Below are 144,179 nucleotides of genomic sequence, written 5' to 3' on the forward strand. Positions count from 1 at the left end.
CCCACAGGGGGTCGTCCGATAGGAGTGAGACAGAGTGGTTAACTCTATGCCCGGCCGCCCTTGCCCCCAGGAATTAACTTGGTACTCATTTATGGTGCAAGCTAAGTGAACATCAGGGTCAAGTGCCGCCCCAGAAGTGGGAATATCCTTTTTTTTATTTTTCGACTTCCTGACGGGAAATCGAACCCACGTTCTGGTGAACGAAGCACGCCTTTACCCCCTCGACAAGGCAGCTCCTTGCTTCTTTGTGTGATCAACGAGAAAATATTTCTGCAACTCCTTCGCACGAAACCGTAGCAATTGAGGAAGGCCGCAGATAAGAGCTTTGCTTTGACTGTTGCCTTCAAATTTGGCACCTGAACATCTACTAATGATATCCCCCTGTGGGTGGAGGTGGTAGAATAACACCCATGGTATCCCCTGCCTGACGTAAGAGGCGACTAAACGGGGCCCCAGGGTCTCTCAACTTGGGAGCGTGGGTTGTCGACCACGGGACCCTCAGCTGAGTCCTGGCATTGCTTCCACTTTCTTGTGCCCGGCTCCCCACTTTCATATATCTTACCGACCTCCCTTGGTCAACTCTTGTTCTTTTCCGACCCCGACGGTATTAGAGCATTCGAGGCCTAGGGAGTCATTAATTTTCACGTCCTTCGTAGCCCTCGTCTTTCTTTGGCTGATACCTTCATTTTTCGAAGTTTTCCATTTTTCTCTCTGATTAGTGTTATACAGAGGATGGCTGCCTAGTTGTACTTCCCCTTAAAACAATAATCACCACTACCACCACCACCACTCTACTAACGACACAGTAGAAATGGCCATGGAATGCTCTTGCAAGCTTTGGGAAACGATTCCATAAAACGTTGACTATTCTTGGTTTACTGCTTGTAAAACGTGACATCACAACATTTCCAGTCGGGATAAATTCATGAAAGTTAGATCATCATACTTAATTTTACTGATGATAATGTCCAGATCGTACAACTAGATTCTTGTGGAAAATTGATTGCTATAGGAGTTGTGTTTCTTTGGCCTAATATTATTGTTTTTGCGTCCCACTAACTCTTTCTGGCGGTTTTCGGAGACGCCGAGGTGCCGGAAGTTTGTCCCGAAGTAGTTCTTTTACGTGCCAATAAATCTGCCGACACGAGGTTGACGTATTTGAGCACCTTCCAATACCACCGGACTGAGTCAGGATCGAACCTGCCGTGCTGGAGTCAGAAGGCCAGCGCCTCAACCTTCTGAGCCACTGGTTTTTTTTGTTTTTTTTTTGTTTTGTTTTTTTCCCACCTACCATTTCAAATGTGATGTGCCTGGTACGTCGTTCGCCTGGCGGCAGTTGGAGCCTCAAATAGCACCACCAGAGATTATGAGGTCAAAACTCGAGCCGTAAAATACAAGACGAGGAATGAGGTAATTAGTCTTTTCTTTCCTCACTTGGCCAGAAAGTGCTTTGATGCCAGGGTTGGGTAGTAACTGAGTAAAGTTGAATTAACTTTAACGATTACTAAGTAATTTTTACTCGCAATTGTTACTTTGTCAGCCGCTGTGGTGTAGTGGTTAGCGTGGCCACCCCCCGTAGGCCCGAGTTGGATTCCCGGCTCTGCCACTAAATTTGAAAAGTGTTACGAGGGCTGGAACGGAGTCCACTCAGCCTCCGGAGGTCAACTGAGTAGAGGGGGGTTCGATTCCCACCTCAGCCATCCTCGAAGTGGTTTTCCGTGGTTCCCAATTCTCCTCCAGGCAAATGCGGGGATGGTACCTAACTTAAGGCAACGGCCGCTTCCTTCCATCTTCCTTATTTATCCATTTCAATCTTCCCACCCCCTCACAAGACCCCTGTTCAGCATATCAGGTGAGGCCGCCTGGGCGAGGCACTAATGCTCCTCCCCAGTTGTACACACCTACCAAAAGTCTCACGCTTGAGGACACTGCCCTTAAGGCGGAAGAGGTGTGATCCCTCGCTGAATGCGAGGGAAAAACCAACCCTGGAGGGTAAATGGATTAAAAAAGGAAAAGTATTGTTACTTTTCACAACTTTTTACTCGTAATTTACTTCTTGAAATAAAACATCGCATCGAGAGTTTGACAACACTGGAGCTCCGGCACTCGCAAGGCGTCACACCACGGGTAAAAATGCCCGGGGCCAGGATACGACGCGCACTCGTTCATGTACTCGCAGCTTGTTGTGATTACTGGTTGAGATTTAGACAATCGTGTAATACTACATGGTCGAGAATAGAGAAGGAATAAATACCTGACGAGGAAGGGGTTAAGGAATGTCCATTCCCCTACATGAATACACGTTATGAATTAGTTAATAATGACAACACAAATGTGACGTTCAAACTTTACTTTAGTCTCACTTAGTCATGAGAGCCTATTGATGTCTGTGTGCTATAAAACACAAAATAGAGTAATGTCGTTTTCTTGCAGATTTTGGTATCATCCCATTCCCCTGTGAAAAAAAACAAGTCAGTGATTTACGAAGGACTCGAGTTCTGTGAAGTAATTGTAATTTCACAGATTGCCTGTTGAAAAAGTAATTAGTAATTGCATATATAATATAAATCCACAGCTTGTTTCCAGTCATTCGACCGGGTCAAGAATGGAATGAATGAAGCCTCCATTTAGCTGCCGAAGCCTCTCGCACTCCTCTGGTGCGATGATTCATGACTGACAGACGGAATGTAATGATATTGGAGAGTGTTGCTGGAATGAAAGATGACAGGGAAATCCGGAGTACCCGGAGAAAAAACTGGCCCACATCCGCTTTGTCCAGCACAAATCTCACATGGAGTGACCGGGATTTGAACCACGGAACCCAGTGGTGAGAGGCCGGCGCGCTGCCGCCTGAGCCACGAAGGCTCTTAATTAATAATTGTAACTGAATAAAAATTTTCTCAGGTAACTGTACTTTTCCCATAACTGTTTGCAGCACTCCCGACCCTATGACTAGCACCTTTCACACCACTTCCATATTGCCACAGCCATAAATAAGACCGAGACTTCAATGAAAGCTACATTTTGCTCTTGCCTGGCCCAAGAGACATATGGAAAGATATTGCATCCATAAATAAATAGCTACAGGTGAAAATATAATGTTAAAACTTCAGTTGATCAATTGCAAAAGATTGGTTAGAAGTCCAACATGGTTTGTATCGGACGACGTCACAAGTAATAAACAAAGGTTGGCAACGTCGACGAATTAGAGGCGGCACGGCAGAGCAGCACATCAGTGTTCGAGAACGTACAAGACTACAATTAATTTCTTTCCCTTTCTTAGATAAGAACATTGATCTGGTTTGGTTAGAATATTGGTCCCGACAAGACTATTGGTCTGTACTGGGTAGCCTATTGGTCTCAAGGCAAGCAAAAAGGGTGTGGAGGCGCAAGACTCAGGTTCTTCGAGTCCTGCTAAAAAGTAACACAAATTTCTGGTGATGGTATGCAAAAGATAGGTTAGAGGACGTCCAGCATGGCGCGGCACGCTCGCCTTGGCAGCCTTGTGGCTGCATATGATGCGAGCTCTATTGGAGACAATAGGAAATGTGTCTTCATGACAGTCGGCCAACAGTAACACAGAAAATGGTCGTATTCTCAGATTTACATGATCTCAGTTTTAATTCTTCTATACACATACAGGAGATAAGGGCGAATTAGTAGGTCCCCGGCAAGCATAAAGGAAGATTCTCCCCTCTGTGCTACTTTAGGTACCGTTTCACGTCATTTTAATATGGATATGTTTTTGGGCTGGAATTAGTGTCATCAATTTTCCGACAGCATTGTTAACATAGCAGCCACTGTTCGTCTATGTATTCTAGGTCAGTGGCGTCATCTTCTCACTGTGTGCTTTCTTCCTGTAATTAAGAGCTTGAGAAAAGCTCGTATCAAGTGAATCCCGTTCTACTCCTCAATCAGTCAATCGCTACTGATCTGTATTCAGGACAGTCTCCCACGTGGCAGATTCCCTATCTGTTGTTTTCCTAGCCCTTTTCTTGAATGATTTCAAAGAAATTGGAAATTTATTGAACATCTCCATTTCCTATAAACGAATATTTAACCCAATTTGCCCTACTGAATTCTAACTCTATCTTCATATTGCGAACTTTCCTACTTTTAAAGACACCACTCACACTTATTCGTCTACTAATGTCATTCCACGCCATTTCTCCTCTGACAGCTTGGAACATACCACCTAGTCGAGTAACTCGTCTTCTTTCTCCCATGTGTTCCCAGCCCAAACTTCGCAACATTTTTGTAACGCTACTCTTTAGTCGGAAATCACCCAGAACAAATCGAGTTGCTTTTCTTTGGATTTTTTCCAGTTCTTGAATCAAGTAATCCTGGTGAGGGTCCATACACTGGAACCATACTCTATTTGGGATCTCACCTGAGACTTGTATGCCCTCTCCTTTACATCCTTACTACAACCCCTAAACACCCTCATAACCATGTGCAGAGATCTGTACCCTTTATTTACAATACTGTATATATGATTACCCCAATGAAGATCTTTCCTTATATTAACACCTAGGTACCTATTTACAGTGATCCCCATAAGGAACTTTCACCCCATCAACGCAGTAATTAAAACTGAGAGGACTTTTACTATTTGTGAAACTCACAACCCGACTTTTAACCCCGTTTATCACCACACCATTGCCTGCTGTCCATCTCACAACATTATCGAGGTCATTTTGCAGTTGCTCACAATTTTGTAACTTATTTATTACTCTATATAGAATAACATCATCCGCAAAAAGCCTTATCTCTGATTCCACTTCTTTACTCATATATATATATAAGAAAACATAAAGGTCCAATAATACTGCCTTCGCAACATTTTTGTAACGCTACTCTTTTGTCGGAAGTCACCCAGAAAAAATCGAGCTGCTTTTCTTTGGATTTTTTCCAGTTCTTGAATCAAGTAATCCTGGTGAGGGTCCATGCACTGGAACCGTACTCTATTTGGGATCTCACCTGAGACTTGTTTGCCCTCTCCTTTACATCCTTACTACAACCCCTAAAGACCCTCATAACCTCTTAATTATTACAGGGTCAGATAAAGCTTCGCCTACTCTAATCTTCTTGAGATCTATTTTCTAGAAATATAGCCACCCATTAAGTCACTCTTTTGTCTAGTCCAATTACACTCATTTTCCCCACTAGTCTTCCATCAGCCACCCTATAAAATGCCTTAGACAGGCCAATCGCGATATAGTCCATTTGACCTTCTGAATCCAAGATATCTGCTATATCTTGCTGGAATCTTACAAGTTGAGCTTCAGTGGAATAACATTTCCTAAACATTCAGAATTAAAATTCTTGAACTGGCTATATAATGAACCCAAGCCCTTGGAATAAGAGGCAGGCACGCTTGCTCTACACCACAGGGCTGGCTAATAATAACAATTTATATACTAAATTAGTTCACTGAAAACAGCTTTGGCAAATCCGTCCGTCCTTTCTACTGGACCGATTTTCTTCATGTTTGTTTTATTCTCTCCGGAATTTCCTGCAGGTGAATCATGAGACATTGAGAGATTAAAGATCAGCCGATTTTGAGTATTCACAAAATAATTAAACGATCGCTCCAACAATTTCAAGCGAAGTCTTACCCTAACCCGCAACACATTATGTGCGACTATCACTTTCATTATATGTGATTTTCATTGTAGTAATGTCATTGCATGCAGCCGTGTTTGTTTACTACCTGTCAAACCAGAGAGCATACACTTCCTCTGATCATGGAAGAATATTATTCTGTGCTACATACTCGTTGATTATCTAACCTTCCCCAGCTTCTAAATATACTCAGTAGATGGCAGAAATTTCCTACTCGCGCCGCTGTGAGCTTGCATCCGGGAGATCGTGGGTTCGAGCCCCACTGTCGGCAGCCCTGAAGATGGTCTTCCGTGGTTTCCCATTTTCACACCAGGCAAATGCTGGGGCTGTACCTTAATTAAGGCCACGGCCGTTTCCTTCCAACTCGTAGGCCTTTCCCATCCCATCGTCGCCATAAGACCTATCTGTGTCGGTGCGACGTAAAGCAACTAGCACAAAAAAAAAAAATCCTACTAACTTACATGCTAATAGAAACATGACGTACACACGGACGAGAAGGTATCAAGTCGACTAGCCTTCTGTTTGATCATTAATAAAGCGTAGGGACAACCTCTTGAAAAAGTGGGCGTCTACTTACACCAACCAGTATTCAGTCACGGTCAATTGTGTTTTGCACTTTCTCGGGCAAGATCGTTTGAAAATGTTAATATCCAGATATGCCCGAATGGTCGAAGTACAGTGAATCCTGTATGGAAAGAAGTGCTGTAAACTAAATTACGAATGAATCAGTTATTATGTACCGATGTAAAATGTTCATAAAACTATTGAAAAGGGCAGGTAAAACAATATGACTGCGACAGGCATATCACGACGAGTTAGCTGACCTATTTATAACGTATGCTGTTATTATTATTATTATTATTATTATTATTATTATTATTATTATTATTATTATTATTATTATTATTATTATTATTATTATTATTATTATTACGTGCCAGCCCCGTGATAGTCCCTTTCGCTACTTCCAGGAAGGGGCTGGTGACTCAGACGACCTGGGATCTACCAGCCGGCTTGTGGATTGGGACCAGCCTTTCCGTGTATTATTCTCATCGGCCAGCTTACCTGTGAGTTTCTTGGAGATTCAACGGGAATGTTCTGCCTCTAGTGGCATCGCGAAATTTCTGGCTCAAATCGCACGAGCTATAAAAAGGGAGGCTAGCCGCGGAGAGGGAGTTGGGCTCTGATGTGGAGTCGGTGTGAGACTCGGTGTGTTGGGGTTCGGTGGCTGTGCTGAGGGCGGCAGAGGTGTTGATTGTCGCTAGAATCCTACCGGGGTCTGAACCAGGAGCTGTTGTTGTGCTGTCGGAGAGACCAGTAAGTAGGTGGAGACGAAAGAACGGAGGACTGTACTGTGTGTTCATGTATTTCTGTGAACTGAAGCTCACCGAGGGAAGCCTCTACCGTGATTGTGAGGGTAAATGGACCTGTGTTAATGTTCGCTGTTGTGAGTATCGTCCTGTTGTTGAATACTGCTGAGCTGTTTGGTTGTTCACTGCATGTGATTGGGTGAATTACTGGACTATCATTGGAGTCGAACCAACGAACACTCATCGTGTGTTGTGTAGTTAGTGGTCCTGTATTCAGATCCAGCTGTCTACACACAACTGCTATATGAGGTGGCTGTACTTCCACGCGCCATCAAATCTCAAAATATGCATGCATTCGTGCACTATCATATAGCAAAACATGCACAGTAAACTGGAAAAATTTCAAAATTCAGTTCCTTTTGAAACATTGTACAAGAACTTTCTACAAATTGTTTTCATTTAAGCTCATCCGTTTACCTGTCAGCACATTCTTAAGCACAGAAAATTACCTTTCTAAGCCACAAGGTGTGACGGGTGTACACTTAATTGAATACATTTGGGACAAAGTGCGGTCAAATTGTACGTCTTTGAATTTTCACCGCAAATCAAATCAAAATCACTTTATTTGCAAATGAGGTATCTACCTCGGTGGCAAATGGTACACAAAAACATTATTACAAAGCAATAAATTTTAAATTAACATGAGAAGAAGACATTTTCCTAAAATACAGTATTATACATTTTACACTAACAATTTTTCTATTAAACACACAGCTCATCCTTCATAAATTTACATTTTGTACAAAATTCTACTCATAATATCTTCTGCACTTACAAACATAATCAACTCATATTCAGTATGTGGAATTACTTCAAATAATGCTATACAACTGCTATAAGATTAAAATTTACATTTCATTTTTTAACACATTTTGGTACCTAACAATCGTAAAGACCTGCTGCGTCCTAACCACAGCCCCTTTTACCACCGCTTTTCAGAGTTTCTGAAGAGTCTCTCAGCTACCGTAGCAGTCCCAGAGCCCGCAGAGTCCCCACTGTACTTCACCCCTTTTATTAGCTTGACGAATTCAAAATCAGGATTTGAATAGATCACTTTGTTCAGCTTACCTCTGGCTGCCGCAGCTAGGTACTTCTCCGTACGATGATTGCAGATGAAGTCTTCAAGGTTTAGTGCCATTTCGTCCAGGTGCCGTCTAGCAACAAATTTCCTTGAAAAACGTGCCACTTCGTCCAGCTCGGCTTTACAAATTATTACAGAGGTTAATGAGGGCCATCTCGTCCAGACGAAACGTTGAAAAGGGTTGAGGCAGTGCAGGTCACGCTTACGTGCACAACCAAAGGTTGTGGGATATCCACAACTGGCTGTTTATGAACAGAGACTTCATTTGTTCGAATGATCTCTGTGAATTAACATCTTTGTTAATTATGGAGTTTTCAACCATCACAAGGGACCAACCTAGTTTGTTACTTAACGGGTATCGGTATACGGTTAAGAATGAGAAGTGCGGTGAAGTTGTGTGGCGTTGTGTTAACCGTTCTTATAGTGGAACAGTGTTTACTATAAACCGTGAAATTATTAAAGAAGAGATCCATAGTAAGTGTGTTCCTGATGTGGCTGCACAAGAAGTCCATAAGGCTATGGTGCAGGGAAAGAAGAGAGCCCGCGAAGAAACTGATAAATCCATTTCACAAGTAGGTTTATATTTTTATTAGTGTCAATATTTACGCCCCAGACTCTAGTACTCCACCCCATTGGCTTTTAAATGGGCATGTATTAATTTAAACTGAGTTTGAACTCCTTGCAAATCCTGAAGCTGAAGGCCGAAGGAGGTAAACTAGTAAAGCGAGTTTACATTCTGCGAGTGACTCTTGCTCGATTGACAGACAGATAGACAGACAGACAGACAGACAGACAGACAGACAGACAGACAGACAGACAGACAGACAGACAGACATTAAAATAAAGTTTGATTCGGCTTCTACGATGTATAATAAATGAAATTATGCCAAAATTTCACTATTCCAAGTAATGTACAGACAGAAATTTTATTTTATTTATATAGATATTATAGTTAGTTCCTTTTAGTTTCAGATTTTTGACGACGAATTCAAACCTCTTCTACAATCCGGATTTGAAATAGTTACCAGAATTCCTCAATTATATATCTGCAAGTCTACTCTGCATAGACAGCGAAGGCATGCTCGGGGAATCCAGGCTGAACCATCGAGATGAACTTGAGTTGGATTCAGAAAGTTTGAAGACGGCAGATGGAAATAATTTCTTACTAGCTGACGACTGTGATGGTGAGCGGATACTTATATTTGCCAGTTCCACAAGAAAAACTGCATTAAAAGAAAATAAGAATTTTTTCATGGATGGCACCTTTAAGAGTGTTAGCAAACAATTTTCTCAGTTGTACACCATCCACGTAGATTTAGGAAGCACTGTGGAAGAAACAAACGTAACCCCCGTAGTTTTCGCATTACTTCCTGACAAGATAAAGTCAACTTACATTCGCCTGTTTAACGCCATTCTTCGGGTGATTCCAGACTGGTTCCCTGGGACAATACACGCAGATTTCGAAGCTGGAGTGATCGAGGCAATCAACACTGTATTTTCTGCTGTAGAATTTCATGGATGCTTTTTTCATTTTTCACAAAATGTATGGAGGAATGTACAAAACCTTGGGCTTGCCAAGGATTACAACACACGCCAGCAAATACGAGACTCCGTAAGAATGTGCGCTGCTCTGGCCTTTTTAAAGACGACAGATGTGGAGGAAGGCTGGCTACACATCCACAGTGTTGCTGTAGCATATGAGAAACTCAATGAGTTTTTTTACTATTCCATTGACCAGTTGTTAGAAAACCCTCATTTCCCAATTGATGCATGGAATTGTACCGGCAGGCGACATCGTACCAACAACGCTGTGGAAGGATGGAACCATCGCTTTAATGCCATCGTAGGCAAACAACGCCCTCGAATAAAACACCTAATTATGACACTAAAGAAAAAAGCAGAATATTCTGACACGAAAATAATCAGGTTTAACCTAAATTTAGAAGGTCTAAAGATGAGAAACAAGTACATTGTAATGGACAATAAAATAGAAAAAGCCATTGAAAAATTGGAGAAGTCACGCGACACTGAAAAGTTTTTATGGAACGTCTCCTACATAATTAAAATGGATTAAGAGGAACAAATAATTTACTGATTTGCATCATCGGACAACGCATTAGCTGGTGCATACATTGTACACACTGTATATATTTGTAAATAGACAAAAAATTGACAAGGCTGAAAGGCCGCTTTTTGCATTGCCAGATTTGGTTTGTGTTTTTAATCAAACCTTTGTAGTAATGTGAAAATTGGCTGAACGTAACTTCATAGCAGTCTCGAGGAACGCAGTTAATAGTGAGTATATCTATATATTAATTTTTTTATGAAAACTAAAGTCAGCCACTCCGGTCATTCTATCCCGTCGATTTCCTTCATGTTTTAACTGAAGGGTATTCATGCACAGATTTGTCTTCAGGTACTATAAATCACTTAACTTCCGCCTTCCTCAAATTACTTGATTTTTTCAATTTATTGCCTCATTTAATCAATCATATCTTTCGTTCTAATTAAGGTACGGAGTTCGTTTTATCCCAGAAACTCTCAGTGGATCAAGCTCTTTCATTTCAGCTCTTAACTATTCAAATTGGTTTATTCTAAGGAAAGTTATGAGTGCACATTCGATTTGACGTCTCATTTCTTCAATATTTTTTCTCATTGAAGCAATCATATCTTTCGTTCTAATTGAGGTACGCAGTTCGTTTTGGTCTAAAGACACTCGGTGGATCAAGCGCTTTCTTTTGAGGTAATAACTATTTAAATTGGTAGATTGTGAGAAAAGTTATGAGTACATTTGTCTCCATGACGAAAATATTTGAAGGACTTTTAACAGTTCGGCGCGTAGTGTTTTTCCAACGAACGTTTAATTCAAATTCTTTGTGTGATGTATTTTCAAGTGTTTTGTTGACATAATATTACATTCTATTACCACAGCAGATCATGTGCTGTATTTCATTAACTCGAAACTTTGCAAATACATCCGTGAGGCTAGTAACGAACAACACCACACTTTGTACATTCCGGGCGGAGCCAGCGGGAAACTGCTAATTATCTTATATTTAATTCCGTTAGGAATGTTTTGTCCAGTGAACTACTTTTTTATTATAAGTCCGATTTTGATGATTGAGGTGTCAAATTAAAGAGAACTTTCCCTATATGTTTCGAAAGGACATGATTTCCCTAAATTCCCTTATGGCTCCCTCCTCAAAGCCCTTCAAAGTCCCCATGTAATTTTAATGAATAAACAAATATTCCTGCTTGATATATGATAAGGTATTTATTTAAACAGAGTTTTTATTAATGCAATTTCGGATATATTTTAATCATCACCTGATTTGTGAAAATATTTGTTTTTATTCTCACTATGTTGTTTACATGATAAGCATTTCATTGTAAACTATAGTTGACTGGTGGCAAACGAGCGGAGCGAGTAACGTCCATTATTACAAACATCAAAAAATTACCTAACAAGGAATGCAATGAAATGAAACAGTTATTGTAGACCTGTTAAATGTCAATTATAGGTGTTCGGACGAAATAGCACTAGTGGGCCGGTAGAGAGTTAACCACCTGCCTCTGTTCGTGGAATTTGGACGAAATGGCACCTGGACAAAATGGCACGACACGGGCTTCAATGCCTGCTAACGATTGCCCGCTGCGATAACAAAGACGTGTGACGAGTGAGAGTTCCGGGTAGGAAATTCCAGGATAACAACGGCGAGGGGTCAGTGCAAAACCAAGGTTTGTATGGTGCTATCACAGGAACGCGGCGTCACTGAAGTGTGATACAAGTTTTGTTTTGTTCGTCTAACAGAGACGCAAAAATGAGCCATAATTTAGTAATGCATAATTTACGGTTCAATTTATAGCAATTTATAACTGGGACATCTTACTTCTAAGAATTACAGAGATCGACGTGGAACCTTCTGGCTTACGTCAATGTTCACTCAAGCAGCATATAAGAAAGGGCTTGGTTAATTGGTTTATAGGACCTCTAATGAATGTACTAACTTTGGTTGTCAGATAGGATGTCAGGAATACATTCTCAACGTCTCTCAATAATAGACACACCGAGCTCGATAGCTGCAGTCGCTTAAGTGTGGCCAGTATCCAGTATTCGGGAGATAGTGGGTTCGAACCCCTCTGTCGGCAGCCCTGAAGATGGTTTTCCGTGGTTTTCCATTTTCATACCAAGCAAATGCTGGGGCTGTACCTTAATTAAGGCCACGGACGCTTCCTTCCCACTCCTAGCCCTTTCCTGTCCCATCGTCGCCATAAGACCTATCTGTGTCGGTGCGACGTAAAGCAACTTGCAAAAAAAAAAAATAATAATAATAGACATACTGTATAACGTTGAAAACCGGCCCCAAATTCTGCAAACCAACATTCTTAAAAGGCACAATCATGCAAGTCATTATATATGCGCCAAAGTCAGAAGAAAATTCATATTATGCAATATAATTATCCAAATATTCGCTGTTTAAATCCAAAAACTTCAAAATATACATTATGCATGAACTTTCTCCTAAAAGGTCAAAACATGCAAACATGCAGCGGAAAAGAACGGTTATTTGGATTCGTTAAGGCATTAAACGAATATTTGCAGAGTTTGTGAAGTGTGACCTGCTTATTTAAAAATATGTATTTGCATGGAAATCCGGGTTCTATTGATGACTGATGTACCGGTAGGAGAGCGTGACGATAATAAGCTGAGTTTCGTAAAAACATGAGTAAGTTATTACAATTATCAGATCGGGACGTTATATGACAGACAGATAGATGGAGTAACAGATAGAAAGCCGACAGTGTACTTCCAATAGCTGAGTCATAACAGCCACCGCCAAGCGACCAAACTTGGAACTATAATGAGACGTCAATACGGACATCTACGTTTGCCAAATAGAACTTCATTAAAAATGTATAGGCCTATCTGACGTTCTTTGAAGTACTGTCATCTCTCTTAACTACCCACTTCCGTAGTGTAACGGTTATTATTAGTTGCATTCCTCGGGGGTCCGGCTCCTCTTTTGGGTGGGGGCGGTAGAATAAGACCTACCGTATCCCCTGCCTGTCGAAAGAGGCGGCTAAAAGGGGTCTCCGGGGCTCTTATCTTCTGAGTGTGGTTTGACCACGCCGGGGCCCTTAGCCGAGTCCTGGCATTCCTTCAACTTACTTGTGCCAGGCTCCTTTAATTTATCCTATGCGACCTCCCTTGGCCAACTCTTGTTCTTTTCCGACCCCGACGGTATTAGTTTACGAGACCTAGGGAGTTTTTCATATTCCCGCCCTTCGTGGCCCTTGCCTTTCTTTGGCCGATAATATCATTTTTCGAAGTGTCGGACCCCTTCAATTTTTCCCTTTTGATTAAAGTTAATAAAGTTAACGAAATAATAATGCAGAATACAGGTTAAGACCAAACAGAGAGCTATATTTGAAAATTGAAAACTGACGTAATGAGGAAAAGAAGACCACAATTTTTAGGACACGTTTACAGAATGGATGACAATCGACTAACCAAGCGCATCTTCAACCTTCTGAATAGTTACAAATCTATACTTACATAGTTCACTGAAATTGAGAAAGACATGAAATAGTCTGGAAATGAAACAGATACAATCGAAAACAGAACCCTTTTTAGAGAAGCAGTTCAAAAGACAGCGTTTCAGGCCGGGAGAAACAAGTAGAAGAAAGTGCACTCATGAAGAGAAGGAACGACACTCTTGAAGGATGAAGGAAATCTGGAAGCAAAGTAAATCGAACACGACCGGGCGAGTTGGCCGTACGCGTAGAGGCGCGCGGTTGTGAGCTTGCATCCGGGAGATAGTAGGTTCGAATCTCACTATCGGCAGCCCTGAAGATGGTTTTCCGTGGTTTCCCATTTTCACACCAGGCAAATGCTGGGGCTGTACCTTAAGGCCACGGCCGCTTCCTTCCAACTCCTAACCCTTTCCTATCCCATCGTCGCCATAAGACCTATCTGTGTCGGGGCGACGTAAAGCCCCTAGCAAAAAAATAATCGAACACGATGAAAAGTAATAATAATAATTTCGTGTGGCTATTTCTAGCCGAGTGCAGCCATTGTAAGGCAGACCCTCCGATGAGGGTGGGCACGATGAAAAGTAACCAATGTTGATTCATCGTACCCTCCAAATGGGTTATTCCAAAGAAGAATAAGAATAAGAAGAATGAGGAGAAGAAGAAGAAGAAGAGAGAAAAAGAAGAAGAAGACTTTCTCTTAAAACAACAATCACCACCTCGGAGGGACAGGTTCAATTCCCGGCACTGCCAAAAATTTAAGATTGGTAGGAGAGCTGGTAGTGCCGGCCTCGTGGTGTAGGGGTAGCGTGCCTACCCGGAGGCCCCGGGTTCGATTCCCGGCCAGGTCAGGGATTTTTACCTGGACCTGAGGGCTGGTTCGAGGTCCACTCAACCTACGTGATTAGAACTGAGGAGCTATCTGACGGTAACATAGCGGCCCCGGTCTAGAAAGCCAAGAATAACGGCCGAGAGGATTCGTCGTGCTGACCACACGACATTTCGTAATCTGCAGGCCTTCGGTCTGAGCAGCGGTCGCTTGGTAGGCCAAGGCCCTTCAAGGGCTGTAGTTCCATGGGGTTTGGATTTTAGGAGAGCTGGTATGTGGTTAGAATTGATAGGTGGATTTTCATGAAACTTTGTATTTAGCCCTAGAACAACACTCTGTCACTTTCATGACACAAACCACCCTCTGAGGGCATCGATGACCGATTTAAAAATACAGTAATAGATTTGTCATCTGTTTAAACATTAATGTCAAAATTTTGTGTTCTCTTTTCATTGATGTAGAATATAGAATTACAGTATTTTCCTTGCTAAATGTGACTCTTTCGCCTCTCTGCTGTAGTAATTAGTGTGATTAGCTGCCACCCCCGGAGGCCAAAGTTCGATTCCCGGATCTGCCACGAAATTATGAAAAGTGGAACGAGGACTGGAATGGGATTCACTCAGCCTCGGGGAGGTCAACTGAGTAGAGAGGGTTCGGTTCCCTCCTCAGCCATCCTCAAAGTGGTTTCCGTGGTTTTCCACAATTCCAGGCAATTGCCGGGTTCGTATTTAACTTAAGGCCACGACCGCTTCCTTCCCTCTTCCTTGTCCATCCTATCCAATCATCCAATTCCCCCCCCCCACCCACCCACCCACCCACAATGGCGCTGTTTAGCACAGCAGGTGAGGTCGCTGGCAGAGGTACTGGTCTTCGATCTCAGTTGTATCCCCGATCCATAGTCTCACGCTCCAGGCCACTGCCCTTGAGGCGGTAGAGGTAGGATCCCTCGCTGAACCCGAGGGAAAAAAGTAACTCTGGACGGTAAACGGATTAAGAAGGGAAGATTGATGACTTGCGACCATCCATAAATTATTTTCAAATGGACAGGTTTTTCAACATCTGTTGACACTACTTCAAACTCGTCTTCAACTGTTACATCTTCACTGTCACTATCAGCTCCTCGATCACTGTATTCATCAACATCGCTCAACTCAGTCATTGTACACTTTGATTTCATGTTCTATTCCAAGGCCCCCTCGTGTGTGCTTCTACAATTGTAGGGGGCTAACCTTGGTTACCCTCTTCAATTGAAGATCCTCTTCGCGGTGAGGGGGACTAGTAGCTCCTTTCTTGCGATGCCGAATGGAGCCCTATTGGGTAACCGTTCGGCATACAAGGAGGAGGAAGCTAAAGCACCGCCCAACCCTAAGGTGTAACGCGACCCGTGCCGATGGGGTGCATGGCACATGGGAGATGTGTCTTGAACGGAGCCTTCGAGATACTTGGCGCCCTCTCGAAGTAAGTAGCCTTACCCAGGTATGCGGGGCTCTGCCTGGGCGGACATATATTTCCCTAGCTACTCGTGGGACCTACATGAGTTCCCTAGCCACCCATAAACCGGAGAGCTCTTCTGGGGCCTCCGAGAGAAATACCAGCACAACAACAACCGAAGGGGACTCTTCGGAGATACCCTCGGACAGTTCGACTTCAACAGTTAGAGGGCTCACTCAAGAGGTGGGCAATCTGCAGGTGAAGAAGAACAAGAAACAGCGCTCTGGCGCTGAAAAGAGGAGATACAAGAAGGCCTTAAAGGCCCTGGAGCAGGCCAAAGAAGGCCTAACTCCTGGGGCTGAGGGGACTTCTACTACCACAACAGCGACAACAGTGGAGGGATCCAATGGGCACAAGAGGCGGGACCCTGAAAAGGGCTCTGCTTCTAGGGCACAGAGGACCCCACCCACTAAGATGCCAGCGGGGAAACGACTTCTGTCGGGGGCAACCCCAGAAGAAGATCGGCAGACCCGCAAGAGACCCAAAGTGGAGTACGCCAGGATAGCTAAAGCTGGGATCAGGATGGCCATAGTACCTGTGGGATATCCTGACCAGCAGCTATCCGAGAAACAGGTGGAAGCTGTGGAAGAGGCTATCACCAATCTGATAGACGAGCTTCCGGAGCAGGGGCCCATTAAGCCTCAGTTCCTGGACTGCTATCTGTCAAGGGGTGCGGCCGTCATCATAGCGGAGAACAATGAAACTGTAGCATGGCTTTCTAGCCTTGTTACAGGTATACAGCCGTGGGAAGGAGCCAGGCTCACAATTGTGGGCATGGACAAACTCCTTTCCTATAAGAGAGTCATGGTCTGGATACCAGGACAACCAAAGGACAATAACGTCCTTTTGGGAAGAATGGCACGCCAGAACCATGGCTTAAATCCCGCCAGCTGGAGGGTCTACGACCGCAAGGAGGAGAAGAGAGCGTCCGCCTTGTGGTCAGCATGGACTCCAGGGATGTGGAGAAAGTGGTGGGGAAGAAGATCTTCTGCGGGGTGCATGTGGCTACCTTCACATTAGTGGAGGGCAAGCGTGACAAGCAGAGGACCAACCCCACCACAGATAAAACCGAGACCAGCAGGGGCGAAGAGCTGGAGCCCGGACAGCAACCGGGGCCAGCCAAGCCCCAGGATCCATCGCGGGAGACGGAGCTGCAAGTTCCGGAGACCGCATAAGGTAAAGTATTCTATGAAAGTAAAGAATGATTACTTTCATACAAGCAAATATACAACATTGTATAGCGGCCTCTAGGGTACTTAATAGAAGTATCCAGAAAGGCGGGTTTTCGGTAGCCCTGATACAAGAACCCTGGCTTAGACAGGGACATATCATGGGACTAAATTGTGCAGGTTTCACTCTATTCAGTGGAATAGCAGAGGAGAAGCCTAGAGCATGTATACTAGTTAAGGATCATAACGCTTGGGCTATACCGGGTTTCATTACTAGAGACCTAGTAGCAGTCCTAATGAGATATGAAGAGGGCGGACAGCCAAGAGACTTGGTTGTCTGTTCTGCATATTTCCCAGGAGACTCTGAATCTCCACCCCCGCCGGAGGAGTTCAAGAGACTGGTGATATACTGTAGGAAACAAGGATTAAACCTCGTAGTAGGATGTGATGCCAATGCTCATCATAGCATTTGGGGAAGTAAAAATACAAACCGAAGGGGAGAGCACCACATAGAATTTCTATGTACAACTGATCTTGAGATCATGAATATTGGTGATACCCCTACCTTCATTAATAATAGGAGCGAAGGGATCATAGATCTTACCCTGGGTTCCATGGGAATCATGCAGGAATTTAAAGACTGGAAGGTCTCTTTGGAGCCTTCCTTGTCTGATCATAGACACATTGTGTTTTATATAGAGGGCTCCATCGAGATCCCGTCTTACAGAAACCCTAGACGAACCGATTGGATATCTTTTAGGGAGGACGTGAGGAGGGGACTGGAGGGAGGACCCTCAAATATAATTGAAAACAAAGAGGAGCTGGAGCTCAGTGTGAGTTTTCTCACACGGACACCACTGGTTACCTCTTATGAATTAAATTGCCCTATTGTTAAGGCAAAAAGAGTAACAGGAGGCTTCAAGTGGAATAGTTATCTTGAACACCTGAGGAGAAATACACGAAGGCTCTGGAATAAATACAGGAAACTTCAGGATCAAGAAAGCCTAGATTCTTACAAAGAATCACAAAGAAGGTACAAGTCAGAAGTCAAGAAGGCTTCTAGGAAATCTTGGAGACAATTTTGTGACTCCATTGAAAGTCAACATGAAGCGGCAAGGCTTCATAAAATTTTAACCTTGGATAGAAGGGCAAGGCTGGGCTCACTGGAGACTCCTTCTGGTGGATACACATCCACAGAGGGGGAGACCCTGAGCTTACTGCTTGATGCCCACTTTCCAGGTTCGGTAATCACGAATAGTGAGGTAGAATCGAGCGGATCCTTCAGACCCGATAAAAGTGGCTGGAGGGAAGCCGCAGAGATTGTTACCCCAAGAAGGGTTAAGTGGGCATTAGAATCCTTTGCCCCTTACAAAAGTCCAGGTGTGGATGGGATCTTCCCGGCGCTTCTTCAGGAGGCGGGGGGGGGGTCCTTATACCATACCTGGTCAGAATCTTTAGAGCCTGTCTCACTATGGGGTACGTGTACTCCTTGTGGCGTCAGGCGAAGGTGGTATTTATACCTAAACCCGGAAGGTCTTCATATACTAGACCTAAGGATTATAGACCCATTAGTCTAACGTATTTTCTACTTAAGACCTTGGAAAGACTGGTGGATAGACATATCAGGGAGAAAGTATTAAGAGACTTTCCCCTGCACTCTCATCAACATGCATATCAACCAGGGAAGTCTGTTGAGACGGCACTACACCAGCTGGTTTCTAGGCTGGAGAGTGCCTTGGATCAGCAACAACTTGCTATGGTTGTATTCCTAGATATAGAAGGGGCCTTTAACTATACATCTTTGGGCTCCATAGAACGTAGTCTAGAGAGAAGAGGAGTGAGCAGTATGCTCATAAAATGGATTATGGCCTCACTGCAGGGCCGTCAAGTTCTGTTTACTCTCAACGCTGTAATGTTGAGAGCTAATATAGACAGGGGGTGTCCACAGGGAGGAGTATTATCACCAACATTATGGTGTCTGATAGTGGACGAACTACTTACCAGGTTAAATGTTGGAGGAATATACGCCCAAGGCTATGCAGACGACATAAGCCTGATGGCGGTAGGAAATTTCCCCAGTACGGTTTCCGAACTCGTACAGAGCTCTCTACGTAGGGTGGAAAGATGGTGTCACGAGACAGACTTGTCGGTTAATCCCGATAAGACGGAGCTCGTGGTATTTACCAGGAGGAGGAGGCTAGACGGACTGTCAGAGCCTTTCCTATTCGGAAAAAAATAGTTAAGACAACCTCGGTTAAGTACCTAGGGGTAATCCTTGAGGCAAGACTGAGTTGGAAGAAACATATAGATCATAAGGTGGATAAGGCTCGCAAGATTATGTGGGCCTGTCGCAGGGCCGTCGGGAAGACTTGGGGCCTAAGACCTAGGGTGGTCCAGTGGCTCTATATCTCCATTGTACGGCCCACGATCACCTATGCATCTATAGTCTGGTGGCCAGGCTCAGAGAGTAAAACTGTGAGCACCAAGTTAAACAGTGTCCAAAGACTTGCGTGTCTAGGAATAACAGGGGCACTGGATACTACACCATTATGTGCAATGGAGGCCATCCTAGGTTTTCCCCCCTTACATTTATACGTTAAGGTAATAGCGGGAATGAGTGCCTATCGCCTTTGGTCACTCGGAGGATGGTCCTTCAAAAACCCGAATAGAGGCCATGCCTCTGTTCTTACAAGGCTTCACCAGACTTGCCCTATGACAATGATGATCGGGGATCTGATGAAGCCTAGCTTTAATTTGAATTATAAATTCACAGTGGTGATACCCACAAGGGAGGAGTGGGCCGCGGACGCTGGGGCCCGTCTTAAGTCTGGGGGCTGTACATGGTACACAGATGGCTCGCGGACGGAGGCGGGCACAGGCGCCGGGGTCTGGGGGCCTAAGACAAGGCTCTCCCTTCCTATGGGTAAATATGCTACTGTTTTCCAGGCTGAAGTATACGCAATACTAGCCTGTGCTTTAAATATATGGAAAATGCCTGGACACAGAAGACACATCACTATATGTAGTGATAGCCAGGCAGCGTTAAAAGCACTATGTGCAGTTAAAACAACATCAAAACTGGTATGGGAATGCCAAAGGATGTTAGATCAGCTGTGTGAGCTTAGCTCAGTTACCTTATTATGGGTTCCTGGGCACACAGGAATCAGTGGAAATGAAGAAGCTGACAAACTAGCGAAACAGGGCTCAATGGGTTCCTTTTCAGGACCAGAGCCCTTCCTGGGAGTGTCACTCCGAAGTGTGAGACTGGCAATATCCCAATGGATAAATCAGTCTCACCTAGATATTTGGAAGAGGTTAACCATAGCAAAACAGGCACGTGAACTTATCAAAGGGCCTAGTCAAAGCTATAAAAAGGTCCTAACGAATTTGAATAGGACCAGAATGAGAATGGTAGTTGGACTGTTAACAGGCCACAATACCTTACAGAGACACCTACACATCATGAAAATCACCCAGGATCCGATGTGTAGAAGATGCGGTAAGGAGGAGGAGACCTCCGCGCATGTGTTATGTCAGTGCGAGGCTTTTGCAAGCACTAGACATCGATACCTGGGCTCACACTTCGTGAGCCTGGAGGACATCAGGAACGCCAAAATCCGGACACTGGTATCCTTTATAGGAGCACTAGGGCTGGACTAGGCAAACCCGTCCAAGGGGCACAAAGGGTCTTCATAGACCTACGTGTGGAGCTCTGCGAAAACAGGGCTCACCCATTTCTTATCTATCTCTATTCCAAGATTCATTATTTTTGAAATTTCGTCACCATTACTTCAGCTCAGTGCCTCAAGTTAAGTTGGCCATTATCAGTAAGGCGTGAAGTCTACAGGGTCTCTCATATAAACCCAGACCGCACGCACGGTTTTTGTAATCTGTGCTACGTATGCTGCAGTATGGGAGACGCGCGCGTAGTTCTTGACCTTGCAAGCAGCTTGCACGAGTTCGACCTGGCAAGCATCAGTCGCCACACTGAATCTCAGCTGTTAACACAGTTACCATTGCAACACCGTAGTTTCGTATGTAAGAGTTCTGGTTTCATCTGAATGGTCGTGTGAACAAATCATATACTAATCTACCGGTAGTTCTTTCATTAACAAATATTATTAGCTAAAATCACTAAATACATGTATTTTCACTAAATAACTTTTCATCTAAATTCAGTTTTATATAAATAGACTGAGTGAGGAGCATTCAATTGCACTGGTACCAGTAATCAATTCAACCCCCCCCCCCAGTTATAACACTCGCGATTGATGTGCAGAAAATCCTAATGGTGTGAATGAAGTCCCTCATTATGATAGAAAGATTGGTGTTTAGTGTGCTGTTAGTGCAAGACGAATAATTGGACTTATTTGTTTCGAGGCGACAATAAATGCAGAGACGTACCAAGATGACATTTTGAAACCGTTCTTCCATCAGTTAACGGAAGAAGAAAAATCATGTGGGTGGTTTCAACAAGATTCAGCCCGTGCTCATACAGCAGAAGATTCTCTTCTTGCAATCTCGGAAGTGTTTGCAAACACAGTGATCAGTACAGGTCTATTTCCCCCCTCGTTATCCAGGTCTAACAGTGTGTGATTTTTACTTGCGGGGTAAACTGAAAGAAAAAGTGTATCGAAAAAATTAATCCTCACATTGCAGGAGCTGAAGGAAAACATTACGAATGAAATCAGAAACATTACAGTGGCAGAACTCACTCGAGTCAGCCGAAATGTGGTTTCCAGATACAATGCCTGTACAACTCAGGAAGGACGACACTTCCAGCATCTTTTATTATGTAAGATTTCATATAAGATTGTATACCTCTTAAAGCAGGGCGGCCGCACATGACGTATGTTCGGCTGAGTCAGCTGCCATAGCGCAGAGTACAAACACCGTGCGTTCGGTCTGAGTTTATATGAGAGACCCTGCGTGTGGTCTGACACCGTTGTTTGCCGGTTCGAGTCCCGTTATTTGACCGCCAGGGTAGGAGGGTTGGTGGTATACTAGACTGTGTGTCAAAAACCTGGATTGGGCTCGATTTCTAACAACAATAGAAAACACTGAAGCTGAAAAATGACATTTAATTTTAACATACCTGCCTATAAAAAGACAATTATATTACTCCACTATGACAGCAGCCGTGCAGTGTCTTCCTGCACGGATGTAGAAATACGCGAGAATGAAATCTCAGCACTATGTTATCTGTAAACAATTAAAAAGTCAGAAATACGATGTGAGGAAGTATATACAATAAGTAACGCATGCGTTATTTATAGACCTTATAATGCTGAATGGAGAAACATTCCACAAGGCTCTAAATGGGATCTTATCTTCACGGCCAGTTATCCTTTGATTTAATATGCTGTAACTCGAAAACTACGGGGATTTCTCCAGTCAGTTGCAGGAACTGTTCTCCATATCGACAACTCACTATCCCTCTTGTGTTATAATTGATCTGTTTGAGCGGCGATTAAAGTCCAAATTATGCTTCGCTCTTCGCTGCTATCGCGAGGGGTCTTTCAAGCTGGGCAACACTGGCAAATGCCCGATAGGTCAACGCGAGGAACAGTGTCAAGAACTACAGTATACAGAGAGAAATGTTGACTTTATTTATATGTGAGGCTAATCTCGGGAACAACTCTATCGATTTTAGCATTTCTTCCACCATTATAAAAATTATTTATCCCATATCATTACATGTTATATACCTATAATTATGCTAAATTATCTGCAAAGTAGTAAGTTTCCAAAGATATGGGACAAGTGGACAAATTGTGCTTTATAGAACCCTTAAAAGAATACCTGCCTGACCTGCTCGTCTTATTAAAAAGGGAGGTCACGAAGTGGACTGAAATATAAATTTTCTGCAAAATAAGGTTCATATGTATTTTCGTTCTAAAAATGTTCCAGAAAAAATTCTTCCTTATTGACACGTGTTTTATCCCATAAAAACCAAAATAAAGTATGTTAGTCTTACGAAGTAATAAAAATAATTATTATAAGCATACATACATCTTCATTATAGACTGTTATGCCTTTCAGCGTCCAGTCTGCAAGCCTTTGTCAATGAACTAAATGCGTCCACAATTCTTTATACTGTATGTAACCAACACTGGCTACCTCTTGTATTTAAATCGTCAGAAACTGAGTATGTCCATCGTGTCTCCCTCTACTTTTCTAACCCTCTATGACCGAGTACATTACTCACCTAGGTAACCTATCCTCCACCATTCGCCTCACATGATTCCAACACCGAAGCCGGTTTATGCGTACCGCTTCATCCATCGAGTTCATTCTTAACTTAGCCGTTATCCCGAATCCTTCCTCCCATTGTTCACACCTGTTTGTACCAGTAATCATTCTCTCTACCTCTAAGTCTGTGTCTTCCAACTTCTAAAAATGATATCCTAATTCCACCGAATTTTAACTCTCGTACAGCAAAGCTGGTCTGAAAACAGGCCGGCATAGACATAATTTCGTCCCGGAGCAGACGTTTTTCTTACAGAATACTGTCAATCGCTCACAGTATCAAGTATTCGGGAGATAGTGGGTTCGAACCCCACTATCGGCAACCCTGAAGATGGTTTTTCGTGGTTTCCCATTTTCACACCAGACAAATGCTGGGGTTATGCCTTACTTAAGGCCACGGCAACTACCTTCCCACTCCTAGCCCCTTTTCTGTGCTTTACTGCACTTTGATTCAATTTCACTTACTATACTACCATCCTGGGAGAATACATACCCTAACTACATTAAATTATCTACCTATTCCAGTTTTCAATTCGAAAACCATTCAATTTTCTTGGTTTTCTTCTCTTCTGATATTACAATCTTGCAAAGTCTAGGCCTAATGTTCACATCCTAATCACTCCATCTTCAGAATCCAAGATATTGGGCTGCAGGTTTTCAGCACAGTCTGCCATTAGGACCAAGTAGATCGGCATAGGCCTAACAACTTATTACATTTTTTCCTAACTGAATCCCTTCCTGCCAATAATAATAATAAATAATGATACGTGATATAGAATTAAATTTCCTGTTCACTGGTTTACGTTTTCTCCGTAATTCCAAGAGTTTTGCGAGAAAATTGCACTTTTATAGGAGCATTTCCAGAATGCAGACCAGTGCTCTCGCATAATACATTATACTTAGGAATCGCACGAGCACGTGAACACCCTGCTGATCCACAAACAACTGCAATTTACACGATAGTGTATGATGAGAACAAGATTTTTGTACGTTGAGAACGTATTTACGAAGTTGTAAGTGCTGATTCACTCCCGTTTCCAGTTGAAGCACGCGTCACGCCAGCTGAGCGCAACCCCGTTGAGAACTACAAAGTTGGGTATATTGCATAGCTAGGGCCTGAAGGGGCAATGCTGTGGGTATGGTGAATATGAGCACAATTCCTGTGTGATCACGGTCCGCTGGCCCGCTTTCAATGCCTTCCCCTAAATTTATTCTCAAATCCCAAAGATAGCAGCATGCATCGCCGTAGTCCGTGACAGTGGGTAAGGCGGTGTATTAAAGTATTTGATAAGGCACAGGGCTGCTGGCACGGAGTGGTTAATTGCCCAACCACATGGCTCTGTTCTTGTCAGTCGCAGGTGTAACATAATAATTGCTTAATTAACCAAAGAGGCCTTTAACTAACTGCTTGCTTACAAAATTAGATTTGTACTTTCAGCTTGTGTAGTTGGAAATATTAATTACAATTCCTACAACTAAGCTGGCAGTCCTTCTATAGGATGGGAATATATATTCCTTGAAGTAGAGGGGAAGGTTTGTGTTTGTTTTACAGTAATATTACCGATGTTAACTTCATATTATGCCTTTGCTGGTGTAACCTAGCGTTTACAGTGCACTATGTCTTCTGGAATGGGCTAAAGCAATTTTGTTATTTTCAGTGATCTCTCACAGTCTTATCCTTGGCTTTGACCATATTAAAGTGACTCAGGTATGAGCGATGGTAGTAATGTCATTCCTTATGCAGCCAGTCCCTGCTATGAATGGTATGAAAATGTTGTTCATAGGGTCTGTTGGTGCATGCATTTCAGTGGGCTTGGCAGAATATGTACGAGGGCTATTCTTTATCAACCTCCGATCGATCGCGAAATTAAAACCACACTAAGAATCCTATCAAGCGTTGTGCAGATGTGTTGCGCAGTATGTCTGTCGACCATGTCACGTCGCACTTGTCAGTTCTGAGCACGCAGTAAGCACGTAAACATGCCTAGGACAATAGAGTCTCCCGCCAAATATGAGGTGCGCGCTGTCATTCGATTTCTTCATGCTGAAGGGTGCAATGCAATTTTCTCGAATTGTCTGATCCACTCGCTGAACAAGATCATCGGTTGACACGCGCTTTCTTTTCTGACCGCCTGCACCATCAACTTCTATACGTCCTGCTTCAAACTGCCTGCACCATTGCCACACTTTGCTGTCACTCATGAAAGTTTCACTGTACACATTACTCATTCGTCGACGAATTTCGGCTGCAATGACCCCTCAACATGAAGAAATCGAATGACAGCACGCACTTCACATTTGGCGGGAGACTCTGTTGTTCTGGACATGTTGACATGCTCACTGCGCGTTCAGAACTGACAAGTGTGTCGTGATGCGGTCGACAGGCATAAGAGAGATACTGCCCAACTCATCTCCACAACGCTTCATTGGATTTTCATTATGGTTTTAATTTCGCGACCTATCGCACCTTGAAAAAATAGCCATCGTAATAGAAACGTCTGGCTGATTGAAGAAAGCAACGGGAAACCACCACAGGATATGGTGGTTGTAGTTTTTGTTTTAAGAGGAAGTAAAACTAGGCAACCATCCTCCATATGGCACTAATCAGAGGGAAAAATGGAAGTGAGCCGACACTTCGAAAGACGAAAATATCAGCCAAAGAAAGACAATGGCCACGAAGGGCGTGAAAATGAAGGACTCTTTACCCTCGAATGTTCTAATAGCGTTGGGATCGAAAAAGAACCAGAGTTGATCAAAGGAGGTCGGTTAGGAAAGATGAAAGTGAGAATCCTGGCACAAGTAAGTGGAAGTAATGCCAGGACTCAGCTAAGGGCCCCGTGGTCGCCAATCCACGCTCTGATGTTTAGAGGCTTTGGACCTTTTTAATCACCTCTTACGATAGGCAGGGGATACCGTGAGTGTTATTCTACCACCCTCACTTACAGAGGGTGAAACTGTCTCACCCCTCATTCCCTAGTACGCCTCTTCAGTGATGCCTAGGCCATCAATGATACCTGATGGGGGGGGGGGCTGTTCAAGATCCAATGAGCCTTCGGGCTGGGGACTGAACATACATGCATACACAAATTCATATTTGTTTTAATGTTGTAGCGTGCCGGGTCTCCTTAATTTTAATATAAATGAATACTCGCTCATTTGCCTCTCCATAAACAATATCTCTTGGGTGCCAGTCTTCAAACTTACGGCTTGAAGACAATAGTTGATAATGAATAGTAATATGTACTGAGACTCTAGATACTCCCAGTGGTGGGGTGACAGAACACTAACCATGAAGTACACTCAAACTAGGAAATAAAGGATCATTAATAAGAATTTTTGAAAGTACCAATTAATATAAAGATTTATTAGGATGATAAACGTGACGGCGTATTTACGAAAACTGAACTTAATGGAAACAAAAGAAAACTGAATTAAATAAAATTTAATAAAATGATCTGTTACGCGGAGACTTGCAATAATTTATGGCATAAGCTCACCATTTGCAGATTCTGGTATCTGGACACGTTCGATGTAGGAGCTGTTGTTTGATGGTCCTCTCGTACTGCCGTTGTAATCTCTCGTAGTACAGTACCAGTCCTATTTCCGATTCGTGCATTGCCCACTAATTGGACAACGACTTTCCTAACCTTAACAGATCCTATAATACTCATTACACAATATGGTAAGGAGCCCTAATTTCAATATCAAAACCACCTAGGGTTACGTTCATTGAGATAATACGCTTGTATTTTTCCGTATTACAGAAATGTAGCGTAAATAAGGACATAACAAAATTATCTCCTGTTCCAGACAAGTCAAAACCGGTCTCTCGCGAACTTTATCTATCGTCATTGAGATAGCCACTTCTCACTGAGAGAAACTTTGAGTAGTGCTCTACTCAGACGTGAAGTGAACTTTTAAACTAAACGGAGAACCTCGTCTTGTCATCTGTCCTGTCTTCTCTCGTATAATACGAACGATGAGAAATACCTTCCTCTATCATTATGATCATCAGACGTGGATAATATACTATAAATCTAAGATACACACACGTATTTACACATGCACGTTTAAACAACAGACAATATGTCAAAACTCACTTAAGTTTACCTTATCATGAATTCCTATCTCCGATCCACCATTCTTTCTTTAGCTCTAGATCATAGCCTGTGCATTTTCACCTCTCAGTTGTCATTGTACTTTTCAGGAATATCTTTATTCTATATAATGTCACTGGTATGGTTGTAGTATTACTTTCAACAATTGCACATTCGGAAATATAAGGCAAGGAACAGTGTAGCTCTTTTTTTTTTTTTTTTTTTCAGAGACCTCCTACCCTTCTCGGTCAGTGTTTGCTTGTGACCGGAACTCACTCATTACAGCAGATCTCTTCCCCAAGAAACATATCCAGCGGCAATGTTTGGAGACCATGTACTTCAAACGTCTGCTCTACAGTCACATGGAGCTTGTGACCGAGAGCTGATATATACGATTATATGCTCTGTCCTGAAGCCAGATTTCGCAGTTTAGAAGTAATAGTTACCTTGTGATGGATGTTATTTCAGTCGATTCTTGCACAAAACAATCACCTACAAATGAAGTTCAGCCACATATTCTACAGGATGGACGACTGCAGAGTTTAACTCAGTGACCAGAGCACTCAAACAGCACGACGCTGTGCAAAATGTAGCACGAAGAACAAGCAAATGTGGATGTGCTAAAATGTAATATTCCGTTGTAAAACTTGAGTAAAAACGAAACGTGTCCACGTTTTTTCGCAAATGATAATATAGTGTTGCTCGTAATTAGAGACGCATTGCGATATTTTTATGTAAAATTTATTTTTGTGTTCGATTTATTTGTGTATTTTGTTTTTGTTATATTTTTGCCATAAATAAATATAATCCAATTAAGTTCATTACAGCATTAATGTTCAGTAAGGTTTAGAATAGGGGAAATTATAGGAAAACGCGAAACATTTCTAATCTTTAGCGTGTACTGATTTAAAATGACACAGACCAACTGGCATGGCGGTATGGTATATACACCACCTTACAGCTCACACAGCAAAACACTAAAACAATCAAAATTATTATGGTATTCTGCTAAATGCATATAGAAGAAATAAACATGCCCTGGACATTTTCACAACAAATACGCATATTGTGCTTCAAAGAGTTAAAACCTCTGTGCTCCTGTACATGATGTACTGAGTCGTAAAAATTAAAAGATGAATGTTTATTGGGAGGACATGTGAACTGTTACCACTGCAATATCGCGAGGTCAGAAAGGAACAATTGACCACGGGAGGTCGGATAGGAAATGTGAAAAGGAGGAGTCTGATACAAGAACTGGAAACAACGTCAGAGTCAGACAGGGGACCCAGAGTCGACAACCTACGCTCCATTTCAGTCACCTCTTACGAGGCAGGGGATGCCATGGGTGTATTCTACTGCCCACTCCTACAGGGGAAATATTGGATGTTCAAGATCAAAGAACGTTGAAACGTTTATCAAAATAGTTATTTCGAATTCAGTTGTTAAATACGGGAAGTGTTTCTGAGAAATCGGAATACTTCACAGCAGATACCGTGAAAAGGTAATAAACTAATCATGGAGTGCCTGCAAGTCATTTCCTTATGTATTATCTTTAATGAACTGTCCTCTCACCAACCTACTTCGGAGACTGCTTTATGTACGATTAATTTTTGAATCATTAGAATGCATTATCTGTTAAGGAGGTGTTATCTCGAGCCTCTGGCCATTCATCTATACAGGGAATGATAACATTTTATTGAGAAATTCTCTATCAGCTGCATCAGTTCCCTTGTTGGCGGTCAACAACTTTCATGAGCGAGAGATAACGATAAAATTAGCTCTGCAATGATTTTTGTTTGCAAGCCACAACCGCTGAGCTAGCTCAGTTGGTCGTTAGTCCAGAGCGAGAGATCCGAGGTTGAAATTCTAGCCTCGGCAACCAGAGTCCAGTGGCCCGCAAACTCTTTACGTCGCACACACCCTTCTGGACTGTAACATTTCTTTTGCCCCCCTTTTTCTACCTTCCATTCTACCTACCTTCCTTCCTTCACACCACTCATTCTTTGCAGAAAAACCCAGCTCGGCTTTCTACGGGCTGTTCTACCCTCATATCCTCTTTCGCGTAGCACATTTCGGATGGTTTCAGATTACGCTTGTACTTTTACATCTTGTTGTAACGCAGATGCTATCTTCGGCGCACTTAACTGAGGATTTTGGGCCACTTTACGCACAATTTTCCGTTTGTCTTGTCTTCATGTAATTATATATACTGTAGCTCAAAAACGTATTGGACTGTCGAAATATGCCACATGTGAGGACGAGGAATCGAAGGGATTGAACGTTCCCTGTGTGGTAGTCGCAGATGATGCTTTCCCTCTACAAGAAAACATCATGAAGCCTTACAAAGGGACATTCACCAGCAGAAAATATTTAATTATCGCTTGAGCAGGGATAGGCGCATAATGTGCAACAGATTTATAACTGTACTGAAAATTCCTTTCAATATGCATCAGAGCTATTCTCAAATCAACCGTCTACGATGTTTTTTCCTCATACATTGTCATTAAAACAAAATCCCATTTTAATAACACCACAATAATACTTTGGTTCGCATTTTATGATTCATACTAAAATTACTATGCCGTAATCTCCCTTACATCCTCCCTTACTATAAGCTCTCTACAGATAGAATAAAGGAAGACAATGCTTGGGTACTTATCATCCGGCGACTCTGTTGTTCATCGCATCTTTTAGGTTGTGGTAGCTATGGCATTTCTTTTGGCATTTGGCATTTGAGGAACATTTTGCCTAACACAGTCACGCTCTTCATTCACGGAAATGCACAAAGGAACACATACTTCCATTCATTTATCTTCTCAATGCATACAATCCGTCACTCCACATACGTCTTCTTGATGATTAAACTTGCACTACTCCAGACTGTTCCATGGCCTCCGCCGCGTGACATTTCTGGACCTGAATGTTACATATGAGATTTCTCCTTCACAGCTGTTGATGCGATCTTTTATCTGCTGGTCTCTATTTGTATCCCAACTCATGTTCTTAATTCAATCATCCGAATACCACGAGGTTCTGAGCTTGTGAATTTCCTGATTTCACTTCATTAAATTTCCTTTTAATGAGCGAGTTATCTCGGTTTACGTGCGTAGTTGGACGTATAGACTATTCCGGCTGGATGTGTACTTATGCACCGCTTCTGTTGATCTATTTTCTTTATAACTTTCAACGGGTCCTTTGTGCTTGACCTCGAGCCCATTGAAAGGTTATATTATGTAGGACTACTGGAAGGGAGGGAAGACACATCACAGTGTGTAATTGTTCCTGGTGGATGGAGGAATGAGAATCTTGTAGGATTACAGAGGGTAGGGAGGCAAAGGTCTTCAGAGGATGCTAGAAAAGTAAGATACCAGGAATATTTTAATACTACTGGTTTTGTGCCATGGCAGTGAGAAGCGGTAAAGAATTGTGATTATTAATATAATTCAGAAGTATATTTTGGAATATAACTTACGACAAGCATGAATAAAATAAAATTTAAACTATGTGCAATGTGGTGTTCCTAGAAATTTGACTAAATTTTCATAATGTTTAATTTCTTGCATTAACTAGGCTGGAAATGTACACTGACTGACAGAGCAAATGCAACACCAAGAAGGAGTGGTCAGAACTTTATGCCAATTGCAGGGTAGACTGACGTCACTGAGGTATGCTCATGACGTGAAATGCGCCGCTGTGCTGCGCACGTAGCGAACGATAAATGGGACACGGCGTTGGCGAATGGCCCACTTCGTACCGTGATTTCTCAGCCGACAGTCATTGTAGAACGTGTTGTCGTGTGCCACAGGACACGTGTATAGCTAAGAATGCCAGGCCGCCGTCAACGGAGGCATTTCCAGCAGACAGACGACTTTACGAGGGGTATGGTGATCGGGCTGAGAAGGGCAGGTTGGTCGCTTCGTCAAATCGCAGCCGATACCCATAGGGATGTGTCCACGGTGCAGCGCCTGTGGCGAAGATGGTTGGCGCAGGGACATGTGGCACGTGCGAGGGGTCCAGGCGCAGCCCGAGTGACGTCAGCACGCGAGGATCGGCGCATCCGCCGCCAAGCGGTGGCAGCCCCGCACGCCACGTCAACCGCCATTCTTCAGCATGTGCAAGACACCCTGGCTGTTCCAATATCGACCAGAACAATTTCCCGTCGATTGGTTGAAGGAGGCCTGCACTCCCGGCGTCCGCTCAGAAGACTACCATTGACTCCACAGCATAGACGTGCACGCCTGGCATGGTGCCGGGCTAGAGCGACTTGGATGAGGGAATGGCGGAACGTCGTGTTCTCCGATGAGTCACGCTTCTGTTCTGTCAGTGATAGTCACCGCAGTCGCAGACGAGTGTGGCGTCGGCGTGGAGAAAGGTCAAATCCGGCAGTAACTGTGGAGCGCCCTACCGCTAGACAACGCGGCATCATGGTTTGGGGCGCTATTGCGTATGATTCCACGTCACCTCTAGTGCGTATTCAAGGCACGTTAAATGCCCACCGCTACGTGCAGCATGTGCTGCGGCCGGTGGCACTCCCATACCTTCAGGGGTTGCCCAATGCTCTGTTTCAGCAGGATAATGCCCGCCCACACACTGCTCGCATCTCCCAACAGGCTCTACGAGGTGTACAGATGCTTCCGTGGCCAGCGTACTCTCCGGATCTCTCACCAATCGAACACGCGTGGGATCCCATTGGACGCCGTTTGCAAACTCTGCCCCAGCCTCGTACGGACGACCAACTGTGGCAAATGGTTGACAGAGAATGGAGAACCATCCCTCAGGACACCATCCGCACTCTTATTGACTCTGTACCTCGACGTGTTTCTGCGTGCATCGCCGCTCGCGGTGGTCCTACATCTTACTGAGTCGATGCCGTGCGCATTGTGTAACCTGCATATCGGTTTCAAATAAACACCAATTATTCGTCCGTGCCGTCTCTGTTTTTTCCCCAACTTTCATCCCTTTCGAACCACTGCTTCTTGGTGTTGCATTTGCTCTGTCAGTCAGTGTAAAATGTTCCATAATTCATATGTTAATCTAAGTTATACTTCTGTCACTCCATATGTAAGTGCTAGTACTTCATTTTTTAAATTAGCTTTAATTGTGTTATACTCTATCTGAAGAATAGTACTGTCTGAATTACAATAAATTAACATAATAAATCGAAAAGTAAACAAGACCGAAAATATACTATAATTCAATCTATGTTTCTGTCACTCCAGAGGATGGTTGCCCAGTTGCACTTCCCCTTCAACAAACACCACAACCACCACACCTAAGACGAGCTTCCTCCCGTAGGCGGGGGTGGACGAATGACATCCACGGTATCCCTTGCCTGTCCTAAGAGTCGACTAAAGGGAGCCCCATGGACTCTTAACTTGAGAGAATAGGTTGGTGACTACGGGGACATTGGCTGACTTTTGGCATTGCCTCCATTCACTTTCATCTATTCTTTCCGACTTTCCTTGGCCAACCCTTGTTCTTTACCGACCCCGGCAATATTAGGTTTCCGAGGCCTAGGGTGTTTTCCATTTTCACGTCTTTTGTGACACTTATCTTTCTTTTGCCGATACCTCCAATTTTCGAAGTGCCGGGCCTCTTCCATTTTCCTTTTGAACAGTGTTAAGAGAGCATGGTTGCCCAGGTCTACTTCTTCTTAAGAAAATAATCACCAACACCACCACCTAAGAGAAGCTGGTAACTCTGTTGTTTAGTACCTTTAAAGAAATCTCCACCAGGACGCAGCTGACTTGCGTGAATTCCCAAGGGAAATAGTTTCTAATCTATTTGTGATTCTTGACCTGTGCACTCGGGCATTGTTGTGATGGAATGGTCTTGGTTATACATACTTTGTAGACTGTGACATGTAACCTTGACTGCGTGACGCAACTCCGATGTCTGATAAGAAGAGCGTAAAGTGTCTAAGCTTGAGAACAGAGTTTGGGCCAATTTCAGAAACGATGACTAGTAGTTTTAAGCCTCAGACAACGTCTATCTAAATAATGTCAAAGTTAAGCACGATATTTCATCGCTTAAACAATGTTCAGTCGGTGTTTAGCTAGACGTCGTTTAATGTTTCAATATTGGTTTGAAAATGGAAATAGAATTATCTTCCTTGCACCTCTTTGTTTGTCGCAACCAATCAAATTCGTCGGTGTTCGCGCCAAACGTTGGTCAGCTGTCGTCTTCCTGCACATTACACAAATATCTGCCCGACTTCTGTTTCTTTACGTCCCGGGATCAAGAGACAGGCCACTGACAGTTCAGTAGTAGTAACGCCTGCATATCTTCCGTCAGGGAGGGAACATTCTCCTCCTCTTCACGTGTTGACAAACAAAGAACTAGGCTCGATACAAAGCTCTCAAAATGTTATTTTGGATAAGATAAATGCTGTTTTGCGTTTACAGTCTCAATTTCGACCCCCCCCTCCTCCACCAGCCAGGCTTTCATGGGAGGGTGTGGCTGTTTCCGATTTTTCTGGTGATCGTGGGAGAATCAGGTTTTCTGTTAGCAAGCTTAAAAGTTTCCAAGGTGCCTGGTAGTTTCTCATTATTTCATGTCTATTTGCATTTGTATACCTTCATAAATCGCTGTGCTTCGATTTCCATTTGTTAGATCTATTTAATTAATTATTTATTTCTCTCACCGCTGAGTTCAGAGGTTCAAATCCCGGTCACTCCATGTGATATTTGTGCTGGATAAAGTGGAAGCGGCACTCTTTCATCATTCAAACCAGCAACACTCACCAATATAATTTCATCAGTCGGTCATTAAGCAAAGCCCCAGAGGTGCAACCGCCACAATACCTATCCTCGCCGCTAACTGGAGGCTTCATTCATTCCATTGCTGACCCGGTCGAATGACTGGAAATAGGCTGTGGATTTTCAGTTTTCATTTACTTATATCATTAGGTCATCAACTCAATTGTTCGGCTTTATGGGCTCAATGATACGAGTAGATTTTAACTTATTCAGATCCGGAGGCCATCGTGTTAATTATGTTGAATTTTACAAAAATACTGCATATCTAGATGATATGCAACAATCCCATTACGATCTGGATACCATCTTATACTCGGGGAGCATCGAACAGCCTTCACAGCTTTTAACGTAATGAAATCAACATTTCAAACTAATTTAGTCTTTTCAGCTACCTATAAATCATCAATCAGTCACCACTGATCTGCATTAGTGCAGACGCCCAGGTGGCGGATTCCCTATCTGTTTTTCTACCTAGTCTTTTCCTAATTAATTACAAAGAATTTGGAAATTTATTGAACATCTCCCTTGGTAAATTATTCCAATTCTTAACTCCTCTTCCTATTAACGAATGTTTGCCCGAAAAAGCAGTTAATTGAAATTCATGTTGTTCTAAGTGTACTTCAAACTTTACACATGAAGAGAGGATTGAACTTTGTAAGTTGTATTGAGGGGTGTCATAAAAAAGACAAAAAGATTTCATAGTGAAGAATGTAAAAACCAGTCGGCCTCATAGAAGGCGGGCTAGTTGTAATGATGGGAAGAATATACAGTGTTCTAGGAGCTATTTCTTAACCATGATAATAAAGATGCGCTACGCGTGTCAACCCCTTTTCATAAAAATCCTCTGTATTATTGATGGTCCTGTCATGAAAGTTTTTTCTGATGTGAATGAGTTTGGGTCACACTCTGGTAGTGATAGAAGGGGAAAATGCCCTTCGAAGAACAAAACTACTGATAATGGCATTTCAAAGGTGAGAAACCACATCGAGTCATTCCTGGTAATGTAATCGCATTACTACCGTCAGTCTACGAAAAGGCTTTATCTCAATTCTAAACATTCATCTGTAAGATGCATGATCTTTATGTCCAACAATGCAAAAACTCGGGGAGTACACCCGTTTCTAGCATCACGTATTGAAGTTTTGTTTGTACGGAGTACAACTAGGCCTCCCCTTTCTTTCGACCCAAGAAAGATCAGTGTATAACATGCGCTAGATTTGAAATGGCGGTAGGAATCAACAACGAACCCTTAAAAGAGGTGTACGACAATCACATCCACAGAAAAATTGACGCAGCTTGTTCAAAAGAAAAGGGCAAAGAAAGATTAGAACATGATCCATACTTTGTACTGGGCACCTTTGATCTCAAAGTGTTCTTGAAAGCCCTAACGATGAGATATCTCAAATGTACTACTCTAAACTTGCGTCTAAAATTTTACTCTCTAAGAGCCATGTGCTCTTTAAAATGCGTATTGCTTTGTGTGGACAGAATTGAATGGGAAGCGCGGAAACTCTGGAATTAGTAGCGTTCTGCTTCAGTGGTTTAATCAACTTCCAGAATCGCTTACGGGTATATAACTATATTCTGACACTCGTTCTAGCCAGAACTGAAACAAAAGTATTGCTGCTTTGTTCACATTCATGTTGTAGAACACAATATTTTAGAATTCGGACATTCGTACATGGTAGTTGATTCTATCCATCGTGCTATAGAACATCAGAAGAAAAACGTCCCAGTATCTTCCAAGATGGATTGGCTAACGATATTCCGAATGGCAGAGTCTCAAAGAAATAGAAAGAACGCAAGGCCTTACATTGTGAAAGAACTCACGTATAAGGACATGGTAGATTTGACAGAATTATCAGCAGCACTAACAAGGAATCCCAATGTAAATGAACATGGAAATACATTCAACTGCCTGAAAATAAAGTGTCTGAAGTTTGGAAAGGATGAGCCTAAATCACCCAGTATCGCCATCACTGTAATGGTCCCAACTTTAAAATGAACACCCACATTCAATCAAAAGGTCATCCAGAGAGAATTCCTAATGAGCTTCCTGAGCTCTACCATGTATAGCTACGAATTTAAAATGAAAAGAAACAGTATTTATAAAAACTGTGCAGGACCGGTATAATCCCAGTACAAGAGCTTACCAACCTCAGTTAATGTGCGTACTGGTGCTCCCGAGCAAAGGCTTTTCAGAAAGTGAGATTGAATTTAGTGAATAGTTTATTTGGACTAGCAGACCCAGGGAGTTTTATGTGAACAATAATACGGTAGATCCCTTTGTTAACATAGTTTGATGAATTATTAAATTGTAAGAATGCTGTAACTTACCAATATTGTCAGGAAAAAGTCAGTACTCGTCACTGTTTCTTTATTTTTATTATTATAATAAATTAAACACATTGTTAGACAAACAATTTCTCTATTTCACTTCTCTATCTATCCCTGCTCATAATGGAAACCAAGTTGTATAATTAATATTATTTATTTTTAAATTATGGTCAAACACCGAAATCGTCATTATCTCAAAATTTTAAACTTGTGACTTACTAACATTTCTCAGTAAGCCGACGATATGTAAGTAGTACTAATGTTTTAAATTTACAAAAATGTTAGTATATTCCTTTTAATATGACGTATGGTTATGACATGATACACTAAAAAAAATTTAAATGCCCCTATACTTTATGACAAAGTCATCGTTGTTGCTTTAGATAATGTATGTACTGTAGTCTACTGCTTTCTAATTTTGACAGTATTAAATAATCAAACAAAAATGTTAAAAATGAAATGGCGTGTGGGTTTTAGTGCCGGAAGTGTCCAAGGACAAGTTCGGCTTGCCAGGTGCAGGTCTTTTAATTTGACTCCCGCAGGCGACCTGCGCGTCATGATGAGGATGAAATTATGATGAAGACGACACATACTCCGAGGTTCCGTGCCTGCGGAATTAACCAATTATGGTTAAAATTCCCGACCCTGCTGGGAATCGAACCTGAGACCCCTGTGACCAAAGGCCAGCACGCTAACCATGTAGCAATGGAACCGGACATAATCAAATTAAATCCATAATCAAAATACTTCAAATATTTAAAAATAATGTTACGCGCTGTAAATCGCGGAGTATATTACACAATGCATTGTGGCTAATTCCTTGTTGTCTTCATGCCCTGAAAATGAAACAAATAATTGTTATTAAATAAAGTGAATATAACTTGGAATCTGTCTTTACTCCCCTATTAAGTAACACAAATATACAGTACGTAACTTTTTTTTTATCGTGATGCGCAGAGTCATTTCTTCATGTTTTCCATTGTGATGTTTTAGCGCTGATTGAATAAAATTCTTTTGTAGACCGAGAAGAACCTTACAACATCGCAGAAAATCACCGGTGCATATTTTAAAAGATAAAACTAGTTGGGTGAAATATCTTCCGAGGGCTCTTCTTGTTCGCCACTAATGATCTTGCAAACAGATAGAGCTTGAATAACCTGGATTTCGTTTCAAGACTGCTTGGAGTTTCTTAGAAACCCTTAACCAATGAAAAGCACCTAGCCATTCCAGATTCTAAGAAAGAAGTAGTGCTGTTGTATGCAGTTGACGCACTCGGACCGCCTGCATTTCAGAGACAAAGGGTTAGAAACCGCAGTTTTAAAGTAATTTTAAACCCAACTTTAAGAATTGAAATATATTCTACTAGGGTACCCATGCTAGAAATATCGCATGTCCATAAAGTATGTGGTGGAGTAGCCGCCTGGTGAACTACTGGTGAACCAAGGAATACACAAATCAGTACAATATTAGGCACTTAATGTAATCTTTCATTTTTTTACATTTATGGTATCCACTTGAACGGAAGAAAATGCAAGTGCATCATTATACTGACGAATGTTCCGGTAGTGATTTTTCGTTTTACTATCATTCTTTTCTTAACTGATAATTACAGCATATTATACGACATAAAACAGGCGTCCCAGCGGCCAAAATCTGAATGGGACAGCAATGATGGCGCGTATTTTCCTACAGCAACAATATTTGCAAATCGCACACTTCGTACGACTTTTTAAACTCATTTTTTAAAGAAATTATCTATATTTATAAAATTAGAGTGAAATTCGTCACTGCTAATGTCTATTCTCTTTCTTTTGAATGCCCATATGTCACGATCGGTTACTTGTGAGCGCCGGAAAAGGGATCTATACCACTGAAATAAAATATATGACATGAGATTAAATCCGCGAGTTATTTTACTGTAGTCTGTAAATTAAACGAGCTGACATAATTTTAATGTTTTTTAATAATTATACAGATTCCGGTATGCACAAAAATATTACATTCTTCATATAATATGTAAAAATATGCCATATTATTAAGAATATTTAAAAATATATAAAATAAAACAGCATAACCATATCAGGGCCACAATTCGCCGACATTTTCAGTTGTCTGCAAGTAAAGGAATGGAATATGTAATTGGATAAGAATCCGGGTCATACTGATAAGAAATTCAAGAAATCTCACTCTCTCGTAAATTTCCTTTATTATGTAATAATACTATCAGATCATTATATTCAGAGTAACGCCAAACAACAATCTTGCAATCTTCGATTTTTCCTTCTAAGAGGAACACCCTGGATGTACGCTTTCTATTTACGATTGAACCTTCCAGTACCTACTCATACCAAGCTCTATAATCACTGTTAGAATACTGGCACTGAGACCAACAGATAAGTTCAAAAATGGTGAGTAGAGGTATTCCATATTCAGGGGCTCTGAAGAACTCTCGTGAGCTTCAGAAGCTAACAAGGAGATATTCCCGGCATATGTTTCGTTGCGGAGAAATTCCTGCCGCCAGTATTCATACAATCCCGCTTCTGAAATTCTCTGGATCATAGAATTTAAGATAGGAACCAAAGGAGATCTAGGAGGTACGGCGTAGTAACAGTAAATTGGAAACAACGGATCGGGAATTATATGAAGCTGGCGTTTTCCATTCCTCACGTAATTACGATGTAATGTATAATATCGTCCCCTGAACTCTGGTATCACCATGGACGTTTTCGAATAGGACATGACAGAACTGAGTTGAGCCAAAATATCAGGTACAACCTTTGATCTTTGATGCAATCTTGCTCTAACACCCTCCATATTTTCGAACAAAGTAACTAATGCTGGATGGATAAGTAATATGTAGCCAGCTTCATCAAGTTCATCCAAAGTCTTAAAATCAGGATATAGTACACTTCGTCCAAGATAACTTGTAAGTGATCCCTGAAAATGAGTGGTAAAAATCAAACTAAACATAATCCAAAACATGAAACATACACGCTCATAAGACCGCTGTGGGTTGTAAGGTGTCGCTATTAACAAGAATGACGATAGCATATCCAGTACAACCCTGCTAAAATTAATATGATGTGTCTCTTTCTCTGAGATATTTGAATTACGAATGATGTGTAAAGTTAGAGTCGCTGCAGGGAAGGTACCACACAAAGCCAGCCACGTATACTGACTAAGGGATTGCAACTGGAGCCTGTAACGTGGAATTTCTCTTGCTTTATGCACCAGAACGTTAATGTAATCCTTCGCATGCGGATAAAGATAGCTTACAACCGTGTGTACTTTACCACGGGAGTTCAAGTGAATATCCGCTGAACCGTTAACTAAATGTAATAAAGGACCAGTGACTTTTCCATCACTGAGTATCTGACCGAACATCTCGTCTGCTTCCATCACCACGACGGAAGCACTGAGAGCAGCCACGAGAGTGTATAACATCTTGCCGTCAGAACCTCCATAACCTATAAATTTTCTATTACCATCGAAGAGCGCCGGGGCAGATAATTCTTCCGGAGATATCACCACCTTGAATGTATATCCCACTAAATTTCTGTGTTTTAAAAATATATCACTATCCGTCACTGAACTTCTATCTATCACTGTAGAAGTAAATGGATTAAATACAAGAATGTTTAAATTTCTTTGGACAGAAACTGAATCGACCCGTTGACTATTCACTGAAACAAAGATGAGCGCTACGTTCAATAATTTCTCCGACCACAAGTGTTTAAACATTTCATGCACTTGGGGAATATTATTATGCAACGTAAGATGTTCTGTAGCAACTGCAAGGAACTTCCCCGTTGGATGCCATTCTTTTACTTGAGCCTTTTCCCAAGAGAAGTCCGTAATATTTTTCAAGAAGAACACGCCACATTTGGTTAAGTTTGTCGTAACGTGCGGACGATCGTAGGAAGCCAACATCACTGCACCAAGATGATTGCGATGAATACTTGAGAGTATATCCTTGAGATGATCCTCGGCTAATTTTGTCTCCGGACTCAGCATTAGGACGGTGTTGTAGTTCTGTTGCACGCAGTTGGCAAGAATGTGAGTAATGCCATCGACCAAGACACGAGGTTTTTGAAAGTGGCATGGTAAAATGATTGCGTTATTCCTACACACCGTTATTAGAAGCAAAGTGTATGCCAATAATGCCTTGGTATTTCTTCTGAAGATAGTGTCTGACATTCTTGCTTTTCTCTAACAGTAAATATTGTTCAATGATTTGTCAAAATATGCAATCGATAACAAGTCGTTTGCTTTTGCGGTTATAAGATTCAATGAATTTTGTTTACACTGACAACATGTTAACATGATTTTACATTTCTTCTTTTCCTCCTTCTTCTAATCCTATTCCATTCTAATGTGCCTCAAACCAGGTGGCCAAACAGCTGAAATAACACTTTTTGCTCGCTTGATGTCATGAAGGTAATTCAATCTAGGGATGACAGGATAGACTTTTAAGGTCCTGACAGCAGTATAATGAACGTGTAAATGTACTTTCTACTAAAGCCTCTTCGTGACAAATTCCAACGGAGAGAGAATCGATGTCCATTATAACGAAATTCACGCGTACCCTTGATATGGACAAAAGCTATTAGTCATCCCTCCAGAGATCAACGAGATAAGATATCAATATACTCATATTGTATAGGATGTTTGATAATTCCTACATATGGTATTTATTATTCTAGTGCCTATTTCACAAGGCTTGAGCTACTTCTGTGAAAACATTCCCTACCTTAGCCTGCACTGCGCTACATAACATTAAACTACACTTCACAAAATTATCACACATGCATACATACATACATACATACATACATACATACATACATACATACATACATACATACATACTGCACCGAACACATAAGAAAACTCCAGCCAGCTCTTATGTCAGGGTAATTATCGTAGTTATATTTTTACGTGAATTCAAGAAGACGCCGATACATAATCAAATATCTCGTCGATTTATCATAACTATTGATTGACGTCTCCACCTAACGTATCGCTTCAAAATCGGAAATAGCAGATTAAGCTATATCTTAGTTCTAAGTTGTATATTATTCGAGCAAGCTATGAATAGCACCTCAATATATCTTAATTACTATGATTCATTGACAAAATGTGATGGATAATAGAAGAATGTGAAATAAATGGATTGAAGATCCAAAATTAATTAATTTTATTTTAAGAGGTCAATCGTTGGCATATCACTGTTATATTCGTTGCTAATTACATCAATTTCTTATTGAAATGAACTAATGTTCCTTTCTCGCATTACATTTCATAAATAAAAGAAAACAATGGAATAATTGCAAATTATCGTGGTTAAAAATTTTGTTAGGTTAAGCAATTAATCATATCACTATAATATTCTTGATCAATCTAATTGTTTCTCTTAGGTCACTTACTTTCCTTCATTTATATACCTACGACGTTTCATAAAAATTAGCTCAAGGAAAAAACTGGTTTCATATCTGCGTAGCAAACGCAGGCTAATATTCATTTAAAATAATAATATTAATTGTCATTGCATCATCTTTCAATTCAGTCTCCAACTTAAATAAAACATACGTCATAAATAACCAAATAAATTCTAGACTACAGTACATTGATTTTTTTTTACAAGTTGCTTTACGTCGCCCCGACACAGATAGGTCTTATAGCGACGATAGGACAGGGATGGGCTAGGAGTGGGAAGGAATCGGCCGTGGCCTTAATTAAGGTACAGCCCCAGCATTTGCCTGGTGTGAAAATGGGAAACCACGGAAAACCATCTTCAGGGCTGCCGACAGTAGGATTCGAACCCACTATCTCCCGAATACTGGATACTGGCTGCACTTAAGCGACTGCAGCTATCGAGCTCGGCCATTGAAAATTCAACATATGACCTTATGCGACTCAACTAAATATTAGGGAATACCACGGTTAACGATATCAAGTGACTTTCATTCAATTGAAATTACTGATAAGAAGTAGCATTATCTACTCATAACTATCAAAACCTGCCATAATTAATATTTAAGAATATGTGACTTTATTGTAGGAATACTATGTTGAAATAATCATTTAAATGAATAATTCTCATCAGGACTCATTTCAGTGATCTATTCCTGCCACACTATTACATAAGTATCACGCCACGTTGTCACTATTGTATGATATGGATTCTCAATCAAAGAAACATTGTTACTGCTTTATAAATACAATTGATCCGAGCTCGCGTTAATATTATCTACTTTCTCTTCAAATATTTCATGTACATTCATTATATCATCGTAGCAACATATTCTTTCAATTCCTTCATTATCATTCTCATATAACATCGTTTCATATCTCTATAACTTATATCAAGCGTAAATAACTTCATTCTTAATTAAATATTCATCGGGTCACAAACTGAATATACAACATCCACATGTCTTCCATTTGTCTTCATATCCATATCTAATCTCATTTCAATTATTCATAACAACATATAACCTGCACACATTAAAGTAATCTCCTATCTTTCATTTAAATCTTGCAGTATTCTCTTCCTAAACACTTCATATACATCATAGCATATTCCGATATGGTTGTTTGATATCACTGAAATAACACTGTCACATATTTAAGTCACTTTCCCTATCCAAAGATGGTCTAATTTCTTATGAAGAATACCTATTTCCATCATATTATCGACAAATTATTAGGTCACTCGCGAGAAACTAAGGTAAGTTGATTCATTCCGAAGAAACAATCGCCCTATCGTTCATTCATCAAATGCAAGCAATCTACAATACATATTATCTAGCAATGTTATTGAATTCTCTACGAAACTTATCTTTTTCCTTTATTCATCGGGATTATGTTGTTTCTGATTCGCCATCATCAGCTGTGGTTAGTCTCCATGGTTCACCGATAGCCATCGAGACGTTGCCGGGAATGTCGCTCTCTGCTGCCGTCATCTTAGCTGGATTAATCAAGACCGACTCCAATCCTCAGACCTTAATGCTACTCTGGAATGTTCAAAGATGGCGAATCGAGTGGCCGGAATTGTTGGAAATGTGGGTTTGTTTTGGTCGGTGGTTTTGGTTTGTTGTTATCGTATGTAGTCTGTGTAATTTTATGAAAGTTGACGATAAATGTTCGTTTCTTTGTAGAATATAAGTGTGCGAGTGTATTTATACGAGTCAGTGGACACATACGATCTGTAATTATACGCAGTAATGTGAGAATATGCTTGTTTTGGTCGTGTTTTTACCCTCTAAAGAACATGAGAGAACTAGGTGGGCCAGGTTTTAGTCTAACTATAGTAATGCCTCTCATACAACTATACAACGGAATAGAACGTTAAGAGAGAAATGGATTAGGAATATACATCGTAATTATTTTGAAGTCCACGACAAAACTGTAGCGTGCATACATCATTTTGGGAATAAGTCTGAGGTTAGTGAAGCCATTTCTCTACTTCCAAACTATTCGTGTTCCTAGAAAAAGATTAATTTAGATAGAATATAATTGATATTGTGTTATTCCGTCAGTGTCTATGTGCTTCAAAGTGTCAAGTGATTTAGATGCAAGTTTATATTACAATAATCTGTGCTTTGCCTGCGGAAATGTTTGGCTGGATTTTGGAGTATAACAAAACTTATAAGTGACAGTTGGAGCAATCTGTATACTGTTACACAGAAGAAATAGTGACTTAGAGGGATTAGCTGGGTTTGTAACGTAGGGTTTTACACTACCAACACCTTCCGATTCGTGCTGTGTCTATCTATTATCAAGCAGACTGCGCCGAATGGTCACGATCATGATGGCAGTGTATATGACAAAATAGATCGAAAATGTTTCATCCTTATTTATTTATTTGATATTGAGGCTAAAATCTAGCGTTTCTTGGAACTTTGATACAAAGAGAGTACCCTCTGTTACTTTATTATCATTGTATTATACTTGATACAGACACAAATTCTTAAATATATTGTGGTTTATTATTAAAATGCATTCAATTCCACAATATCGTCTTATTTACGATGTAATGTATATTTAAAGGAATAGTTTATAATCGATTAAAAAAGCAGTCTGCCCTATGCTGACGACTTGGTCTTAATGGCAGATTATACCGACAGCCTGCAGTCTAATATCTTGGAACTTGAAAATAGGTACAATAAGTATGGTATGCAAATTAGCCTTTCGAAGACTAAATTGATTTCAGTAGGTAAGAAATTCAACAGAATTGAATGTCAAATTGGTGATACAAAGTTAGAACAGGTCGATAATTTCAAGTACTTAGGATGTGTGTTCTCCGAGGATGGTAATATAGTATGTGAGATTGAATCAAAGTGCAGTAAAGCAAATGCAGTGAGCTCGCAGTTGCGATCAACAGTATTCTGTAAGAAGGAGGTCAGCTCCCGGACGAAACTTTTACATCGGTTGTTTTCAGGCCAACTTTGCTTTACGGGAGGGTGGACTCAGGATATCTTATTCATAATTTAGAAGTAACAGACATGAAAGTAGCAAGAATGACTGCTGGTACAAACAGGTGGGAACAATGGCGGGAGGGTACTCGGAATGAGGAGATAAAGGCTAATATAGGAATGAACTCGATGGATGAAGCTGCACGTACAAACCGGCTTCGGTGATGGGGTCATTTCAGACGAATGGAGGAGGATAGGTTACCTAGGAGAATAATGGACTCTTGTGGGGGGTAAGAGAAGTAGAGGGGGACCAAGACGACGACAGTAAGACTCAGTTTCTAACGATTTAAAGATAAGAGGCATAGAACTAAATGAGGTCACAGCACTAGCTGCAAATAGAGGATTGTGGCGACATTTAGTAAATTCACGGAAGCTTGCAGACTGAACGCTGAAAGGTATAACGGTCTATAATGATGATGTATGTATGTATGTATGTATGTATGTATGATGTATGTAAAAATGTCTCAATAAGTAGCCATGTACCCATATTTTTTTTCGTTGGGGGATGTTGATCTTTTAGCCATGAGTGAGCAGTACTATCTCATAATAGTTTGAGAACCTTTCGTCTACAGAGTCGGGTTTGAAGTGAGATGATTCTTCGTATCGAGCTTTTATGACCGGATGCCCTTCCTAACGTCAACCTTAACAGAGCAATTAATAAGATGAAATGAATGGCGTGATATATGATAGTAGAAAAGGAGCGGGTGAAACCAGGTGCCGGCAGATATCCTTCTCCTGTCGTATAGCAACAGGGGGTCTGCTCAAGGCTTAACGTCACCATCCGACGGACGAATCACCATCAACAGCGTCATATGCCCTCACTCCATATGAGCACTAAGGAGACTATGGAATTTAATCCAAGCTTTTGGCACGAAATTGTGTATCACCATCTCCCCTAACACGTTGGCCAACATTCAGGTGGTGAAAATTTATTCCACCAATGGGACTCGACATACATCTCCATTATAGACTGTTAAGCCTTTCAGCGTTCAGTCTGGAAACGTCTGTGAATTTACTAAACGCTTCTACAATTCCACTAGCTCTGTGGCCTCGTTTAGTTCCTCTTATCTTTAAAAAATTAGAAACTGAGTCTAACCATCGTCGTCTTCGTCTCCCTTTGCTTCTCTTACCCTTTATGATTGAATCAATTTTTCTCCTAGGTAAAGTATCCTCCTCCTTCATCTCGCATGACACCGCAACCTAAGCCGGTTTTTACGTACCGTTTCATCCATCGAGTTAATTCCTAACTTGGCCTTTATCTCCTCATTCCGAGTACCCTCCTGCCATTGTTCCCCTGTTCGTACCTGTGATCGTTCCCGCTACTCTGATGCCTGTTACTTCTAACTAATTCCCCTGTGAATGAGGGCGGTAGAATAACATCGGCGGTATCCCATGCTTGTCGTAAGAGACAATTTAAAGGAGTCCCGCGGACTCTCAACTTGGGAGCGTGGATTGGTGACCACGGGGCCTTTATCTCATTCCTGGCATTCTTCCACTTGTGTCAGGTTTCTCACTTTCATCTATCTTATCGGACCTCTCTTGGCCAAGTCTTGTTCTTATCCGACCTTGAACGTATTAGGTTTGCGAATCTTAGGGAGTCTTTCATTTTCACTTTCATCATCTCCCTTGTCTTTCTTTGGACGATATCTTCATTTTTCTAGGTATCCCGCCCTTTCCATTTCATTTCCTCTGATTAGTGTTGTAACGGTTCACATCCCGTTACAAGGTGATATCTGTATTTTTATTATTATTATTTCATCTGTGATATTATTATTATTATTATTATTATTATTATTATTATTATTATTATTATGTCAATATTATTCAATTCAATTCTGCATTGCTTGTCGCTTGCATGATTATAGTTAAATGTATGCATATATACGTGTGTGTAGATTAACACTAGAAACATGTACAGTGAGATTTGCTAGATATCAGATGTGGATATGGCATTGCTACATTGTGCAATACTGCTGGAGTAAATGCAGAGTCATCGCTACGTCATGGCTACGTCATCGTGCTTATTTAGCGATACGCTTACGGTCTTGGAGATACCTACTGGGAGCCACGGGGGATTTCGCCATAGTGTGTAATATTTGTCGCGAGGTGGGAGTAGATCATAGTTATTTCTGGAGGTTACGTAGGTGCGTCAACCAACGTCTATAAAAGTTGGCTGCATATTGTAGCGTCAGTCATTATTCAATTGGAAGCAGAGGCCACAGTTGGTCGGAGTGTGAACGAGCTGGAGAAGACTCAGTGAGCCATTAGTCATTGGTCATTGAGAGAGAGAGGCTACAGTTGGTCTGTCACTTAGTTGAAGATACGGACGTGAAGGCTTACCACGAAGTCATAGAAGGATAGACTTGCAATGAAGTCATACAGTGCAGACTTACCAATAAGTCATATAATATGGAGAAGAAGCAGTCAGAAGGATGCATCACCAAGTTAGGCGTGACACATCTACAGTAAACACCAGATCAAAAGGAATACGTCGTAATTACACTCAAAGTGTTGAAGGCACAGTCAAGTGAACCAGTGAGGGATATATTTCGTATAAAATTGTTAAATGTCCGGTCAAGAAGAATTCAAATTCATGCCTAGTTTCTTTCAGTTGCAATATCATAACTTCATATGCACATCTGATTTTTCGCAACAAGACTTACTATTTTTATATACAATTTCAAGAATATATTTTGTTCTATCAAATTAATCTTTCGTTTCATTTAAACAGTAAAATTTCTTAACCTCTAATTAAATGGGGAAACCGAACGCCAATCTCCTTTTCCCAGAAATTATATGGCATGTTGCCAAAGTAAGCTTATTACCCCACACCCTAGAGATAGTCAAGATTCTCATTCTATTATTGCTGCACTGAGTTGTAGCTGGCGCCGATCAAATAACGTATGTGTAAGTAAGCAGGTAAGAAGGAAGTGTGAGTACAAGGTTCGACGATTGTGTATTTTATTTAATACATATTAATTTTCATATTTTTCATTTTAAATGCAGTTTTATATGTTTCAAAATATAGTCAGGGAGTTAGGAACGTCTCAGTGTTAATAGATGATGGTTGCCCGGTTGTACTTCCTCTTAAAACAATCACCACCATTACCAACACCACCTTCTCACTTTCATCGATCCTATCCAGTCTCCTATGGCATTGTTCATTTCCGCCCCCCGACGGTATTACAGTACGTTTCAGAGGCCTAGGGAGTATTTCATTTTCACGCCCATCGTGGCCCTTGTCCTTCTTCGGCCGATAATTTCATTTTTTGAAGTGTAGGCCCCTTTCCTTTTCTCCCTCTGATTAATAATGATAGGGGATGGTTGCCTAGTACTTCTTCCTCTTACAACAATAATCACCACTATCACCACTTACTTCTAACTTACGAGCAAGATATCCTGATTCCATCCATCTTTCACTCTCGAACAGCAAATTTGGTCTGAAAAGAGACTGGTGGAAGATTACCTTGTAAACATAAAACGTACTGTACCAATTACCTCTAGGTCTTTTAAACTTTCATGCAGGTTCACACAAACAGATCGGTCATGAATGAAACATTTACGTGAAAAATAATTGCGTATTATTATTATTATTATTATTATTATTATTATTATTATTATTATTATTATTATTATTATTATTATTATTATTATTATTATTATTATTATTTCCACCCTTGAGAGTGGGGAACGCAGATGAAGAATACACCCACGGTATCCTCTGCCTGTTGTAAGAGACGAGTAAAAGGGGCGACCAAGGAATGATACTTTTGGAACCATGAGACAATCTGTGATTAGTACCATTACGCGATGAACACCATGGGTCGTCTTTACTTGCGATTAGTACTACATATGCCTGGTTTGTGCTCCCTCTTAGAGCAGTAATCACTACTACCTGAGGAACTCGTACTGCTACTGCCTCCAGCTGAGTCTGTGATTAGTATCGTCGGGGGTGGATTACCATAGGAGTAGTACCATTATATGAAGAACACTACAAGTATGTGTTGCCTGTGGGTGGTGTCATAATGTGTGTTACACCGTGGGTCTGCATTGCCTATGATTAGTACCACTATGCAAGCAACACCTTGAGTATACGTGGCCTGTGATTAATACCACTATATTAGGAACACCACGGATCTAGCTGGCACGCGTGATTAGTACCTCTCTGTTTGGAACTCCATGGGTCTACGTTGCCTTTGAGTAGTGCCGTTATGTGCCATATACCTTAGGTCTACATTACCTGTGATTAGTACCACCTTGAGAGCCTCCGTGGCTCAGACGGCCTCTCACCGCTGGATACCGTGGTTCAAATCCCGGTGACACCATGTGAGATTTGTGCTGACCCGGTCAATGACTGGAAAACAGGTTGTAGGTTTTCATTTTTTCAGTACCACCATGCGAAGAATACAATTTCTTCGTTACCTGTGATTAGTACTACTATACGAACATCATGGTTCTGTTTTCAGTAATTAGTACTAGTATGATTGGCCGGTGACCTGGATTTTGGACCCCTTTGGACAAGCATCATCCCAGAAAATAAGGCATTGTGAATTGGATCCACTGATTGTTTTGGATTCATGGTAATTTTTTCATCATCATTCGTTCTAGATTCTAGTCAGTGGATACATTTCGAAGTTTTAAATATCGTTTCATTTCGTTGCACATAGTATCATTAGGGACCAATGACCTAGCTGTTACGGCCCTTTAAACAACAAACATCATCATTATCATCATCATCATCATCATCATCCTTTATTTCCATGGAGTAACTCAGGCTATGAAGCGTGCTATTCTGCCGAACCATGTCTCATAATGTACATACAGTTTAATAATTGCACACACACACACACACACACACACACTATAACACTAAACTGTGTGTTGTGTTGTGTTGTGTTGTGTTGTGTTGTGTTGTGTTGTGTTGTGTTGTGTTGTGTTGTGTTGTGTTGTGTTGTGTTGTGTTGTGTTGTGTTGTGTTGTGTTGTGTTGTGTTGGGTGTTCAGCCCGAAGGCTGGTTTCATCCTCCACATCTATGCCAACAGCTGTCATAGATGGCCTAGGCATCACTGAAGAGACGTACTAGGAAAATGAAGAGTGAGGTAGTTTCCCGTTGCTTTCCCCACCAAGCCAGAAGTTGCTGTTACACATCATGCCAAGCCCACTGAAATGCACGCAACAACCGACCCTATGAGCGATAATTTCATACCATTCATAACAGGGACTGGCTTCATCAATAAAGTGTATAGTTATAAAAGTGCATTAAAGGAAAGAAAAAAGTAGTTGCTTTACGTCACACCAACACAAATAGATGGGACAGGGAAGGGCTAGGAGTGGCAAGGAAGCGGCCGTGGCCTTAATTAAGGTACAGCCCCAGCATTTCCCTGGTGTGAAAATGGGAAACCACGGAAAACCATCTTCAGGGCTGCCGACAGTGGGGTTCGAACCTACTGTCTCCCGAATACTGGATACTGGCCGCACTTAAGCGACTGCAGCTATCGAGCTCGATGAAAGAAAAACGAAGCGTATATAAAATAACCCAGAATAAATAATGTTGACCTAATGTGTCAAAAAAACAAATTTAGCATGAACTTTTTAATATAAAAATGCTATTTGTTCGGGCCGTCGACCTAGAAAGATCTTTTGCCCGTATTTGCACCATATGTGATGAACCTGGGTGTATTTTGTAAATGGCGGAAGTATAAAGTGTTGAATGTGAGGAAAAGAACATTAAGGACGACACAAACACCCAGGCCAGGGATATTAATCATTTACAATTGAAATGAAATGGCGTATGGCTTTTAGTGTGCCGGGAGTGTCCGAGGACATGTTCGGCTTGCCAGGTGCAGGTCTTTTGATTTGACACCCGTAGGTGACCTGCGCGTCATGATGAGGATGAAATGATGATGAAGACGACACATACACCCAGCCCCCGTGCCAGCGAAATTAACCAATCATGGTTAAAATTCCTGACCCTGCCGGGAATCGAACCCGGGACACCTGTGGCCAAAGGCCAGCACGTTAACCATTTAGCCATGGAGCCGGACCATTTACAATTAAAAACCCCTGACCCGGCGGGGAATCGAACCCGGGGCCGCTGGGTGACACCGCGGGGCCGGACTAGCATGAACTTAAGGACACGCGGAACGAAATAGGAAAACCGTAAAACAGATTCATGTATTTACACACAACTTGATCCACTGCCCAACATTTCGAGTAAGACTTTTTAATATCTACTAGGATCGTATTCCATTACCTCGAAAAAGTGACCAGGAATGAATGGCTGTAGGTACCTTGTTCGATGCTGTGCTATTTCAAGCAGTGATCCGGAACGAGTATTAATTTTATGGAATGAAGAAAGAAGTCTAAAATTGGACGATAGGTAGGTGGGGCTGTTTGTAGAAAGCAACTGATAGACGAGGGTCATTTGGTGGGTGTTTTCTACGGTCGTTTAAACGTATACATCACAACTTTTTGTAGTATGGTGTTATATGAGCATCATGTCGGAGTTGGAAGGCATATCGAAAGCAAGAGCTCAGCACACGTTGTAATTTTTCTGCTTGTTCACAAGTCAATCAGTATACTGTCACAGTAGTCAAATACCCCAGTATTCAAATTGTTAGCTGACAGTTATCCATAACACATTCAGTATCATTAATTACAGCAAAACAAGCAAAATTTGTACACGAATTATAACTTGATAAACAAGCGAAGTTTTGCACTGCGAGTAGTACTGGCCGACGGTAGCGTATACTGACCCGTCTACTGGGCTCAACGTAACCACAAGTGAGTCAATCGTTACTCTCATGCAGTGGGATTGTGGGTAATCTTCTCCCAAGGTCGAGTTCAGTTATGTGTCCATGCCTCGCTCTTTTAGGTAACATCCATACGAACAGTACACTATAGCACTGCAGGGTCGTATATTGAGGGCTACCAAGGCTATCGGTGAAGCCCAAACCTCAAATGAGAAGGAAAATCTAGAACACATTACAATGTAAGCATCTGACACATTGTTCCATACAAAACTTGAAAACGTATTTCTGAGAGCAAGGCATCGGAGACTGATCTTGTAGCCCAGGCGCTGCGTCCCTCTCCCCTCGGCTCGCCTCGCATGGCTTGCTGCTGCTGCTGCTGCTGTTGCTGGCAGGTGCGCGGCTTCGCTCCGTCATTTCTCCACTGCCATGCGTTCCTCATCGTATATACTTCCTCACCTCGTACTTCTGACTTAACCCTTGTACCACAACGTTCATTTCTTAGAACTAGAATCACAACGTGGGGTCACCCACGACCCTATATTTCAACAGATTATTTAGCCATTGAATAACATTTATTCTACTTGAAATAAGGAAATTACTTACATTTGAGTATATTAAGTTCAAAAAAGAAATTTACCAAAATGTCAAGTAATATTGTTTACAGAACAATTTGATTAAAAGTGCGTTTTTTGTTGGTTTGAATATTAAGCACTTGTCTACGTGAATATTTAGTGTCTTATTGTTTATATCTTCGCAATGTTTATCTTAAAATAAACAAATCACTTATATTTCTGCAAGTTAAGGTCAGATAAGAAAGTAATTAACTTTATTACGACACAATATGACGTACGTATCTTTGTTATCAAAAGTGTGTTCCTTTTCTTGGTTTTGATGTTCGACATTTTCCACGGTGAGTAATCACTATCTTACGGCTTGCATTATTCACAGACATTATTCCTATGTTCTGCACATAGGCTTTTAGAGCAGGAACAGCAAGTTGCTATACCTTTTCGGTCCCTGGTTCCAGGACAGAAAGCACATCGTCCAGGTCGTCACCCAATTGGCGCACTAACGTCACTACGCTCCTCCTTATAACCAAGTACTTTGTGAATGTCATTTCTGAGTTGCCTTGGAAGCCTCTTGTTTACCATTCTAGTCTTCATATGCTCTTCACATAGTCCTAGGGCAAGATTTTTCAGGAAATCTGAGCGTTTGATCATTTTCCGTCTTTTACCAGTCTTCATACCACCGGGCGAGTTGGCCGTGCTGTTAGGAGCGCGTAGCTGTGAGCTTTTTCCGGGAGATAGTGAGTTCGAACCCCACTGTCGGCAGCTCTGCAGATGGTTTTCCGTCATTTCCCATTTTCACACCAGGCAAATGCTGGAGCTGAACCTTATTAAGGCCACGGCAGCTTCCTTCCCATTCCTAGGCCTTTCCTGTCCCATCGTCGTCATAAGACCTATATGTGTCAGTGCGACGTAAAACAAATAGCAAAAAAAACAGTCTTTGTACAGTGCCATTGTTTGATAACTTTACCAATAAAACACTCCACTACAAACAGTTCACCACAGACGAATACTTTACACAACTCACAACGTGGGGTCATATGCGACCCAAGAGCCTATAACTTTGAATATAAATAGCGGGAGAAAATAATACAACCGCTCCTTTCAAGAACGTGTCAAGCACTGAAGGTACTGGAAGCATCAGCTTCCTTGATCATAGAGGCGCATGAGCAGAATATGTTTAGTTGTCAGGCGGGTCGCCCACGACCCCACGTTGTGGTTCTAGGGTTAATTATGTAGATAACAGAGTGCTGGTATTTCACTCCCGTTTGTTTCTACAGCCTTGTAGGAAGACACTCCAGGGCTGCTGTTGTAGGAGTAATATAGTTTTCTTTGTATAGGTAATTCTGCTAAAATGAAATGCTTTTTGCTTAAATGAAGTATTTTCTATTTGTGTCTAAAAGTAGGCCTAGTGACCGTTATTTTGTAACTTTACTACAGCAATGGGCCCCATGAAGAAAGAACCTGAAGAAGAAGGCAGTGGGAAGAAGGAGATGTTTACGATGAAAATTTAGAAGGAAATCATTTAGAAACACGAGTAAGGTGTGCATATGACCGGAATCGCGAGATTTTACATCAAGTCTACATCAACTATGTACACAATGTTAAACAAGAAGGAAGAACTGAAGAGTCTGGATGTAGGAAAAGGAATCGTGAGATTATCAAAGCAAAGGCCACGTGTTCTGGAAGATGTAGGAAAGTTGCATTTCGTACGGATCATTTCATATCAATAGGGCCTACATATTTTTGGTGGTTGTAAACGAATCATCTGCATTTCAATCATTTATGGCAAAATTCCCTTTGATATACGAGTTGTAGTACTGTGGTTAGGTCGAAATCCTGACTAATATTTCTTGAGTAAATTGTCCTCATCTACGTAGGCCTACGTCATAATTTGCTTATGAAAATTTTCAAGGCTGTTTGACAGAAAAGGCAATATGCTTACAGGTTGTATATCTTCAGGTAAAGTAAGGTTATTGTTTTCTGGGATCGGACAAATAATAGCTTGTTCCCACTGCAAGAGAGAAACGCAAGTTCAAGGAATGTATTTATTATGTGAGTTACAGTAGGAAAGATAATATCTAGTATATTGTTCAACATTTAACACTGCATAAGTCGCGTGTTATCTGGGAGAGACCTGGTGGTGTTTATTTGTTGTAACTTGAGCTTGTTTGTGGCTAGAAGCCCATCTCTCCTTCTAGCTTCCTGTCTCGGAATTGGTGACATCTATTAGTGTTGTGACCTTCATGCAATACAAAAGTCACGAGCTGCTGTCAGCTTTATCACACAGATACGACGCGAGTAAATTTGTAAGTATTCTCGTTTAATGCGTTTGATTTGCTGTGAATTAGCTCATTATTTTTTGTGCTAATGCTTACAGCTCAAAGCCTTTTGAAATTGAAATGAAGAAGAAAATGGTTGTAAAACTCTATTGCGTTCAGTGAGTTGTTTCACTAATCAGTAACATTAGGATCGCAAAGACTGTGAAAAGAACAATCAGATAATTAGTTTAATTGTTTCAAATATGTCAGTGTACTTTCTCAATATTTCAATGAATATGTTGTAAATAAAGCTAAAAGTGCATTTTATGTTGGTTTCTATCTTTCACAAATTATATAGGGGTTGTGTAAATGGACTGAGTTTATGTATCTCTCAGATACGACGCGAGCACTGATGCTACATTTAGGACGCGCCTAAAGCCTATGTCACACTATGCTATTTTACTAGTAGCTAACGAAGTAGCGGCTAGTAAGTAGCCTAGTGTGACATATTCTTTAGGCAGTGTTAAAACTAATACCATCAGCCAGTAGCACACGAACTGATAGACAGGAAGGCTTGCGCTCATTTGTAGCAGTGGTACTCCGAGCCACTTGGTAACTAGAAGGATGAATATCCTTGATCCTCAGTTTTGAAATGTTAAAGGAGAGCAATGCAGGTGGGGAGGAGGGGAAAATTTTGGACCTTTGTATACCAGCACTGAGGATGAGACCGGTCGTCACATACTATCTGTACTAGTTTGTAAGGAAAATTCTTTTATTTCGGGAGGGTTAATGAAGTAAAAAAAAAATGGCTTGTAATGCAAGGACATCAAAATGTGGTGAAAATACGGTGAATAAAGCTTGTGACTACAGTCAGCCTACATATCTAAGAAGCCAGTGATACATTATTATATCCTAATAACCAGGCGTTTGTGTCCTAATGTGTTTCTGTAACGCTATTACCACGTTCAGCTTATCATACAGTAAATCATCATTAGCTTCCATCTCTAACTAGACCTAGTAATGGCATTTAATTGCGTAATATATTCACGGAAGCTGAAAAAAAGATCAAACTTTAGTAATAAATATAGTGTGTAAGATAATCCAAACACAGGAGTTTCTAAGGCTCACGTTTGCCAAATGTTAACACAGAAAAGTGGAAAGACAAGCTGAAGCTCAGTTGGGAGAAGATTCGGTTTGGCTTCAGAAGAAATGTGGGAACACGTGAACAAAACCTGGCTTTACATCTTAGGGGGATCGGAGAAGGACAAGCCCACGTACATAGCATTCGTACTTCTAGAAAAGGCATTCGATAATGTTTATTTGAACCAAGATATTTGAGATCCTGGAGCGGATCGGGATCAGAAATATCTACAAGCTGTACAAAAATTAGTTCACAGTGATATGAATCGAGCGATACGAAAAAGAAGCAACAATCCAGAAAGGAGTGAGACAGGGCTACAGTTTGTCCCCTCCTTTTTCAATGTTTGAATAAAACAGGCGGTAAAGGAAATTAAAGGGAAATTTGGAAAGTGAATCACAATCCAAGAAGTGAAAATCAAAACTCTGAGATTTGCTGATGATATTGTTATTTAAGTGCCTGCTGTCATTTCTTGATGGATGCAGTACTTTTTCATCCATCTCTTGGCACAGGCCAGAGTAAAGTGTAGCTTCCACCAAAGTCCCAGTCTCATCCATGGCTGTGACAGTATGGAAGATGCTGGGGTAAGGGTGGCGCTGAGTAATGACATTCGAAACACGGCCAGTGCGTATGAGTGTTATGAAAGGTGTTGCTCATAGGGTCAGTCGTACTGCAGTACGGTATCACTTTCTGGCTCAGTGGGGAAAGCAATGGCAAACTACCTCACTCCTCGTCTTGCCTAGTACGCCTCATTTTGGTGTTACCATTGGTTTTTTGCAGTTTCCTTATAACCGCATAACCTTTGGTGGTGCTATTTGAGGATCCAACCAGACAGGCAGACATTGTTATTTATTCCGAATCTGAAGACGATCTCGAGAAATTCGTGAATTGCTTGAACACAGTCTTAGAGAAGGAGTACAAGATGAAAATAAAGAAATCTAAACCAAAGTAATGGAGTGCATTGGATTGAAGTTGGGTGATGGAGGGAATATTAGATACAGTAAATAATGTCTTAACGGAAGCAAATGAATATTGTTACTTGGATAGTAGAATAAACTAACGATGAAAGATGTATGGAGGAATAAAATGCAGACTAGCACAAGCTCAAGCAAGAAAGGCCTTTCTTTCTTTCTTTCTTTCTTTCTTTCTTTCTTTCTTTCTTTCTTTCTTTTATTCTGAATCCATTTACCCTACCAGGGTTGGGTTTTTTCTCGTACTCAGCGAGGGATCCCACCTCTACCGCCTCAAGGGCAGTATCCTGGAACGTGAGACTTCGGGTCGAGGGATACAACTGAGGAGGTTGACCAGTACCTCGCCCAGGTGGCCTCGCCTGCTACGCTGAACAGAGGCCTTGTGTGGGGGCTGCGAAGATTGGAAGATATAGACAAGAAAGAGGGAAGGAAGCGGCTGTGGCCTTAAGTTAGGTACCATCCCAACATTTGCCTGGATGAGAAGTGGGAAACCACGGAAAGCCACTTCGAGGATGGGTGAGATGGGAATCGAACCCCCTCTACTCAGTTGACGGGCTGCCTGACCGAGGCTGTAAATGTGTGCTCGGTTCGCCCGGAAGGACGTGGGTTCGAATCCACGTCAGGAAGTCATAAAATTTAAGAAACGAGATTTTCACTTCCGGAGGTGTATATGGCCCTGAGGTTCACTCAGCCTACCAAAACTGAGTACCAAGTTAATTCCTGGGGGCAATGGCGGCCGGGCGTAGAGCTAACCACTCTAACTCATCACGTGTCGAGGTTACGAATGTTTGAAACTTTTACCTTCCACCCTTCCAAGGGCCTTCATTGCCTGTACGGAGATAACTTTTAACTCTACTCAGTTGACCTCCAGAGGCTGAGTGGACCCGGTTCCAGCCCTCGTACCACTTTTCAAATTCCGTGGCAGAGTCGGGAATCGAACCTGGACCTCCGGGATTAGCAGCTAATCACACTAACCACTACGCCACAGAGATGGACAAGACCATTCTTAAGAAATGTGCTCACTTCGAACATTGATGTAGGAATTAGAAAGTTGTTTTTGAATGAACAATAATAAGCTGAGAATAAAAGAGAATAGAAGCTTTTGAAATGTGGCGTTACAGAACAGTGGTGAAGGTAAAGTAAACTCGTGCCCTCATCCCGAGAGGATGATTTTTTTTTCTTTTTTTTTTTTTTGCAATGGAGGTGCGCTGCATGTACCATTTCAAACACATACCAGCCCTCCTCCCATTATTAAATTTCTGGCAGTACCAGGAATCGAACCCGGGCTCCGAGGGCGGTAGTCTAATCGTGCTAACCGTTTCGCTACGGAGGTAGACAATACTGAAGTTGAGATGGATAGATCGAATCACGAATTAAAATCATGAATCGAATTGTTGAGAGGAGAATGATTTGGCGAAATTTGACCAGAAAAATAGATAGGATACGCCTTAAAGCACCCAGGACTTGTTCAGTTAGTTTCTTGTGAGGAAGTGTAGGCAATAAGAATGGCAGGGGTAGACCAACGCATGGGTATGACAAATAGATTAGAATAGATGTAGGATCTAATAGTTTCCTAGACATTAAGTTTAGCGCATGATAAGGTGGTATGGAAAGCTGCATCAAACCAGTCTATGGACTGATGACGCAGACAAAAACATGAATTGATTTGCTGAGCTGAGTAATCGAACAAGCGAAGGTGGGCTAGTGATAGGAGAATTCGAGACTAAAATGTCGAAGAACTCGGTTCTTACAAGTCCTCGAGATAACTCGAATCCTGATAAAAGTATTCGAATACTTCCACTGGAGGTATTCGCTAATGATAGTCCCAAAACAATAGCCGATAAACAATGTGGTCTCTCTTTATGTAATATACGAGAACAACGCCATCTTTGGTCGTAAATCAGAACTACCTCTGTATTCATGATGATTGTTCGGGGTTAAAGAGAGTAAGTAACGCGCGTCATACGAGTATTTACTGAAGATGTATTCGAATGCTTCTCTCGGACGGAAAAAAAGGAAGTTCTCGAATAGAATGTGTGTGTTCATTTTTTAATTTTTTTGTACAACTTGCTTTACTGCACGGCCGCCTCCTTGCCCGGTAGGCCCTGCGTGGATATACAAAATAATATCCACATCACCTCCGCATCCGCACTCCTTTCATCCGCATCCGCGAATGGCGGATATTGTAAATATTTAACTACAGTAGCCTATATTACAAATGAGATTTCCACATCCGGAGGTGCATATGGCCCTGAGGTTCACTCAGCCTACACCAAAACTGAATACCAGGTTAATTCCTGGGGGCAAGGGCGGCCGGGCGTAGAGCTAACCACTCTACCCCATCAAGTGCCAAGGTTACGGATGGTGGAAGCCTTTACCTTCCATCCCTCCAAGGGCCTTCATGGCCTGTGCGGAGAAGACTTTGCTTTGCTTTGCTAGCCTATCTTACACCCAAGGTATTGAAACGGATAGATCTGTTAACATAATGCAATAGGTCTGACACCTGGCACCAGAACCCCTACAGTCACAGGTTTATGAGGGATTTTCTCTTGCGACAACTACCGACGTATTGACCTTTGTTCCTTCCCTCCATTAATTGAGGGCAGGAGCCAGTTAGGTTACGGTCAGGTGGTCTCAATACTCTTTATATTTCACCATTCTCCCAAACCACTGTCGAGGGTCGCCCAACCACAAGCAAAAAAGCGTATAACTTAGCCTACATGAGTGAAAATTAATAAATTTCATTATTTAGAAATGATCAGCAAAATTATACGCACTGTCACACAGTTTGCATCCGCCAAGACACAAACTTGGGAGATACGCGCGGATAAATCTGCGGGTATCCGCATACGCGCAGGGCTCTAATTAAAGGTGGCTATCTGAACGCAAATTCCTCACAATCAATTGTTTACTTCCTTTTCTTCTATAATTTACTGTACGTCGCACCGACACAGATATATATCATCGTGACGATGGGATAGGAAAGGGCCAGGAGTGGGAACGAAGCGGCCGTGACCTTAATTAGGGTACAGATCCATTATTTGCCTGGTGTGAAAATGGGGAAACCACCGAGCTCGATAGCTGCAGTCGCTTAAGTGCGGCCAGTATCCAGTAATCGGGAAATAGTGGGTTCGAGCCCCACTGTTGCCAGCCCTGAAGATGGTTTTCCGTGGTTTCCAATTTTCACACCAGGCAAATGCCGGGGCTGTACCTTAATTAAGGCCACGGCCGCTTCCTTCCACTTCCTAGACCTTTCCTATCCCATCGTCGCCATAAGACATATCTGTGTCGGTGCGACGTAAAGCAAATAGCCAAATGAATTGCTGCCTATGGTTGGGTTCGAACACGCTATCTCCCGAATGCAAGCTGGCAGCTGTGTGCCTCAAACCACGCTGCTGGTGAAAAATAATAACATGTTAATCCACTTGATATATATAATACATATATGAATGAAAATACACAGAGTCGGACATTTTGACTGCAACCAATGGCGTGGTATGAAATTTATATAAAATAGCCACAATGCAATATTCCTTATATGTTCGTAAAATAATAATACGCTGTACAAGACTAGTGTAGATTAACAACAATTAGCCTTGTATTAAAACGCTTCCTGGGACACTGAATTGCTCCCGATGTCCAGTTACTCGAGTTATGTAGGATTCGAGAACTTGGTTTCGAACAAGTTTCGATTCTTAAATGTTGTCGGATGCATAGTAATTGATTCTGCCCATCACTAAATATTTATATGTTGTTCGGTGAACCGAACAATTCCTCTTTGAAAGGAATTGCAAACAATTTTCTAAACCCTGCACTCAGTTGGTTCTATGAACTCAATAATTTCCGCTGACCCTAATTGAAAAGATTTTAAACCCGCACTTAACCTGATAAGGGAGCCCTTTGCAGTTCTCGGTCCCGCAATAAAATAATTATGTACACTTAGCAAAGTTCTGGTAGTGGACTAGGGTGCACAGGTACAGGAAGTAAGTTCGCACACCGCCCAAATCTTTGTTCCTTACGTGCTGGGATCAAAAGACAGGCCACCGACATCTTAGAAGTGGCAGAGACGCCAGCAAGGGAGGTCTTCCATTTACGTGGGAACATTCCACTGCTCAATGGGCGGGCTCTTCACGTGTTGACAAACAGAAAGAACTCGCAAAATGTTATTTCGGGGAAGATAAACAGAAATATCAACCTCGCCAAGCCTGCCTAATTTTCAGCTCTCGAGTAAAGTTTACCTTTGATTGATTGATTGATTGATTGATTGATTGATTGATTGATTGATTGATTGATTGATTGATTGATTGATTGATTGATTGATTGATTGATTGATTGATTGATTGATTGATTGATTGATTGATTGATTGATTGATTGATTGATTGTTTTAGGGACTGCCTAAACTACAGTTGCTATACAGAGCCTCAATGCCATATGGAAGGATGAAAGGATACCTGAAAATTGGCAACAAGAAAGCATTGTACCACTGTTCAAAAAAGGAAATAGGAAGAAATGTGAAAATTATAGAGGTATAACCCTATTATCGCATGGGCTAAAAATAATGGAGAAAATCATAGAAAAATGACTGAGGGATATAATAGAAACACACTTAGAGGCTTTAGACCAAATAGATCAACAATAGATTTGATATTTACAGTACGAACGATAATGGAAAAACATCTGGAAAGGAAAAAAAGAACTCATATTCGTATTTTTGGATTTGGAAAAAGCTTATGATACAGTTAAGAGAAAACATGTATGGGGATGCCTACTGAAAAGGAATGCAATAAAATCATTAATTAACAAGATAAAAATGTTGTATCATGAGAGTAAAAGCAGAATACATGTGGGGAGTGGTAACTCTGAAACATTTTATACAAAACAAGGTCTCGAGCAAGGAAGTGCACTGTCGCCGTTATTGGATGAAATCATAAAACGTGTAAAACAGAGTATCAGTAGTGATGAAGTGAATGCTTTGGTATTTGCAGATGATGCGGTGATTTGGGGAAAGGGAGAAAAGGAAGTACAAAGGAGACTTGATATTTGGAATGAAAATCTGAAGGAGTTTGGAATAGTAATTAGTAAAAATAAAACTGTAGCCATGCACTGTGGAAAAGAGAAAAAGAGAAGCCAAGTGAACATAGACGGAGAACGGTTAGAGTGTAGAACAGTTTACATTATTTTTTTTTTTTTTTTGCTAGGGGCTTTACGTCGCACCGACACAGATAGGTCTTATGGCGACGATGGGATAGGAAATGCCTAGGAGTTGGAAGGAAGCGGCCGTGGCCTTAATTAAGGTACAGCCCCAGCATTTGCCTGGTGTGAAAATGGGAAACCACGGAAAACCAGTTTACATATTTGGGTAGCATCATTAATGGAAGTAACGAAATCAACCCTGAAATTAATAACAGACTAAGTAAAGGTACAACATTTTTTCATCAAGTCAGAGAGCTTTTATGGGAGGACAAAGTACCCAAGAGAACGAAGTTAACATTATATAAACAGTATTTCATAACAATTGTAACATACGGACTAGAAACGCTGGTAACTAATAAGAGACAAGATAGTAAGATCCAAGCAGTAAAAATGAAATTTTTAAGAACGTCGGTTAAAAAGACAAGAAGAGATCGAATTCAAAATATTAAAATCAGAGAAGAGCTAAATATAGAACCATTAGTACAGAACATGCCGGCCCCGTGGTGTAGGGGTAGTGTACCTGCCTCTTACCCGGAGGCCCCGGGTTCGATTCCCGGCCAGGTCAGGGATTTTTACCTAGACCTGAGGGCTGGTTCGAGGTACACTCAGCCTACGTGATTAAAATTGAGGAGCTATCTGACGGTGAGATGGCGGCCCCGGTCTAGAAAGCCAAGAATAACGGCCGAGAGGATTCGTCATGCTGACCACACGGCACCTCGCAAATCTGCAGGCCTTCGGGCTGAGCAGCGGTCGCTTGGTAGGCCAAGGCTCTTCAAGGGCTGTAGTGCCATGGGGGGGAGGGAGTACAGAACATACAGAAAGCAAGACTGAGATGGTTCGGACATGTAAAAAGAACGGGAAAGGAACGGGTAGCAAGAAGGGAATTGGAAAGAGAAGGGAATAAGACCAGTTGGAAGACCGAGAAGAAGGTGGATGGATCAGATTTGGAAGGACATTAGAGAAGCTGGATTGTATGGCGGAAGTAATGGAGCAGGAGAAGTGGAAGGACAGAAAGGAGTGAAGGAGGCTTGTTAACCACACTCGGGCGACTGGAGTGGGACATTAGTGATGATGATGATGATGATGATGATGATGATGATGATGATGATGATGATGATGATGAGTGACTGCCTAACCCGGACGGTAAAGGCGCATTTGGTGTACTAGGAAGGATGTGGGTTCGATTCCCCGTCAGGGAGTTGATAAGTTTAGAAACAAGAGAGGTTCATGGCCATGAATTTCATTCGGCTCACACAAAAAAAAAAAAATTAGATTAATTCCTGGGGGTGGCCGAGCATGGAGCTAATCATACTATCCCATCTTCTTTATTTCTTTCTTTTTTTATTCGTATCAGAAAATACATAAATTAAGATGTAGTAAAATACTGATAAGACCACCTCTGTGGTGTAGTGGACCGACTGACAAGAAATTTTGGTCCTAATTTGAAACTTTGTCAACTAAATGTAGAAGGCATGAGTAGATCAAATTACAAATATCTTTCCAAGCTGTTTTTCTGCGACAAGATTTATATGATTCCTCTTCTTCTTAAGACGCCGTCTCAATACAGAAGTTGGCGAACCACGTAGCCAGCTCTGATCTTGACAATGCAACATAAAATGTTTATTCTGATGTACATCTGTGCCACCTTCGAATGGCCTTTGGCCATGAATTTCTCCGTATACCAAAGAACCGTTTCCTTGTATCTTTCCTTCAAGAATTAGCTGTAATAATTGATTGTGAGCAACTGCAAAATGACTTCGATAATGTTGTGAGGTGGACAGTAGGCAATGGTATGATGATAAACGGGGATAAAAGTCAGGTTGTGAGTTTCACAAATAGGAAAAGTACTCTCAGTTTTAATTACTGCATTGATAGGGTGAAAGTTCCCTTTGGGGATCATTGTAAATACCTAGGTATTAATATAAGGAAAGATCTTCATTGGGGTAATCACATAAATATGATTGTAAATAAAGGGTACAGATCTCTGCACATGGTTATGAGGGTATTTAGGGGTTGTAGTAAGGATGTAAAGGAAGTATATTTTTCTCTGGTGAGACCCCAGCTAGAGTATGGTTCCAGTGTATGGGACCCTCACCGGGATTACTTGATTCAGGAACTGGAAAAAATCCAAAGAAAAGCAGCTCGATTTGTTCTGGGTGATTTCCGACAAAAGAGTAGCGTTACAAAAATGTAGCAAAGTTTGGGCTGGGATGACTTGGGAGAAAGGAGACGAGCTGCTCGACTGAGTGGTATGTCCCGAGCTGTCACTGGAGAGATGGTATGGGATGACATCAGTAGACGAATAAGTTTGAGTGGTCTCTTTAAAAGTAGGAAAGAGACACTATGAAGATAAAGTTAGAATTCAAGAGGACAAATTGGGGCAAATATTCGTTTATAGGAAGGGGAGTTAGAGATTGGGATAACTTACCAAGGGAGATGTTCAATCAATTTCCAATTTCTTTGCGATCATTTAAGAAAAGGCTAGGAAAACAACAGATAGGGAATCTGCCACCTGGGCGACTGCCCTAAATGCAGATCAGTAGTGATTGAAACTTATACCACTCGCCCCTCGCAACATGCCTTAAGTATTGTGTTTTCCTTTGTTTTATAATAGGTAACAGTTCTTTTTTTTTTTTAATCCGATGTAGGAACTCGACATTTGATTTTTTTCAGTATCCAAGGTATGAGCAAGAGACGGCGATACAGATAATTTCAAAGGCATCTAATACGTTTTCCAGTGCTTGGTTCCAGGCTGCAGCTTTCATATCCTTATAGGAGAAAAGACAATACGTAGCAGCGGATCATGTGGAATCGTAGTTGCTGATTGAGATCTGACCTTACAAAGAATTTCTTCATCGTAATGAATTGTTTCCTGGCCTGCTCAGTTTTAATTCTCGTTTGGAATCACGTTGGTCGTTCAGCATGTTGTCCAAGTATTTGAAAGAGTACACTTACTCTATTATATGACCTTTCATTGTGAGATTTTCCCGTATTGACTGTTTAGAAAACACCATCAGTTTTATTTTGGAAGAGTTAACATATAAGACAAGTTATTCACTGTGCTGATCTAAGCGATTTATCATGCACTGGAGGATGGGTAAATCATCTGCTATGACAACAGTGTCATCCGCATACCTGATTTTGTTAATAAGTTCCCCACTTTTCTTGATCCCCCCATGTTCTGTGAGTGTTTTCCTAAAAATCACGTTAGAATAAATGTTAAACAAAAGAGATGACAACATACAACCTTGACGGACACCTTTTCTGATATAAGCTGTTTCTGAAGTTCCTTGGTCGGTTTTGACATCTGCAGTTTGCTTACAGCACAGCTTACTGATTATGTGTAGATCATTACAATCATTACCAATTGATCTCAGAATCTTCATCAGCTTTTCATTCCTGACACAATCTAATGCTTTTTTGTAATCTGTGAAACAATCATAGACATCAACATTCATATCCCGGTATCTCTGCACCAGTACATTTAAGGAGAAGTGTGCCTCACGTGTACCAACACCATTTCGGAAACCAAACGGATTATGTTCCATGTGACATTCACATTTCTTATGTAAATGATTCGCAAGAATACTTGCTCTGCAAGAAACCCACGCTGCCGATGAAGATCAACTCCAATCAATAGGCGGATTAACACGGGTGATATTGTAGGTGCAACTTTTCATCCTGCATTTGGGATAGCTACTTATGTTCATAATAACAATAACACTGAGAAGGTCCCAGTCCTCTCATTAAGTGCCATTGATAACATTCATCTAGTGACGGTTAAAACCACCAATGGAATGACCAACTCATGTCTTATTACGGTATCCTCATCCTGTAATTTATCTGGGTGATTTCAACAGCCGCTATGTAGATTGGAAGTATGAGGTAAACGATGTGAACGGAGAATTCCTCTCACACTAGGCTGGGGAACCTGATCTTTATATTATTCTTGATGCGAAGGATAGAACCACCTTCAGATCTGCTGCATGAAGACGTGAATTTAACTCGGACTTGTCCTCCGTGTCCATAGACACTCATCCTATTTGTGTCGGTGTGACGTAAAGTGAATTGTTTTTTGTACGTTACATTGAATACCTGAAGATGTTACAGGTGAAAAATCACAAAAATTATATATACAGGGCGGTCGGAAACAACGTGAACCGGGTATATGAGTCTTAGAGTGTTGGTCATACTGATGAGTAATTTTTAAAAAATGCATCGTTATCTCGCGCCGTTTTCATTTTATCAGCTGCTGAAGTTAGCCAATCAGATCGCTTCGAGGGCGATTTCAGATAGGCTTTGCGAGGCGGTGTTGCTAAATCCGCACGTGGCTTTTGACCTTGAGAGCGCCACTAGAGAAATAAACTCCATAGGAGGGACTTCTAGAAGGAAGCAAGTACGCTACGGTGACATTGGCTGAAACCCGCAGTGTGTTTAGTGTTTGATACTCATTTCTCGTCATGGCTCTCAAACCCGACCAAGCCAGGTGCAGGTTTAGCAACACCGCCTCATATTTGAATTCGCCCGAAAACCGATCTGATTGGCAAACTTCAGCAGCTGATGAAATGACAACGGCGCGAGATATCGAGGTAATTTTTTTTATATTAGTATGTTACCTATCAGTATGACCAATGTTCTAACGCTCATATACTCGGTTCACGTTGTATCCGACCACCCTGTATATATATTAATTTCAATGATTTTTTCATAAATCTGTATAATGTGCCTGTTAATATTGTTCCGAGGTATCTGTGGAACAGCAGAGGTGAAAGAAGGTGCGGGCTGGAATAGGTCTCAACTACCAAATTAAAGTTAATTTAAAACTTTAACAAAGGTTATATTTTCTTTTCAAAATCAACAAATAACAAAGTATAACAGGTACCAAGTACCAGATCAACAAATTAAGAAATTACAGTTCGTTACAAGTTTTGGGCTTCGAGCCCCACAATTACAATACTTGAGCTATGAGCCCAACTTTACCAATGTACCCAGTTCACACAAAGGGGCAGAAAACCCCAATCATGACAAGGAGCACTTGCTCCCAATTACCATGTTAAGCCTCCTAGAGGCACGTTTCACACACAAGAAAGAGCAGATGCGCTCTCAAAGTCTTCAAGACTATTTAAGAGGCCATAAACTGGCTTTACACTAACTGCCCTCAAGGCACACATACAGAGAAACAGAGGTATCTAATACCCAATCTACGGGGCCTTCGCAGGAAGGAAAACAAAACGGGTTAAGTAAATGGCCAAAATACAACATTGAATGGAGGCGATAACTTGCACTCCTACACAAAGCTTTTGTGTGAAACCTATGTGGCGCTAGGCCGATCATACAGGGGCTAATCCCAAGCTAGGGAGGTGACACGTATGAAAAATCTTACTACATTAAAGAAGAGAAGAACGGTTATGAAAACATAGTCACCTCCTTTTCAAAATGAAGGGGAGTTCGAGAGGGTGAAGCGCTCTCTATCCCCGCTTTACAGTTCAAGAAAATAGTAGTTTTTACATAGATAGAAAAAGGGAATTACATTTTAAGGAATATGGATTACATTTCAAAGGTTTCGAACCTTCTCCGAGAGTTAAACTGCTGAGCTAGCAAGAAATAAGGATGTTAACAGGCCATTACCTTGTTGAAGAACTTCTGCTTGAAGAAAGAGGCGCTTCCCGCCCCCTGCTACATACATATTCACACACTAAGAGAGATGTTACTGAAGTGGCCCTGAGACCAGAAAATCAGCAGTTTTTATACCCTCGTGGAAAGTTCGAGACCTTTCATGAATGATAACAACCCGCCCATAAACTTTTATTGGATAACAGCAAAAACTAATACACAAGACGAGGAAGAAACACCTTATTGGTGGAAAATTAATTACAGAAATTCTTGATTGGCTACCTTCAAAACAGGTGGAAAGAAAGGATTTATATTGCCAACCCACAAACCACAGAACAAAATTTAGTAAAACCAAAACTTAGGAATACAAAATTTCTTCAGGAGAGTACATTCCTTTACACCAGAGTGCGTTATCATAGTTTTGGTAGAGACATCTGTTAGAGAATGTCCAAACTTCTTGATACGGAGCAAACAAACACAAATCGAAATAGACACAGTTCAGAACACTTCAAAATTACCAAATTTACAGTAGTGAACATCTTCCGAGAAACCGTTGAGTTAATACAGTTTGTTAAAGTTCAGGCTTTCTCCTGTAGAGGAGTTTCAACTGGCGCAATATTTGAACTATCGGCGTGGAGGTGTACCGCCCGGTACAAATATCATAGTAGTTTACCGTCTAGAACAGGGCTTTCCAAACTACGGCCCAGCGCCATATCCGCCCCCCCCCCCCCCCCTGTGGATGGGGGTGGTAGAATGCATTCACAGTATCCCCTGCCCGTCGTAAGAGGCGACTAAAATAGGGAACAGAGACTCCCAATTTGAAAGCGTATGCCGGCGACCACTTTCCCCTAGTTGAGTCTGACATTGCTTCCAGTTTTCAGGCTCCTCACTTTCATGTTTCCTACCCGAACTTCCTCGACAACTTTCGTTCTCTTCTGGCACCGACGATATTACGTTTGGGAGGCCTAAGAAGTCTTTCATTTTCACGCCCTTCACGGTCCTTCTCCTTCTTTTTTCCGATATCTTCAATTTTCGAAGTGTCGGATGTTCTCCATTTTCGTTCTGATTAGTGTTAATAGAGGATGGTTGCCCTGTTTAACTTCCTCTTAAGACAATAATCACCACCATCACCGCCCATATCTGACCCGTCGAGGTTTTCTCCAGTGGCATGTACTAAACCCCGTCTACCGCAGCGCTGCTGGGGAAAATAATTTACATTTTATTCTTCTTGAGAAAGTTTCTTTATCAAGTTAAAAAAGCCGCGAGGCAAGTACAACTGTGTTGATAACCCGTTTGCTCTAACGCAGTCCAGATCTCTCCAGCGAGCTGGATTTCTTTGCCTGCGCGAAAGAGAGTTATCCTAGCGAAATAAAAGTTTGGCCATTCACAGCGTCTTACGCCGGCGGAGCAGCTATCTCGGGTACACGTTCTAGTTGTAAAAGCACTCGAAGTGTTCAGCACCATACACCAGAAGCTACAAGAAAAAACAGTATAACCACTTCCACATAGTCTTTCTTTTCTTAATCTGCTTACCCTCCAGGATTAGTTTTTCCCACGGACTCAGCGAGGAACCCCACCTCTATCACCTCAAGGACAGTGTCCTGGAGCGTGAGACATTGCGTAGGGGGATAGAACTGAGGAGAATGACCAGTACCTCGCCCAGGCGGCCTCACCTGCTATGTTAAACAGGGGCCTTGGTGGCGGTTGAGAAGATTGGAAGGGATAGACAAGGAAGAGGGAAGAAAGCGTCCCTGGCCTTAAGTTAGGTACCATCCCGGCATTTGCCTGGAGGAGAAGTGGGAAAACACGAAAAACCACTTCCAGGATGGCTGAGGTGGGAATCGAACCCACCTCTACTCAGTTGACCTCCCGAGGCTGAGTGGACCCCGTTCCAGCCCTCGTACCACTTTTCAAATTTCGTGGCAGAGCCGGGAATCGAACCCGGGCCTCCGGGAGTGGCAGCTAATCACACTAACCACTACACCACACAGGTGGACTCCACATAGTCTTGCTGATAAAAATATCCATTTTATGAAATCAATTGTAATAAAAGTAATTATTTTATTTTTTATTTTTGGCATGTATGAAGTTTTTGGGAGCGGTTGATTGATGGCAAGTGTAGAGTTCTCGATGCACGCGGAAACATATTTAGGCTGCCAGCATGAACAGAGTCAAGCACGAAGTAAATTAATTTTGTATTTGGTTGCGATGTAGAAGTGGGTTTGCCTGTTATGGCGGTATGTTGTGAAATTTTGTGGCGTTCCTCTTCGATTATAGGTGATGTTTTCGCGAGTTCTGTGGTATTCTCGTCATGGATAAAAATGTGGTACATACAGTGAGGAATATTTTCCCTCGTTTGTCGTTGCTTTACCTACGCTCAGAAAACGAGCGAAACTGTAAAACTTCGGCGACGGTAAAATATCTACTAGTTTAAGTTAGGCTTTTGAGTTAAAAAACAAAAAGTTAGTCCCAGTATATTTCTGTGAAAACTATGACTATACTATTACGAGTAAAACTGCTGTAGCTTAGATTATAATGGTGCAGCCACTGCCGTGAATACCAATTTGGAAATATCGTATAAGCGAGTATGTTGTAAAAATATTCATATTTAAGTGAGTTATAATCTCATAAGTTCTTTAATACCTAATTTGTCTTATTTATTCATCATCATCATCATCTGTTTACCCTCCAGGTTCGGTTTTTCCCTCGGACTTAGCGAGGGATCCCACCTCTACCGCCTCAAGGGCAGTGTCCTGGAGCTTCAGACTCTTGGTCGGGGGATACAACTGGGGAGTATGACCAGTACCTCGCCCAGGCGGCCTCACCTGCTATGCTGAACAGGGGCCTTGTGGAGGGATGGGAAGATTGGAAGGGATAGGCAAGGAAGAGGGAAGGAAGCGGCCGTGGCCTTAAGTTAGGTACCATCCCGGCATTCGCCTGGAGGAGAAGTGGGAAACCACGGAAAACCACTTCCAGGATGGCTGAGGTGGGAATCGAACCCACCTCTACTCAGTTGACCTTCCGAGGCTGAGTGGACCCCGTTCCAGCCCTCGTACCACTTTTCAAATTTCGTGGCAGAGCCGGGAATCGAACCCGGACCTGCGGGGGTGGCAGCTAATCTCGCTAACCACTACACCACAGAGGCGGCCCCTTATTTATTTATTTATTTATGTATTTATTGATTGTCTGATCTGTTGGCTTGTTATATTTCCACTTAGTTATCGAGTGTATTTATAAAATAGTATTGTTGGCTTTAGAGAGAGTGGTGATTGTTGTTTTTTAATTTACAGCTGGGGTAACGAATGTGTTCACCACACACCACTATTTTTTTTTCCTGTGTCCCACCTGAACTGAAGTTATTGTACTACCATGCATTTTTGAGTTAATACTGTAGTGGTTGTAATAATTTCAGACCAGGCGAGTTGGCCGTGCGCGTAGAGGCGCGCGGCTGTGAGCTCGCATACGGGAGATAGTAGGTTCGAATCTCACTATCGGCAGCCCTGAAGATGGTTTTCCGTGGTTTTCCATTTTCACACCAGGAAAATGCTGGGGCTGTACCTTAATTAAGGCCACGGCCGCTTCCTTCCAACTCCTAGGCCTTTCCTATCCCATCGTCGCCATAAGACCTATCTGTGTCGGTGCGACGTAAAGCCCATAGAAAAATAATAATAATAATAATAATAATTTCAGTTGCAACTAAATTCCTCGTCTCGGGGTATTGCAGCTCTATTCAGGAACAGCCCCAATGAAAATAAGCTGCATGTACCATGTTAACTATATACCAACCATCCGCCATTCTTAAATCACTATCAGTACCGGAAATCGAACCCGGGCCTCTGAATACGGTAATTAATAGTGCTAAATATTACGCTATGGTGGCAGATACACTTTCAAAATAAATTATTTAACTTCTCATTGCGCGTCATTAAAATGTTTATCATCGCCTCGTAATACCAGTGCCCTATTTCATAAAACTTGACAGATGCGACAACTTTGACAATTCTGTCAAATCTGAGAAATTTGCCAATATGTCATGACATTTGTCTGTTTGATAAATGCTGCAAGTTTCCCTTACGTGACAGGGAAAGTATTATAAAGTGTAGAACGTGTTTTATGCATACATTACATACATTATCATTATAGACTGTTATGCCTTTCAGCGTTCAGTCTGCAAGCCTCTGTGAATTTACTAAACGTCGCCACAATCCTCGATTTGCAACTAGTGGTGTGGCCTCATTTAGTGCTATAGCTGCCTCTGTGGATCAGCGGTAGAGTGTCGGCCTCCGGATCCCAAGATAGCGGGTTCAAACCCGGCAGAGGTAGTCGGATTTTTGAAGGGCGGAAAAAAGTCCATTCGACACTCCATGTCGTACGATGTCGGCATGTAAAAGATCTCTGGTGACACATTTGGTGTTTACCCGACAAAATTCATTAAATCTCAGCCATAGACGCCCAAGAGAGTTTCGGTTTACTCGGTCTGCCATCTAGTGGGGACCTAGAGTAAAACGGAACGTCGAAATTGACAAGCTGACTGCCAGATGGCGTCAAATTGAAATGTCTACACGGTAGCTGAGGCCATACGATTATTATTATTATTATTATTATTATTATTTAGTGCTATACCTCTTATCTTTAAATCGTTATAAACTGAGTCTAACCATCGTCGTCTGGGTCTCCATCTACTTCTCTTACCCTTCATAACAGAGTCCATTATTCTCCTAGGCAACCTATCCTCCTCCATTCGCCTCACATGACCCCACAACCGAAGCCGGTTTACGCGTACAGCTACATCCATCGAGTTCATTCCTAAATTAGCATTTATCTCCTCATTCCCAGTACCCTCTTGACATTGTTCCCACCTGTTTGTACCAGCAATCATTCTCGCTACTTTCATGTCTGTTACTTCTAACTAATGAATAAGATCCTGAGTCCACCCAGCTTTCGCTCCCGTAAAGCAAAGTTGGTCTGAAAAAAGACCGATGTAAAGATAGTTTCGTCTGGGAGCTGACTTCCTTCTTACAGAATACTGTTGATCGCAACTACGAGCTTACTGCATTAGCTTTACTGCACCTTGATTCGATAGCTGCAGTCGCTTAAGTGCGGCCAGTATCCAGTATTCTGGAGATAGTAGGTTCGAACCCCACTGTCGGCAGCGCTGAAAATGGTTTTCCGTAGTTTCCCATTTTCACACCAGGCAAATGCTGGGGCTGTACCTTAATTAAGGCCACGGCCGCTTCCTTACCACTCCTAGCCCTTTCCTGTCCCATCGTCGCCGTAAGACCTATCTCTGTCGGTGCGACGTAAAACAACTAGGAAAAAAAAACATCCTGGGAGAACACACAACCTAAATACTTGAAATTATCGACCTATTCTAACTTTGTGTCACCAATCTGACATTCAATTCTGTTGAATTTCTTACCTACTGACATCAATTTAGTCTTCGAAAGGCTAATTTTCATACCATATTCATTGCACTTATCTTCAATTTCCAAGATTTTAGACTGCAGGCTTTCGGCACAATCTTCCATCAAGACCAGCATAAGCTAGACTGTTTACTACATTTTCACCTAACTGAATCCCTCCCTGCCATTTTATACCTTGCAGCAGATGATCCATGTAAACTACAAACAGAAAAGATGAAAGATTACAGCCTTGTCTAACCCCTGTAAGTACCCTGAACCAAGAACTCATTCTACCATCAATTCTCACTGAAGCCCAATTGTCAACATAAATGCCTTTGAATGATTTTAATAATCTACCCTTAATCCCATAGTCCCCCAGTATGGCGAACATATTTTCCCTCGGTACCCTGTCATATGCTTTCTCTAGATCTACGAAACATAAATACAACTGCCTATTCCTCTCGTAGCATTTCTCAGTTACCTGGCGCATACTGAAAATCTGATCCTGACAGTCCCTCTGTGGTCTGAAACCACACTGGTTTTCATCCAACTTCCTCTCAACTACTGATCGCACCCTCCCTTCCAAGATGCCAGTGAATACTTTGCCTGGTATACTAATCAATGACATACCTTGATAGTTGCAATCCTTCATGTTCCCATGCTTATAGATAGGAGCAATTACTGCTTTTGTCCAATCTGAAGGTACCTTACCAACACTCCATGCTAATCTTACTACTCTATGAAGCCATTTCATCCCTGCCTTCCCACTATACTTCACCATTTCAGGTCTAATCTCATCTATTCCTGCTGCTTTATGACAATGGAGTTTACTTACCATCCTTTCCTCTTCCTCAAGCGTAATTTCACCAACATCATGTTCCTCCTCCCCATGAGCTTGGCTGTTCGCAACACCACTAAGAAGATTTCCTTCTACGTTGAGAAGATGTTCAAAATATTCCTTCCACCTCTCCATTGATTCCCTGGGATCTATTATGAGTTCACCTGAATTACTCAAGACACTGTTCATTTCCTTTTTCACTCATTTCCTAAGATTATTTATTACTGTCCAGAAAGGTTTTCCCACTGCTTGACCTAGCCTTTCCAGGTTATTACCAAAATCTTCCCAAGACTTCTTTTTGGATTCAACAACAATTTGTTTCGCTCTGTTTCTTTCATCTACATGCAAATCCCTGTTTGCCTCGGCCCTTGTTTGGAGCCATTTCTGATAAGCCTTCTTTTTAAGTTTACAAGCTGCTCTCACTTCATCATTCCACCAAGATGTTCGCCTTTTCCCATCTTTACACACAGTTGTTCCTAGGCATTCCCTTGCTGTTTCTACTACAGCATCCCTGTATGCCACCCATTCACTTTCTATATCCTGAACGTGCTTACTGTCTACTGTTCGAAACTTCTCACTAATCATGTCCATGTACTTCTGTCTAATTTCATCGTCCTGGAGATTTTCTACCCTTATTCGTTTGCAGACAGATTTCACATTCTCTACCCTAGGCCTAGGGATACTTAGTTCACTACAGATCAGATAGTGGTCTGTATAATCGAAAAATCCCCGGAAAACTCGTACATTCCTAACAAATTTTCTGAATTCGAAGTCTGTTAAGATATAGTCTATTATGGATCTGGTACCCCTAGCCTCCCATGTGTAACGATGAACAGCCTTATGCTTCAAGAATATATTCGTAACTGCTAAATCCATACTAGCACAGAAGTCCAGCAAACGCTTCCCATTTCCATTAGCTTCCATATCTTCCCCACATTTACCAATCACCCTTTCGTGTCCTTCATTTCTATTTCCAACCTTCGCATTGAAATCGTCCATTAGCACTATTCTATCCTTGCTGTTGACCCTGACCACGATGTCACTCAATGCTTCACAAAACTTGTCAACTGCATCTTCATCTGCATCTTCATCTGCATCCTCACATGGTGAATACACTGAGATAATTCTCGTCCTAATTCCTCCAACTGCCAAATCTACCCACATCATTCTCTCATTTACGTGCCTAACAGAAACTATGTTGCGTGCAATGGTATTCGTGATAATCAGCTCTACCCCATACTCTGCTTTTCCCTTTCCAACACCCGTCAAGTACACTTTATAATCTCCTATCTCTTCCTCGTTATCTCCCCTTACCTGAATATCACTTACTCCTAGCACTTGTTTTATAAATCATAAAATTTTATGTCACATCTGAAGTTAACTGTATTTCACTGTAGAAGGCCCTGAAGAGCGATATCGTTCAATAAATACGATGCACAAACGATCGACTGTTATTACGAACGGTAAAATCCAAGAAGAATGCTAAAAGTCAGTTGGACTGAAAAAAGAACCAACGAAATTAACCTGCGAGAAACACAGGAAAGAAACAGCCGATGATAACAATACATAGAAAAACAGCTAAATTAATTGGGCACACAGTGCGTCATAATAACTTTCTAACCAATCTACTAGAAAGAAAGATCTTAGGAAAGAAAGGAAGAGGTCGACCTACGAAGCAATTACTCAAGTACTGATGCAAAACGTTAGATGTAGTTCCTACTGTGAGATCAAACGACAAGCTGAAGACAGAAGACAATGGTTGAATCGACAAGGCATTAGACATTGATTGTTTGAAAATCTAAGACTGAAATTTAACCTACATTTTGTTCCTACTCACTCTGAATGGCAAGTAATTTTGATAAGATTTCGATATTAAACAGCCAATGCACAGGAAACAAAATTTGCTCTCAAGGTGTGAATGAATAATTTTTGTGTCTGTGACTGCAATTTCTGTCCTACAGGATTAACTGTATAATGTATTCAACTGATGTCTTGCTGATACGAAATGTACTGCATCTCTGACTACAAAGTCACTGAAATCGAAGGTTAAGTTAGTCTGTTGCCTAAAAACCCGGCCTGATCTCATTTGAATTTCTTCATTACTGCTACTACCGCTGTTACCAGAGTTCAATATCCACAAGAGATTTTAAATTACAAAACATTCGTGAAAATAAACTTCCTAGTTATATACACATTACATATGAAGGATTACTTGTAACCTCCACAATGACACCTCTACAAATTTATAAATATGTCAAAAACTAATGACTTACAATACATCTGTTTTATAACGCTATATGTAGCCTACAGTTTGATAAATTTGTCAGTATTTTTCCTGTCAGTTCAAAAGATTTTTAGCACACACATTTGTAAAATTGTCGTAAAAATCGAAAACTTGTAAGTTTTTATGAAACACAAAATTGTCAAAATGTAAACCAGTCTGACAATTTCCTGTCACCTGTAAAATTGTAACTTTCATGAAATAGGACCCAGGTTCTATTCAGTCAACTGTTTGATAGAAATTCTACGCAGAACAACCAGTCGAGGTCCCCTAAAAATTCATTTGCGGATTTTCTATCACAGAGCAAACATGTAGGTGACGTTTGACCACGATTTAGCCGCCTTACTTCTGCACGGTAAATTACATCACCAGACATTTATGTATTTAGCTTTCTCAAAAGTAAGCAGATGAACAGAATCTCTGTATGAACAATACTTTTGTCAAGCTTCAGCACAGCCAATCTCGCTGCACACCCAGCTTTGGTATTTAAAGCGAATAAGAATTACGACACATTTCTTGTGATGTGGGATGTCTGAAGAATGATGAGAGTTAAAGACATTCAACAGGATAGTGTAGTCTTCTACTTCATTAACATCATCGCATTCTGTGGAATCAGTACTAATATATTGTGACTTTTCACCTACTTCTCAATTCATGGTTCTTAATGTTGGGTTACGCCTCGGCTGGTGTCACGCGGTGATACATGAGTCTCCACTCAAGGGTACGTGTAAGTTCGACGAGTTGGGTCACAGATTTTACAGTTGGGTGTCAGAATATTTTTTTAAAAACTTTGTATCTTACGGTGGATTAATATTGGTACGGGTGATGCGAAGAAATGATTATTACTAATTATCCTAAATTAGGTTATTATCCTAACAATCCTTATACTACGATAAATGAGAACATTGATACCATTTCTTTTATGGAAGGATTTTCCGTTTAATGACTAAGAAAATAAGCTTTAAATAACAACTACATAGTAGTTAAATTGACAAGCAACATAAATGGACATGGGAAAGACTGAATGTTACGTTAATTAGGAAAATGAGATGCCTAACTTTCCACTCTTTTTAATATAATTTCGTACATTGGTAATATCATCAATTAAAAATCGAAAATAAAAGAAACAAATGTCTCAGTGCTGAAGGCTTAAGGTGAATAAAGTTTATCGTCCATCACATATTCTTAAACAGGTAACTGGGAATTGCTAAATCATTCGCATCGCAGAACTATCCCTACTCAAATATGTCTCAACATTCCGTTATTTCTTATTCAAATCATTGCACTGACTGTTGAGAAAAGTCTACTTGACAACTTGAACACACCGGTAAGTTAGGTTCATAATCATCGCACAGGCAAGAAAAATGTTCAAATGACATAAGATTACACCATAATGCAACCTTCAACAACATTGTACAGGTGAAGAATAAGCTCGATCCCTCTTGGACCTTCACCAACATCTGCACCTAGATAATGGACATCAAAGAAATATTGCAACATCTACAATGATTTTCTAACTACGTTGATTCTGCATCTCTGGAGTCCTCTGTGAAGTTCAACCTGGAAAACTACGCCAGCTCTAGGCACCAATTCAAATAATCTACAGAAATGTTCGACTAGCAGAGAAAATTGACTTACCCATCATCGAAGATCATCTCCTTTATAACGTGATCCGATATCGTACAATATTATTTACCTCGTGAAGATCCAAATATTTCCATTAATACTGTGCGCACATGTCTACATTGTATTTAATTGGAGTAATTTGACGTTCATACTATCAATGTTCTCGAAACGAATCCTAAGAATACCATTCCAAACACGGCCTCATGCCCAAATAATTATCATTCATTATAACAATATCAAAATTCACACGCATGGCTGTTTCAATTCCTATCATAACAACTCATCAGGACCTTCATATCGCATCATCCTAAGAATACGTAATCCCAATGACACATCTATAACAACTCACATTACGTTAACCATTTGCATACTTCAACGACCCTATTATATTAAACACTTCATCACAACATTCATATGCCATGCACAGCGAATCCACATTATTTTAAGAAAATCTATTTAGGCATTTCACGTTGAAGACTACCAATCTTATCGCCGTATTAGCACGATATTACCGCGACAACATCGCGATTGCATTCCCGAACACTGTATCCTGTACAAGAACATGATCTCTGATGACTTAAAATTGCGCACATCACGATTATTAGATTCCTCCGAAGTATTTCGAACCACAAATTAAATTAACAATCTTCACAATGACACTATTTCGACACAAACACCATCGATGCCTAAATCATCCTGTGTAACCTTGCTAAAGATCGTTAAGACTTCACACGACCTATCGTACATTATATCACGACACAGACTGAATTACCATACCACGCAACGATCTTGTTCAACGCAAAGCAAAGATTAATAAATGAAACGGTCGCCTTCAAGTTGTATGATTACATGACATAAATTCGACATAAAAGAAACATGTTACTCTACATAGCGGAATAGTGAGACATTATTTAAGTACTCATCCTTGGTCGAATCCCATGACGATGACACCTCTCGTCTTCCAGTTCATAACTTTAGCCATCGGAATCCATCATATTTCTCATCAGATCCTTTGAGGTCCTTCCATTGCTTAACTGCTCATGTTGGAATTTGCAATCATTTCATAATCACATCCAATGAATATTGGTCCCATGAAACCTGAAACTTAAAATACCTATTAGAACAGGGTTACATGCATCAGAATAGTTACAAAGTTCGAGCACCACACTTGCCTTAATGTTCTGACAGAACAAAATATATATATATATTTTGTTTTACAATAAGTTATTTCACAATGATATGCCAATATCGCGTTATTTTTAGCTTTTATGCAATCTCTCTCTACGTATTTAACAGTTCTAATCCTTCCAAGACTTAACGAGATTGAGATCCATCCTCATCAGGAAACAAATTCCACATTACAATCTAATAATGACAGACGGTTTGCATTTTATGATCTCTCCATACTTCCAGCTCCCATATGTTTTTGACAATGAAAACACATGACACATAATACGTAGTGATCCCGTACGAATCATTTATGTCGGCAAAGGAACTCGTTTAACAATTTACTGCGTCGTATTTTAGGTTATTAATCGACAATTTCGTCATCAATCTCGATCATCGAATCGTACCAGACTAGATGAACAAGGTATGGCCATCACATATAAACTCAGCTTATTCCGATTAATTCAACTCATTCCATGGCCTCCGATACCGTTTTCCCATTGATATTTTCGCCATTTATACGCATTTTAAGCAGACTCTACTTGAGGAAAATGTAACATTCATTTAATTCTGCATTACGTACCACGACGTCTTATTATTTACCGAAATTTTACGAGGCACCGCGGAGTTGAGAGCTTATCATCATTCCGTCGGCTCCTTCAATCCGCCGCCTATCGTTCAGATAATTAGACGAGTCACTTGAGTTCAGACACTCCTGGATGTATGATGATCAGACATATGATTTCATTGATGTTAATTTCATCATAAACTTCCAATGTATTTACCAACTTCATCCTGACATACATTGGAAGGTTATAATATTATTTCTTTGGAAATGATGTGATCAAGAGGATATTGATTGTGTTCCGTAGTTTTCGTGTATTTTTTTTATTATTACCAAATACAGTATAGACAATATTGGATACTTCCATATTCTCCTGTGGCGCCCTGGCGGGCCGACCTTGTAAACCAGGTGGCAAATTTGAAACTACAAAGGTTGCTTGTTACAAAATTAATAATGAAAGTATATAATGATTTTTGCTTTGCTTCACTACGAAAGTTGATTGAATTAATGAAACTCAATAATCATTTTTGTTTTGTACGAATCCTTGGCTGAATGGTTAGCTTTGAGGACATCGGTTCAGAGGGTCTCGGATACAATTCCCGGCCGACTCGGGGATTTTAATCACCTCTAATTAATTTTTCTGGCTCGCGGCCTGGGTGTTTGTGTCTGTTCCAACACTTTTCTCTTCATATTCATACAGCACACTACACTACCAATCATCACAGAAACATGCAATAGTGATTACTAGACGTTGGATTTTTAGGTGCTAATCTTTAGGCAGGTCCTTCTTTCTTGTAAAGATCATCTAAATCACCTTTCCTACATTTCGTAACCCATTGATCACACCAACAACGAAAGAAAACAATAAATTAAAATCTAACCTATGAGTGCAACTTGTGGACCATTGCTTACTTTCGATTTTTACTCGTACAGTGTGTTCTCTCATCGGTTGGCCGGCAGGCACGCCCAGCTTATCTGCCTCCCGTTGACCCATCACTTCCCGTTACAGAGCGCAGCGACAGCACGGGAATGCCCGCACTTCGCAGTGTATTAAGTGTTGATCTGTCGCTCCAACTGTTTTCGAGTTACGAAGTGTTACTTCGGGGTACAACTCTCATAATGCTTTCACATGTGTACACGGTAGAGGAAAGTGTATTTATGTAGGATAATTATGTGAAAACAGCGTCATGTAGGGAAGTCGTTAGGAAAAAGGAGTCAGATAATTATCTATACACTTTAAGAACACTTAGACGAATAGCACCAGGATAGTCTACCCGCCGAGAGGCGTATTTCTTTTCAGCCTTAACTTTTCTTCCACGAGCAAATATTATTTTCCTACTTCTGGAGATACTTTGTTTGATATATATTGCCTATAAGTACTGAAACCGGAAGAGCGGGAAGAAGAAGAAAAAAAGTTATATGCCTAGTCTGGAACTCATTCCGTTGCAGTGGCATGGCCATATGCATAACCAGAAATTGAAGTCTCGGTTCTAATTTTTTCCATTTCTGAACGGGGAACTGAACCCGTGTGTTTTTATATGAACCGAACACGCCCATGCCCCTCGGCTAGTTAATCCTCTACCGGGCGAGTTCGCCGTGCGTGTTGAGGCGCGCGGCCGTGAGCTTGCATCTGGGAGATAGTAGGTTCGAATCCCACTATCGGCAGCACTGAAGATGGTTTTCCGTGGTTTCCCATTTTCACACCAGGCAAATGCTGGGGCTGTACCTTAATTAAGGCCACGGCCGCTTCCTTCCAACTCCTAGGCCTTTCCTATCCCATCGTCACCACAAGACCTATCTGTGTCGGTGCGACGTAAAGCCCCTAGCAAAAAAAAAAAAAAAAAAGTTAATCATCTACTGTAGAATAACTATGTGTAGTAATTCTTGAACACTCTGTACAGTAGGTTTTGAATACGTCGATATCTTGCCTCATAGATCTTCTGAGGGATGATTAGTAACTTTTGTTCACAAGCTTTATGGTCACAGCAAAATTTCCCTCTAATGGACATTGATTCTGTCTCTGCTAGAAATAATCACTAAGAGGTTTTAGTAGGAAGCACAGTTGCACGCTCGTTAAACCAACTACTGTACTACAAAACATCTCTCGTGGCTGTTATCAGAACTTTAACAACCACTTGTGTCATTAGTAAATTAAATTACCTGTAATTCGAATAAGTTAGAATTGCTTCAATTGACTAGTCTCCAGGATTGGTGTACAGAAAAACAGATAAAGGAGAAGAATTATCAAGTTAACACGTTGTAGGTGTATACAACATTTGTTGAAATTTAAATCGTAAGACAAAACGATCTGATATCGACAACATATTTTGGCAAACCAGCCGAACATTTATTGTGCGAGATAGCAGTAATGCCAGGCACTGTCTTCAGAATAAATGCCAAGACAATAATGGCATATACTTTGGTTCTAATAGCGGTGAGTAGGATTAATGCAATCATTCTACCCAACTTTTTCCAAAACCCTCGATTCATTCTCGAAGACATCACTCGCATACTTTCTGGCTGCATGGAACAGAACTACAACACAGTCCTAATGTTGAATTTGGAGATACATTCATCTGAAAATCATCTCACGGATATGCTTTCAAGTATTCATCAAGTTCGCCTTGGTGCTGTAATGGTGGCTTCTTACGATGTACCTCACATTACGACAAACCTAACCAAATGTGGCATGTTCTTCATGCAAGGAATGACGGATGTTTCTTGGAAAAAGACTCAAATAAAGGAGTGGGACCCAACAGGAAAGTACCTGGCAGTCGTTACTGAACGTAGTACGTTACCGAATATTTCCCTGGCACAAGAATTGTTCGAACAGCTGTGGGTGGAGAAATTATTGAACGTAGTTCTCATCTTTGTTTCAGTGAATAGTCAACGTGAAAATTTACCGTTCAATTCAGTTTCTTCCCAAAGTAGTGAAATATATTCAAAAATTCTTGTGTATAATCCATTTACTTCCACGGTGGTAGACAGAAGTGCTGTGACGAATAGTGATATATTTTTAAAACACAGAAGTCTAGAAGGATATAAATTCAATGTAGTGATATCTCCGAATGAATTTACTCTCCCGCCGCACTTCGATGGTAATAGAAAATTTGTAGGCTATGGAGGAGCTGACGGGAAGATGTTATACACCCTCGTGGCTGCTCTAAGCGCCTCCGTCGTGGTGACGGAAGCAGATGAGGTGTTTGGTGAGGTGCTGAGTGACGGACAAGTCACTGGTATTTTATTATGTTTAGCCAACGGTTCAGCGGATATTCACTTGAACTCTCGTGGTAAAGTACATGCTGTCGTAAGGTACCTCTATCCGCATGCGAAGGATTACATTACCGTTCTGGTGCATAAAGCAAGTGAAATTCCACGGTACAGACTCGTATTGTTGTCCCTTGATAAATATACGTGGTTGGCTTTGTGTGGTACCCTCCCTGCAGCAACTCTAACGTTACACATCATTCGTAATATCTCAAACAAAGGGACAATGCATGTTAATATTAGCAGGACAACATTGGATATATTATCATCATTCTTGCTACTATCGACACCTTACAACCCACAGCGGTCTTATGAGCGTGTATGTTTCCTGTTTTGGATTATGTTTAGTTTAATTTTCACCACCTGTTTACAGGGATCAGTCACAAGTTATCTTGGACGAAGTGTACTATATCCTGATTTTAAGACTTTGGATGAACTTGATGAAGCTGGCTACACATTACTTATCCTTCCAACATTTGATACTTTGTTCGAAAACATGGACGGTATTAGAGGAAGACTGTATCAAAGATCAAAGGTTTTACCGAATTTTTTGGCGCAACTCAATTCTGTTATATCCGATGCGAAAATATCCATGGTGACACCAGAGTTCTTGGGACGATACTTTTCGTTACATCGTAATTACGTGAGAAATGGTAAACGCCAGCTCCATATGATTCCTGATCCGTTGTTTCCAACTTACTGTTACTACGCCGTGCCACCTCGGTCCCCTTTGGTCCCTATTCTGAATTCTGTTATCCAGAGAATTTCAGAAGCCGGATTGTACGAATATTGGCGACAGGAATTTCTCCTCAACGAAACATTTGCTGGGAATATCTCCTTATTAGCTTCTGAAGATCTTGATAGTTCTTCAGAGCCTCTGAACCTGGAATACTTCTACACAGCATTCTTGAACTTATCTGTTGGTCTCAGTGTCGGTATATTAACAGTGATTGTAGAACTATGTATGAGTAAATATTGGAAGGGCCAAGCGTGACTCGGACGCAAATATCCAGGGCTTCCGTTGTAGCAGGAAGAATCAAAAGTTGGAAGTTTTGAGGTTGGCACTGCCATAATATAATGATATCGTGGCTAAAGCGTCTCCGAGGTTGGACTGCTAGATGCTGGTCTTTCACCGCTGCAACACGAAGACAAATCTCGTTCGGACCGTCCGAAATATCTGTTGGACAAAGTATAGCCAGTTTCCTCCAAGAATTTTCAATGCTTCAGTCACTTTCTTTCTAGTTCAATAATCATGAAATACTGTGGAGCAAATTTCCGGAACACGACATATTTCAAAATTAAGTAGTATATGCATTGAACAGAATTCGTCCCATCAGTATTGCTGAAATATATTGGAGAAGATTGGATGTGAGCAACCAGAAGACGTTGACAAAGGAGAGAAGAACTTTTGTAAGCCTACTATACTATACTTTTCAACAAATTTTTCTATCAGTGCTTTACTGCTCATGTCAATTACGACTTTTCTGGTATGTTGAGAGTTTTATACATTAGAAAAGTGTGTTTGAAGTAACGGAACTTTCACTGTTAGAACGTATTAATCACCCTTTCACAATTCTTATTATAAAGAAGCCGTGTATATTTGGAATGATTTGCAAACGGGGCAGTTTTGTTTAGAAGAAGCTGAATGGCATTTTCTGTTGAAAAGTTTTAAAAACACATTTTTAACATATTCTATACCTATTCTCAGAAGTGTTGTTAGTGTGAATTCTACGAATTATTTTAGTTTGTAAGCAGATGTATCATTAGTAGAGATGATAGATTTTTAGCATTTTGAAACTAAAAATAAAACTGAACATTTTCTAGTATTATTTTGTGGCGTTTTACGTTGGATGTCATGTTTTGGAATGGAATAGTGGGTATAGGTACATCAAAATATAATTGTCGTGTTTTGTAGTATTCCCAGTTTAAGTTCAAGAAAATAACTGAAAGAAAGTATGAAACTTAAGTGACTGTGAGGTGGTGGTGATTATTGTTTTAAGAGGAAGTACAACGAGGCAACCATCTTCTATATAACACTAATCAGAGGGGAAAAATAGAAGGGATCCGACACTCCAAAAAATGAAGGCATCGGCCAAAGAAGACAAGGGCCACGAAGGGCGTGAAAATGAAAGACCTAATAGCGTCGGGGTCGGAAAAGAACACGACTTAACCAAGGAAGGTCGGACAGGATAGATGAAAGTTAGGATCCTGGCACAAGTGGAAGCAATGACAGGACTCAGCTCAGCGCCCCGTGATCGCCAACCCACGCTCCAAAGTTCAGAGCTCCTGGGGCCCCTTTTAGTCGCCTCTTACGACAGGCAGGGGATACCGTGGGTGTTATTCTACCGCCCCCACCCACAGGGAGTAAGTGATTGTGAACATTAACAAACAATTTATAGACCATCTCACTGATAAAATATTAAATTCTTAATTAGTATTCAAGACAATAATATTATTTCGTCATTTGAACACATAGTTGCGTGCCCCTCAGAAGCTATGTAAAAAATGTCATGTCACTTGTGTCCAATAGTTCCCTGGTTTTCATTAACTAACGCCAATTTTAGTTTGATTTCGTGATTTGTACGTCTGGAAATGTCGGCAACGTAGCCATGGGCAAGCAAAGAGACGTGGACTTGGTGTCGCACTCTTTTAACGTCATGCCTACCTTGAACTAAACGAGGTGACAGAAGGGATTCAACAAATTCCGTTGCTGAGCAACTGGTTGCGTGGTTTGGGTCACGTAGCTATCAGCTTGCATTCGGGAGATAGTGGGTTTGAACCCCACTGTCGGCAGCCCTGAAGATGGTTTTCTTTGTTTGCCGATTTTCACACCAGAAAAATTCTGGAGCTGTACCTTGATTAGGACCATATGCGCTTCCTTTCTGCCCCTAGCCATTTCCTGTCCCATCGACGGCATTAGACCTATCTGTATCCGTGCGACGTATTGATAGTTGTATGAGTTAAGCACGTTCATTTGTAAACCGAAGTGTGATGTGTGAGTTCATTAAAGTGGCCTAGATTTGTGGAAATAAATGAGGCAAAGTACTTCGAAAACAGTGAACTCAAATTTGCAATTTATTAATAACACTAGAATCTGTAACACTCAGGATATGCACACTGATACTGTCAAACGTACATTCACGCTTATTGTACTGGTACTCACTGTTCTTGTGGCACCTTGCTTTTTGAAAGCCATTAGCCAATAATAATAATAATAATAATAATAATAATAATAATAATAATAATAATAATAATAATAATAATAATAATAATAATAATAATAATAATAATAATAAGCGAAGATCGTATATTAGGAAAGGAGTTAAACCCACGGAGAACTGATCTTTCAATCAGTCACGTATTCAGAGACAAAAGCTAGGCTTAGAACCGAAATTTTAATGAAACTCTGTATGAGGCGTACAGTAGAATTGGATGAGCGGGTGTCCTCTGGATAATTCATTATTTTCGGTGGGGAAGATACGTTTCTATCGATGTTCTGTATTTCAGTATCGATTATTTGTTTCGATATTTTGTGATAACTCACACAGCATCACAGTGAGTGGCGCATCGCTTTCTGTCTAATTCCTGCTTATATGAAACCCTTGAATATCTCCAAAAGTACTCTTCAGATTTGCAAACTAAGCACATTGTCGCTCGATTCTTAGTGTTTCTATAGGTGAAAGTAGTATAGTCCTATTTAAAACAACAAAGTTACTACCGGTTTCTCGGTAATTACGTGCATGTTGGAGACGATTTGGACAGTGTTTTATCAGCCCCTTAATACAATTAAAGAATTTTAAAACAGAATGATTATATTTTTAACAGATCAAAAGATATTTGCTGAGTAACCCTACATATTTACCATGAGTGTTCCCGACTAGTTCAACACATGGCCTGCAAGGAGCTTTGCTGTTGTTTGGAGATTTCAACCTCAAAGTAATACGCATTAGAACACGGGCAATCAAACTGAATTTCTTAGAATGTTATAATTATCAGGAACTGGTTGTTGAATGTGTAGTTTGTGAAATTTATCTGGGGAATGGCTCTCACTGAAGTGTTTGAAGTTAGTTTAATGTTTATTTGAGAGCTTTGCTGCGTTCGAGGCTTGAGGCTTGTTCAATGTACGATATTAATCGATACGATTAGCTGGAATTGATATTTGAGAATAACAACAGTAGACTCATACTTTAATGGATGCCATTAAGGGACAGTTACGTCACATATAACTAGCGTATTATAGTAGGTTCGAAAAAATAGTACCTTACTTGTTGTGACGTTTTGACACTAGCAATAACAAAATGCAATGTTATCTATTTGCTATAAGGCTTTATCTTTGAAACTTCCCGCATCATCTGATTTCATTCATCTGCATGTCTTAGTTTGGTTTAGATTTCTTTCTTTCTTTCTTTCTTTCTTTCTTTCTTTCTTTCTCTTATGCATTTATGCTTACAAACATGCATAAGTGCATACTCTCCATTTTAGACTTGTAATGGACTCACCATATCCGCCAATTATCGTCGCCCTTTCTTCGTATCACCTCATGTTGAACATCGCCGGCTGATGTATCACTGAACCTCCTAGTCATACGTCAAGAGTCTGCTAACGACATTGCTGTCAGCTTTGCCTCATGCCTCGAATGTTGCAGTATCCTCGATTTTGTTCTGTGCTGAGTGTGACATAACCTCCCATCGTGCCCCACCCCTCTCCGACTTGGCAGCATTTAATGCTTCACACGACTTTCTCATACTCATTGAGACACGTTTCGACTATGGGGGGAGAGAGACACGGGGAGATCATCTTATGATACTGTAAATTTCTAATCAATTTCTGGACTTTTCCATACCAGCACGCACCATGAGGTAGTGTAAAGATGAACTTGTATCATTGAATTCTGATGTCTAAGGTTATCGAGTATTTGAACTCGATCTTGGAATCGATATGAGAGCAAGCAGATTTCTAATTCATGTAACTTATTATGCTCCTTCAATGTTGTGGTTTTTGAGTATACAGGATATTACGGTGGTCAATACTTCAGAACTCTTGTCCTTCAACGATTTTGTATAAATTTACTGTGAAGATAGGTTGTTTCATTAAACATGTTAGACTGCTCATTCTATGTATTCGTACTAATGGACTGTTCTACAAGCATTTTCTTAATCAAAGCTCATCCCTTCTGTGTTTTCATTTGAAGATATTCTGTAGTCTCTCTCAATGTTACACTTTAACCTAGGAGTGTCTTATTCGATTGTTTACCTGTAATAATAATAATAATAATAATAATAATAATAATAATAATAATAATAATAATAATAATAATAATCGTATGGTCTCAGCTATCATGTGCAGACATTTCAGTTTGACGCCATCTGGCTGTCTGCCCGTCAATTTTGACGTTCCGCTTTACTCTGGGCCCACTAGATGGCAGACGGAGTAAAGCGAAACTATGGCTGAGATTTAATTAATTTTATCGGGTAAACACCAAATGTGTCACCAGAGATCTTTACATGCCGACATTGTACGACATGGAGTGTCGAATGGACTTTTTTCCGCCCTTCAAAAATCCGACTGCCTCTGTCGGATACTAGTACATAAGCCTGTCTTCGACAGTCTAAATTACTATCTATAAAGTAATTGGAAATTCTAAATGGATGTTTTATGTATAAATGTTACACTTCTTCTTCTTAATCTATTTACCCTCCAGGGCTGGTTTTTCCCTCGGTCTCAGCGAGGAATCCCACCTCTACCGCCTCAAGGGCAATGTGCTGGAGCGTGAGACATTGGGTCGGGGATACAACTGGGGAGAATGACCAGCACCTCACCCAGGCGGCCTCACCTGCTATGCGGAACAGGGGCTTTGTGGGGAGATGGGAAGATTGGAAGGGACAGACAAGGAAGAGGGAAGGAATCAGCCGTGACCTTAAGTTAGGTACCATCCCGGCATTTGCCTGGAGGAGAAGTGGGAAACCACGGAAAACCACTTCCATGATGGCTGACGTGGGGAATCGAACGCCCCTCTATTCATTTGACCTCCCGAGTCTGAGTGGACCCCGTTCCAGTCCTCGTACCACTTTACAAATTTCGTAGCAGAGCCGGAAATCGAACCCGGGCCTCCGGGAATGGCAGCTAATCACACTAACCACTACACCACAGAGGTGGACATGGATATGAGTACTCTTCGAAAAGCTATGTACAACTTTCCAAAACACTGGAGTGGGGAGATTCATCCCAACTTTGAAGTTTGTCCTGGTGGCTTATTCATTGTGACAGTGAAGGTTAAATTTAGAGGAAATTGCCTCCATCTAAAAGCGAATGGTATTTCTGCATTCACAGGTGCTAAATCTATTCTTGGAATAAAACACTTTCTTCGTGAAGCTGAGTCTGTCTGAACTGCATGAACGATATTTTTGTCTAGGTTCCATAGATTCAATCTACACAATCCATCCTTACTAACCGCATTAACATCATCGCACACTATGGAGTCAATGGCAATGTACAGTATGCGAAACTTTCAGTGATACTTCGGCTCCCTAGTGCTGAATCGGTAGACCTCGGTTATCTTCGAGATTCATATTGGCAACCTCTCACACACAAAAAATATGAATAGATTATGCATCGCCGTGAGACATCTGGTGGTATAATTGCAACACTTTAAATAATGTTGTTACTTAAACAGCAAAATCATAATATAGGTTAAGCTTGAACGTGAGTGAGGAAAATCAAAGTACATCACAGGAACAACCTAGAACTCCTACACGGAAACGACGGTTTGGAAAATTCATATCGATCGATCATACTATCGATTCAATTCAGATTTCATTTCCATTCAGTTGGCAGTATTACCGGAACCGGGATAGCTCCCTCCGTACTCCTCAACCCCGTAAAACGAAGTATCACTAAAAGTTTCGCGGACTGTACGTTATTTGGTCATCTTTGAAGCTGTTCAGAACCTATTGGTTGATAATCTTAAGTTGTTTGTTTCTTGGACAAAAAATTACTTCTTCGGAAAACATTGTATCTCACTTGGATGAAAATAAGAACCAAGTGAATCTCATAGAATATTTTTTGAAAGCCAGTTTTCTTGAATCCCGATAATGCCATTTGACCTAGTTCTCCGTTCCCGAGTTTACAAGCCCTTCACTGAAGTTAAATCTTCATTTTCAGCCTTTAAGATGAATATTTAAAACTTGACTGGGTAACAGTGGTTCTGTAACAGAGAGGAATTACTGCCAGGCACTGTCGGAAATCTATACCCAGGAAGAACAATTTTCTGGCTTAAGCTGATTTGTGATTATAAGTATCTAATCTACTGCGGAACGAGAGTAATGGGGAATCATGGTTGCCTCTTTTCATATGACCACCTTAGCCTGTCTTTCTTTACTCTGCATCTTCTGGCATTCTTATGCTCGGTCTGTGAATTTAGAGCCATCTTTCCTGTGACTTGACTCAATTCACCCTTCTCCAAACGTATCGTTTTAGTTTTTTGTCTCTGTAATTGTATATTTTTATATTTGCCACTTTTACCTTTATTTACTCTTCTTTGTCTTCCTCGTGAGTTTTAGTACATTGGATGGTCGGCTCATGTTAATTTAACACACGAGAGTCATACAACTTTTGACGATCGGAAAGTATTTTCAGGTCAGACCCTATGCTTTCATGGACGTCATGTTCTCCCGACGGATTTCTGCTGGCGTATTTCTGTGGACATACAGCCGGTTGATTTAAGTCCAAAGCTCCAAGCTTAAATGTTTTTTGCTAGTAGCTTTACGTCGCACCGACACAGATAGGACTTACGGTAACGACGGGAGAGGAAAGGCCTAGGAGTTGGAAGGAAGCGGCCGTGGCCATAATTAAGGTACAGTCCCAGCATTTGCCTGATGTGAAAATGGGAAACCACGGAAAATCATCTTCAGAGCTACCGACAGTGGGATTCGAACCCACTATCTCCCGGATGCAAGCTCACAGCCGTTTGCCCCTGACCGCATTGCCAGCTCGCCCGGTCAATGCTTCAAACCAGAGAGAAAAACTCGGTTCTGTCTTATGCCAACTGATGACGTTAATTTTATTATGTGCAACAAAATGACAACCTCACCTCGTTGAATGAGAGGCATTTAATCGAGAAAGAACCAAGCATACGAAATTCCATCTCAACCAAATCATATCTCTACCATAGAATTACCTACAACGAAGCATCCACAATCAACATTAGTTATTTCATTCGTTAGACTTCTATGTCCAAGCCATGAAGTGAGATGAATCTTCGTAACGACCGGGTGCCCTGAATGACGTGATATATGATAATGGGAAGGGAGAGAGTGTAACCCCTGCCGACACATAATCTACTGTTGTCTAATAGCACCAAAGGTTCTGTTCAAGTCTTTACGTCCCTATCCGACGGACGAATGACTATCAATAGCGTCATATTATGCCCTCACTCCATATGAGTAGTGCGAGAAGGTTTGGAATTTATTCCAGGCTTTTGCCACGCAATGTAGTGATTAAAAATGGTATACTCCCACCTCTCCTACTCTGCCGGCCAACATTCTGACGGTAAATATTTTTTCGACCAACAGGTCTCGAACTGGCTAACCACAGTGCCAGACAATAATACATACTTAAGGACTTAACGACCAGGGCAACCAGACGAGCTGTGCATCTTGATGGAACTAATGTGTTTTGATACCAAAGAATAGGGTGACCAGATGTCCTGCTTTTCGCAGGATACTCCTTTTTTTAACACCCTACCCTGCGGTCCACGAAGAGGCTCGAAAATTGTATAAATATCCTGCTCTTTATAAAGTATCCTGCGAAAGTACTGCGAAATATTTTTGAATGATAAATAGTTTCATTAATTTTGCAGAATGTGGGATATGTAATTATTAATGTTTTAAACGGATGAAGTCCGCCTCCGTGGTGTAGTGGTTAGTGTGATTATCTGCCATCCCCGGAGGCCCGGGTTCGATTCCCGGCTCTGCCACGAAATTTTAAAAGTGGTATGAGGGCTGGAACGGGGTCCACTCAGCCTCGGGAGGTCAACTGAGTACAGGTGGGTTCGATTCCCACCTCAGCCATCCTGGAAGTGGTTTTCCATGGTTTCCCACATCTCCTCCAGGCAAATGCCGGGATGGTACCCAACTTAAGGCCACGGCCGCTTCCTTCCCTCTTCCTTGTCTATCCCTTCCAATGTTCCCATCTCCCTCAAGGCCCCTGTTCATCATAGCAGGTGAGACCACCTGGGCGAGGTACTGGTTATTCTCCCCAGTTGTATGCCCCGGTCCAATGTCTCACGCTCCAGGACACTGCCCTTGAGGCGGTAGAGGTGGGATCCTTCGCTGAGTCCGGGGGAAAAGACAACCCTGGAGGGTAAACAGATTAAGATAGATAGATAAACGAATGAAAGGGAACGAGAAATAACGAATAATTAATTTAAGATGGCTACAGCTTCAAATATAGACACTCCCGTTTCCGGTTGTCGTTACGGTGATTTCTTTTACGACGGGAAGGGCAGTTTGGAACAGTGTAGTTGTGTACTGGCGTTGTGACAACAACTCTTTCACGGTTTTGAGTTTTTTTTTTTTTTTTTTTTGCTAGGGGCTTTACGTCGCACCGACACAGATAGGTCTTATGGCGACGATGGGATAGGAAAGGCCTAGGAGTTGGAAGGAAGCGGCCGTGGCCTTAATTAAGGTACAGCCCCAGCATTTGCCTGGTGTGAAAATGGGAAACCACGGAAAACCATTTTCAGGGCTGCCGATAGTGGGATTCGAACCTACTATCTCCCGGATGCAAGCTCACAGCCGCACGCCTCTACGCGCACGGCCAACTCGCCCGGTGGCTTTGAGTATAACGTAGGTAACGGTACTGGTGATTATCCAGATGATCAGATAGTGTGGTTTAAGCTAGCCGTGGTAATCATGCCGAAAGTTAAAGGTAGATGTGTACTAAATGCAGAATTGCAGTTTTTCTACCCGTCTATACTACCAGATAAATCGAAAAGCGACGTTCGCTGTACTAAATGTTCAGCTTTGTTTTCAATAACAAACGGCGGGAAAAGCGGGATTGTACGACATTTGGGTACTAAGAAGCACAAACTCACTGACAATGCTGCTGCATCCACCTCATTTCTCACTACTTTCTTTCGAGGAGCTGAACTGGGGTCAGCTGAACAGAAATTGGCAGCTTCTGAAGGCAGTTTTGCATTCCATGCTGTTAAACATAACCACCGAGCTCGATAGCTGCAGTCGCTTAACTGCAGCCAGTATCCAGTATTCGGGAGATAGTAGGTTCGATCCCCACTGTCGGCAGCCCTGAAAATGGTTTTCCGTGGTTTCCCATTTTCACACCAGGCAAATGCTGGGGCTGTACCTTAAATAAGACCACGGCCGCTTCCTTCCCACTCCTAGCCCTTCCCTGTCCCATCATCGCCATAAGACCTATCTGTGTCGGTGCGACGTAAAGCAAAAGAAAAAGAAAGTTAACTAAACATTTCGCTCGTCAGACTGCACGTCTAAACTTCTTCAGAAGTGTTCCGAATCAAAATATCCGTGTGCTAAGACAAAGTGTGAAGCTATTGTCACTAATGGGATTAGTCCATTTGCGATATCTGAAGTGAAACATGACTTGGAAAATGTGAACTATATCTCGGTCTACACAGACTCTTCAAATCATAAATCCACCAAACTATTCCCCCCTTCTTGTTCGCTATTTTATTTACAAGGTGGTACAGGTAAAATTGTTAGATTTTGAACAAGTAAGGGAAACTGCAGAATGTGGGATATGTAATTATTAATGTTTTAAACGGATGAAGTCCGCCTCCGTGGTGTAGTGGTTAGTGTGATTATCTGCCACCCCCGGAGGCCCGGGTTCGATTCCCGGCTCTGCCACGAAATTTGAAAAGTTGTTGGTGTTGGTTGCAGAGCTCACATTGTCAACAGTGTAATAGAAATTGCTGTGGACTGTCTTCCAGTTTGTGTTCAAAGTGTAGTGCAGAAAATCCATTCGTATTTTCACATTTACACTGTACGTGAGGCCTCCTTGATTGAGTTTTGTGATTTCGTCGAAATTGAGTATTCCAAAGTTCTTGGTTTCAGTACAACAAGGTGGCTTTCCTTGTTATCTTCCTCTGAACGGGTACTTAAGTTTTATCCATCCCTGAAATCATATTTTGATTCATGAAGCAGATGCCCAACTGTAATCAAACACTTCTTTGATGATCCCTTGTTTGAGGTGTGGTTGAATTTTGTGAATACTCAAGCAGCAATTTTTCACAGTGTTATTCAGTTATTAGAAGAGTAACATGTTGTTATGTTGGATGCTTGTAAAGTACTTTAGTATCTCAGGGAAAAGCTCTCAAATAGTCTAGACTGTGTGTTTGTACCCTCAGTTGTTCAATCTAAAGAACCTCGAAGGTGATGGCCTAGTTAATGTTTGACATTTCAAGAAAAGTGTTGAAACATTTTACTCCACTTGCTTGGAATACTTAGACGAGTGGACTTTTCATTTTTCTGAACTCAGTGTGTTAAGTTGGGCAGATCTTAATTCTGTGTTCGAATGGTGTGATGTACAAAGGTCATTATATTTTTTACTTAAGTACACTGGGAAAGACATATGTGATACAATGCTTTTTGGTGAGATTGTTAATGTCAGGGAATATGTCACAGTTACTAAAGTAATGGAATGGAATTCGGCTCGTACACCAACTCATTTGAAGTGGGTGGAATTATTCACTAATTTCGTAGATAGGAATATTGTCTTCAGGAATATAGGTGATATTGTAGAATTTGTGTTAAGCTTGCCTGTTACAAATGCTCCTACAGAACGGATATCTTCATTAATGAACAATCTTTGGACAAATAAAAAATCCAGGCTAAAGCCTGAAAATGTAAAACATACGGTAATCACTAGGTGTAACTTGGATTATAACTGCGTAGAGTTTTATGACATACTGCGTGGAAACGTAAAGTTGTTGAAGACAATAATTCAAGTGAAAAGTACGAGAGCCTGTCACAGTAACTTCACATTGAAACGTGTTAATGTAACGCTGTGTGTTGTAATGTAAACAAATGTAATAGTCTAATAGGTTAATTAAATTTGGTATTTTTTGTTTTGGAACACATTACTTCCTTTTTTTATAGCATCTACAAATTAGAGTGTTTTTAAGTTTTATCATGCGATAGTGAGTAATAATGTGCGATTCATTGTATGCTTTTTACGTTTGGTATCGGTTAAAACGAACGAGAAAAATCGGCGATCAAGTTCGCTGCTAGATCCTATTTACGATTAGGTCCTGCTTTTTGTCTCTGAATATCTGGTCACCCTACCATAGAATGAAAAAATCGTTCATTTCACTGAAAGATAGTACATTTCACTAAACAGTTCATATATGATGGTAATTATTGCATTGTTCCTGTAACCCATATCAGGTACCATTTCCAGTCTTTCGAACGTTCTCGTGTCCTCCAAATACAGTGTTTGTGGAGGGTATCAGAAGTCATTATGTGCGTAGTACTCCCTCATGCCGAAAGATATAGCTGTGTACCGACATCATGGCGAATGAGAAAATAACTTCGCTGAAAGAAACGTACTTTTCTTTAGAAAGTAGAGAAGTCGCGGTCGTAAGAGGTTCATTGTATTTTTCTTGCAAAGTAGACATAAAAATCTATAACTGGTAATAATTTCACCTGTAGAAACCTCCCCGTTTTCTCAATATCGCTGTGAATGAGAGGCAGAATTAAACATTATATACATAATTATATGTCCGCCTCTGTGGTGTAGTGGTTAGCCCCCGACGGCGGTAACCCATAAGAAAAATAAGCTGTGACACCCAACCCGCCAGCCGAACTACTATAACCCCATACAAATCCCCAATTCCCAACCCCCCAACAAAAGCCCAACGAGCCCTCGTCGAATGTCTCATATGTTTCAGAAGCAGTATATCTTCAACAAACAAGGCAAGAATGCACAATTTATAAAACATCAACCTCCTATAAATACTGTAATTTAACACATTGTAAATAGTACAGCAGAAGCAACCGAAAACCTTATAATGTAAATATGGCAAATACTCTAAACAACACAAAACACTGTAAAAAAGTTGTAAACATGGCAAAAACTTGTAAGCACTCACTGTAAATACCCTATGTAAATAACACCTAACCAAATAGTGTAAAATGTTGTAAATATTGTAAAAATATTTAAACAATCACTGTAAATATCCTAATAGCCCCCCAATAAACTTAAAAAAACCGGGGGCAAGGGATATATTTCCAAAAACAAAACTGTAAAAGTCCTATATTGTAAGCAAATCATACCAATTCTCATATCAACAACGCAGCAAGAAGAATGGAAGACGTAAGAACCAAGTTATACATTGTAAGAAAATAATAATAATAATAATAATAATAATAATAATAATAATAATAATAATAATAATAATAATAATAATAATAATAATAATAATAATAATAATAATTGTAAAACAGAAAATTTGTAAATTGTAAATATTCTGTATATACTGAAAAAATCAATAAATACTTAGCCAAGAGGTCGAAACCCCCTCCCAACTCCATCACCGAATTAGAGCCCATCGCCCCCGTCCTCAAACCCCATCAATTCTCTAAACCCGCCAAATCTCCTGGCCAGAGAGAAGGCGTTACCTTCTAGATGGCCCGCCCCTCCCCTTCGGGGAGGGGAATGAAAACTTTCCCCTAGGCCTAGTCCTAGTGGTCAGCGTGATTAGCTGCCAACCCCAGAGGCTCGGGTTCAATTCCCGGCTCTGCCACGAAATTTGAAAAGTGGTACGACAGCTGAAACGGGGTCCACTTAGTCTCGAGGGGTCAACTGAGTAGAGGTGGGTTCTATTCCCACCTCAGCCATCCTCGAAGTGGTTTTCCGTGGTTTCTCACTTCTCCTCCACACAAATTCCGGGATGGTACCTAACTTAAGGCCACGGCGGCTTCCTTCCCTCTTCCTTACATATCCCTTCCAATCTTCCCATCCCCCCACAAGGCCCCTGTTCAGAATAGCAGGTGGGCGATGTACTGGTCCTTCTCCCCAGTTGTATCCCCGACCCAATGTCTCACGTTCCAGGACATTGCCCTTGAGGTGGTAGAGGTGGGATCCCTCTCTGAGTCCGCGGGAAAAACCTACCCTGGAGGGTAAACAGGTTAAGAAGAAGAGATAGATAGATAGATAGATAGATAGATAGATAGATAGATAGATAGATAGATAGATAGATAGATATAGATTCTCTACGTTTGTATAAATTTTGTTGGGAAATAACATTTCTATGTATTCGGTTTGTACTTGACAAATCTTGATTTGACAACTCTCACATCGAATAAGAAGTAGGTATCACGGGAGAGATGCGTAGCAAAGCGAAGTTGTGACGTCATGCGGGGCCCTCATGTTAAAGCACGCATCCTCTTTGCCCTGAACGAGATAGAGGTAGTTCGAGTAAGAACCGCTGTGCACGGATAAGCTGTACGATAGTAGCATATCTGTGGTGGAAAAAGAAAGAAAGAAAGAAAGAAAGAAAGAAAGAAAGAAAGCGTGTGTGTGTACTTCATCTTATGTTGCGCCAGTGCAAGCTACACAAATCATAGCAGGCATGCAAAGGAACGAAACATACACTTTCATTCACTTCCTAGAGCCACTGACCTAAATAAACGGTGGGTCCTCATGCTTGTAAAATACGTTATATGCTTTCAACATATAATGCAAGTGTTGGTTTGTTCTGATGATGAAGGTGAAGATTATCAACGAGATTTGAAGTCAGTGTTACTTCCCCGAAATTCATGAATTTGCAGTGAGTTGCTTCGTGAGAAGCAGTTCTATTATTCGAATGAACGTTTCAAACAAAAGTAAGGCATTCAAGACTAATAAAAATACTTAGAATGAGGGAAAGCAAAGAAATTCCACTGATGTTTAGCAATATTACTTTTTAATATCAGCGTTAGGGCCTATTCTTCATGTTCAACATTCTTGTTTATTTTTTGTGAAAGGCAGTTTAAATGTGTTGTGTTTGAAACCAGTGCAGGGTTAATTTTCAGGCTCATTAATTTATATAGACAGACGAGATTTTCTTCTGAAGAAGCGGAACAAAGTTCTTTGTCTTACCCCACTGTTTTCTTTCCCAAATAGTAAGTCATATGTGTTGGTTGAGAGCTATGCTGGAACATTCACACGTACATCTATAATATCGGTCATTTTCGACATTCTCTTCACCCCTCCTAACCCCCATCCCGAATGGGTATCAACTTTGACTTAAACTGTATCCAGAGTGTCACAGTTCACCTCAGCTACACAAAAAACAATGGATTCGACACTAATGCCTGTCAATTTAGGATATATTTATATTTCACCCCATTCTCTTGCGGGTGCTAGGGGTTAATTGCCCCTACAGTATTGTTTTCAGATAGTAAGTTATATCTGTATCAAGTTTGATTGACAGCTATGCTGAAACATACACACATATAAGTCCATAATCTCGGTAACTTTTTGACATTTTCTTTTTCAACCCTTCTCACCCCCTATGCCGATGGGAGCTGAACTTGAGACTTAAAGACATCCGAAGTGTCACTGTCATCTCAGCGACCCCGAAACCTATACAATCGATTTTTATATTCCTGCCCCCCACCCCCCCCCCCACCCACTTCCATCCCTAGGGTTGTTAGGGATGGCTTACCTCCACAGTGTTTGTCTCCAGATAGTACGTCATAAGTGTAACAAGTTTGGTTGAAATTACTGCGGTGGTTTAGGAGGAGATACGGAATTTATTCTCATAGCCTACATACTCCCATTTTTATATTATATCACATAGACGCCAACGGCCGTAGCCGTGTTGAAACACCGGATCCCGTGAGAACTCCGAAGTTAAGCAACATTGGGCGTGGTCAGGAGTTGGATGGGTTGCCACGCGCTGTTGGTGGGGGGTAAGGGAATGGAGGAGTGGAAAGGAACTGGCCACCCTACCGCACGTAAACTCCGGCTCAGGTACACCTCTGCGGAGGTTCGGACCTGCCTTCGGGCAGAATAACCCTTACCTTACCTATCACATAGACTGTCCTTTTCTCGTTAGGGACTCCACCCCCAAACCCCCAGTAAGGTGATAACTCTTGTCATTCTATTGTTCATATTCTAAATGTTTCACAGTTTCTTAAAAATTTCTTCACATCTAATGCACAGCTACATTCTTCAAACTTAGCAGACCTATCAAAGTTGGTCCTATGACATGGAAGTCCATCACAATCACTGCCTGTTGGATTGCTATTTCCAAATAACAGGCAATGTCATGAACCTACTAGAAGAAAGGAACTTTATAAAACATGGCGGCGTGTTCCCATCCTCCTATATACAGCTTTTCTTACCGGACTATCATGATATTGAGCAAGTTGCTGTCGCCTAGCGACAATCTGTCCATCAAGTCTTTGCAAGGCTTTGCAGTTACATTAATTATATAAAATTACGCATCATAAAAAGCTACCCATCGTATTTCGTTCAAACCACTTCCTAAACCGTCTCAGAAGTAATAAGAACTAATTGTGAAATTGTCAGTGAAATCGCTCAAGTAGCTTTGGAGTCCATGTGAAACAAACACACACACACACACACACACACATAGTTTCAGTTTGTATATATGCGGCGTTACCCGGACAGTTTTTGAATGTTTTCCTTTAAGACTTGTATTGCCTGTTAATTATGTGTGATGTGAATTTTTGTACAATTGAGAATTGTGGAATTGAGATGTTGATTGGTATTTTACGATTTGTTATGTAGTATTAGAGTTATTTAGATGTGTTCGATTTCAAGTATTAGGTTGTTTCATTTTCGAGTAAAACTTTGTTCTTGTGGAAGTCTGAAAAGACTGGGAAATATTTGATCCTTTCAAAAAAATTGTACCCACCCGTGACGTTATAGATATGGTATACACGGTTTCAACTGCAATTAAAACTGTCAGTCATTCTTGCGACCCCAAAAACTGTGGCTTCAACACTAACCTCGGTCTTTCTAGACTATTTACTTTTTACCCCATCTCAACCTTCGTCCCAGTGGAGGCTGAACGTGGGCTTAAAGGGTATCTAGTGTGTCACAATTCATTTCAGCGATATGAATTCGACAGAACAGATTCGACATGAATATCGGTTAATTTCCATTATTATTATTACTTGTTATTCCCTCCCATTCCTCACCCTTAACAAGGGTAGGAATTTCTCACCTCCATAGTATTTTTTTCTTTTTTCCAGGTAGTAAGTCAAAGCTCATGTGTACCAGATTTGGTTGGGAACATATATCCACATACCCATAATCTTGATCATTTTAGGTGTTTTCTAACTCATCACCCCTCACTCACCATGTCGATGGGATTGTACTTGGACTTAGACGACATGGGTTCGAAAATAACATTTGTCGTTTTGATTATTCTTACATGTCATCCCTTTCCAGTCACAACACATAGGGGTGCTAGGGATGTCTCACATCCATAGAATTTGTTTCCTAGGTAGTAAGTCAAATGTGTGCCAAATTACGTTGAGAGATGTGCTGGAACACACACATAACCATAACCTCGGCCATCCTGGATATTCTATTTCTTCTCAACACCCATGCCTATGGGGACTAAACTTTGACTAAAACGGTAACTGGAATGTCACTATTCATTACAGCAACCCTGATAACTATGGATTTGACACTAATATAGGTAGTTTTCGATTACTTTTACGCTGAACTCCCACCCCTAGGGTTGCTAGGGTTGTCTAACCCCAACAATATTTGTTTCTAGATAGTAAGTCATAGGAACCAAGTTTGGTTAAGAGGTATACCGGAACATACCCACATAAATCCGTAATCTCTATTATTCTTACCCCTTCTCAACATCTATACCCACTGTAGCTGAAGTAGGCTATGATTTATTCGGCAACCAGTGTGTCACAGTTCAACTCAGCGACGTCAAAAACTATGGATTCGACATTAATATCAGCCTCTTTTAATTATGTTTATATTCTACCCATCTCCTAGGCGTGCTTAGTGTGTTTACCCTCCACAGTATTGCTTCAGATATCAAGTCAAGTGTACCAAGTTCAGATGAGGTGTATTCTGGAACGTACACGCATACATCCGTAATCTCGGTAACATTGGATATTTTCTCTTTCATCCTTTCTCAACCCCCATGCCGATGGGGGCTCAGCTTGGATTCGCGCTACTAGGATCAAACAGCGAGTACGGCAAGAATGTGTATTATTTCCCCTGCTGTTTAATCTGTACTCTGAGCAGATCTTCTCAGCTGCTTTTCAAGAAGCGGAAGACGGAGTCAAAGGCTGATCAACAATCTGAGGTACGCAGATAACACTGTCATCTTGGCTGAGAGTACTGAAGGTTTTCAGCGTCTGGTAGACGGATTCATAGCAGAAGGGGATAAACTTGGACACAAAATTAACATCGACAAGACAAAGGTGATGGCCGTCACAAGAACTCGTAACACGCACATTATTATTGACATCTATGCGGAACAAGTTGAACATGTGCGGAAGTTTAAGTACCTTGGCAGCTGGATTACTGAGGACTTAGATCCAGATTTAGAGCTATGTGTAGAAATAGAAATGGCTCATTCTAGCTTTCTGAAAGTGAGGAATCTACTGTGTGACAGAAGCCTCAGCATGGAGACACCTCACAACTTCGTCAAATGCTATGTATATGGAGTGCATCTGTACGGTGCTGAAACATGGACTCTGAAATGTACCACCATTAAGAGAATAAATGCCTTCCAGATATGGGTGTACCGAAGGATGTTACGGATCTCGTGGACTGACCATGTCTCCAATGCTGCTGTACTAAGACGCGTGAGCAGCGAATGAATGTTGGTGTGTACAATCAAGAAAAGAAAACCAGCCTACCTTGGCCATATTATGAGGAACTTATATTGACCATGCAGGGTAAAACTGATGGACGTAGGGGTCGCGTCCGAAGGAAACACTCTTGGCTGACAAGCAGGACTGGACAGGACTAGATTCTAGTAGACAGCCGAACATCGTGCAGACTTCGCTGTGATTGTGGCCAAACTTCAGTAATGAAAGAGTCACTACAAGAAGAAGACGAGGTATCAAACCTATCTTCTTTAGGTCAACCGAATACGCTCATACCACCTCGGCTAGTTAATCCTCTAGTGTAGAATAACTATGTGTAGGAATTATTGAACACTCTGTACAGTAGGCTTTGAAAACGTCGATATCTTGCCTCATGGATCTTCTGAGGGATGATTAATAACTTTCTTTCATAAGCGTCAGGTGCACAAGGGAATTTCACTCTAATGGACATTGATCCCGTCTCTGATAGAAACAATCACGAAGAGGTTTTAGTAGAAAGCACAGCTGTACGTACGTTAAACCAACTACTTCAAAACATTTCTCGTGGCTGATATCAGGACATTAAAAACCACTTGTGTCATTCAGAAATTAAATTACCTTTAATGCGAGTAAGTAGAATTATTTTAACTGTCTGGTCTCCAGAATTGATGCACAGAAAAATAGGAAGAGGATAAGAAGAACTGTCAAGTTTATTTATTTATTTAATCGTGTCAGAAACATACATTATACTTACAATTATACAGGACAATAACAAATCTGGTACTATAATCATTAATCATTTCTGATTATGGCAGGTAACGATACCTTGTAAGTATATACAAAATTTGTTGACATTTAAATCGTACGAGCAAACGATCTGATATCAACTACATATTTTGGTAAACCATCCGAACATTTATGTTGAGATATATCAGTAATGCCAGAAACTATATTCAGAAGAAATACCAAGATAAAAATGGCATACACTATGGTTCTAATAACGGTGAGTAAGATTAATGCAATCATTTTACCTCACCTTTTCCAAAAACCTCGATTTATGCTCGAAGGCATCACTCGCATATTTTCTAGTTGCATGGAACAGAACTACAACACCGTTCTGATACTGAATCTGGAGACACAATCAACTTGGAATCATCACACGGATATGCTTACATGTACTCATCAAGATCACCTTGGTGCTGTAATGGTGGCTTCTTATGATGTACCTTACATTACGACAAACCTAACCAAATATGGCATGTTCTTCATGCAAGGAATGACGGATGTTTCTTGGAAAAAGACTCAAATAAAGGAGTGGGATCCAACAGGAAAGTATCTGGTAGTCATTACTGAACGTAGTACGTTACCGAATATTTCCCTGGCACAAGAATTGTTCGAACAGCTGTGGGTGGAGAAATTATTGAACGTAGCTCTTATCTTTGTTTCAGTGAATAGTCAACATGAAAATTTACAAATCAATTCATTTTCTGCCCAAAGTAGTGAAATAAATGTAAACATTCTTGTGTATAATCCATTTACTTCCACAGTGGTAGACAGAGGTGCTGTGACGAATAATATATATATTTTAAAACACGAAAGTCTATAGGGATATAAATTCAATGTAGTGATATCTCCGGATGTATTATCTGCTCCGGCGCTCTTCGATGGTAATATAAAATTTGTAGGCTATGGAGGAGCTGACGGGAAGATGTTATACACCCTCGTGACTGCTCTCAGCGCCTCCGTCATGGTGATGGAACCGGACGAGATGTTCGGTGAGGTACTCAGTGACGGGAAAAGCCACTGGTTCTTTATTATATTTAGCTAACGGTTCAGCGGATATTCACTTGAACTCTCGTGGTAAAGTGCATGAAGTCGTAAGGTACCTTTATCCGTATGCGAAGGATTACTTTAACGTTCTGGTGCATGCAGCAAGTGAAATTCCACGGTACAGACTCCTGTTGTTGTCCCTTGATAAATATACGTGGTTGGCTTTGTGTGGTACCATCCCTGCAGCAACTCTAACTTTGTGCGTCATACGTAATATCTCAGAGAAAGGGACAAATCATGTTAATTTCAGCAGGACAATATTGGATATATTATCATCTTTCTTGCTTCTATCCACACCTTACAACCCACATAGTTCTTGTGAGCGTGTATGATTCCTGTTTTGGATTATGTTTAGTTTAATTTTTACCACCACTTTACAGGGATCAATCAGAAGTCATCTTGGAAGAAGTATACTATATCCTGAATTGGAGACTCTAAAGGAACTTGATGAAGCTGGCAACACATTACTCATCCATCCATCCATCATTTGATACTTTGTTCGAAAACATGGAGGGCGTTAGGACAAGATTGTATCAAAGATCAAAGCTTATAGCCAATGTTTTGGCGCAACTCAATTCTGTTATATCCAATGCGAAAACATCCGCGGTGACAACAGAGTTCTGGGGACGATACTTTTCATTGCATCGTAATCATCTGAGAAATTGTAAACGCCAGCTCCATATGATTTCTGATCCGTTGTTTCCAACTTACTGTTACTACGCCGTGCCACCTCGGTCCCCTTTGGTCCCTATTCTAAATTCTGTTATCCAGATCATTTTGGAAGCGGGAATGTACGAATATTGGCGACAGGAATGTCTCCTCAATGAAACATTTGCTGGGAATATCTCCTTGTTAGCTTCTGAATATGTTGATAGTTCTTCAGAACTTCTGAATCTGGAATACTTCTACACAACATTATTGAACATAACTGTTGGTCTCAGTGTCAGTATATTAACAGTGACTGTAGAACTATGTATGAGTAAATATTGGAAGGGCCAAGCGTGACTCGGACGCAAATATCGAGGGCTTCCGTTGTAGCAGGAAGAATTAAAAGTTGGAAGTTTTGAGGTTGGCACTGCTCTAAACGTAACGAAATCGTGGCTAAAGCCTCTCCGTGGTTGGACTGCGACACGCTGGTCTTTCACCGTTAAAACAAGAAGGCAAATCTCGTTCGGACCGTGTGAAATTTCTGCTGTTTCCTCCAAAAATTTCAATACTTCAATAATTTCCTTCCTAGTCAATAATCATGAAATACTGTGGAGAAAGCAAACTTCCGGAACACGACACATTTCAAAAAGGAAGTCGTATGTGCGTAGAGAAGTATTCGATCCATCAGTATTTTTGAAAAAATATTGGAGAAGATTGGAGAAGATTGGAGGTAAGTAACCAGAATACGTTAACAAAGAAGAGAAGAATTTTTGTAAGCCAACTAAGCTGTATTTTTAAACAAATTCCCGATCAGTGACGTACTGTGTTTGAAGGTGGGTTTATCAATTACAAATTTTCTGGCAGGTGAGATACTTATAAATTAGAAAAGCATGTTCGAAATAACGGAACTTTCTCTTTTAGAACATATTAATTGCCCTTTCACCATCCTGATTATAAAAACGGTGTCCGGACATTTGCGGTCACGGACATTTGCGATCATCACAAAATCACGGACATTTGCGGTCACTGAGATAACATTATGCCCACTCACAGAAATTCCCCAGTTGTCACAGGACATTTGAGGTCACTGCAGCAGCGGGTGGACCTCATTAGCTTAATCTCGGGATATCCCCGCTAACCTGCCTGAGCTCCTGCTCGCTCTTTGCATATCAACACTTTTCTCTCGCGGGCATTATTTGGAGCTGATACTTTCAGACACAAACACAATTCTATATCGAAACTGCCTGGTGTAAGCATTTGCTGTTGTGTACTGTAATGGATTTTACAGTTACTAATAAAGCAAATGGTTACATGTACAAAACGTATAGAGAAAGTCAACATCAAGTCGTCACCTGGGTGTGTCTGAAAGAGAAGAACAAGTCATGTCATGTTTTTGGTAACATACAATTCTGTATATTATAAATAAATATATTCTATTCCATTTCCTATCCGGCGTCTCTTGGTCAAACTTGTTCTCTTCCGACCCCCACAATACTATGTTTGCCAAGCCCAGGCAGTCTTACATTTTCACGTCCTTCGTGGCCTTTCCCTTCTTTTTTCCTAAAAGTGAGTCGGACCTATTCGACTTGTTTTGTGGTTAGTTTTAAGGGAGGATGGTGGCACCGTTCTACTTTCTCACAAAAACAGTAATCACCACCATCACTAAAAGATCCCGTAGCTACCACGATATAAACAGTCACGCAAATATACAAGCTCGTATATTTGATATTTAAACTCTGATACACCATTAAGTGAATTTTTATATACAAACATCAGAGGCTAATTCAAAAAATAAGTTTCCCATTTATTTATCGTCAAATAATTAAAGGTAGGCCAGGGAAAAAGACACTGTTTTATTCCGCATCAGTCCTTCATTTTTAGAAAAAACAAAAGTTAATTCATCGTTAATTAATTCAATGTATTTATTTATTTATTTATTTATTTATTTATTTATTTATTTATTTATTTATTTATTTATTTATTTATTTATTTATTTATTTATTTATTTATTTCTGGTGGTCTAACGCCACGCTAACATATTTTTCGGAGAAAATGGGATGGGAAAGAATTAGAAATGCCGTGCTCAGTGACTCACACGGTTGAGGCGTTGGCCTTCATGCTCCAACTTGGCAAGTTCGATCCTGCCAACCCACGCTCACAAGTTGTGAGCCCCCAGGGCCCATTCAGTCGCCTCTTACGACAGGCAGGGGATACCATGTATGTTTCTTCGTCTGCGTCCCCCACACACAGGGGATCACAACCTCCAAACTCGAGTACATACCATAATTTGGTCGACAGTAAATTATACGTTTTAAAATGCTGATTCCCATCACACTTTATCCAGGCTTTGGACTGGCATAATGATTGTATTAAAATCATTTTGGCGTGTTTAAAATCAGCTGTAACTAAGCTTCGTCGATTATTTTTGTCGGCTTTAGGTAAGCGTCGTTATAAGTTTGTTCCTTTGTATATACCTATTTACAGTAGGAACACCTGAAGCAGCAAGAAGATTACGCTAGTTTTTCTATGTAAGATATTACCTTTAAGCAGGACGTGATGTAGTTGATTTCTTCATTTTTCTTAAGGGTTCTTTCAATCCTGTCATCTTTCTTCACATATTTCGTCTTCCTCCTCTTACCTTCAAGATAGAGCTCCAGTTTCAGGTACATCCCAATTCTTCGCTTCTGCTTCCTTCTTCAAACAAACCACCAAATCGTCGAATCGAGGATGTGGATTTCCAACTAAAGAGTTGGTCTTGTGATGTTATATCTCTACAGCATTTGTTGTTCAATGTCGCTTTTTGTAAAAGTTTCACATAGTGATTGGTATCTCGCTGTTCTCAAGCCATACGTCTACAAAATGGTCGAAGAAGCCAGTAAGTTTTTCTTCAGAAAGAGCCTGAGAATGTATCACCAGCCACCCCTCACTGGCTTCAAAAACGCCAGAGCAGCGCACATTCGGATGTGGAGACGTATATCTTCATTGTCTTTCTAGTCGCTCGTCTTCTTTATAATAAGGGGGGGGGGGGGAGGGATACATTGAGTGTATCCAAGTTAGATGTGTTAAACAGTACAAACTCATTCGATAGTAGATGATGACAAATTGCGCGGATAATGATTTACGAATGCTAAATGCAGTATAAATCTGTCTGTGCGTAGAACCAAAAAATTAAACACTGGGCCAAAAGACGCGTGCAATAGACGCCACCAGGCAAGTCGTTACGTGGCAAACATAAAGTATTGTCAAGCTCCAGTGCCAGACCATACACGCAAATAAAGCGAAGCATAAATCAGAAATCAAAACCTCAACATATCAGCAGAATTAGCGCAGGGTTTGCTGGGCTATTTTCCAGAAGGTATGATGTCGTAAGCACATAACAAGCGGGGAGAGAGGAGAAGTAGGGATAGCTAAGGTAGCTCAAACAACAAAGTTCAAATTACAAAGTGAACTCTTAAACACCAACAGAAGAAAGTATTTTACAATCAGAGATTTCCACAAATACCAAGACTAAATTATTGTGACAGCTTTACTTTCAACCATAAAATAGAATTCGAAAAGTTTTATGGAGCTCATTAAAGGAAAACCTTTAATTAAAATCGTGACTAGAGTTTTATAACATTCCTAAAAAATATGAAATAAATAATCTATATAAATAACGTTGTAGGGGGTCCGCTGTCTGTAATTTTGGTTTGCTTTGCCAATTTTTCAGTAATTTATCCGTTGTAGGTCAACTCAAGACCGTATCGGTGGTTTTTAGCTTTCGTGTCTGTCTGTCTGTCTGTCTGTCTGTCTGTCTGTCTGTCTGTCTGTCTGTCTGTCTGTCTGTCTGTCTGTCTGTCTGTCTGTCTGTCTGTCTGTCTGTCTGTCTGTCTGTCCGTCCGTCCGTCCGTCAGTCTGTTCCACTATCACGGCGAAACAGCTAGAGAGATCTCTACCAAACTTCATATTTAGAGTACACTCACCCCGAAACAAGGTTTAGATATCCATAATATTTAAAATCACTGAATAAACTGAGGTTTTACAGGAAAACCAGAACAATTCTTTTTTCAATTTTATCTTATTCGATTGATTTTCTGTAAAATCGGTAGACTCTACGTGAAACGTCCCTTCATATTAAACAACTTTTGTTATGCACATAATTTCGCTTAATCTTCAAATGACGGAGAAAATTACTATTTTCTGCCGTGGATGACGGATACCCTCGCAGACCGATAACGTACCTACCGGTTACCATGGCAACGTCTGACTGCTTGCCAGTAGGGAACTAACGTGTCGCCATTTTCGTCATCATTCCGGTAAACTCGTGGTTGTTCCTTGGGTAGAGGGTGAGAAAGACTCCAAACTGCCATTCTGCGGGATATTTGCGGAATACAGTTGGAGGTTACAATCGTCTTCGAATTCAAATTAGGTGCATGTTACTATTTCAACAGTACCGCGGATTGTAGTTCATTATCTTACACCGCAATGTGTTTTCTGACATATACTATAATTGTTACTGTATTTCTCTTCTACTGTACTTCTATTTTCTGCTTTAATGTCTTGCCTCTGCCTTGCCTCTTTAGGCTTAATAACACCATACGTCGCCTTCTTATCTGTTTTCTGTTTTTGTTTTTGCAAGGGGTTTTACGTCGCACCGACACAGATAGGTCTTATGGCGACGATGGGATAGGACAGGCCTAGGAGTTGGAAGGAAGCGGCCGTGGCCTTAATTAAGGTACAGCCCCAGCATTTGCCTGGTGTGAAAATGGGAAACCAAGGAAAACCATCTTCAGGGCTGCCAATAGTGGGATTCGAACCTACTATCTCCCGGATGCTCTTATCTGTTTACCTAAGAATCCCTGTGCATAAGTTTCTCCTCTGTTACCACTTTCTTTCATCCGTAACTCATCTCATCACACTTGAAGGGCTTATTTCCAAAGCGATGCATCACCAAAAAACATAATTTTTCAGGAGTCATGCTGGCTAAAATTTTAGTGCAGAAAGTACCATAAAAATGGACGGGGTATCTTCGGTTTATGTCGCTTTGAAACTAAAGACTGGCTCGAAATACGAATTATGCAGAACGGTGTAGGCTAGGTTTTTTCGTAGGTACTCAAACATTCAAAATATAATGCTTAATGCTTCACAAATGCTGTATTTATTCACATAAAGATGATTGTCTCGTATTTTTGAACATACAAATTTTCGGAGGTTTGGAAGGACCTATTGATCCATACATTTCACAAGTTCAACTCACAAAATAAATTTAAAAAATCATTATTACATTCCAGCTGAAGGGCCTAATATTTTTCTTTATGGGTTTCAATATTCAGCATTTGAAGTAGAGGTAGAAGTAGAAGAGAGCATTGTATCATGAAATGCCATGGTAGGATGTCCTTCACGTACACCCAGTTTATCGAGGAGGTTTTAAATATCCTTGACTTTGTCTTCTTTCAATACATTGCCCAATGGTCCCTCTTCCCCTTCAAGAAATAATTTCCTACGTCTTTTCAGCAGGGTGTGTTTGCACACTGCAAAACCACGAGCTAAAGAACATAGTCCTGCCACAACCACTAAGTGGTCATGTGATATGTGCGCGCCGAGTTATCGGTCATGTGGAGTAGTGGCACTTTGGAAATGAAAACATCGAGGACTTGCGTCACCTTGGAAATAACTACAACTTGTGGATGCCATTTTAATCACGATATACTCCACTTTGAAAATAAATACGTTCCCACATGATAAAATACTATTATGGGAATACGTTTTCACGTTCAGCTTGAAATCCTAAAAAAGTGGAGTTGCGTCACTTTGGAAATAAGCCCTTCAATTTAGAGAGGGACAGTTCGTTCTTTCAATAGATCCACTTGGTATTTACATATTTGTCCTATCCGGCTGTCCTCAGTTAGTATCCTATTTTCAATTAATGTCGACTTTCTTAACTGGTGCTAATCCCGAAATCTGGACACTCTTTCCTTTGAGGAAAGATTCCAAGCTGTTCAAATATGTTGATTTTCTGACCCCGAAAAATAGCGAAATATGGAAGCAATTTTAATGACGGTGCATATCTTCGTTTCGGGATAATTGGTGGCTGAACGGTAAGTCATATCACAAAACAGATAGCACAATCGGTGTTCAATTTGGAGATATCTACAACGTTGGTCCTATGCCTTTCTGTCGTATCTCGTTCGCTTATACGTTGGATAGAGCTGCATTTCTCGATTATAATCAAATCTCTCCAACTCGATTTTGCATAGCATTAGAAAACGTGGCCTGTCATTATTACCGAAGTCCCCAACGCGCACCTTAGGTCGGAAACAACATCTGGGGTCCTCCCCGTGGTGTTTCTCGGATAGCGCCAAGTGACATGCAATTTAATGTAAACTTATTGCGCGTACAGTAATTTACGTAGAAATACATATACAAAGTAGAATACCGTAGCGAAACACGGATACATTTGCTAGTACGTTATAGAATGTTGGTTAAGCGGTTTTTTTTACCGTTGGGCAGAAAGGGACCCAAAGCATCGGCTATGAAAATTTTACAGCAGAGCTGAAGAAAACTCTCTGTGGTGTAAACATTGCATTTCTATGTTTTGACTTCTTGCGCTACCTATGGGTTTTCTTAACAAACTAAGTTACGCAGCAGTTCGAATCTTCGCCACTCGATGTCATGACAACTTTGGGCAATTAGCCAGATACCGAAATCAGGATAAGTATCCATGACATGACACCGATTTATTAATCTTTGTTCCTGTTAATTTTCACTGCCTTTTACAATGTGCACTGTCAACTACCGTACCACTATTTTTTAACCGAGATTTACGCCTGTTCGTGTTGTGCTGTCTACAGCAATTTGTAAATAGGAGGTTCTAGAATATATCGTCGTTGCCGGGACAAAACCTCCTATGTGATAATATTTTCGGAGATATACTGATCCGCAGCACATACATTATGATGAGCGAGAATGCCTTGACAATATTCACACTATATTGCACCTTAGATGACAGAACCTTACCGGCCAAAGTTCTAAACTAAAATATTTCACATGGGAGGTTTTGTCCCGGCAGCGACGATATACTAACAAGTATTTTAAATGTATGAATACCGTCAGAGGAGTAAATGTAATTATGTGAAAGGCGTATATCACTCAATGCATATTTTTTGGTTTAGAGATTCAGCTTCGCCTAACAAGTCTCTAAAGTCACCACGTCAGGAATGCATCACTTTGGAAATAAGTACAACTTTGGATGCCATTTTAATCACAATATACTCCACTTTGAATATAAATACGTTCCCACGTGATAAAGTAGCTTTGAATTTCTGCGATCTTACTCTCATTGCTTCTAGTACTCTCCGGATAAAAATAGGTACCACTTTATCTTGTTTGGGCTCAACTTCCCTAAAGCGCTCTACTTTCATTTTCCTCGATTCATACCACTCCAATTTTATTTTTGTACAGTTTATATACAAGGTTTAATGTTGGAAACATTTCTTATCAGGCAAAGTAGGGGTCCCCATGCTATGAAAAACGTAAAATTAAGCAATTTCCTCAATTGTGCCGAAATTTGAAGGACTAATGAGCCCGGAAAGGTTTCAAATTGTGAGTCTTGGATAGCTCTAACCGCTAATATAATCGACCGGATAATGATCGTTAATGCCCGGTTTCTGGAATGGTGAGATATTTGTCCTATAGCTATTACTTTGTTCCAGCTGTTGACTCTATAAAAAAGATAAGAATTACAATATTTAGGAATAAAAACGAATATATTCTCATAATTTATTACATTTTATTTTCCTAAAATTCGTAGCTCATATCCCTAGGATGTTTTCAACATTGAGTTGCTTACCTATGGATTTTTTGTTTATGTACTTGATAGAATCACTTTTACAGTCACGAAGAGTGTGGACGAAGTAACATTATTAAACGCTTTATCCTTATCTACAAATGTACTGTACCATTACGTTACATTAGCGGCCGTCAATGTAATGGATACAGTGGACAAAGATGGCGGACAATAACTTCAGGTGCAAGTACACAGAGTAGTGATCCAATAAATAGATATCGCCCGGCCGCAAGGGAAAAGAATTTCAAGAGTTAAATAATGTCGGGCGGAAAAATTTGAAAGAGAACGATTCTTGACTACTTTGTGAAGATAAAGCTACAAGTTGAAGGGAAGTTGCACGGCTTATAGAAAGATTATAGAAAAGGATCACCTCAACGTCAAATACGAAAATATTAGTATATTACCAGAATAGAAGACTATATCTGCAAGAACACAATACGGAAAAAGAGTAGATTTGAAAGAAATAGTCGTTATTGTGAGGCCAGAATTCAGAAACGAAAAGGAAGCTTCAGTTGAATTACACGTTGCCGAAATTAATACCATAGCGGCATAATTTGTTGTTTCCAGGGGGGAGACAATATCTGTTTAAGCAAAAGAAAGAGCAAGGAATAGGCCAAATTAGAGAAATCTATACATTTAAAGAAGAGAATATTTTCGTCTAACTCGAATTTCCAAAAACAAATATTGTGAATTGAATTGCCTATTATTCACCAGTATACTATGTACTCTACTATGGATTTGTTCTTTTATGATTGCATGATGACTGGTGACAAGATGGACTCAGCTTAAACAGAAGGAATGTTTTGCTCAAGACTGATTAGCTCAAGCCAAGACCCAAGATGAAGCCCCAGATGACGTAGTCTTCGGATCGCAGTGGTTGCCTACTCCGAGATGCCATAGTCCAGCAGAGATCCAGCGGAAAAATCCCGTTACGAGATAAGTATTATGAGTTGCATCGTAATAAATTTCAAATCAATTGATGAAAAATATTTATAGGTGTACAGGAGTGCTAGATATAAGAGATCAAGTGCCAATGAAAGGATATATGAATATAAATGCCAATTATTAGCCGATGAAATGTGCTATTTTATGCTATATAACTACGGTGCTAATGTGATAATTTTAAGGTTATTGGAAACTAGATCTGACTGAGTATTTATGCATGTTTTGTGCCAATTAATACGTATAGACCGTGAAGCGTTTAACCAGTTATGGATGTATAAATGTAAGCGAGATTTAAGACGTAACCTAGAACTTCAGGTCGATATGTATACCAATCATGGCCAGTATGATAATAATATGGTAAAGAAGTGTTTGAAGTATTACGAAGTTGCAGTGTATAAGACAATAATCAGGTTATTGAATATTGCGTCCGTAACACAGAGGTTATTTTAGTGGAATTGAGTGATGATATATTTTAAATATGGAGGAATATATATATATATATATATACAGAGGAAATGAAGTGTTAATGTGGCATGTTATAAGTAGAATGAGGAGATATGTTTCTGTTCGTTATTGAAGAATGGGATAGATAATTGAAATGCGAATTCCTGTGTTACATATTATATTTAGATTTGGGTTAGCACTGCAAGTAATGAATATAGGCCATGTTGAGTTGAATGCATGTCTCGAGCCATGCTGTTTGTGTTTCGTTGTAACTTTTGGAGGAGGATATGGAGAGGTTACGTGTTGGTTATGCATGGTGTTATATATATTTGGGAATAGAATGGAATCTCGCACATTTACGTATTTGAAGGTCAGTAAGTTAGCGCTTATACGGAGTACGGTTTGCTTTATCAAAACTATGGCACAGCGAAGAAATATTTGGGAGTATGTAAATATATTGGCACATGACTAGGGCTGTATGGCACGATTTTCGCAGATTAGAATGACGTACCGTCAAATCTATGGCACTCCGTACTAGATTTATTTCGTTTGAGTTGTACATATGGTGATGTACTGATTTAATTTATTCATTTAGGTTATGATAGGAATATTGGTAACTGTATGGGTGTTTTGAACCCATAATTAAACATGCTAATGCTTATCTCGTAACGTGGTGAGTCACAAACAAGAATCCAAACTTGTTTTTGAATAAATTTTTGGTCAAACAGACCGAATTCCAAAATGAAACTTAACTTATGCCCCAAAGAAAATCCCAAACAACATTAAATGAAAGATATTCCACTCCTCCTTGATTTAATAAAGTTCTGATCCCTATTTTCCCCTTTATATGAATTTAAATATGGAAGATATGGTATATTATGATATTGAATGAATATGTAAGCAAATATATTGAAGATTTAACTTCTTTAAAATATGTTTATCCCGGAAACCAAGCACTTTGAGAATGATACTTATATTTCCACGATTTTCCTTTCCTTATTGCCAATGAATATATATTATTCAATTTTATTATACATTAGCATGCTAATAAATTAGATTTAGATTTGATTTTGCATTTCTATTCTTTAAGTAGGTAGTAGTAGGATAGTATACGGAATTATTGAGTTAGTTTACGCTGAGTATTAGGTGAGGATCGGATAATTTCTTTTAACATCAGGATATGGTGTGACTATTTCAACGGATGGCGACTCTTCAACGGAATCCGCGATTTATTTAATGCATATAGGAACAACGAAGCGAATTTTTACCCTGAGAAATGATTATATGCCATATGTTGGAACTTATTTTCATAAATATTATTCCAGTTTGGAATCTGTGTATGACTTGCGACCCGATGTTTAGAATTTAGTGGCCGGAGCAATATTTAAATATGTGAATACTCAAATAATACTCCAATAACATGAGACAGAGATGCCGATAAAGGTCGCAAATCAAAAGTATGGCATAGTACCATAGGCAAACTAATGGCTTTCACTTTCCACCAAATATTGATACTGTTGATTGTCAATCGTCCATCGACAATAATGAGCTTTTAGTGAGTAATTCATGAGATGGGCCATCTCACGAAAGGCAGGAATTATCCTTTAAGCCGCACAGTGGAGAATACGGTGAAGGCCACAGTTAATGTGCGTGACTTCATCAAATACTGGGCAGACATAAGGTACGTAAAGTTGCCCACGCTGAAGAATGGTTTTGAAAAATAAAGACAGATTATATCAAAAGTTTGACCCTGAGACTTTTGGTTAATCTTTAACTATAAGTATTGCCTAATTACAGATGAATTTGGAAGGTAGTGAATTTCTTAGTGTTGGCTACTGAGTGTATGATTCGAAGCAGTGTATCGATTCCGAGTGAATCAAATCGCAGCAACGGTGAATTCATGGCACACGATTCAGCTGACTCGCAGCAGACACATGGTTCATTATCGAAACACTGGACATTGGCAGGGGGCCGAACTTCCGCTGCAGCGAGACGTACAGAGCCACGGCATACTGAAAGAATCGTACGCTATAACGGATTCTCCCTCTCAGCTCATTTGTATTCACTGTCCTCTTCTTGGAGGTTTGAAATTACAGTTGGATTTATTTGCAGTGGTAAAAAGGCATTCAAAACATAATTCCAAAGTAGCCAGTAAGTAGGTAGGCTGTTATTATGATGAGTATTATTATTAAAATATATCGCAACTGGGAAATATTCTGGTGGCAATGATCACTTACATTAATGTACACTGACTGACAGAGCAAATGCAACACCAAGAAGGAGTGGTCAGAACTTTATGCCAATTGCAGGGTAGACTGACGTCACTGAGGTATGCTCATGATGTGAAATGCGCCGCTGTGCTGCGCACGTAGCGAACGATAAATGGGACACGGCGTTGGCGAATGGCCCACTTCGTACCGTGATTTCTCAGCCGACAGTCATTGTAGAACGTGTTGTCGTGTGCCACAGGACACGTGTATAGCTAAGAATGCCAGGCCGCCGTCAACGGAGGCATTTCCAGCAGACAGACGACTTTACGAGGGGTATGGTGATCGGGCTGAGAAGGGCAGGTTGGTCGCTTCGTCAAATCGCAGCCGATACCCATAGGGATGTGTCCACGGTGCAGCGCCTGTGGCGAAGATGGTTGGCGCAGGGACATGTGGCACGTGCGAGGGGTCCAGGCACAGCCCGAGTGACGTCAGCACGCGAGGATTGGCGCATCCGCCGCCAAGCGGTGGCAGCCCCGCACGCCACGTCAACCGCCATTCTTCAGCATGTGCAAGACACCCTGGCTGTTCTAATCTCGACCAGAACAATTTCCCGTCGATTGGTTGAAGGAGGCCTGCACTCCCGGCGTCCGCTCAGAAGACTACCATTGACTCCACAGCATAGACGTGCACGCCTGGCATGGTGCCGGGCTAGAGCGACTTGGATGAGGGAATGGCGGAACGTTGTGTTCTCCGATGAGTCACGCTTCTGTTCTGTCAGTGATAGTCACCGCAGACGCGTGTGGTGTCGGCGTGGAGAAAGGTCAAATCCGGCAGTAACTGTGGAGCGCCCTACCGCAAGTCAACGCAGCATCATGGTTTGGGGCGCTATTGCGTATGATTCCACGTCACCTCTAGTGCGTATTCAAGGCACGTTAAATGCCCACCGCTACGTGCAGCATGTGCTGCGGCCGGTGGCACTCCCGTACCTTCAGGGGCTGCCCAATGCTCTGTTTCAGCAGGATAATCCCCGCCCACACACTGCTCGCATCTCCCAACAGTCTCTACGAGGTGTACAGATGCTTCCGTGGCCAGCGTACTCTCCGGATCTCTCACCAATCGAACACGTGTGGGATCTCATTGGACGCCGTTTGCAAACTCTGCCCCAGCCTCGTACGGACGACCAACTGTGGCAAATGGTTGACAGAGAATGGAGAACCATCCCTCAGGACACCATCCGCACTCTTATTGACTCTGTACCTCGACGTGTTTCTGCGTGCATCGCCGCTCGCGGTGGTCCTACATCCTACTGAGTCGATGCCGTGCGCATTGTGTAACCTGCATATCGGTTTGAAATAAACATCAATTATTCGTCCGTGTCGTCTGTTTTTTCCCCAACTTTCATCCCTTTCGAACCACTCCTCCTTGGTGTTGCATTTGCTCTGTCAGTCAGTGTAAATAAATAATTAACAACAACAACTACAGCAATAGGCCTAAGACTACAACAAGTAATACCATGGAAGGAGAAATATTACAAGAAATATAACTAGTTTAACCTTCTAAATGTAGCAACATCATATACGAGTTTACACACAACTTAAGTATTTCCAGTGCTTAACTCTATGGCTTACAATACTATAGGTTGAGCTCACTACTAGCTTAACATTACAACACCGTATTATACAAATTCACACGTACCTTAAGTATTTCCAGTGCTTCACTCTATGGCTTACAATACTATAGGTTGAGCTCACTACTAGCTTAACATTACAGTACCGTATTATACAAATTCACACGTACCTTAAGTATTTCCAGTGCTTAACTCTATGGCTTACAATACTATAGGTTAAGCTCACTACTAGCTTAACATTACAGCACCGTATTATACAAATTCACACGTACCTTAATTATTCCCAGTGCTTAACTCTATGGCTTACAATACTATAGGTTGAGCTCACTACTAGCTTAACATTACAGCACCGCATTATACAAATTCACACGTATCTTAAGTATTCCCAGTGCTTAACTCTATGGCTTACAATACTATAGGTTGAGCTCACTACTAGCTTAACATTACAGCACCGTATTATACAAATTCACACGTACCTTAAGTATTCCCAGTGCTTAACTCTATGGCGTACAATACTATAGGTTGAGCTCACTACTAGCTTAACATTACAGCACCGCATTATACAAATTCACACGTACCTCAAGTATTCCCAGTGCTTAACTCTATGGCTTACAATACTATAAGTTCAGCTCACTACTAGCTTAACATTACAACACCGTATTATACAAATTCACACGTACCTTAAGTATTTCAAAATGTTACACTACGACTTACAAGAACGACAACAACTACTACTACAATAACAAGAGTAAAACAAGCAATTCGATGGAAAGAAAATATTACAATAAATACTACTAGTTTAACATTCCGAATCCAGCATCATCATATACAAATTCTTCCAGTGTTTAACACTACGGCTTACAGTACAGTACAGTTGAGCTTACTTCTAGCTTAACATTATAACATTAGGTTATTCTATTTATTAGTTTAATGAATCTTACAGTAGTATTATAACTTGGTTGACATTCGACAGTTAATTAAACTCAGCTCTCTAGCCTGCTCTATGAATGGTGCTCATGACCACTCAGATTTATATGTTTTATATTGGGAATAGCTTCTCAGTGTTCACACAGTTCCTACGTCGCATCATTGCGCAAGACTTCAATAATCGAATTACGAGATCACCGGTGTACGTGTTGAGTGAGTTAGTGAGCCGACAGACGCAATAACGTAAATATAGTAAAAAGAGGTTGAAACAGAAAACCACGAGTACAGTAAATTTTCCAAGTTCTTGTAAATAATTTAAGAAAAGACTAGGCAAACAGTTGATAGGAACTCTGCCACCGAGGCGACAGCTATAAATGTCGATCATTGATGATTGTGAGTACAGATTTTTTTATCTAATTCTAAGGGAGTTGTCACAGTGGGGGAAAGACTTTGTAATATCAAAACTTGATGCGAAGAGATGGCTAAAGGAGAAACCTGAATATGAAAGTTAGATGATGCATGATGCATAGAAAAGCAGTTCACAGAACGAAGACCAGATAGCAGCAACGAGAAGTAAATCCTGTTGCTGCTGTCTATTGGTACACACTACACACATGTAACAGGAACGATGACTCTAAGGTGCCGTGAACCGAATCACTATCGATTCAGTAACGTAAGCCGTGAACGAAATCAAATGAATCGAATACCCCATCACCATTCTTAGGCCGGCACATTACACTATCAAAGAACTTGGATAACAATTTTGATCAATGTTTTGATCAATGTTACGCCATGTTGTAATCAAAGATATGCTATTACACTACATCAAATGTCTTGGACAAACTCTTCTTTCCGAGAAGGCTGTCCAAACAAAAACGGATTCTGAGTAGGTTCCCGCTCTAGTTGCAAGTGCATGTGCAGTACTAAATATTATAGGACTTTTGTCAAGAAAAGTCCGCAACTTTGGGTGAGGTCATTCTTAATGGGAATTGTGTGTACAATAATGAATTAATTTTAAAAGTGAGGACCCGGAATCATACCGGAGATACATAGCAATGGACATAGGCACATTTCAGAAGTTAGTTGAGGAAGTTGCTCCATTAGTGGTGAAACAAAACACCCATTTGAAAAATGCTATAAGTTTAGAAGACCGGCTAGCAGTAACTCTTCGTTTTCTTTCCACTGTAGCACGTCCAAATGCAGTATATATAGAATATATTACACGTATTCCGAGAATTACAATTGAGAATATGAGAAAAATAAACGTTCTCAGGATCCAATACTTGACTGAAAAGATGAAGTAATTGCCGATATTATTTTATGTTTCTAATTGTAACACTATTCTAGCACTAAGTTTCAATAGACATAGATAAATAAAGTGTAATAATGTCAGCAATTACCTTAAGGACACCACGTACTCTTACACGATGAAAAAGTACATTTTTTGGCATCACTTTAATAAGTATTTTCTGGGTTTTGTGCTAAAGGTACAGCTATGATTCTTGTAACATATAAAAAGCAGTATATTCTGAGCTGTTTATATCCATGTAGTACTACTTTGCTTTTATAGGATGTGTTAAATGAATAAAAATTTGGACAGGTACGTTTTCCAAAAAAAAAATTGTATAAGTGACTTCAGGTACACATTTCTCAGTTGTTTTTGATTCAAATACTCTCAAATTTTGTTCACATACTGGGAATAGACGTTGGCAGATGAGTAACCACTTTGTTTCTTTATTATTGGGACAGAATGCAAGAAAAAATTCCGAACCTTTTCTTTTCAAATTTATTCAAAAACATGTATCAATTTTTCTCTTCCCAATTCAGGCCTACTATTTTTTGGAAATGAAAATAGGTTAAAATTCAAGTACTCCATTAGGAAAGTTAATGTACAAAAAATTAGCCCTCTATCTTAAATGGTTTCCTAGTTATTGGTACCTAAACATGAAAAATGAGTATTAACGGGAAACAGCTGGCAAAGACATTTAAAGTAGGCGTGACGCTTGGGACGCTTATAATAAAACACGAATTTAAGGTACTTTTAGACGTCTAAACCCCAACAAACTATATATATTTGGATTCAGAAAAGAATGAAGAATTTTATGGTGCCAAAATTAAAAAATCGATTTTTTTCATCATGCAAGAGTACGTGGTGTCCTTAACCTTTTCAGCCAAGTACTGGGTCCCGAGAACGTCTTTTTTTTTTTCATAACCTGAATCGTAATGACCCTTGGAATTGCCATATCGCTGTATTTCTTTAATCGCAGTTCTCTGTTTTATAATGTCTGGACTTCTTGTTATACAGCAAATTTTTCTCCTCAAGCAATGCCATATGCAGTTTGACTCCAGCGACGCTCCAATTTAATTACTGGCCATTTTTACCAGGTTATCTTTCACCTTTATCACGAAATCTTTCATTAAATACTAGCAAATGTACCCGTGCTTCGCTACGGTATTCTACATTGTATACGGATATCGACGTAAATACTGTGCATGCAGTAAATGAGATTGTTTTAAAATTGCATGTCTCTTAGCCTTATCCGAGAAATAGTATGGGGAGGTCCCCATACGTTTTTTCCAATGTAAAGTGAGGGTTGCGGAGTTGTGATGATAACGGCAGGCTCACTTGCCTACTGCCATTCACAATCGAGTTGGCAAGTTTACATTATAATTGCAGGCCCCATTGCCTACAGCGCGGTCACAATCGATTTGGGGAGTTTTAGTTACAATGGCAGACCCAAATTTCTACTTTCAGACAGATTACAGTTGAGGAGTTTTTATTATAATAGCAGGCAACTTCCCTACCACCAGTCAAAATTGAGTTGTACAGTTATCATTATAATGACAGGACAGGCCCTTTTTACTGCTGCCAGCCAGCTTACTGCCAGTCACACAGAATTAGTGAGTTTCCATGAAAATAGCATGCCACTAGGCCTAATGCTAGTCAAATTTTAGATTGGAACATTTGTTTATAATGGCGGGCACCCTGGCCTAGAGCCAAACACAATAAGGTAGGGGTCTTTCGAACAAAACTGCATGATCCCTTGCCTTCTGCAAGACAAATCGAGAAGTGAATTATTCATTAAAATGGTAGGCCCTCCTTACTAATCCAGTTACACAGGAGTTGGAGAAAGACCCCATTCCTACTGCCAGCAGTCAAAGTCGGTGTAGGTAGTACTGATTACAATAGCAGACACGCCCTTTCTCGATCGCTACAAATCGACATCAATGAATATATATAGATAGACATACGAATGTATATGCATGTTTACAATATTGCAGACCTTCATTTACAGATTAACTGCTGCTAAACGGTACGTCATATTGACAAAGGATTGTACCGTAAGGCGCAGTATTTAGCGATCTAAATGGCTGGTCCTATGATATTTTCTCGCATCTCATCTATTCATGGGTCAGATTGAGTCAGAAACGTTGAATAGGTTGAAATTTGTGTAAGATTATCTTACATTGTATTACTTTTCGGATAATTATGTGACATAGCATTTGGCTCACATATGGATACTGGGTGGGCCAATGTTCGTGTAGATTTTGATCATACTATCTTTCCTGTAAGTGATTGAAAGTATGAATTATATAGGTAAAGAGTCCAAATTTACTTAAAATCGAGAAATAGAGACGAATCTAACGTATAAGCGATACAGATACGACAAAAAGTCATAAGACCAAGGTTGAAGATCACTCCTAATTCAACGAAGATTGTGCCATCCGTCATGTGATAGGACTTCCCGTTTATCCCATGAAATACCTCGAAACGAAGGTCTGCACCATCATTAAAATTGCTTCCATATTTCGATATTCTTCGGGGATAAAAAATGAAAAAAATAATGGTCTGTGAAGTTTTTCGTTCGTTACAGGCTGAAACGTATAATTTTGCCAAATTTTAATTTTCTTGCTTGTCTGGAAGATTTTGCTGTAATCTTATTTTAGGTGAGGGGGTAAAAATATTAAGCCAAAAAAAATATGCAGACGATCATTATTGCCCCTCAAACGGGTATCTGTACGAAAATTTCACCAAAATAGTCAATGTACAGGCGAACACAGTCGTTACTATTTTATTTATATAGATAGATAAGGAATCTGCTCCACGTACAACACATTGTGGCTACGTCCGCTGGACTTAACCTGCAAAACCAACCGTTTATGATATCTCACTTATTAATCCTTCTGTCGAAAATTTCACATGAGAACAAAAGTTTCAGAAATTGATTTCAATTAAGGATTGTAGATTTCGATTAATTTCGGATGTGCATATTTTGAGGAAGTGCAAAATCATGGTTCCGGTTTCGGATAAACCCCCAGTAAATTTAGGTATTCAGAAATAATATTGGCCCTAAAACCTACACAAGAACAGGTGGATTCTAAATATCAAGTTTGGTAGAAATGTATTCAGTAGTTCTCAAGTTATAAAAACTCATACAATCAAACCGACAAACAGACACCAAAGTTAAGAAATATGCAGATGGTCATTATTACAACTGAAACGGATAACTGTACGGGAATTCCGCCAAAATAGCCAATGTATAGACAGACGGTCGTTGCGATTATATTTATACAGATGACAGATAAGCATGGGCACGTTTGAAAGTGCAAACCTTCATTTCGAGATTTACTGCACCTAAACGGTACATCATACCAACAAACGGTTTGCACCCTCAGACATCCCTTTTATCGCTCTACATGTTTGGTGTTAAAACATTTTCTCGTGTCTCACATATTTATGGGTTCGATTGAGTTACGATATTTGAATGGGGTGAAATTTGGGTACATTTTCATCATTTTACATTATTTTTCACATACTTATATGGAAGCTAGAATCATGAAATAGTGTTCGCATATAGCCATTGGTCGTGTCAATGTGCTTGCCAAATTCGATGACTCTACCTTTTCTATAAGTGTGTCAAACTAAGTAATACACGTGTAAAAAGTACAAATTTTACGAACCATCGAAATATACAGCCAAACCTACCCTATAAGGGAGAGAGAGAGATACGACAAAATATCACAGGACCAAAGTTGTAGATCACTCGAAACTGAACGGAGATCGTGCCATCCGTTTTGTGATAGGACTTACCGTTTAGCCGCGAAATACCTCGATACGAAGGCCTGCACCGTCATTAAATTGCCTATATTTCGATATTATTCGGCATAAAAAGTGAAATGTTGAAAAATCTTGGAAGTTTTCCGTAGGTTACCGGCTAAAACGTATAAATTTGCTTAATTTCAATTTTTCAGCTCGTGTGGCAGATTGTGAGGCAATCTTGATTTTGGGCGAGGGGGAGGGGTAAAATTTAGGACTTCCAGGAAACTATAGCTAAAAAATATGCAGGTGGTCATTATTACCCCTTAAACGGAAAGCTGTACGAAAATTTCTCCAAAATAGTCAATGCACAGACACACGGTCCTTACGATATGATTTATCTAGATAGATAAGGAATCTGCTCCACATATAACACCTTTTCGGCTATGTCCGCTGGAATTAGCCTGAAAACCGACCTTTCATGTTATCTCCCTTATTAATCCTCCCGTTGAAAAATGCACATGAGAAAAAGAAATTAGAATTGGATTTCCAAACAGTTTGATCGATTTCCAGTTAGGTTGGTCTTGTACTTTAAATATTGTGGGAGAGTAAACATCGCCATTTTGGTCCCCTACAAAACCCCAGTCCATTCCGGGAATTTGAAATGGTATAAACCTTAAAACCTACCCTTGGAGGGGTGGATGCTAAATATAAAGTTTGGTTCGAATATCTCAGTAGTTTTCAAGTTGTAAGAAATACGCTTTATGCGCACCCGCTCTTGCGTTAAGTCCGGTGGGACTTTTACCGAAAAACGGTCCGTTAATGATATCTCCGTTATTAATCCTGGTATCGAAATGATGCACATGAGAATAAAAGGTTTAGAAATTAATTTCCATTAAGGCAGGTAGATTTCCATTAAGTTTGGTTGGGTATATTTTGGGGGAGTGCAAAATCACGGTTTCGGTTTCGTATAAACCCCCAGTTCAGGGATTTAGAAACAATATTTGCCCTAAAACCTACCCAAGGACAGGTGGATTCTAAATATGAAGTTTGGTGGAAATATATTCAGTAGTTATCAAGTTATAGAAAGACAGACAAACAGACCAACAGACAAACAAACAAACAAACTAACTAACTAACTAACTAACTAACTAACTAACTAACTAACTAACTAACTAACTAACTATCTAACTGACACCAAGGAAACCTACCCTTGGACAGATGGATGCTATATATAATGTTTGGTTCAAATATCTTCAGTAGTTTTCAAGTTGTAAGAAATACGCTTTACACGCACCCGCTCTTGCGTTAAGTCCGGTGGGATTTGTGCCGGAAAACGGTCCGTTAATGATATCTCCCTTATTAAATCCTGTTATCGAAATGATGCACATGAGAAAAAAAGGTTTAGAAATTAATTTTCATTAAGGCAGGTAGTTGCCTGCTGCCATTTCTTGATGGATACAGTACTTTTGAATCCATCTCTTGGCACAGGCCAGAGTAAAGTGTAGCTTCCACCGAAGTCCCAGTCTCATCCATGGCTGTGACAATATGGAAGCTGCTGGGGTATGGGTGGTGCTGAGTAATGACATTCAGAGCACGACTAGTGCATCTGAGTGTTATGAAAGGTGTTGCTCATAGAGTCAGTCGTGCTGCAATAGCACTTTTCTGACCCAGTGAGGAAAGCAATGGCAAACTACCTCACTCCTTGTCTTGCCTAGTACGCCTCATTTTGGTGCTCCCATTGATTTTTGCGGTTTCCTTATAACCGCATAACCTTTGGTGGTGCTATTTGAGGATCCAACCAGCCTCTGGGCTGATGACCTAACAGACAGACAAGGCAGGTAGATCTCCAATAAGTTCGGTTGTGTATCTATACTTTGAGGGAGTGCAAAATCACGGTTTCGTTTTCGTAAAAATCCCCACTCAGTTCAGGGATTTAGAAACGATATTTGCGCTAAAACCTACCCAAGGACAGGTGGATTCTAAATATGAAGTTTAGTGGAAATATATACTGTAGTTTTCAAGTTGTAGGACAGACAAACAGACAAACAAACAGACAAACAGACACCAAAGCTAAAAATGATGCAGATGGTCATTATTACACCTGAAACGGATAACTGTACGGAAATTACGCCAAAATAATCAATGTACAGACACACGGTCGTTACGATTTTATTTATATAGATTACAACATGGAGAAACTCGTCAAAGATTGAACCAAGATGGTTTTCATTCAAGTTCTTTTATCAAAGATTATCAGACTTCTTTGATTCAATTTATTTGAATCCAAGTTCTTTGATAGTGTAATACCGGCCTTAGTCACATGGTCATAGCACCATTCTTCACTCTCAGTTTGTATGGAAGTATCCCGACTGAAGTAAGTTGATATTGTCTAGGGTAACTGACAATACGGTCTACACTTTTATTGATTACGCTTTTGTAGACCACCTCACTAATGAGTAAAGCCTGCTGATTTCTTTATTAGCAATAGTTGAAACCGGTGTTCCTCCAAGCTGCTGAGCGCCGATAGTAGTGAAGCCATTATCAAGATGTAACTGTTCAAAGGATCTTGCATATGTTGGTAGCATTTTGAACGTATCCTAATCGTCGTTCCGTACTTGCATTCTCGTACTTTTAAAAGCCCAGTTAAATATTATTTCAAACAGTTTGCAATAGTCGGAGAATGTGAACCTCTTATTATTACAGGGAGAAATAGACAGAAAACCATGTCTTACCAAAAGGCAATGCAGATACAGAGAAAGGTAATGCGTATACAGATGCATCATTTCTACTCAAACAGTTAGCATCATGAGGTTTTTTTTTTTTTTTTTTTTTTTTTTTTTTTTTTTTTTTTTTTTTTTTTGTAGAATATGTAGCAATTACTTGGTGTTCCTGCCCTTCATGAAAACTTATTTGTTGTAGTTGAGGTTAATGTGCTGGCAATCTAATTGTTGTATTTCTCTGATATGGTGAACTCATTCATTCATCACGTTACTTCCAGGGAACTGATCTGCGACCAGGTTACAGTTTACAACCCCTATATGAGTAAAGAAGTCAAATCAGAGGTAAGGCTTTTTGCGGATGATGTTATTCTGTATAGAGTAATAAATAAGTTACAAGGTTCTGAGCAAATGCAAAACGACCTCGATAATGCTGTGAAATGGACAGTACGCAATGGTATGATTATGAACGGGGTTAAAAGTCAGGTTGTGAGTTTCACAAATAGGAAAAGTCCTCCCAGTTTTAATTACTGCGTTGATAGGGTGAAATTTTCTTATGGGAATCGTTGTAAGTACCTAGGTGTTAATATCAGGCAAAACCTTCAGTGGGGCAATCACATAAATGGGATTGTAAATAAAGGGTACAGATCTCTGCACATGGTTATGAGGGTGTTTAAGGGATGTGGTGTGGATGTAAAGGAGAGTGCATATACGTCTCAGGCAAGACCCCAACTAGCGGATGGTTGAATGTATGGGACCCTCACCAGGATTACTTGATTCGCGAACTAGAAAAAAACCAAAGAAAAGCAGCTCGATTTGTTCTGGGTGATTTCCGACAAACGAGTAGTGTTACAAAAATGTTGCAAAGTTTGGGTTGAGAAGACTTGGGAGAAAGGAGACGAGCTGCTCGACTAAGCGGTATGTTCCGAGCTGTCAGTGGAGAGATAGCGTGGAACGAATTTAGTAGACGAATAATTTTGAGTGGTGTCTTTAAAAGTAGGAAAGATCACAATATAAAGTTAAAGTTGGAATTCAAGAGGACAAATTGGGGCAAATATTCGTTTATAGGAAAAGGAATTAGGGATTGGAATAACTTACCAAGGGAGATGTTCAATAATTTTCTGATTTCTTTGATATTATTCAAGAAACGGCTTGGGAAACAGCAGATAGGGAATCTGCCACCTGGGCGACAGCCCTAAAAGTAGATCAGGATTGATTGATTGATTGATTGATTGATTGATTGATTGATTGATTGATTGATTGATTGATTGATTGATTGATTGATTGATTGATTGATTGATTGATTGATTGATTGATTGATTGATTGATTGATTCAGGTAACTTAATTTATTTTCTATTATATGAAGGCTATTTAAAGATCTTAGTTTTTGCCACTGTCAACACAAATTCTCGTGAAAAGTTCTCACTAAAAGACAACTACCTGACTAGGCAGTGGGTGAATAAATTGGACAGAGACAAGTGGTATCCCAAGCAGCATAATACCCTCTGTTCAGAACATTTGAAGAGCACTATATATATTGCGTCCAACTCTTGCCCCATTTCTCTCCAGGGTCGCATGCTTAATTAATGAAAGGAGGTGTTAGCTGTCCAAGACATTACCGACAATTTAGAATTGCTCATCTCATCAATATGTAATATGGGGGGAAACATAAATAATCCCAAGACTCAACAATTCAGTTAGCACAGAAGAAGTGTTTACTGGGACAGATTGAACCATCGACAGGAAGCGATGCTTCTCTTATTTATGTACTGCACCCAAATTGCCTTAGGCGATATGGTTGACTATATAATTAATTTCTGAGTAGAAACGAAATAGCATTCGACAATTTCAGCAAGGACTGCAGAGTTGTCATAGCCCACCGACGTAGAAGATTTAAGTAACCTTCGAAGAAGTAGAGCATGTTCTGTTGGGGGTTGTTAAGCAATATCATAAATGCACTTAGCAGGAAGCTACACTCAGTCTATTACATGGGAACAATCTCTTGCCGCATCCTAGGAACCAAAAGTTCCTGAATTTTCCACGCACCTGTGTTAGACAGAGAAATTGAGGTTTGCGAAAATGTAAGAGGATAGCTGCAATCCTTGGAATTAGACGACTAGACCCCGTAGAAAAATGGCTCAGCCAATCAAATTGCTCCATTCTTAAGCGCTGAAATTTGCCGCTGAGTATATTTTAGGCTATCTCGGGAGTTTGTGTAAGATTGCACATCAACTGGGCTTCTAATGACTGTGTCGGAGTGAATATAATTTTGGTGGACCCAGTTAAATTAATAACAATATAGGTGATGGCGTAATGACAAGCGGAAGTAAAAATGGTGGCACCATTAAACAAATGCCCCACGCCATGTGAATTATACAAAACGGTACGATCGTGCACATACTTTCAGTCCTGTACCATGATACAAAAGAAAATGGATCCCTGGTAATGGCTTGCCGAAGCCACTGGATTAATTTGTGACGCTCCGTGATATCACCGGAAGTTGAGTTAGAAACACGTAGTCGGACCAATTTATAACAGAGACATGAACCGAACCATCAGTCAGACAGGGAGCAGTCAGTCAGTGAGTGTACTTCAGTCCCAGTACGATCAGCCGTGTGCACGTTCAACCGACTCCGGGTGAACGCCAAGTGACAGACTATTTAGAGCTTGCATCAATAATAATTCAAAAATGTAAGTGAATATTCATCTATATAAATTAAAATCGTAACTACCGTGTGTCTGTACATTGAATGTTTTGGCGAAATTTCCGTACAGTTATCCTTTTCAGGTGTAATAATGACCATCTGAATATTTCTTAGTTTTGGTGTCTGTTTGTTTGTTGATTTATCTGTTGTCTGTTTGTCTGTTTGTCTATAACTCGAAAACTACTGGATATATTCCTACCAAACTTCATATTTCGAATCCACCTGTCCTTGGGTAGCCTTTAGGGCTAATATTATTTCTAAATCATTGAATTCACTGGGGGTTTATACGAAACCGAAACCCACAGCATATACAAGACTAACCTGACCGGAAATCGACCAATCTTGAAGGATATTCACATCGAAAACTTTTTTCACATGTGCATTTTTTCGATACGAGGATTAATAATGGAGATATCATTAACGGTTGGTTTTGCAGGCTATGTACAGAGGACAACGTAACGACCGTGTGTCTGTACATTTACTATTTTGACGAAAGGTTTGTACAGTTACCGTTTCAAGTGTAATAATGGCCATCAGCATATTTGTTAGCTTTAGTTTCCTGAAAGTCCTCAGTCTGCCAGATGAGCTAGAAAATTGAAATGTGGCGAAATTATAGCTTTTAGCCTGTAACCGACTTAAAAATTCCAAGATGTTGAAGTTTTTCACCTTTTACCCCCGAAAAATATCGAAATATGGACGCAATTTTAATGCCTTTGCATACGTTCTTCTTGAGGTATTTGTTGGCTAAACGGTAAGTCGTATCACAAAACGGATGGCACAATATCCGTCCAATTATGAGTGATCTACTTCTTTGGTCCTATGACGTTTCATCGTATCACTATTTCTTATATGTTAGATTTGTCCCTTTTCCTCTATTATACCTACATTTTGCCTTTGTATACGTATAATTCGTAGTTCGAATCTTTTATACGAAATATAGAATCATCTAATTCTGTACGAATTCCCAAATAATTATGTTATTAGTGGTCGTGTCGATAAATACTACATAACTAAAGTTATATAGTATTATATTTCCGATCATTTATGTCTTATACATTGTTACCATACCGGCTATGATCAGAGATATTCATGAATTTGGATATTTGTTACTGAGTCCTTATCAGCGCCGAGTCACGAGAAAAATGGATAGACATTATTTAATGAAAATCGGTATGTAAAGTCGGAGAATAAAGAGCTACAGTCTACGCTATAAATAATTTTATAAGACGCCCTAAGATCACAGAGTCGAAAGAAAACTAAATGTGAAGGCCTATAAAAGCTTATAAAGCTTATAAAAATGATCAACAATAACATTACATTGACCATTGTTTGTTGTGATGTGCTTTGTCTTGCTGTTGCCTCTCATATCCGATAGATAGGATTACTGCTGCGTACCGAGGTTTTTTTTTTTAAATTTGCCTTACGTCGCACTGACACAGTTATGTCTTATGGCAACGATGGGGTAGAAAAGGGCTGTGAGTGTGAAGGAAGCGGCCTTGGCCTTAATTAAGGTATAGCCCCAGCATTTGCCTGGTGTGAAAATGGGAATCCACGGAATAACATCTTCAAGGCTGTCGACAGTGGGATTCGAATCCACTATGTCCCGGATTCAAGCTCACAGCTGCGCGCCCCTAACCACATGGCCAACTCGCCCAGTCGTACGAGTGTAACAGTCTGCCTAAATATTGGCAGGAAGTAGCTGGGGAGTTAGGTAACTTTCTTCTCTAGCATGCCATTCGTCTGTTTCATACATTTTCCAATACTACTGGTACGTAACACACTGGTTCATCATAGCATTCGAGCTATTCAATCCCTACTCTGAGGCACTGATTGGAATGAGCAGTGTGCATATTTAACGGATTAATGGCAGAGAAGTGTTCACGGCTGTTTGCGGCCTGGTCATTCCAGCTCTGGAACTTTGGACTGTTAGATCGACACCGTACTTCTGTTCGTTAAAAGTGAGAAAATGTGCAGTTTTTCATTCGATCGAGTATTTTATATGATAGCATTGCTTTTAATTGCTACATGCCTGCTGACGTTTTTGTAATGACCTATATTGACTTCAGTTAGGAAAACCACAAAGTAAGTCTTTCTGAGAATCCCGTAGCGAAGCACGGGTACATCAGCTAGTAAGTAAAATAATAATAATATGTTGTTTTGCGAATGACAATTCCATAGTGGTGGCTAGCAACGATAATAATAATTGTCATAATGTTTTCGACGACGTGATTAACAATAACTATTTATGAAAATTTGTTAAATCAGATAATAATAATAATAATAATAATAACAATAATAATAATAATAATGTTGCGATTTGCATGAGTTATGTAACTTACTCTAAGTTGCGAATTGTACGATGTTTTCAACATAACGTCGGAATAGGTGGATATTGTTATCCATGGAAGGATCTGTCATTGATTAGCCATGCGGTAATAACATAATTGGGAACTTGTAAGAAATAAATGATAAATGTTTTGCATTGTTTACGTAACAGTGACTAAATTGATACATTGCTGACCGGATGTGTAGAAGTGTTTTAAGGTCTAATATAAATGAGAACATCGAGCAACAAGCAAAATGAGAAAGAAAGAAATCCCCGCAAGAGGAGGAAAATGACGTTGAGATACCAGTGAAAATGATCCTGGATTAACAAGTGACGTGCTAGAAAGCAAATGTCTACGAGTATGGAAGAAATATTAATAAGGCTCGGATGAAATAATAAGATAGAAACAAGAATTTCCGTTGAAAATAAGAAATGAAATAAAGATGGACTAGCCGCTTTGTAATAGAGAGAGGCAGGTGTCTGCTTGTAAATGCTCGAACAGAGGATATAAAGCCGGCATAAGTACAATATCTAGACGCACTGGGAATATTTAATTGATACTGAGTTGATTCCAGATTGTGTCCTCTGATGTGAAGCAGAGTTAAATTGATACCCAATTATTTTTTACCATAAAATTACACCTTGATGAACAAAAACAGCAACAACATTAATAATAATAATAATAATAATAATAATAATAATAATAATAATAATAATAATAATAAAATTAACTCCGCCATTGCAGGTCCCAAGCCCGGGGCTTCATCTTGCAAGTGATGGGGGAAGGGGGATGAGGGAGTAACAACCTCGTAAAAATACCTGGGTCCATCTGGCTCCGGATGGTAGCACCCTGTAAGGACCCCTGCCTAGGGTTACAGGTCTCCAAGGCGGATGAGGAATTTAATGTCCCAACGGCGGAGAGAGCGGAAGAACCTAGTGGAGTAAAGCACGAATAAAAAATCATTTCGGACTAACAATCCGATCTTATCTTTGAATTAATTTCCTACCTTGTACAATGTACAATTTCAATTGCAGAATGGAAAGTCCGCTGAATGAAAGCACTACCCCAGGTGGTAGCTCGGAAGAGAAATCCACCATTGCGTTATGCAATGCATCGGGACCTAGGGTTCTGGGGAGTCTAAACATCTGCAATAAATGTGAGTCGGAGCATCCTTGGAATCCTTTCAGACTTAAATTTAAGAGGAAATTCTTTGCAGGCACTTTTAATGTAAATTCCTTGCTAGAAACCGGCAAACAGAAAGAACTGGAAATTTTCTTAGACAGACATGAAATCCAGATCTTAGCAGCTCAAGAGACACGGTTTGTGGATGAGAATGTAACAGAAACCAAAGAACAAGGCATCGGAGACTGATCTTGCAGTCTAGGATCTGAGTCCCTCTCCCCTCTACTCACCTCGTGCGGTTTGCTGCTGTATGTCTGATAGGTGCGGGGTCCGGGGTGACAGGTGTGCTACGCTTCGCTCTGTCAGATCGCCACTGTTAACAACCATGCGCTCTTCATCGTATATACTTCCTTACCTCATACTTCTGAATTATATAGATAACAGAGTGCTAGTATTTCACTCCCGTTTATTTCTACATTATTGTACAAATACACTGCAGGGCTGCTGTTACAGAAGTGCAATAGTTTTCTTTTTATAGGTAAATCTCCTAAAATGAAATGCAATATTTCAGGTTTAGTGTTCTCTTTCGTTGGTTGGAATCGAACCCGTGATCATGGATGACGGATTGTACACCAGAACTGATCTCCAGAGGAAGCTGATAAACCAGTGAACGAGGGGTACGACCACTGGCAATGCTGAAAAATAAAAATGTTTAATTTAACAATAATAATTAAAATAATAATAACGGTGCTTGGGATCTGTATAGGCTTGGTTGTGACCTAATAAGGATGAAATGAATTTCGAAGACGTCATAAATACCCAGTCCCCAAGCCAGGGAAATTAACAATATGAAGAGGTTGATTCTGAAAATTGAACCGGGGCCATCGGATCAAAGGCAAGCATTATATCCGTTTAGCCACAAAGCCGGACTATAATTTGCTAAGTACTTCAGTTTACTAAACCTTAGGCTATCACCTCCACTGATCACGTGTTGAGTAATGACGGTGGCAGTAGCTTGTGAAGCAGCCTTGACAACATAGCAGGCTTCTCCGTTGGCTATCGGCTGCAGCTAAAAACGCTTAAGGATTTACGTTCACTAAACCAACCATGGAAAAGGGGTAATCTAAATCCAGTGGTAGCCCACGTCTTGATTCCAGCATACGCCACTGATTGGCTACCTAATAACGGAGCCGAGACAAAACACTGGACGTAAACAAGCAGTAAAATCGCTAAGTGCAATTGTATTTTAAGTACGTTATAATATATCTCACCAGCGGTAATCTTATACTTTTTACTGCTTAGATTAGACTACTTCGCAGAACCCATTGAAGTGTTTATGTTTTTCCTTTTCTGCTTTCCTTCTTGGAACGCTATCTTAGACTTGGTGAAGCACAGCTGAGGATCGAATTTGTTTACTTAACAAAGACGTTCCTTGAGCATAAGTCATCTCATGCGCTTTCTCTCAACCTCCATCGTTTCACAAACACGACAAACTGTACTCTTCTAAAAAGAGGCCATTCTAGATAGTTAATCGCTTATAGCACATCCAGGAACTGGGATATCTTTTGCTATCGGCTTTACGTCGCACCGACACAGATATGTCTTATGGCGACAATGTGACAGGAAAGGACTAGGACTGGGAAGGAAGCGGCCGTGGCCTTAATTAAGGTACAGCCCCAGCATTTGCCTGGTGTGAAAATGGGAAAACACGGAAAACCATCTTCAGGGCTGCCGACAGTGGGGTTTGAGCCCACTATCTCGCGAATACTGGATACTGGCCGCACTTAAGCGGCTGCAGCTATTGAGCTCGGTGTGGATATATTTTTAGAGGGATTGGTAATTGTGTGGACTCAGAATCAGTGTTGCCAATTTAGCCATTTTGTAGCTAGTTTGAAAAGTATTTTGCTACAAAATTTTGAGTTTACCTTTTAGCTACATTTTTAGCTATGAATTTTCGTTACGTGGGCTAATTTGTCTATCTACCATTTTAATGCGTATCTTTAGTAAGTAATGGATTTTTGTAAATAGTTACAGCGAAAGACACACGAGTCGTACTACAGGTGCAACAGTTATTAATTACATCACTCCGTACACTCTGGTTTCAGGACTGCATTTCATCATTACAGGCTATCAACCAGTCCATCACTCGGTATATTCCTGATTTCCATCAGTTAGCTTGGGGTTGGCTCAAAGTCGCATATTCAGATTGAAACAATGTTTAAGCCAGTGCAGCTGCTAAATTAGTGAAGTATACGACTGAAAGTAATGGTGAATAGTGTATGTAGTTTTATTAAGTAGTGAAAAATGCTTCCTAAGTATACGCAACAGTATAGAAAAGAGTGGAAATCTTGGGCGGTATTAAAGGGTGGCTTCAACCTGTTTCTAATGATAAAACTAAAACATATAGTAAATGCTGTAACTATGAAATAAAATCAAAGTTGTTTGATTTATGATCGCATGCACAACGCGATAAACATAAAAGAGTGGCCGATCGCCTCACCTGTCTATGTCAGTCAACAATAGATTTCACACCACAAGCTCATTTGGAGTACGTGAGGCAGGGGGTAAAATAGCACTGTTTCTGTCAGAACATTGCGCTCTACTCGCTAGCGACCACTTGTCGGAGCTCGGTGAGTTCATCTAGCCCTTCTTTAAGCTATTTCAGTAGATAATTTTAGAAAATGTTAGCTGAACTTTCAATACGGTTTAGCTACTTTTGTGTTCATGAGTCGACAACACTGCTCATGATATCTTATACCTAAGTTGAAAGTATTACACAAGAAAGTAACGAGAATGTTATTCTTTCGTGCTAAAGAGTAAAAGTCAAAGATAGCTAGTTTCCAGGAGAGAGTTTTGAAGTTTCCAAATAGGTAGCAATACCAACTCATAAGGATTAGAAATGAGTGGAATATAAATACGAGAATACTTTTGAAATTGGAACCGAGCGAATGGCTGCCCGGTTTAGGTCACGTAGCCGTAAGCTTTCATTCACAGATAGTGGGTTCGAACCCCACTGTCGGCAGCCCAGAAGATGGTTTACCGTAGTTTCCCATTTTCGCACCAAATAAATGACGAGGCTGTACCTTAATTAAGGCCACGGCCACTTTCCACTACCAGCCCTTTCTTATCTCATTGTCGCTATAAGACCTATCTGTGAGCGACTCCTCTGTGTGTGTGTGTGTGTGTGTGTGTGTGTTAGTACAGGGTGATTCTCCGGAGGTGTTCACCTCAAATATCTTGCGATTCGTTAAATATGTAGACATCCTGTTTTCAGATTCTTAAATTATATTAAGGGGCTAATAAAATACTATTCTTTATTCCTTTCGATCACATACGTAATTACCGAGAAATTGGTAGCAACTTTGTTTTTTTGAATGGGAATATACTAATTTTGTCCGCCTCTGTGGTGTAGTGGTTAGTGTGATTAGCTGCCACCCCCAGAGGCCCGGGTTCGATTCCCGGCTCTACCACGAAATTTGAAAAGTGGTACGAGGGCTGGAACGGGGTCCACTCAGCCTCAGGAGGTCAACTGAGTAGAGAGGCATTCGATTCTCTCCTCAGCCATCCTGGAAGTGGTTTTCCGTTGTTTCCCACTTCTCCTGCAGGCAAATGCCGAGATGGTACCTAACTTAAGGCCACGGCCGCTTCCTTCCCTCTTCCTTGTCTATCCTTTCCAAACTTCCCATCCCCCTACAAGGCCCCAGTTCAGCATAGCAGGTGAGGCCGCCTGGGCGAGGTACTGGTCATCCTCCCCAGTTGTATCCCCAGACCCAGGGTCTGAAGCTCCAGAACACTGCCCTTGAGGCGGTAGAGGTGGGATCCCTCGCTGAGTCGGAGGGAAAACCGACCCTGGAGGGAAAACAGAACGAACGAACGAACGAATATACTAATTTTACTCAATAGAACAATTAAGAATTGAGCGACAAATTCAGCGATGTGCTTATTTTGCAAATCCGACAAGAACGTTTGGGGATATTAAAGGGTTTGAAATGTATAGGCATTAGACAAAAAAGATATGCGCCACTCACGTTGATGTCGGGCGCGTAGTTCTCGTGCTTGAGTTGCACCTTGTTGATAAACACATTATCTCGATGGAAACCGAAGAAAAAAGCTTTTGTTTCATCGCCGTTGAATCAAAAAATGACCAGATACCACTCTGAAACTAATAATTTAAGTGATTTATTGTCCTTCTCGAGCCTCCGCGGCTCAGGCGGCAGCGCGTCGGCCTATCACCGCTGGGCTCCGTGGTTCAAATCCCGGTCACTCCATGTGAGATTTGTGCTGGACAACGCGGAGGCGGGACAGGTTTTTCTCCAGGTACTCCGGTTTTCCCTGTCATCTTTCATTCCAGCAAACACTCTTCATTACCATTTCATTTCGTCCGTCAGTCATTAATCATTGGCTCAGAGGCGTGCGACAGGCCTCGGCAGCCGGCACAATTCCTATCCTCGCCACAAGATGGGGCTTCATTCATCCCATCCCTGACCCGGTCAATGACAGGTTGTAGGTTTTCAATATTGTCCTTCTCATACAGCGTGTAGTAGCCTACATGAGATGAAATCAACAACTTCAAAATCCAATGAATGACATTCTCATTGGGAAGAAAGGATGCAAACTTAACAGACAACATTATTGTTGGGTTCTTTGGTCTTCCTTACAGCCACATGTAAGATCGATGTACTTTAGTAACAGGCAGTGGTCGAGTTGAAATAGTAAGTATTGATACTGTACTCTTCCAATACCGGCGAACCTGGGAAAATTGAATTAATTTATACTTTAAAATTTTAAATGAAATAAAACTCGCCCATTTAGTTTCTTGTGAACACCTCTTCTAATTTTATTTTTACGAGTGTGGCTAACCACCAAACATTTCGACTGCACAACACCATCACAGTATGCTATGTATGGAATACCTTCGGCATGTGTGTTTATCAACAAAGCGTGAGTCATTCAGGAGGACAGTACACTGGACATCACAGCGCATCGCTTTCTAATACCCACACATTTGCAACCTTTCAATATCTCCAAAAGTTCTCGTCGGATTTACAAAGTAAGCACATCACTGAATATATCGCTCTATTTTTAATTGTTCCGTTGGGTGAAATTAGTACAGTCAAAACAAAGTTGCTATCTGTTTCTCGGTAATTACGTAAAAATTGCATAATAACATACAGTAGATACTTAAAAATTAATTTTTAGGTACCTTCCCCTAAAGTACCATTTCATCCAGCGTGAAGTCCGACTCGTTGGCTAAATGGTCAGCGTACTGGCCTTCGGTTCAGGGGGTCCCGGGTTCGATTCCCGGCCGGGTCGGGGATTTTAACCTTCATTCGTTAATTCCAATGGCCCGTGGGCTGGGTGTTCGTGCTGTTCCTAACATCCCTGAAAGTCACACACCACACATAACACTTTCCTCCACCACAATAACACGCAGTGTCCTACAAATGGCAGATGCCGCCCACCCTCGTCAGAGGGTCTGCCTTACAAGGGCTACACTCGGCTAGAAATAGCCACACGAAAAAAAAATCCAGCGTGAATATACTTATTTACAGCCTAGACTGCACTGCTTTATTCTCTGACTTAAGATACCGATTTTCATCAAATTCATTAAATTCCATTTACACATTTTCTTGTGGCTCGGTGCTGATATGGACTTAGTAAGAAAAATCGAAATTCATGAATACATGTGTCACCATAGCCGATACAGGCAAAATGTAGCCTATAAGACATAAATGACCCTACCGGGTGAGTTGGTCGACCTTACATCCGGGAGATAGTGAGTTCGAATCCCACTGTCAGCATCCCTGAAGATGGTTTTCCGAGGTTTCCCATTTTCACACCAGGCAAATGCTGGAGCTGTACCTTTATTAAGGCCACGACCGCTTCGTTCCAACTCCCAGGCCTTTCCTATCCCATCGTCGCCATAAGACCTATCTATGTTGGTGTGACGTAAAGCCACTAGCAAAAAAAACCTAAATTCAATTCTATATAACTTTAGTTTTGTATGTAGTATTTATCGACAGGACCACAAATAACATAGAATTTTGAGAATTTTTTAGCCTTCCCCTAAACTACCATTTCACTTCGCGTGAATACAATTATTTATAGCGTAGACTGTAGTCCCTTATTCCCGGACTTCACATACCGGCACAGGTTTTCATTAAATTCTCTTCAGCCACTTTTTTCGTGATGCACGTACATACATACATACACTGACTGACAGAGCAAATGCAACACCAAGGAGGAGTGGTTCGAAAGGGATGAAAGTTGGGGAAAAAACAGAGTCGGCACGGAAGAATAATTGATGTTTATTTCAAACCGATATGCAGGTTACACAATGCGCACGGCATCGACTCAGTAGGATGTAGGACCACCGCGAGCGGCGATGCACGCAGAAAAACGTCGAGGTACAGAGTCAATAAGAGTGCGGATGGTGTCCTGAGGGATGGTTCTCCATTCTCTGTCAACCATTTGCCACAGTTGGTCGTCCGTACGAGGCTGGGGCAGAGTTTGCAAACGGCGTCCAATGAGATCCCACACGTGTTCGATTGGTGAGAGATCCGGAGAGTACGCTGGCCACGGAAGCATCTGTACACCTCGTAGAGCCTGTTGGGAGATGCGAGCAGTGTGTGGGCGGGCATTATCCTGCTGAAACAGAGCATTGGGCAGCCCCTGAAGGTACGGGAGTGCCACCGGCCGCAGCACATGCTGCACGTAGCGTTGGGCATTTAACGTGCCTTGAATACGCACTAGAGGTGACGTGGAATCATACGCAATAGCGCCCCAAACCATGATGCCGCGTTGTCTAGCGGTAGGGCGCTCCACAGTTACTGCCGGATTTGACCTTTCTCCACGCCGACGCCACACTCGTCTGCGGTGACTATCACTGACAGAACAGAAGCGTGACTCAACGGAGAACACGACGTTCCGCCATTCCCTCATCCAAGTCGCTCTAGCCCGGCACCATGCCAGGCGTGCACGTCTATGCTGTGGAGTCAATGGTAGTCTTCTGAGCGGACGCCGGGAGTGCAGGCCTCCTTCAACCAATCGACGGGAAATTGTTCTGGTCGATATTGGAACAGCCAGGGTGTCTTGCACATGCTGAAGAATGGCGGTTGACGTGGCGTGCGGGGCTGCCACCGCTTGGCGGCGGATGCGCCGATCCTCGCGTGCTGACGTCACTCGGGCTGCGCCTGGACCCCTCGCACGTGCCACATGTCCCTGCGCCAACCATCTTCGCCACAGGCGCTGCACCGTGGACACATCCCTATGGGTATCGGCTGCGATTTGACGAAGCGACCAACCTGCCCTTCTCAGCCCGATCACCATACCCTTCGTAAAGTCGTCTGTCTGCTGGAAATGCCTCCGTTGACGGCGGCCTGGCATTCTTAGCTATACATGTGTCCTGTGGCACACGACAACACGTTCTACAATGACTGTCGGCTGAGAAATCACGGTACGAAGTGGGCCATTCGCCAACGCCGTGTCCCATTTATCGTTCGCTACGTGCGCAGCACAGCGGCGCATTTCACATCATGAGCATACCTCAGTGACGTCAGTCTACCCTGCAATTGGCATAAAGTTCTGACCACTCCTTCTTGGTGTTGCATTTGCTCTGTCAGTCAGTGTACATACATACATATATACATACATAGGAAGAGAGAGAGAGAGAGAGAAAAATGACGGAAAATTGAAGTGCATTTCCTTGTTACTGTGGACATGGCCGATAAAGAAAAGTCTTATTTTATAGATATAGATACTGAAATGAAATGGCGTATGAATGTTTTTTTTTTTTTTACCATTTAGCTTTACGTCGCACTGACACAGGTAGGTCTTACAGCGACGATAGGATAGGAAAGGGCTAGGAGTGGTAAGGAAGTGGCCGTGGCCTTAATTGAGGTACACCCCCCCCCCCCCGCATTTGCCTAGTGTGAAAATGGGAAACCACGGAAAACCATCTTCAGGGCTGCCGATAGTGGGGTTCGAACCCACTACCTCCCGGGTGTAAGCTCACAGCTGCGCGCTCCTAAACGCAAGGCCAACTCGCCCGGTCGTATGGCTTTCAGTGTCGGGAGTGTCCGAAGACATGTTCGGCTCGCCAGGTGCAGGTCTTTTGATTTAACTCCCGTAGGCGACCTGCGCGTCGTGATGAGGATGAAATGATGATGAAGACGACACATAAAACCAGTCGCCGTGCCTGGGGAGTTAACCAATTATGGTTAAATTTCCCGACCCTGTCGGGAATCGTCCACGGGACCCTTGTGACCAAAAGCCAGCGTGCTAACCATTTAGCCATGGAGCCGGACATTTCCAAGAAGTTAGTGATGCACAAAGTGTCTTTAGTCCCCAGATTGACAGAGCATTGTGAAGTTTCTCAAGTCTCTGTAAATTTGCAATAATATCCAATACCACACACGTAAATGCTTCAAAATCCTCAAACATGTAAGAAAATTACTCAAAAAGTATAAAATAGTCTAAAGTGCCATAAAATGACCAAATAATGACGCATAATTTTAGAAAATGATGTAAAAGTACAAAATGTCAAAACATGAGAAAGAAATAACTTAATAATGAGCATTTCTACAATGTGGCAACTATGATGAGGATTTCTGTACAAGTTAGTAATGCCTGTTGCGAACCAATTAAAATCCTCCTGTTTGTATGGGGGTGATAGAATAACACCCAGAGAATCCCCTGCCTGCTGTAAGAGGCTACTAAAAGGGGCCTCAGGCGACCACGGGCCCTTAGCTGAATCCTGACATTGCTTCCACTTACTTGTGCCACGCTCCTCACTTTTATCTACGAGGTATCCTATCCGACCTCCCTTGGTCAACTCCTGTTCTTTCCGACCCCGACGGTATTAGAGCACTCCAGGCCTAGGGAGTCTTTCATTTTCACGCCCTTCGTGGCCCTTGTCTTCCTTTGGCCGATACCTTCATTTTTCGAAGTGTCGGATCCCTTCCATCTTTTCTCTCTGATTAGTGTTATATATAGATGGTTGCCTAGTTGTGCCCCCTCTTAAAACAATAATCACTACCACCATGAACCAATCAAAAGATGACATATGAAAATCCTGGCCTTGGTTATTGATTTTATACAATTTCTTTGAAGGGACCCTGTTTTGTTTTCCGCAGACGAGCCCATATCGTAGGCCTATTCGTTACGCCTCTGCTCCCCTATCATTCAGGAATAATTTGCGAAATTCTAAAGGTTTCCAGGAAAAGTGCTGGAAGAGGAATAGATTGTTCAGACGGTGTTAAAGATGAATATCCAGAATGAGTCAGTGAGATGCGTGAGAAGAGGAAAAAGGAAGAGTAGAAGCATTAGAAGTAAACGTCGTCTACCACAGGTCAAACAAGCTACGCCCTCGCTTGTTGTTTATTAGATTTGACCCGCCACACTAATTGGTTTGAACTTTTATGGTCTAGACTCTAGAGAATCAGGATATCGACTACAAATTAATGTCATAATCTGCTAACTACATAAAGATATTCAAATGACTCATTGAGGAATTTAAAGCAGCTGGAGCTTTTATTACCCCAGGGCTGCACAGTTACAAACTGCTGAACAATGTTGCCAACCATATTAAAATTTATCACAACAAGCAGCAATTTTAATCCTGATTAAATGTTTGATTTGATAATCGGTGAAACAATCTACAGATGTAGACACTGTTCAGCGACGAAGCGTCAACAAGTAGAATTATAGAACCCGCCCCGCAAGGATTATAACTTAATATCTTAGTTTCAATGTTGTTCTTCTTACCTAGAAATGATTCTGTTGGAGAGATGTGTTCATCACGCCTGCCAGAGGCCAACCTACCCGCCCTAGAAGAATATTTACTTTTATAACCTAAAGTTTTATCAACACAAATGCCTTTGATTGGTTTTCAATAATCTACCCTTAATCCTGTAGTTACCCCAGGACGGCGCCACGCTTTGTTTGTAGTGCTCTGAGGGGCGAAGTAAAAACTGCCTCGACGAGCTCCTTTTTTTTTTCAACTCCTTTGCGTTACAGGTGTTGACGGGGAACAGAGGGGCGACATCACTGCACACTTCTTTCCCTCCGGGTATCCACTCTATTGGGCATGGCTCAGTGAGGTGTGCACAAGCCCATACAGTGGGAATCGCGGGAAACTGTAGCCACTGGCTGCGAGGATCCTAGTGCGCTATTACAAACGATGAGACGTGACGGTAGCTCCATTTCAGAAAACAGCATTGTCCTTTACAGGACTGAATTAGACACAAATAAAATTCGCAGTTATACGATGTACGCATCTCATAATAGATAGATAGATAGGTTTATTTATCATCAACAGGTTATTTTCCTAAATATAGATGATTCAATCGAACATTATATACAACAAATACACGTTAAATAAATAAAACTAATTTCCTAAAATATCAGCCTACTTGAAACTGGGAGGGCGTGATAAGCTCAGTGGCTTAGCTGCTGGCCTCACACCCGGAAGGCTGAGGTTCGAATCCCGGTCGATTCTGGGTCGAGATTTTCATATCAAGAATCACGTGACGCCAGGAAGGGCATCCGGTCTAAAACCCCCGGCCAAAAGCAAAATGAGCCGAGGTGGCTCCAGCGACCCCAGAAATAATTGGGATAAGCTGAAGAAAGTACTCTATTATCTTAGTTGTAACTAAATCCAGAGACGTTTATATACACATATTCACAACACCTTAAATAAATACATCCCATAAAATGATTGCAATGGTTAAGCTAAATCTAGGGACATTTATATATACATATTTACATAGAACATAAGGTAGAAATACTATATCCACTTATTACTGACAACTCCATAAAGTGCAGTGGAAGAAACCTCCAAAACTTTAGAACAGATTGAAGAAACCTAGAGCTGATCATTTTTGCAGCATAATTTTTCATCGCGTGGACTTCCAAATTTATATTTAGGTTTCTATTGACAATAGATGTCTTCACTCTCACATAAAGATTAACGATTTTGTTGCTGACTTTCAACTACTGAAACACCTATTTAATTACACCTTTACACTCGTGGAAATTGCACTGTTTTGGAAAACCAAGTGTCAGAGCAACTGATTTTCGTGCAAATGCAATGTTTACAGCTTTTACCCGTTTGGCACTTGCACCACACTCAAGGTGAGTAGAATAAGCAATAGGGAATGGACCTTCAATAAGTTCATAACACTTGATAACTACTAAGGCCGGGTTCACTCATTTAGGGAAACGCGCTTCTTAATTATACTATTACTTTATGTTACAACTAATTGAAGCTTTAAACTACGGTAAATGTTGTACTTGTTCGCTTCTGTGGTGTAGTGGTTAGTGTGATTAGCTGCCACCCCTCGGAGGCCCGGGTTCGATTCCCGGCTCTGCCACGAAATTTGAAAAGTGGTACGACAGCTAATACGGGGTCCACTCAGCATCGGGAGATCAACTGAGTAGAGGTGGATTCGATTCCCACCTCAGCCATCCTGGAAGTGGTTTTCCGTGGTTTCCCACTTCTCCTCCAGACAAATGCCGGGATGGTACCTCACTCAAGGCCACGGCCGCTTCCTTCCCTCTTCCTTGTGTATCCCTTCCAATCTTCCCATTCCCCACCAAGGCCCCTGTTCAACATAGCAGGTGTGGCCGCCTGGGAGAGGTACTGGTCATCCTCACCAGTTTTATCCACCGACCCAATGTATCAAGTTCCAGAACACTGCCCTTGAGGTGGTAGAGGTGGGATCCCTCGCTGAGTCCGAGGGAAAACCAACCCTGGATGGTAAACAGATGAAGAAGAAGAAGAAGAAGAAGAAGAACTGTTGTACTTATTGGTCTATTTCCATCTAGTCGGAAATCATGCCTATAAAGTTACCCACGGCTTACAAGTTCACAGCTACAACGCGTGCACACTTAAATAAAACCAATGATTGGATATCGATTATATCTAAAGGAGAGGTTATTTCTCCTACAAAAGAATGATTGAACAAAATAAGCGACTTTGAAGCAATCTTTTGTAGTTTCTATGGAGATTAGTAAACCTTGAGTACATTAATTACACCTTTACACTCGTGGAAATTGCACTGTTTTGGAAAACCAAACTGCTTCAACAAATTTGGTATTTGAGCTTAAACGCCAACAGCATTTCTAGGCAATCCAATGAGGGTAAACTAAGCAGGAAATTCTAGTTTTTTGGTACACACGATATTCGCAGTTGACAGGCTGTACGATACAAACTGTTTTGTTACATGCGTTTTGTTTGGCAGCAAAAGAGAATAGTCTTTGTATGGAGTAGCGCTTAAAAAGAACTTCTCGAGAAATGGTGAAGAAATCAGAATTATAATA

The sequence above is a fragment of the Anabrus simplex genome, chromosome 1 (genome assembly GCF_040414725.1).
Source record: "Anabrus simplex isolate iqAnaSimp1 chromosome 1, ASM4041472v1, whole genome shotgun sequence".
In the NCBI taxonomy this organism is placed as follows: Eukaryota; Metazoa; Arthropoda; class Insecta; order Orthoptera; family Tettigoniidae; genus Anabrus; species Anabrus simplex.